The 128,595-nt window shown below is 39.5% G+C and overlaps 4 protein-coding genes and 2 long non-coding RNA genes across 8 annotated transcripts; 3 read left to right on the plus strand and 3 right to left on the minus strand.

Annotated features, from left to right (window-relative positions):
• Nucleotides 1-10,833: 10,833 nt before the first annotated feature.
• Nucleotides 10,834-11,982, plus strand: LOC124286175. The gene has a single exon (XM_046722524.1). The coding sequence runs from the start codon at nucleotides 10,834-10,836 to the stop codon at nucleotides 11,980-11,982; it is 1,149 nt and encodes a 382-aa protein (XP_046578480.1).
• Nucleotides 11,983-21,111: 9,129 nt separating this feature from the next.
• On the plus strand, nucleotides 21,112-83,928 carry LOC124286196 (multiple epidermal growth factor-like domains protein 6). Of its 2 annotated transcripts, none has more exons than XM_046722541.1 (14): nucleotides 21,112-21,199; nucleotides 21,471-21,581; nucleotides 23,461-23,682; nucleotides 23,949-24,161; nucleotides 25,442-25,552; nucleotides 42,367-42,591; nucleotides 44,562-44,756; nucleotides 75,437-75,574; nucleotides 75,879-76,013; nucleotides 79,414-79,551; nucleotides 82,030-82,188; nucleotides 82,806-82,850; nucleotides 83,015-83,093; nucleotides 83,417-83,928. In XM_046722541.1, the coding sequence occupies exons 1-14, from the start codon at nucleotides 21,139-21,141 to the stop codon at nucleotides 83,538-83,540; spliced, it is 1,956 nt and encodes a 651-aa protein (XP_046578497.1). In that variant the 5' UTR covers nucleotides 21,112-21,138; the 3' UTR covers nucleotides 83,541-83,928. The 2 variants fall into 2 exon arrangements, with proteins under 2 accessions (XP_046578497.1, XP_046578498.1); XM_046722542.1 differs by having other exon boundaries at nucleotides 21,477-21,581.
• LOC124286198 lies at nucleotides 50,914-53,127 on the plus strand. The gene is made up of 3 exons (XR_006900976.1): nucleotides 50,914-50,964; nucleotides 51,137-51,215; nucleotides 51,584-53,127. It is a non-coding gene; the product is annotated as an uncharacterized LOC124286198 (long non-coding RNA).
• On the minus strand, nucleotides 63,170-75,927 carry LOC124286199. The gene is made up of 3 exons (XR_006900977.1): nucleotides 75,917-75,927; nucleotides 74,207-74,209; nucleotides 63,170-63,395 (listed from the first exon to the last, which is right to left on the minus strand). It is a non-coding gene; the product is annotated as an uncharacterized LOC124286199 (long non-coding RNA).
• Nucleotides 83,929-94,126: 10,198 nt separating the features above from the next.
• On the minus strand, nucleotides 94,127-107,968 carry LOC124286176 (multiple epidermal growth factor-like domains protein 10). The gene is made up of 13 exons (XM_046722525.1): nucleotides 107,893-107,968; nucleotides 106,441-106,659; nucleotides 104,151-104,348; nucleotides 102,061-102,198; nucleotides 101,622-101,756; nucleotides 99,573-99,710; nucleotides 98,948-99,082; nucleotides 97,563-97,697; nucleotides 96,119-96,256; nucleotides 95,719-95,843; nucleotides 95,039-95,090; nucleotides 94,742-94,820; nucleotides 94,127-94,428 (listed from the first exon to the last, which is right to left on the minus strand). The coding sequence occupies exons 1-13, from the start codon at nucleotides 107,966-107,968 to the stop codon at nucleotides 94,305-94,307; spliced, it is 1,692 nt and encodes a 563-aa protein (XP_046578481.1). The 3' UTR covers nucleotides 94,127-94,304.
• A 2,795-nt stretch (nucleotides 107,969-110,763) lies between these two features.
• Nucleotides 110,764-121,054, minus strand: LOC124286195. 2 transcript variants are annotated; one of them, XM_046722540.1, is made up of 4 exons: nucleotides 120,993-121,054; nucleotides 113,559-113,636; nucleotides 113,215-113,318; nucleotides 110,764-110,985 (listed from the first exon to the last, which is right to left on the minus strand). In XM_046722540.1, exons 2-4 carry the CDS (start codon nucleotides 113,617-113,619, stop codon nucleotides 110,791-110,793), a joined length of 360 nt encoding a protein of 119 aa, XP_046578496.1. In that variant the 5' UTR covers nucleotides 113,620-113,636; nucleotides 120,993-121,054; the 3' UTR covers nucleotides 110,764-110,790. The 2 variants fall into 2 exon arrangements, with proteins under 2 accessions (XP_046578496.1, XP_046578495.1); XM_046722539.1 differs by having other exon boundaries at nucleotides 113,215-113,324.
• Between the last annotated feature and the right edge of the window lie 7,541 nt (nucleotides 121,055-128,595).

Below are 128,595 nucleotides of genomic sequence, written 5' to 3' on the forward strand. Positions count from 1 at the left end.
GGGGTTACTGCGTTGTGCACGTGCATTACATGCGTTGTGATTAGAGGTGGTGATAATGAGAAATGATGGTGCGTTCATAATATATCTGTCTTTGAAAAGTTTGTTAACGCTTATACTTTCTATCCAAATTGAAAGTTCAAGCTCCCCTACCTTTTTTAAGTGTATATGTCATCTTAATACTTCTCACCTCAATACTGGCTTCAAATGTTTTCTTGTTTGGTGTTTAACGCCGAACTCTGATAATATTCTAGCTATATGGCGGCGGTCTGTAAATAATCGAGACTGAACCAGATAATCAAGTCATCAACAGCATGAACATCAATCTACGCAATTGGGATACGATGACATGTGTCAACCAGGTAAACGAGCCTGACCACCAGATTCCGTTAATCGCCTCTTACGACAAGGGTTGCTGAAGACCAATCCTAACCCGGATCTTCACGGGTTTGTCCAGAAAGACTTGGCCACAATTGTGACTTTTACTGTCGTTCACGTTCACGCGTTGAAGGCGACAGTTGTGATTTTGACTAACATTCACGTTCCACACGTTCACGTGGAAAAAAACTTCTTACGAACATGTCGACACCAGTCGCTGTACTGTTTTACTCAGTCATGCTTTGTTTGTTTGTTTGGTGTTTAACGCCACACTCAGCAATATTTAACAGCATGAGCATCATTCTTCGCAATTGGGATAAGATGACGTGTGTTAACCAATCGTGACCACACGATTGAGTTAGTCGCCTCTGACGACAAGCATGGGTTGCTGAAGACCCAATCGTCTGAATCGTCAGGCGCCGAACCCACTCAGATTTAGTGTGCTGGCGATTTGGTGAATGACTCTGAGGGTGTGGGTTCGAATCCCGGATGGGAATCAACCCCACAAAAGTACTAGAATCTGTACTTTACTGTGAAAGTGTAATCCCAAATATAACATGTTACATTTGACGACTTTCTGAATGGCATTGTGTATTCGAAAATCTCTTGTGTTCCCAATATGTTGAAAACGTCTCCATAGAGATGAGATCGTGTTTCGATGGACACCAAAATGTCAGGCCACTTCATTTTGGGCCATTCAAGTCTCCAGCACACCCTCGGCGCGGAGACACTGATTTTCTGTAAACTGTGGCATGACGTACGCGCAGTTTAGGTTGAAATTAACACACAACATACAGATGCTAGTGAAGAATCAACTGTTCGTCAGTTTTCAGTATCAGGTGTGTGAACTTCAGGTGTCTAGAGCATGCAAAAAGAGAGTAAATTCATTGTGCACAAAGTGCCCATGCCACTCGCGATACGTGACATCAAATTCAATTTCATGCAGAGTGCTTTGCTCCATGTTTAGTTAGGGTTATTTTATAAGTTTTATGCAATCTTATGTTATGCACAGTTACTTTTTTCCGTTAGTATACTATGCGTACTAAGAGGTGAAGAAGTATGCAGTGGAAGTATGATGTTTCTATATACCTGATAGTTTTCTAGATATCCTCATGTCCAAACGCGTCTCTTTCTCCTTCAAGCCTTCTCAGTCCTCTTTCCCGTTTGTTTATATATAGATTATTACTGTCACTTCCTAGGGGTTTAACGGTCCTGACTGTCTGTCGATTTCCGAAAACGTTTATCATTTATCAATACTTGCCCATTGGTGTGAGTATGCATCATTACTTAATACACTAACACCATATAAAATACTGTCACCAAAAGAAATATAATAACAAGACTATCACTGATTTAGATTTTAAAACTAATTTGTAACCATAACAAGGATATCCTGAGAATGACAAAAGTTATTTGTAGATCGCCAGCTTCTAAAGGCAGATCACCATTCTGGGTACCGTCTGGACCATTTCTACCAGCATGAGCCCTAGAAAGATTTACATCAACCCTTGATGTATTCATGATTATAAACAGAAAATAGCCAAAAATCACATATTATACGATTAAACTAATGGCAGAAACATAATTACTTTAAATGACGTGGTCTTACACATCCTCATCCTCGATAATCTCCAGGGTAAACGTTCCGATAAATCTCCACTAGTACCCTGGATGCATCTACAGCTTGCCCCTATAATTGTATCACCTCCCTTTGCTGACTCTGCCTTCTGACAGTAGCCAAGCAGATAAGCCGTTACAACTGAACTTGCCACTGTCAACAAAGATGGCGGCCACAGCCGCAAAGGTTTGTTCGCAGTGCGGCTCAGATTTAGGGGAAAAAAAAACATACAGACAAATTGACAGGTCTAAAATCTTCAAAACATACATGTATATGCAAAAGCTCCTTCTACATCTTTAAGGGTACCTCTGTAACAATTGTGTTGCCAAGTTTAATTGTTTAGATAAAAGAAGCGGAAGTAAACCTTGTGATTGGTACGCTCGACTTGCCAGCGTAGACACCCTTCGGGCTCAGGGAACATAAACAAACATCGAGGGTACATCAACCCATGCCCCCCTCGTGACCAGTGAACAACTTATAATGTCTTTTAAAAAAGCTATGGTAAAATTATTTATCTTGAAACGATTCTTTTAGGATACAGCTTTGAAATAGTTATCCTTTGTGATGGGAAAGTGAACACGGGACTAAGTGATTGTATTTACTTTATAGCACATCGTTAATATTGCAGCGATGCCGTGCTGAGAACAAATTAACCAAAGCTTTGGGCAAATGTCACAGTCTAATTATTTAACAAACCAGAACAGATACCAAGCATCATTATTCTATAGACTTAGTTGTAGCAATATAACGCATTATAGACCATCAGCAACCAAACTTAAACCACCTGACTGAGGATCATAGGGACTTACAGTTCCTTTGCTTCCAGTAAGATTCTTAAGCAGGATTTATGGCATCACTAGAGTTTGTGTGTAATGAAAGCAGTGGTAATTTGATACTTATTACATTAAAAAACCCTAGTTGATCCTATTTATGTTGACGTACGTGAGTCTGGAAAGGGAACACTAATTTTATGTTGATGGCACAGCTTCAGTGTAACTCCTCAGCTGTTCACAATATTACAAAACATAATTCAAAATTGTTTAACAATCTGTTTCTGTTATAAATATATGGAAATAAGTAAAGAGATAATTCTAAAGATGCTGAATTTCAATGAATATTATCTGTGAGAGAATACGATACGCAGTCAAGCAAAATATGCCTAGTCGTGATTCACTTATCACAAGCGACCAAGAATGGAAGATCCCCTACCTTTCAACAGATAGTCAAGGGTTCAAGGACATCTTTTCATCTTTTCAAATCTTGACTGACACAGGTTGGTGTAACCGAGAGCTGATTTAACTTCATGTAATTAATTCCTTCTTGGTTGCCCCACTTGTTTTGGATTAGATCACAAATGTAAGATCTGGTCACAATTATATATTCTGTGTATGGCATCAGTAGTCTTGTCACGGTTTTGTCGAATGGTGCTTAGCTATCAACATCAGCCAATGTGTTATCAGTGATTCCAGCATTTCTCACTGGCCAGTAGCAAGAACATTAAATACTTTTAACTGGAAGTAGATGTCTGCAAGGCTAACTCAAAATCTGAAAATATAATACTCTGCTTTGTGCTTTTGGACTATTCAATTAATTACTTTAGTGCTGTTAGTACGGCCTTTGATTGGCTTCTCTGGAGGAAACAAATGACTTTTCCGGGTGGTGTTATGATGATTACATGTTGCAAATAACGGAAAAACAATTGTCAAATAAACGTTTGATCTATTTAAAAGAACAATCTCTGTTTACATGTTGAATCAGGCTTCCGGAACAACCGCCCACGTATTGCTCATCTTGTTGGACTGGAAACCAAATTTGAGAGGCTCTGTGTACAATGAATATTTAGTTTTCACGAACAGTGAAAAAAGTGAGTTAACATTTTACGTCACATCGGCAATATTTCAGCCATATCGTGACTAAGGGAGTTTGATAAAAACAAACAATATATATACCTGTTGACAAAGGACAAGAAAATATTCAATGACTAGACTATCACAGATTTATAGTTAAAACTAACACGTTACCATAACGCGATATTGCTATACACGAAAATACAATCTTCAAATGAGATACAGATCGCCAGCAACTGAAGGTAGATCACCATATCAGAGGTAAAGTACAGTGCTTTTGCTATCTGCATGAAACCTAAAGTGCTCGCGGAAATAGAAAAACAAATGTCAACAACTGCATGCGGCCCGGTTGAGACGGGAAGATTCATTTGCACGTGCATTGTTATTTAGGGGTCGTCTCAAATCGTGACTTTAATTGTTGGTTTGGGTTTCATTGGTGTTCAAATTTCATTTCTTGGCCGATATCATTAATTTGAAATTTACAATAAGGTATAATTTACATAATAAAACATGTATAAATGTTAATGCTGGTGCATGACTGGAATAAATGCCAACAAAATAGCTTGTGTGTGATATATTAGTAAAAGAAAAACCATTAAAAATATATCAGTTTCTAACTGAAAGAAATGTAGTGCTAAAATTTTATTGAGACATCTAACGGACTTAATATTATTATCATCTTACAAAAACGTACTTATAAATATTTTGCTATTTAAATGGATTGAGTATTTCAGGTGTAGTTGGCAGAAATTCCCGTATTAGTGTATTTCCGCCACAAAGTGGAGGGTGGCTTCAGGAGTGGGTGATGTCCGTCCGTCCGTCTGAACAATATCTTGAAAGTGAATAAAGATATCACAATTAAATTTAGGAAACATGTGAAGCAAAATATGAATATATAGAAAAATTCAAACAATTTTATTACTTTTTTTGTACTTTGGGGAAACAATTTGAACGTAAGAAATATCATGGGAGGCTTCGTTGCCCTAAAACATTTTTCAGTTATTGGAAGATGTGAAGCATACGATGCCCAGATTCTCTTCAGTTATTTACTGCTAAGAGTGTGATTGAGTGAGTGAGTGAGTGAGTGAGTGAGAGTTAAAATTCAAAGTCACATGGGCAATATTTCAGCCATATTGTGAGTGAGTGAGACTAAAACTAGTTCTTAATTCATAATATATACATATAATATATAAAACCCTGTCAACGAAGGACAGTAAAATTACTAGATTATCACAAAATGAGTTAAAACTAGCTAGCATATATCTTTAAAAGTAGAAAACTATTTTTGGACAATACAATTTAAAAGTGGGCTAGTAATCGCCAACAACTGAAGGTAGATCACCATACTAGGGACCATGGGGACTTACAGTGCCTTTGCTACCTCCATGGACCCTAGCTGGATTTACACCATCCCTTCATCCATTGGCGGTTATGCTGAGATGTAGCCATACATTAAGATGACAAAAATACTACGATTAAAAACCTGGTACACTTAAATTTATTTGAAATGTTTTGGGACTTGGTATAGCCACTTACAAATTCAGTTTCTAATTTAAATCACCAATACTAAAATGCATGTATGTACAAAACATATGAATCAAAATTCATCTATCAGTTCTGTTGCTTTTAAAAATTCAATAATAAAATGATAATTGACACTATTAAAAGATCCTTAACAGTTTTTACTTTGAAATATTTATCCCTTATGATGGAAACTTCAAGACAGTCAAGCAGGACATGCTTGACCGTGGTTCTCTCATCACAAGGGATACAAAACGGAGGATCTTCACCTTTTAACAGGTATTTGTGAGTATAATGCGTATGGCCAATGCGACATCTTCAAGTCTGTACTGACAACCCAAATAGGTGTAACCGAAAGAGGGTTTTATTGCATGTAATGTATTTATACCTACCTGGGTGTCCGACTTCTTCTGCATCAGATCAATGATGTAAATTCTAATGCTAGCTTTGTAATCAGAGTATGGGATAAGAAGTGGTGTCACAGATTTGTTGAGTGCTGCCTTGAGCAAAATCGGCCATTGTGTTCCCAGACATACCAAAGGGGCTGGGTAACCAACAAAAGACGATGTCGCATTGGAAAGTAGCAAGTTCATTAAATAATTCTATAATTTCTATTAAAAAAGGAATGTTAACAAGAAAGATTTTAATGGCCTGAAGGCATGAAGGAGAATCGGAAAAGATGATGTATTGTTTATATTTACGGTGTTTATTAACACATTTAAAAGCTGTTAATATGGCGTTAGCTTCTGCTGTGAAAATAGAGCTGTTATTGGGCAATCAAGAAGATATTGTTTTGAATCCAATGACAGTGGCACAAGCAACTGCGCCACCATTCTCGGACCCATCTGTAAAATGAATGATCCCTCCCCATTTAGAATTTGAAACCACTTTCCAACAAGTCAAATTTGCCTTCAGGCATTTAGCTTTAAGGGATTTAATATGTGGCAGAAAATTTAAGTGTGAGTAAAAAATTAGACCAAAGAACTTGGCCTCCTTCACAACTTTGATGGGCGTGCCATCTAGGTAGTTCAGGGTCTTTATGTGGTTTGTATTTACGGCAAAAATGCATGCAATTAGTTTTCGATTTAGAAAAATTTAAAGCCGTTTTCAAGACACCATTTATTTATCTTGTGTAAACACAACTGCATTTGCCGTTCAATAGTATGCATATTTTTACCACGGCAGGAAATATTAAAATCATCCACAAATAACGATCCATCTAGTGAATCGTTTAAAAATGTTAATAATCTATTTATCTTTATACTAAATAGTGTGACTGACAAAATACTGCTTTGTGGTACACCCTGATACTGATTGTAATGATCAGACAGGGGTAGAACCGACGCGGACTTGAAATTGTTTGTCATCAATTAGATAGATCACCATATCAGAGGTAAAGTACAGTGCTTTTGCTATCTGCATGAAACCTAAAGTGCTCGCGGAAATAGAAAACAAATGTCAACAACTGCATGCGGCCCGGTTGAGACAGGAAGATTCATTTGCACGTGCATTGTTATTTAGGGTCGTCTCAAATCGTGACTTTAATTGTTGGTTTGGGTTGCATTGGTGTTCAAATTTCATTTCTTGGCCGATATCATTAATTTGAAATTTACAATAAGGTATAATTTACATAATAAAACATGTATAAATGTTAATGCTGGTGCATGACTGGAATAAATGCCAACAAAATAGCTTGTGTGTGATATATTAGTAAAAGAAAAACCATTAAAAAATATATCAGTTTCTAACTGAAAGAAATGTAGTGCTAAAATTTTATTGAGACATCTAACGGACTTAATATTATTATCATCTTACAAAACGTACTTATAAATATTTTGCTATTTAAATGGATTGAGTATTTCAGGTGTAGTTGGCAGAAATTCCCGTATTAGTGTATTTCCGCCACAAAGTGGAGGGTGGCTTCAGGAGTGGGTGATGTCCGTCCGTCCGTCTGAACAATATCTTGAAAGTGAATAAAGATATCACAATTAAATTTAGGAAACATGTGAAGCAAAATATGAATATATAGAAAAATTCAAACAATTTTATTACTTTTTTTGTACTTTGGGGAAACAATTTGAACGTAAGAAATATCATGGGAGGCTTCGTTGCCCTAAAACATTTTTCAGTTATTGGAAGATGTGAAGCATACGATGCCCAGATTCTCTTCAGTTATTTACTGCTAAGAGTGATTGAGTGAGTGAGTGAGTGAGTGAGTGAGAGTTAAAATTCAAAGTCACATGGGCAATATTTCAGCCATATTGTGAGTGAGTGAGACTAAAACTAGTTCTTAATTCATAATATATACATATAATATATAAAACCCTGTCAACGAAGGACAGTAAAATTACTAGATTATCACAAAATGAGTTAAAACTAGCTAGCATATATCTTTAAAAGTAGAAAACTATTTTTGGACAATACAATTTAAAAGTGGGCTAGTAATCGCCAACAACTGAAGGTAGATCACCATACTAGGGACCATGGGGACTTACAGTGCCTTTGCTACCTCCATGGACCCTAGCTGGATTTTACACCATCCCTTCATCCATTGGCGGTTATGCTGAGATAATAGCCATACATTAAGATGACAAAAATACTACGATTAAAAACCTGGTACACTTAAATTTATTTGAAATGTTTTGGGACTTGGTATAGCCACTTACAAATTCAGTTTCTAATTTAAATCACCAATACTAAAATACATGTATGTACAAAACATATGAATCAAAATTCATGTATCAGTTCTGTTGCTTTAAAAATTCAATAATAAAATGATAATTGACACTATTAAAAGATCCTTAACAGTTTTTACTTTGAAATATTTATCCCTTATGATGGAAACTTCAAGACAGTCAAGCAGGACATGCTTGACCGTGGTTCTCTCATCACAAGGGATACAAAACGGAGGATCTTCACCTTTTAACAGGTATTTGTGAGTATAATGCGTATGGCCAATGCGACATCTTCAAGTCTGTACTGACAACCCAAATAGGTGTAACCGAAAGAGGGTTTTATTGCATGTAATGTATTTATACCTACCTGGGTGTCCGACTTCTTCTGCATCAGATCAATGATGTAAATTCTAATGCTAGCCTTGTAATCAGAGTATGGAATAAGAAGTGGTGTCACAGATTTGTTGACTGCTGCCTTGAGCAAAATCGGCCATTGTGTTCCCCAGACATACCAAAGGGGCTGGGTAACCAACAAAAGACGATGTCGCATTGGAAAGTAGCAAGTTCATTAAATAATTCTATATTTTCTATTAAAAAGGAATGTTAACAAGAAAGATTTTAATGGCCTTGAAGGCATGAAGGAGAATCGGAAAAGATGATGTATTGTTTATATTTACGGTGTTTATTAACACATTTAAAAGCTGTTAATATGGCGTTAGCTTCTGCTGTGAAAATAGAGGCTGTTATTGGGCAATCAAGAAGATATTGTTTGAATCAATGACAGTGGCACAAGCAACTGCGCCACCATTCTCGGACCCATCTGTAAAATGAATGATCCCTCCCATTTTAGGAATTTGAAACCACTTTCAACAAGTCAAGTGCCTTCAGGCATTTAGCTTTTAAGGGATTTAATATGTGGCAGAAAATTTAAGTGTGAGTAAAAAAAATTAGACCAAAGAACTTGGCCTCCTTCACAACTTTGATGGGCGTGCCATCTAGGTAGTTCAGGGTCTTTATGTGGTTTGTATTTACGGCAAAATGCATGCAATTAGTTTTCGATTTAGAAAATTTTAAAGCCGTTTTCAAGACACCATTTATTTATCTTGTGTAAACACAACTGCATTTTGCCGTTCAATAGTATGCATATTTTTACCACGGCAGGAAATATTAAAATCATCCACAAATAACGATCCATCTAGTGAATCGTTTAAAAATGTTAATAATCTATTTATCTTTATACTAAATAGTGTGACTGACAAAATACTGCTTTGTGGTACACCCTGATACTGATTGTAATGATCAGACAGGGTAGAACCGACGCGGACTTGAAATTGTTTGTAATTTAAAAAGTTGGCTATAAATTGAGGCAAACGGCCTCGCAATCCAAAGTCATTTAAATCTCTTAAAATGCCATATTTCCACGTCGTGTCATATGCCTTTTCAAGATAAAAAAGATAGACATAGCGTGTTGTTTATTTGAAGAGCTTGAAGATTTGTTTTAAGTGGAACTGAGCTGTGGATAATATTGTTCCTCACCAGGATGGATGATCCACCAGCAGCTCTATCACCCGGAGGAGAAAAACAGTGGCCATTATTGCGCGCCAAGGATGCTCCAAAGTTCGAAGCTACTGAGGCAGCTGTGATGCCAATTCTCAAGCGTACAGAGAAGAGACTCGCCAGAAACCCAGATCTAGCCAATATCCATAATCACCTGATTGAAAAGTTAGTGACAGCTGGTTATGTTAGAATCCTGACTCCAGACGACATCAGCACGAGCACAGAGTCTTGGTATTTCCCTCATCATGTTGTTGACCACAATCAGAAGCATCGACTAGTGTTCAACTGTTCGTACAACTCAGCTGGTATATCACTGAACAATTACCTGTTACCTGGCCCTGTGTTGGGTCCATCATTACTCGGAGTACTTGTGCGATTTCGACAGCATCAGGTTGAAGTATCTGGAGATATACAAGCGATGTTTCACCAGGTGCGTGTCCTGCCCAGGGATAAACCACTACTACGCTTTATCTGGCGCAACATGGAGACATCAGTGGCAGCAAACACATACGAGTGGCAAGTACTTCCCTTTGGGACTACCTGCAGTCCATGCTGTGCTACTTATGCCCTTCAGAGACAAATAATTGACCATACAGAGAACGATGGAGAACTTTCGGAAGCAATCCTGCAATCGTTCTACGTTGATAACTGTCTACACAGTGCACCTACACCTTTGGAAACCAAAATACTGGTAACTGAACTGAGAAACGTCCTTGCAACCGGTGGTTTTAACATAAGACAGTGGTGTTCCAATGTGCCGTCTGTTGTCGAAGATCTTCCCGCGGATGCTAAGTCAGATGCTTGTGAATTGTGGCTGAACTTTGGAAAGGAAGACTCACTAGAAGCAACTCTTGGCCTTCAGTGGCAGTGCAAGAGTGACATGCTCTGCTACAAGTTCCCCCAGATTACATATTATCAGCTTAGCATGAGAGTCATGTACAAGCTCTTAGCCAGCCAATATGATCCCTTGGGATACCTTCCACCTTAACTCGCCAGGGCGAAGATCATTGTGCAAGATCTGTGGAAAGGCAAAGTGGATTGGGACACCACTATTGAAACAGGAGAATCTTATGACAAATGGAATGCATGTGACCGTGAACTTGTTGACATTAAATTGGTGAAAATTCCACGATGCTACACTCCTGACATTGACCTGTGTGATATAGCAACGAGACAGATACACGTATTCTGTGATGCATCAGAACGTATTTACGGAGCTGTGGCCTATCTCCGCACAACAATGAAAGACCAGACTGTTAGTGTCACCTTTATTGCAGCTAGATCCCGAGTTGCACCAAAGAAACAACAAACTATCCCACGCTTAGAATTGTCAGCAGCACTGACTGGTGCACAACTAGCTGATGTTCTATTGAGTGAGTTGACGCTACCTGTCGAGAAAGTAATGTTGTGGAGTGATTCCACAACTGTGCTGGCATGGATTCATTCTGAGCCATGTCGATATAAAGTATTTGTGGGTACGAGGGTAGCTGAAGTTCAAACTCTTACTAAAGTGGAGAACTGGCTGTATGTGAACACAAAAGACAATCCTGCTGATTGCATTACACGAGGACTTTCCATACAAGAACTCATTCAAGACTCAAAGTGGTCTTGTGGTCCTGCTTTCTTGTACGAGCCACCTGAGAAATGGACAAGCCCCGTAGTCAAACCTGTGTTGACAGACAACAGTGAAGTTAAGAACTCCTTCTGCGGAGCTATATTCACTAAAGTCTCCAAGCCATTGTTTGACGACAAACAGTATGACAGTTGGAATGATCTGGTCGTCATGTCAATTGCCAAGCTATATGGGGCGGCCGATTCAAAAAGAATTTCCGACACTGTGGATCAAATTGAGAATGTGGAGAATAAAGTCTACCGACAAATTCAGAAGGATTCTTTCCCAGGGGAGATATCGAACCTTGCCAGTGGGAAGGAGATTCAGCCAAGTAGCCGATTACTCCCCCTTAGTCCTGTGTATGACAGTGAATGTGGTCTCATTCGAATAGGTGGACGGTTAACAAATGCGGATTGTCTTTTAGATTCTGTTAAACATCCCATCATCTTAGATCCACACCACAACCTCACCAAGTTACTCATCCAGAAGTATGATGAGGATCTTAAGCACCCTGGACCAGAGAGAGTGTTGGCTGAGATGAGACGGACATTCTGGATTTTACGAGGCAGAGAAGCAATCAAAAAGCACCAACATAACTGTACAGAATGCCAACGATGGCGCGGTAAACCTGTTGTTCCCAAAATGAACGACCTTCCTAAAGCCAGGCTTCGACTCTACATACCTGTGTTTTATTCCACCGGAATAGACTGTTTCGGACTGATGTCTGTCAAGATTGGCAGACGTGTTGAGAAGCGGTTGGGAGTTCTTTTCATTTAGAGTTGTTGGACAGTCTCAGTACTGATGCTTTCTTATGGCTTTCCGGAGATTTATCTCAAGGCGACACAAACCGTTTGAAGTCCTGTCAGACCAAGGTACAATCTTTAAGGGAGCTGATGCAGAACTTCAAAGAGCCTTTTCAATGATGGACAGACTTTCTGAACAGAAAATTCGCTGGACGTACAATCCTCCAAACTCTCCACACTTCGGTGGAGTTTGGGAACGTGAGATCAAGTCGTTGAAGTCTGCATTGGCAGTTATATTCAGAGACCAGTGTGTGACCGAAATGGTACTCCATACTGTTTTGGTCGAGATAGAAGGTATTTTAAACTCCAAACCTTTAGGGTATACTTCTTCTGATATGAGAGACATTGATCCCAATCACACCAAACCTCTTGCTTATGGGAAGACGCAATCCTTCGTTGCCGCAAGTGGTGTATACAGTGACTGAACTTATGGGGCGGCGGCGCTGGCGTCACAGTCAAGTGATAGCGGACCAGTTTTTGGTTCACTTCATCAAGTACTACTTACCTGACCTACAACTACGTCGAAGTGGACGAAGGAGACCGGTGAACTTACCTGTGGGGACATTGTACTGATGGTGGATCCGTAGCTCAGCAGAGTTCAGTGGCCAGTTGGGAAAATTGTAGAGACATTTCCGAGCAGTGATGGTCGAGTTAGATCGGCTCGAGTGTGTGTGGGAGACAAACATTACGAGAGACCTGTTTTGCGCCTTGTGCGATTGCCTGAACTTTTGGATTAATGCCATTTGTGGATCAAATTCAAATTAAGTCCCTTAATTTGGGGCGGCTGTTATGAATGACATTATTCCTTTATTCAATCCTATTTCGTTTCCTTATACCGAATCATTTTCCACTCGTCAGTTACAGTTTTAAATGCTTCGATTCCTAATTTTCCATGTAACCCTAGCTTCCTGCCTGTCCATGCTCACTCCGAGAACGTTACCTGTACCGAGAGAATGAATGAGAAAATTCTCGTCAGTAACCCATGCTTGTCAGATGCTTGAATAAAACGATGTGAAGTGAATCTTCAGAGACCAAAACAATTTGCCAAGTAACCTTATCTTCAGAGAAACATCTGAGACGTTGAATGCTTATTTTAGTTCAGTTACACATGTAGACGATTATAACCATGTGCTGTTAAACTCCAAGATTTTCACATTGAACATCACGAAGTAACTGATTTGATTAAGACACTCCCAACAAATAAAGCTAGCGGCCAAGATAACATTAACCATCGCCTTTTGAAACATATTGTCCATTCTATAGCCACTCCATTGTGTTTATTATTCAATTTATCTCTGCTCAAGCACGAATTTCCACAACAATGGAAACTGACACATGTCATTCCAATATATAAGAAAGGTGATACATCCTTACCTTCCTGCTGTGTAAATACCAATCAGGATTAATACCAGGTCACTCGACCACTTATCAACTACTTGAAATATACCACCAAATATGTAAGTCATTAGATCAGCACGAACATTTTTGCATGGTCTTTTGTGACATTTCTAAAGCATTCGACAGAGTTTGGCATAAGGGCTTATTACATAGATTAAAACAATATGGCATTAATGATAACCGCTAAAGTGGTTTCATAGCTATCTCACTAACAGACGTCAGGAAGTCAGTGTCAACGGTTGCTCTCCAGTGAACATACGCTACACGCAGGAGTCCCTCAGGGATCACTTCTTAGGCCATTATTATTTTTGATTTACATTAATGACATATGTTGTGACTTAACTTGACAAGTTTATTCGCAGAGGATACAAGCATTGGCATAGCATCTCCAGATGTTAGGCACATCGAAAACTCATTGAATGAAGACCTATGCAAGTTACAAAAGTGGGCACAAACATGGTTAGTACAATTCAATCCTAACAAAACAAAATATATATTATTCTCACATAAACCCTCAGATGAAGTACCAACGTTTATTTTCAAAAACGACCCGTGAAGATCCGGGGTAGAATAGGTCTTCAGCAACCCATACTTGCCACAAAAGGCGACTGTGCTTGTCGTAAGAGGCGACTAACGGGATCGGGTGGTCAGTTTCGCTGGCTTGGTTGACACATGTCATCGGTTGCCAATTGCACAGATCGATGCTCATGCTGTTGATCACTGGATTGTCTGGTCCAGACTCGATTATGTACAGACTGCCGCCATACCTGGAATATTGTTGAGTGCGGCGTAAAACTAAACTCACTCACTATTTTCAAAAACGCATGTATCGAAAGGGCAGAGTGCCACAAGAATCTTAGTATTACATTATCACAAAACACGAAATGGAATGATCATATCAACACTATTCTTATAAGTGCTTCAAAAATGGTTTCATCGATGACAATGCTTAAATAGTGATTAAGTAGATCGAATCTGGCAAAAATATATCTGGTGTTTATCAGACCCACATTAGAGTATGTTTCCGTTTTCTGGGAGAATTGCTCTTCCATAAAATGCTAAGAAATTAGAATTACTACAGCTGGAGGCAGCCAGAATACTAACAGGCTTAACCAAATTTTCATCACGTCAAAGCCTATATGATGAAACTGGGTGGCAACCTCTAGCGCATAGACGACACGTCGACAAACTTGTACATATGTATACAATAATTAATAATCAATGTCTATCATATGTTATTGATCTTATACCACCATCTGTGTTAGAAAACACCAAATATAATCTCAGGAATTGTCACAATTTTGTCATACCTTTTGCACTGACATCCGCGTTTAAAAGATCCTATATTTTAGATACATTATGTCAATGGAATACGTGTAGTCTACCGGCAAAAGTAAGTAACAGTCCGTCGGTATCTTCTTTTAAAACTGTCGCATCGGAGCAATCCGCGTTGCCACCGACATACTAGTATTACAATTGCGATAAGAGATACATAAATGTATTGCACACTAGATTGAAGCATAGTTGCAGCACATTAAATTCCGACCTGTTTCGGGTTAACTTATCTGATATTATTGCCTGTTCATGTGTCGCGCCATGCGAAAATTCATTTCATTTTTTTTTTCGAATGTACTTTATATTATGACTTCAGAAAATTGCTATTCTCAGATAATGTTAAATTTGGAGGACACTGCACACTATCATATTCGGTGACCCTAAAGTAAACTATTTGATGAATAAAAATATATTCCTGTCTGTACACAAGTATATTGAATCTACAAACAGATTCGCCAGCTAATTGTTTCCAAACTGTTGTTATAGTTCTGTCTATATATACACGATGTACTGTATAGAACTTGCAAATGTATGAGATGCACGTTTTCCACTTTCCAGCATACTGTATATATCCTGTAAAACACTGTATATATCCCGTAAAACACTGTATATATGTATATCAACACTCCATATGTTTCCTCCATGTCAAGCTTCCACTGTAAACTGTACATCCCCATTATGTAATGTCATGTTCAACTGTATTTAGGGAGAAGGCGACCATCAAGTGGTGCACTTGTGCCTAATCCCGTTGTCTTTTGGACAATAAAATATGTTTAAACTTAACGGCATGAAAATGGTAGATGATTTTCCAGCGAATATTTTGAAAATATTCCCTTTCTTTAGTATTCCACTTCTCTGTGATAGTAAAGATAACATATTCTGTAATTATCTCTGAAGTAAAAGGACATGTTGAATATTCATCAATAGTTCGTGCGTTTTAGTTTTTCGCCGCTTTTAGCAGTATTCCAACAATATCACTGCGGGGACACCAGAAATGGGCTTCACAAATATTATTGTACCCGTTCATATCCTTAAATTACAAATGATATCATTTTACAAGTGTCATGTGTGTGTGGAAGAGTGACAACACATTTTATCGTTGATGTGTGCCGTCTACATTGACCTCGTGTTGTGATTTACTTCCTTGTTTAAAACACCCTGATCTGGTGTGATTCAGACGAAGGCTGCACACAAGGTAAGTCTCTTCCTTACCAGGATTTCTCAACACCAATCTCAGGTGTAACAAAGGCGGTCTCAGACCAGGTTCAGGTCACGCTGACATGGAGGTATCACGCCGTGATATACCTGAAGTATAGACCAATGTGTAAAATTCAACATTACCGTCATTCTTATTCACTTAGCCTCACAATACAACATCTGGCATAGCGATAAACATATTTCATTTTCTTCACAGTATTATGCATAACTCGGTGTCTGACGGAAGAGTCTGCATGATATTGAAATTACACTGTGTAAATGACAGAATAAGAAACAAATAAGTTACATGCAATTAAACCAACTATCGGTTACACCTACTTGGGTTGTCAATCCAGATTTGAAGAAGTCATTATGCGACGATGTCGCATTGGCCATACGCGTTATACTCACAAATACTTGTTAAAAGGTGAAGATCCTCCGTTTTGTACCCCTTGTGATGAGAGAACCATGGTCAAGCATATCCTGCTTGACTGTGTTGAATCCTCCATCATAAGGGATAAATATTTCAGTGTGAAAACAGTTAAGGATCTTTTTACTTCTGTTAATTCTCATTTAATTATTGGTCTTTACAAGAAATTGATTTGATTGATGAATTCTCATTAATATGTTCTGTAGATAGATGTATTTAAAATGACTGGTAGTTCAGATTAGTAACTTAGATTGTTAGTGGCTGTACCCTCAAAGGGGTTGAAGTATTGTAAAATTATTGTCCTCCTGAGAGGGTACATAAGTCCCAATGCATTCACAGTACATTTAAACCTACTACTATTTTAAATCGTAGTATATACGTTATTTTAATCTATGGCTAGATTTATCTAAATTGCTAACGGCTGAATGGATGGTGTAAATCCAGCTAGGGTCCGTGCAGGTAGCAAGAGTACTGTAAGTCCCCATGGTCCCTAGTATGGTGATCTATCTTCAGTTGTTGGTAATGTATAGCCATTTTGTATATTGTATCGTCCTCTATAGTTAAAGTAGTTTAGTGTTAATTACTAGTTTAAAATTGAAATCTGTGACATACTAGTTGTTTTACTGTCCTTTGCTGACAGTTTTTTTATAATTTACCTTTATCTTATTACATGTCTGGGCATCAACGTAGATATTCCGCACTTATAGCCATCTGCAAATAGACTATGTCAATGACGACCCAAGCATGTTGGGTACGATTATTAAGCAAGAAAGCACTGCACTGCATGTGTCGATTTCCTAAGTGAAACATTAAGTTTATTCAGAAATCTGTCATTAAAAGAATTCGGGGTGAAACCAAACTTATAAAACAAAATACGTTTACAAAACAATGTAAATTACTGAAAGTTTTGTATTGTTATTGATGAGCGACAGTACACAATTCGGTTGTAGCACAATTGCATTGGTGGTATAACATATAACAGCAATACAACTAGCAATTGAGCCTTGGCTAATATCTTCTCTCAGCAGTAACAGGTGAATCTATGATCTTCACACAACCGCTGCTCTGTGGTGTCATGTGGTATCATAGATCCATGCACCTGCCCTCCTATGTAGTCTACGTACGTTCCAGAGTGTCCCACAGTATGCTGGATTAGTCTATGCTATAGTAGAATGTTCCAGATTTCATTTGACAGCAAAAGCATCAAAACATAGTACTTCAACACCACTGTAATACACACAGGGCTACTAAAGATTGTCAAAACACAATGTTATAAACCTACATTGAATCTTAAGCTTTAAAGTAGTTTCTGGTGGGGAACCTCATCTGCATATTTTTGAAATCGTGATACCAAGTTCATCGGATTGGGTTATCTATGCGATGATACAAGTCAATATAATAGATGGATGCAAATAACCCATATATACTGAACCACAAAACCGATACAGGTTTCTTAAAGCACACACTTTAATTAACAATCAAAACGTATGATAGAGTTCAAACTTGATAATAATGGTTACAACATTTTCGCGTATCACATTTAGTTCACACAAACACAATCACCAAAAATGGTACCATTATGATGCCTCAAAGTCAGTATCGTGTGTAGCCTCCCTGAGCATTGATGACGGCGTTGCATTGTCTGTACATGGAATGAATTAGCCAGTTGATGAAGGCCATAAGCACTTGGGTCCAGACTCTTCGAAATGCCTGATCGAGCCCAACCACAGTTGTCGGCCTCGGTTGAAGGTCATTCAGTCTTTGAATCTCGTCCCAAAGGTGTTCTGTTGGACCTGAATCCGGACTGAGTGCCGGCCATTGTAGGGTTTGGATGCCATGTAGTCCTACGAAGTCCAATGTTGCTCTGGAAGTGTGGGCAACTCTCTGGTTCAGACCGATTGCACCCCACACCATGATGCTTGGACCACCCCATGAGTCTCTTTTCAACAATACACTCATCGGAAAACCATTCTCCACGCCTTCACCATACTCCCACTCTGCCATCGGTTGTCGAAACACAATATCGGCCTTCATCAGAAAAAAACACTGTTCTCCATTGTCGATGACGCCAATTTCGATTCTGAGTTGCCAATTGCCCTCGGTCTTGACGCTGTGATGTTACTGGAGGTCGCCCACTGCGTGGACGGTCTTGACTGCTGTTTGTGACCTGATACCACTCCTGCAATCGGTAGATTGTTCTAACATGAACATTAACATGATTGGCTACCCTTCGTGCAGTTTGGCCAACTTTTAGTCGTCCCAAGGCTTGGTTCCTCTGATCTCTCGTAAGTCGTGGTGCAGCGAATGTGTCAAAACAAGAATGATTTCAGGCAAGTTTGGGACTCTTGATCATTGGTAGGGCTGTCACGATATGCACGCGCATTTTCATTTTCTCGAATGTCTTACAGAATCTTTTACCATGTCCGCCTTTTTAGGTGCGTTTGGTCTATATGCTTTTTCGTTAGAAAACACTCTGATGTTGGTAATAACTGTCAATATGGATTGATAAACATGTTGATATAACAGTACAATCATAAAAAAAACACCACCTTGGTAGAACAAAATTGTGCATTTGGTTTTGAAAGGTGGCGTTTCTTTTCGGTTCAGTATATTACAAACCCTTTCAAGATTTATCAGAGTTCTCTGCTAAAAGCAGGGTTGATTGGTCGATTCCGACGATATCCAACAATTTAGACAGGGATGATACCAGGTGTTGGCGGAAAGATGAACGTATCCTTCCCCAACGATGACACCGGTCATAAACACACGCAAAGACAATTCCATTGTACATCTGAAACAATAGGTACATGTGGTACATGTCCAAATGGAGAATTATGTGACTGTTGCGCCAGATTTGGACATGTCCTCCACATTGGAAGATTTACTGTAACCTTCAATGTTGTAAATGTAATTAAACAACTTTAAGCAACAATTATTCGACGCTTTTTTTTGAAAAACAGAAGTTGACTATTTGCATCGGAATAGGCATGTGTGTTCACAAGTAAATAAAATGCACAAAAAGCACATTGAGAACGCTGAAAGAGAATATATATGTCTAGTGTATTACACTGCACGGATGTTGATTTATATACCTACAATGTCAACTTTGTCGTCTCCCACCAATTCTCCAAAGGACTGACACGAGGTAGTTTCTGAAGAACAATACAGAAGTTGGCAAGCTGATACTCGGGATCTGTTTTTCGAATTTTGGGAACGCTTGTTTGCTTTTGCATGATTTGAACAATGCGTCAGCTAAGGTTTATGTGAAGGAATAGTCCAGAGTGTTGAACACTAGGTATAACTGTAAACAGTGACCTTACGTATTCATTATGTCTGCTTCGACGAAAACCATTGTTACGTAATAATGGATATAGCTTGTGTAAGAACAAACAGCTGATATTGCTCTCCTCATCACTCATTCTCGATTGGTATGCGCGTTAGTTTGAAGGTTAATTGTTCAAAATTGACACAAGTGATTCTATCTATATTTTGATATCCTAATGTAGCTTTTGGCGCTCATTATAGTTACAGATGACTGAATATTTAACTGAATCTTCATCGAAGCAATTTTTGCACATACTGTACAAAAAGGCATCTAACAAGTAAACTGACGGGCAAAAGTTAGTATAACGTTTTCAATTTGGTTTGGGGAAATTGAGCATGTCTAAATTCCAATGAAACATCCAAAGCAAACATTGTCAAAGTCACGAGAATATTGCAGAATGGTAGTGATGTCAGTAGATGTAGTCACGTGACCCCTAGCACGAGAAAAAGGTATAACATGTAATCGTTGAAAATCACGAACATGCACGTGCACCAGTCGGGTAGAAATGGGATGGATACACGCTGGCATATCACAGTAACTGAAAGCACATGCAAAAATGCCGAAGCTGACACAAATTCAGCGAGAGCGAGCCATTGGGAATGCGCGATATGGGAGCTACCCAAGCTCATCTTGCCAGAACGTTCGGCTGTACCCCAGCAACAGTCTCCAGGCTGTTCACACGTTACCGGAATACTGGTAGCACTCAAGACAGGCCGAGAAGTGGACGGCCACGGGTCACTACACCCATAGAAGACCGCTACATCCGGACTATCCATCTCCGGAACAGGTTCGTGACGGCAACGTCGACGGCGGCTACGGCACTCGGGCATCGTATCAGTCGTCGCACAGTGACCCGAAGATTGAGATTAGCTGGTATAAGGGCTTACCGGCCTTTCCGCGGAATGGTCCTGACCCTCAGACATCGCCAAAACAGACAGCGGTGGGCAAGGCAAAGTATACAGGTGGCAAGTCCGAGATTGGCGACGTGTTCTCTTTTCCGATGAAAGCCGTTTCACCCTTTACAAGTGTGATGGCAAAGAACGGGTATATCGTCGACGAGGGGAACGTTTAGCAAGGCCATGCATCAGAGAAGTTCATCCATTCGGCGGGGGTGGAGTCATGGTTTGGGGCGGTATCTGTGGAGACCAGAAGACCCGTCTGGTTGTAGTGCAGGGCAATCTCAATGCACGGGGGTACATCGGACAGATCCTACCGCCAGTTGTGGTACCCTTCCTACAGAATCAACCCCGGGGTGTACTCCTACAACATGACAACGCGAGACCTCACACTGCCAGAGAGACTCGCTACTTTCGCCCGTCAGTTTAGTTGTTTTGTAACCTATATGGTGCCTTAGCTTTATTCCCTACTGTATCCTGTGATTACCTTTTCTAATTTTCATTTCATTACTACAAATCAAGTTTGTTTCAGTACCCGACCTGTGTAAGATGAGTTCTGTTATCTGTCTGTTGGTGATCATCCAGGCCGTGTCGGTTACAGCTGCACAAGGTACAATTGAGTTATTTAAATGCCTGTGTTGGTATTCCGGGTTAGAGTAGGTTCCTGACAATCTATATGTGAACTTCTTAGAGGTGGCCGAATAAACTGTGTGAACAGATGAACTGATTGACTTTTGTCGGATCACCTTGACAGAAAGAGTGAACTATTCGAATTCAGAGCTGTGAACCATGTATTTGATTTCAGAATATACTCTGTTGTTACATTATGTATTCCCCTTCACAATCTGCTCTGTCAGTATGTTACTTATATGTTACACGAGGACCAGGATCAAGTTGTCACTACAAGAATGGATGCAGTCCTCCCCCCGACGTGTGTTCAGTGCCTCCTCCAGCTTGTCAGACAGACTGGTCTGGAAGGTACTGTCAGATGTGTAAGTTCTAGACTGCTGTGTTCTTTACACGTAGATGTTATACATAAACACCAAGCATTGTTTATCTGTTTGTTTGTTTATATGATTATTTATATTTTGTTTATTTACTAACTTACCTACCTATTTACTTACGAACTTGTCTGTGCTTACAGTCGAACACAAAAGAGATTCATGCCACGAGGTGGAACTGCTTGATATTTGGACATTTATGACGATATTGTTTATAACATCAAATTCAAGGTCATCTTTTGGCTTAAAGTTTTGTGTTTAAGTGATGCTCGGAACCGTATTAAAGTCACGATAATGACACAACTACAGTCCAGAATGACAATACGAAATGTATCGTCTCCTGCAATACCGTAACCATTCAGTGACTAAACCTTTTTAGTAAAACATGTTGATGATTCGCTCCTTGACATGCATGGGTAGTGTGCCAATATATCTTTGGTATTTTGTTGGAAATAGTTATGTTTATCGGGAGTAGATCATTCGTGTATGGAAAGAGGAGACATAGATGAGAGTAGTTCCACTTTCGTCCTCAGTCGAATGTCGAGATGAAGCCAGCATAGTCAGTAATTACAAACAAAATGTAAGCAAAAATACATAACTCGCAGGTAATGGCATTTGATTGGCTTACAATTTGCAGTAAGGTTCCAAGATCCTAAGACCCATGACGGTCCGGGTTAGAATATTGATCTTCAGTAACCCATGCTTGTCGTAAGAGGCGACTAACTTGATCGGGTAGTCATGCTCGCTGACTTGGTTGACACATGTCATGGGTTCCCAGTTGCGCAGGTCGATGCTCATGCTGTTGATCACTGCATGGTACAGACTCGATTATTCACAGACCGTCGCCATTTAGCTGGAATATTTCTGAGTGCGGCGTAAAACTAAACTCACTCACTCACTCCATGATCCTAAAATGAGTAGGCAACACCCATTAGCGGACAGCTGTCGTAGGTTTTTTATAGTTGCTCGGTTTGTCACGTGTCCAGTCCGTTGTAACCAAGGCCTTGTGTTGACGTAAGGTGTTTGTGTTTTAGGTTTAAATAATCTGCTTTTGAAATGGTTATTGTTTACTTTACTTTTCAAGAATAAACTTTGCGTGTATGGATGTGTATATAGTACACATAGCGGTGGTACACATAGCGTTGGTACACATAGCGGTGGTACACATAGCAGTGGTACAAATAGCGGTGGTACACATAGCAGTGGTACACATAGCAGTGGTACACATAGCGGTGGTACACATAGCAGTGGTACACATAGCAGTGGTACACATAGCAGTGGTACAATAGCAGTGGTACACATAGCGGTGGTACACATAGCGGTGGTACACATAGCAGTGGTACACATAGCAGTGGTACAGTAGCGGTGGTACAACAGCAGTGGTACAATAGCAGTGGTACACATAGCAGTGGTACAATAGCAGTGGTACACATAGCAGTGGTACAATAGCAGTGGTACACATAGCAGTGGTACAACAGCAGTGGTACAATAGCAGTGGTACAACAGTAGTGGTACAATAGCAGTGACACACATAGCGGTGGTACAATAGCAGTTGTAATGGCAACTAAGTCTGAGGTTTATATATCCAGTCAACAGAAACAGGTGAAACTATGATCTTCGTTATAGCTCAGTATTAATCTCAGCTCATAACTGACATTGACATTAACTTCAGAAAGGTGTCTTATGAGGTAACATTGTGTGAGCAGAATCACAAGGTAAGCAAACCTCAAACCTCATACTTAGGTATTAAATATGTTTTGCGTTTCAATGAACATAATGCATACCTTCATAGATATGGCCTAGATACAACCAACACACACTCTATTATTTATACCATTACTGTTATAACATGTTATCGTTTTGTTGATAGATAACATCGCACGTGGAAAACCTGCCAGTCAGAGCAGCACATGGACAGACAATACCGGTACATATGATGCCGGTAAAGCTGATGACGGGGATGTCAGCACAGACTGGAACAGTGGTAGTTGTTCACATACAGACGAAGTAGATGGTGGGAATGCCAGCTGGCATGTTCTTCTTGGTGGGACGTTCCTAATCAGCCGGATCACAATCTATCTCCGTAGTAACGGTAAGCTATGTTCTCTCTCTTTCATGAGAACAAAATAAAGTGTATGACCATAAACACTTCCTGTCTGACAGCAGACTGCTGAAGCTAAGGATTTGAACTGATGTGTAAAGTGGACTTACTTAACTGTTTACAGACCCGACAATAACTTGCCTTCGATAAAGAGTCCATGTTGTGTATGTAAACCGAAGGAACATACCACGCGACGTTTCTTTTGTAAACGTCAGTTGTATTTTGATTATTTATGTGTAACATATGCTCTATTGCAGCCATTGACCACTATCAAGCAATGGAAGTATTGGTCAACAACAGAACATGTAGAAAGCTACCTCTGACAGACATCACAGATTCTCTAGATCAGCTGATAAGTAACCCTGTGACTCTCAGCTGTATACAACCTATAGAGGGCGACACTGTAACCGTTGTAATGGCGGGGCCTTACTTGGCACTTTGTGAGGTGCAGGTGTTTGGCGAGAAGAAAGGTAATGATACAAACAGACCAAACAATAATGTCCAAATGTTGAAATTGAATAACAATAACTACAACCCCTTGAAAACTGCCATTCCACAAAACTGCTCCCAAATAACATCCACCACGCAAGTGTCTGAGGAAACCTTGTCTCAGTATTGAAATGTTAAGTGGATAGTTTCAAACAATGTCCCTCCAGCTAGCCTTGTTCAAATGCATAGATATTGAAACAACCCATAGAGGGCAGCAATGTGACGATTGTCATAGCAGGCGTTACTTAACACATTGCCAGGTGCATGTGATTGGTAAGATGAAAGGTAAATATGCAAACAGACATAAATATTGAAGTCCTCACCAATCACCAAACCCGATTCATACAACAGTAAACATCGTCTACTCGATGTCTTCATCTGATGAAAAATACATATGACTAAAATTCTAATTCTCCTGCCATAAAATCCCTCTTCACCTATACCCCTCGACACACTTACCTCTCACCATTAACACTCACACACACACACACACACACACACCCTCCTGACAGTAGTGAACATCTAGCACCCGCTTTATCTTCTGCTGCTCTTAAATACATTCGACAATATATATTTTAACATCTGAGGTGAGGTGAGATGAGGTGAAATTGGGTTTATCGTCGTGCTTGAGAATATTCGCTCATATGACGACGTGCATGCGTGTGTATGTGTAGGTGCGGCTGCTTGTACTAGCCCAGACTGAAGCTGGTTTTATAGTGCTAGCCCACTGAGATACCATGCCGCAGTGAAGCATGAATTCCCCACTCAGACACATTTTACTGACTCCGAGCTGACCAGTCCTTGTTGTACCCATTAATGCCGAGCGACAGGCAGGGACCAACAAGTACCAGATTTTAACGTCTTTTGGTATGACGCGGTCGGGGATCGAACCCGCGACCTTCCGCTCTCCGGGCGGACGCTCTAACCAACTACACCACGGAGGCGGTTTTAGCATCTGAACTGCATGGTTACTGTTGATATAAGTACTAGCTCCTGTGAGTCACTTCAGGGAAAATATATTTTATCAACATTCTTGCATAAACAGATCACACAAATGATTATGTTTAAACTACAACTTTACCCTCAAAAATTAATTGTGGTTTAAAGTTCCCCATTTACAATGAGAAGTGTTCTTCCATATTAAAATTTTCCAAACGACCTGATATATACCACTGTTCAATAGTGTAATAATAATAGGACGTAGGTAATATTCAGATACTATGCTCAAGGTTCTATCAAGTGACTTCTTTCTGTGTTGCAGTGTCATGCCACTGTTCAAATGGCTGCTCAGATTTCCCCAACACTCCATGTACAGCACCTTCAACGGGCCCAGTTTGCATACCACCATGGTTCGGAAGCTTTTGCCAGATGGGTAAGACAAATAAGGATAAGCACAAGGGCAGATTAATCAAATACCATGTATGTGTGTAGTGGGAAACCGCCTTAGGCTGTTGACAGGGTCGGGCGTGCTTGTCAGCCGCTCCGCTGTAAGGGCCTGTGTTGGGTCTAGAATTTGATATTCATAACTGCGTTTGGCTTATATTTCCGTATTATCATTAAGGTAAGTGATTTTGGCTGCATAGGGTCAAATATTGGCTCATTTTGCCATATTTGTGTGTTTTGTTGTGCCGCGTTGACTTACCGCACCACGTGGCCTCAGTTTTCGCGCATTGTGTCTGAGTGAAAGTTTTCATTTCGTCTTGGTCACAGAAATATTTGGGTATGGAGAGCGACACTGATGGGAATTGGGATGATAATATTCATTGTACCTCATTTGAGGAAACCTCGACAGATGCTGAATTTGCAGACAATTACCTGTCAATGATTTCGAAACGTTTGAAACGAAAACATGTGGATGACCGAGTTATAAATGATACGACTTCGTCATTACGTCATTATCAAAATTGTTGTCATTCTTACTTCTGTTGACCCAAAATTAGTCCAATTGCTTTGGTTCGGGATATTCATTAAAACATTGGCGATGTGGAGTATATGAAAAAACTGGAAAAGGGAGATTTAGTGATAAACTGCAGGACTGCTGAGCAACTTAACCTTGAACTGAATGTAGCGTGTGTCTGTGACGTTCGTGTCAAGAGTTCTGTCCTAAAGAGTCGTAGTGAATCGAAGGGAGTTATTTACAATGTTGACACAGATGTAAATGAGGATGAGATATTTGAGCAATTGAAATGTCAAAAAGGTTAAATGTGCCCAAAGACTTTTGCGTGGAAAAGAAAAGGAACTTACTACTTCTATTCTTCTGACTTTCTCAACCCCACATTTGCCTGAACGTGTTAGGATGTATTATCAGTACTTTCATGTGCGTCTGTATATCCCACCAGCTATTAGATGCTACAATTGCCAGAAGTTTGGCCATGTTTCAACCCGATGTAAAAGTAAAAAAGCCTGTATGTCCCAGGTGCAGTGGTGAGCACAAGGTAGAAAGTTGTTCGGAAAAAGTATCAAAGTGTTGCAGTTGTGGTGGCAGCCACAGTGCTGCCTACAAGGGATGTGAGAAAAACAAGGAGGCAGTATCTGTGCAAAGGGTACGAGTAGAGAGTAAACTGTCTTATGCTGAAGCAACTCGTATAGTCAAGTCCACTCCAACTCCATCTTATGCAGCTACTGTAACAGAAGCTCAGAAATCACGGTCTGTGTCGTTACAAGCCTCGCAATCAACAGTTGGAACCCGTCCCGTTCCTCTTGCAGCTAGATCTGGGTCTAACCCTACCTGTATTTGTAAATGTGTCGAATTCACCTGTTACAGCTCAAGTCAGCTCTCCACAGGTAGCCAATCCATTTCTTAGTACTTCTCCTCAAACCTTTTTAACGTTCTTGTTTGAGGTGATTTCAGGATGCCTTAATGCAACAACCAAAGAGGAACAGATTAATCGTCTTGTGTCGGCGGCAAAAAATACATCTTCACATCGATGTTCCTAGTGATCTGTTGAGTGAGGTACATGTTGAGATGAATGATGGATAAAGCTTTAGTATTCCTGACCATAATGCAATGGAATGCACAAAGTCTTGTTGCCCATGGGGATAATTTAAAGCATTTTCTATCAAATAGGTCACCACAGCCGGATATTATTTGTGTACAGGAAACTTTTCTTTGGCCAGAGAGTCATTTTAGAATTAATGGCAATCTTGGTCTCCGTCAGGACACACCATTAGTCCGAGTACTAAAAATCCTCGGAGAGGTGGTTGTGCTATATTTATTAAGACTGATTTGTCGTATCAGGTTCACGAATTACCAAATACAGTGTATGAGGCTAACGCAGTAAAAATTCATTATGAGGAAGATAAAGCCATTACTATTGTTAATATTTATAATACAGGTAAGCCGAACGTAGATGAATATCTGAAATTAAGTGATCCCAATGGAGGCCCATATTTTATATGTGGGGACTTTAACAGCCATAATATGTTTTGGGGAAGCAACAAGACGGATTATAATGGTCAGATAGTTTAACAATTTTTAGATGAAGCAGATCTTGTCCTTTTAAACGATGGTAAAATGACCATTTTCTCCTTTAGATCTATCAATGATATCATCACTCATTGCCACTAAGTGTAACTGGGATGTATTTCAGGAAGATGCGTTAGGTAGTGACCATTTTCCTGTTTTTACTGAAATTCAGGTTCGACCATATCGTGATTCTTGTCATAATGTCCCTCGGTGGAAATTCAAGAAGGCTAATTTGGCACTTTTTCTGGTCTGTGTGCTGAACATATTACATCCGATCTTTTAAATGGTGATGTTCATATGTCTAATGAAAATATCACAACAAAATTAATAAGAATTGCAGAAGACTCCATTGGAAAATCGTCTGTTAAGAAAGCGGCATTTCCGTCAAAGTTCTGGTGGAATGACAGCTGTAAAAAAGCCAATAACGCAAGGAAGAAGGCATATAATAAGGTTCGTTACTCGTCATTGCCATGTGATTTGGCTGATTTTCGTAAGAAACGAGCTACGTTCCAACGTATTGTACGGATATTTTGTAATATTAATAGATTTACATCATTTACTAGTATCTGGTCCAAGGTGAAAACGATCGGTAGAAATAATATTCGTTCACCTTTACCGTAATGGGAGAAAATTGGGAACACATATCAAAAAGTCAGAACGTAAATGACCTTGTTAAACAATTTCAATCTGTTAGCAGTTCTGAAAATTATTGTCATGAATACAGAGAATATAAACAAGTCTTTGAAACAAACTTTCTGCCTGAAATGTCTTCCTGCCGTATTGGAAAGTAGCTTGGAAATCAATACAGCTATCACTCATGATGAACTTAAGGCAGCCATATCAAGAACACATAATTCGGCACCAGGTGCGGATGAGTTGTAGCCAGACTCTACCCCCCTTGTGGATCCGGGGGCATATTTGGTCCACCAATCCGTTTGCCGGACGAGAGTCTGGTGGTTGAGGGCACTGGGTGCCTGGAACCGTGTTCCTTTTGCCCAACACACCTCTTCGCCCCTTACATCAGCTACACGGGTGGTAGAACTGGCCCGGTTCTATCAATCGGCTGGTCACGCCATGCCCTGTGCATGGACACATTCTTATTGCAATTACTGTACATCATTGTGCATTTGTGATAGTGAATGTTTGTATTTAACATTATCTAATATATGTTTGCCTAGAGTCCTATGCCAGAAGGCGGTGGCTCATGGGTCAGTCTGTTGATGTTGACCTCTGAATGGTGCATGTCTCCAATTTCTTGTCATGGGCAGAACCAGTCTGGCATATAATTGGTAGATAAATGCCGCTATTCATGTCATATTCTCTGGAGTATAACACCCTTGTTTCCCTGATGTCAGCATCTCGGAGATCTGGTGCTGTATGACACTGTCCTTGTTGACAATCCGGGAGGACAATCCTGGTGGATGGGGAGCAGGGGTGCTGAATGCTTACTTTCCATTATGGATCCAAAACAACCTGGTTCGAATCGAAACGAAACAAAGAAACGAATAGATGCCATTGATCAATCTAACAAACATCAGTCTAATAATGTTGATTTATGGGCTCGATTCCTTCTAATCGAAGGAAAAGATAAACGACCGTTAAAATTAAATCCATTTGCTATATCCAAATCAATTTCTGGAATTTGGGGGAAAGTGACGAATGTCACCCGCCTCCGTAGTGGCTCGCTTCTGCTCGAGTGTGCACGGAGGCAGCAATCTCTGAATCTGCAACATTTGCAAATATCAAGGTTGCTGTGTCTGTGCACAGAACTTTATATTCCTGTCGCGGCATCGTTCCTGACAGAGCCAGATGTCTTGCTGACATGACTGAAGAGGATATTGCTACAGAACTAAATGAACAAGCAGTTACGGCAGTGAAACGTTTTACCGTCAAGAGAGATGGTGCTATCGTTAACACCAATACCCATCTCTTGACGTTTGCTCGTTCTCGTATTCCAACCTCAATTAAAGCAGGATATTTCAACATTGGAGTGGAGGTGTATGTCAGCATTCCACTCCGGTGTTATAAATGTCAGAAGTTCGGCCATGGATCACGGCGGGGGACACCAGAAATGGGCTTCACAAATTGTACCCATGTGGAGATTCGAACCCGGGTCTTCGGCGTGACAAGCCAACGCTTTAACCACTAGGCTACCCCACCGCCCCACCAACAGTCTGTCTGGCAATTCATCTCAACCTGTAAATGTCAATACGAAAAACGGGAAAGGAAAGAAATTAAACAGAAAATCACCCTTCATCCCTTCAACTTCAGAGGTTCCTCTAGAAAACTCCTTTGGGCCTCTAAATATGGAAGTTACCCTGTCTACACAAGACAGGCGGAGGAATAGTTCCTCCTCACATCCACGAGAACTATCGCCAATTGAGCCACCATGACTCAATTGTCGACTTTAATGCAGTGGAATTGCAGAGGATTGAAAAATAACTTCAATGAGATCCACTTATTGATACAAAATTGTAAACCATCAGCATTATGTCTTCAAGAGACTTATCTAACAAATACTGATAACTTTAATCTGAGACAGTATACTGATTACCACTCCTTTCACCTTCGGGAGAACATATTCTTCCCTTGATCTGTCACTTGCCGATTCCAACTTATATAATGAATTGGAATGCATGGTTCATGATGAACTATATGGGAGTGATCACTTCCCCACCATTCTCAAAGCAATTAACCCTGGTGATGATCCACCTTCATCAAGAAGGAACTTCGCCAGGGCTGATTGGTCATTATATGAGGCTTTGTGTGTTGGACACTTAACACATGACGTATTTGCAAACAGCGAAGATCCTATACAATTGTTTTCTGATATCCTCAATGACATTACTGATCAAACTATACCCAAGTCCTCTGCAGTTTCACATATTCGTAAACCATGGTTTACGAATGACTGTAAACAGGCCAAAAAGAGTAGGAAGAAAGCTGAAAAGTATTTTCGCCAACATCCGACAGTTCATAATTTAGATAAAGTGAAAATTTTAAATGCCAAGGCTCGACGCTCTTTTAAACAGAAAAAGCGTCAGTCTTGGAGGAACTATGTTTCCAAAGTTAATTCGCGTACGCTTATGTCAAAGGTGTGGAATACGATACAAACAATTAAGGGCAAAGGTTCCAAATCTACTGTTCACCATCTGAAGGATGGTGATAATTTATTAACTGATAAGTCTGATATTGCCAATAAGATTGGTGAAACTCTCGCCAAACATTCTTCTTCGTCAAATTACGTCCCGGAATTTCAACAATATCAGAAACAACAGGAGAAGAAGAGAATAAATTTTACTTCAGACAATAGCGAAGACTATAATGAATTATTTTCAGTACATGAGGTACACACTGCCCTTAAGCAAGCTCATGATACAGCAACATGAGCTGATAACGTACACTATCAGCTCTTGAAGCATTTACCGGAATCATGTTTGGAAACACTTCTAAATATATTTGACTCAATATGGACTTCTGGGAATTTCCCAACTTCCTGGGGTAATGCCATTGTAGTCCCTATTCCAAAACCTGGCCGGGATCATACTGATCCGTCTAATTATAGACCAATCTCTTTAACTAGTTGTGTCTGTAAAACCATTGAACGAATGGTACACAAAAGGTTAACATGGTATATTGAAACCAATAACCTTATAACAAATATTCAATGTGGTTTCAGGAAAAATCGTAGTACCATTGATCATTTGGTACGTTTAGAATCCTTTGTCAAAAATGCAATAGTAAATAAACAACAGCAGTGTCTATATTCTTTGATCTCGAGAAAGCATACGATACCACCTGGAAGCATGACATTTTAAAGGATTTACAAGATTTTGGTTTCAGGGGTCGTTTACCTCTTTTTATATCACAGTTTTTAACAGGAAATTTCAAGTCCGAATGGGTTCAGTCCTGTCTGACCATTATAATCAGGATCGGGGTGTCCCTCAAGGCAGTATTTTGTCAGTAACATTGTTTAGTATTAAGATCAACAGTTTATCCAAGGTTTTAAATGATTCAATCAATGGATCACTTTTTGTGGATGATTTTAATATTTCTTGTCGTGGTAAGAATATGCATACTATTGAACGGCAACTACAGTTGTGTTTAACAAAATAACTAAATGGTGTCTTGAAAACGGCTTTAAATTTTCTTCCGCATATTAAATCCCTTAAAACTAAATGCCTGAAGGCACTTGACTTATTGAAAGTCGTTTCCAATTCTAAGTGGGGAGGGGATCAAGCTACCCTCCTTATACTTTATCGATCATTAGTCCGTTCAAAACTTGATTAAGGCTCCATCGTATATGGTGGAGCCTGCAAAAACAACCTAAAACGTTTAGATTCTGTCCACCACCAAGGTCTAAAACTTTGTCTTGGCTCTTTTACAACTTCACCTGTTGACAGCCTCTATGTTGAGGCTGATGAGCCATCTCTTAACCAACGTCATATAAAATTAACTTTTAACAAAACTTTATTCCAATGAGTCAAACCCGGCATATAACTGCGTCTATAATCCCCTCTATGAGGATCTGTATAACAAGAAGTCTTCTCTTGTTCCGCCTCTTGGTGTAAGAGTGAAACCTTTCCTTTCTGCTGCTGGCATTGAGCTAGACCATATCGCCCCTTCCCGTCTACTTTCTTCTCCTCCTTGGCAATTGGTGAGACCACACGTTGATCTTACACTGACATTTAAGAAATCAGAAACTAATGAATTACAATATAGACAAGAATTTAATCAATTAAAAAATAAATATAACACATACAAATCCTTATTTACAGATTGGTTCAAGGGTGGTGGCGCAGTGGCTTGTGCAACTGTCATTGGATCCAGAACAATATCTTCCCGATTACCAAATAACAGCTCTATTTTCACAGCAGAAGCTACCGCCATATTAACAGCACTTAAATATATTAAAAAAACACCCTAAATATAAACAATATATAATATTTTCAGACTCTCTTTCTTGCCTTCAGGCGATTAAAAATCTTTCTTGTAAACATCCAATTTTAATAGAAATTTTAGAATTATATATTGATCTTGCAACTGGCCAATACGACATCGTCCTCTGTTGGTTACCCAGCCACGTTGGCATTTCTGGGAATACAATGGACGATCTTACTGCCAAGGCAGCACTCAACAAATCTGTGACACCACTTCTTATTCCATACTCTGATTATAAGGTTGTCATGAAAGAATCACAGTCAAGCATGTCTTGGTTGACTGTATTGAATATTCCATCACAAGGGATAATTATTTCAAATCAGGAAAAAATGAAGGATCTTTTTACTAATATAAGTTCTCATTTAATTATTGCATTTGTAAAAGAATTACACTTGTTAACTGATTTGTAAATAGATATATATTTTATTATTGGTACTTTAGGTTAGTAGCTGAGATTGTTAGCGGCTGTACCCTCAAAGGGGGTTGAAGTAGCGTAAAATGATTGTCCTCTTGAGAGGGTACATACGTCCGGAAACATTGAAAGGAAACTTAGATTTACCAGCTGTTTTAAATGTAGTATCATTTTAATTTTGGCTAAATTTGACTTCAATCGCCAGCTGCTGAAGGGATGATATAAATCCAACTAGGGTCCATGCAGGTAGCAAAAATACTGTAAGTCCCCATGGTCCCTGGTTTGGTGATCTACCTTCTGTTGTTGGCGATCTATAGCCAGTTTTTATATTGTATTGTCCAAATAGTGCTATTAGGTTTAATTTTCCAGACTAGTTTAAGTTGTAATTGTGATAATCCAGTTGTTTTACTGTCCTTCGTCGACAGGTTTTTATAGTATACATCTATTCCATTTCGGTGTCACATGTGTTCCCGTCACGATATGGCTGATTTTTTGCCGATGTGACGTTAAATAATAACTCACTCACTCACTCACTCTTACCCACATCCAGTCAGGATTCAGAAAGGGGCGTTCATGTACAGTTCAACATGTTCGTCTGGAAACTGAAGCACAGCAAGCTTTATGCAACCAGGAATACATGTTGTGTGTATTCCTTGATATCGAACAGGCTTATGACAAGATTTGGAGAAATGGTTTGCTTTTCAAATTGTGGAAACTTGGAATTAGAGGCAACATGTTCAGGTGGATATGGTCATTTTTGTCCGAAAGAACCATTCAAGTTCGCATAAGTCAAGAACTGTCAGGCGTGCATATGATTGAAAATGGTACCCCACAAGGAAGTGTAACAAGTCCAGTTTTATTCAATATCGTGATCAATGACATTTTAGCGGACCTGGCTCTAAACATAAATGCAGCACAGTTTGCTGGTGACGGATCGTTTTGGAGACGGTTTGGTAATTTTCGGTTTGTCTTAGAATCTATAGAAGACTGCTAAGTAAAGTCAGTACATGGTGTTCAAAATGGGGGTTTAAGATTTCAAAATCAATATCAGTGGCAATGATGATCACAAGACGTAAAATCCCTCATGATATCAATCTAACTCTTGGACACCATAAACTGGAAATGGTGTCAGTGTTCAAGTTTCTTGGTGTGTATTTTGATCAAAGATTAACATGGTCTCACCATATCACACATTTGTATAATACAAGATCCTTATCTTTTCCAGACTTGACTATGGTTGCCAGGTGTATATGTCGGCGGCGAAATGTCATCTTAATAATTAAGCTTGATCGAATTCAGTCTAAAGCTTTGAGAATTTGCACTGGGGCCTATTCAACAACTCCAACCTCAGCGCTTCAAGTTGAGTGTTCAGAAATGCCCTTTCACCTTCAAACACAACATATATCTTTGACACATTTCTTAAAAATGAAAACCAAGAACAAACACCATGCAGTCACTGAGATTGTGTGGAATATGTCATGTGTGACTGGACTCATGGCAAATTACCCTTTGGCTTGAATATACCGAGATTAGCTGATCAACATGGTATTTACAACTGTAACCCATTTGATCCTTCTGCTCCGCCTGTCACACCTCCGGGATCCGTGGCTTCTGCTGAAGCCTGGATTGAATTCTGAACTCAGTTTAATCGTGAATAAGAGAATGGACCAAAACATAATAAACGTGATAACTCAAGACTTTCTGTCTGAAAATTATTTTAATTTCACACATATATACACTGATGCATCTAAAGAACCATCCAATGGTCGCACTGCTTGGGCTTTTTGGATACCCAATTTATCGATCGCTAAGGTGTTCAGATTCCCTGATTATCTTTCTGTTTTTGCAGCTGAACTTTTGTCCATTTTGCAAGCATTGAGATGGGTAGATGAACATGACCATGAAGCAATTATCTTTACAGATTCCATGGTAGCAATCAAAGCTATAGAAGCTGGTGCAAATGGATCTAGAGATGACATTATTCATGGGATATTAAAGTTGGATACATCTTTAAACATGAAGTACATTGCATGCGACATTGTGTGGGTCCCAACACATGTTGGAAACATGGGAATGAGATTGCAAATAATTTGGCCAAATCCGGATTACAGTTTCCTGAAGTTGATTTATTCAAATTTCAACCGATCCCTAAAGATTTTGAAAATGTTTTATCGAAATCTATTACAAGGAGTTGGCAACAGTTGTGGGATACAGGTACTACCGGCCGACATATGTACAAACTTAGACCATCTTTAAATCTGGTCATAAAATTCGTCGTCGTAAAAGGCGTGATGAGGTTATTCTTTCACGTCTCAGACTTGGACACTGTGGGCTAAAGGCTTACAGGAGTATTATAGATAAAGACGGTCTCTTCTAACTGTGGCCTTTGCAATTTGGAGACGCCTGAAAATATCGAACATTATCTAATTACATGCCCTGGGCATAACAACACAAAACAAAATCTCACTTGAGGTTGATGATGTATTTTCCTTAGAAACAGTTTTGGGCCCCAATATCATGTATGGTTCTGTGCAGTTTTAAATTTTGTCTCGTCATCTGGAAAATATGATGTAATCTAGACAGGCTCTTGAATGGCTTAGACAGATTTAGTTCTGTGGTTTTAAATCATTTTAACACTCTGTCATCTGAACCTACTGCTTTTTGTAATAAAGCAGAGGTTATTCGATATGTGTATACATCTCTCCAAATTAATAATAATAGTGTTGTCGTTTCTTTTATCTTAACAAAACGATGAATTGACCTATGATTGTTTATTAAATCAAGTCAATGTGTTGGGCGCAAATAGGCCTCTTATTGGTCCACGTCGCCCTAAAACTATAAACCAACCAACCAACAAGCGTGTGTGGTAATATTCATACTGGTTTCCTTTTGATACTGAACACACGTGCACGTACATGTGAAATATATGCCATGAATGAAATGTATTGGTGTATTTTAACTCCGCCCCACGTGAATGTAGGGTTATACTAAACATACTGGCACCCGTGAAGGGCCACCTCCTCGTGGTGGGTGCTGGGTCACGCTAAGCGCCCTTCAACCCCCCCCGTTGTGGACCCGGGGGAGTATTTGGTCCACCAACCTGTTTGCCGTGGGTTGCGCCCCTGTGTCGGTGGAGGACGGGAGGCTGGTGGTTGAGGGCACTGGTTCCAGGAACAGTGTTCCGTTGCCCAACACACCACTTCGCCCCTTACTTCACCTAGACGGGTGGTTGAATGGGCCCGGTTCAACCAATCGGCTGGTCATGTCGAGCCCTGTGCATTACTTGTATTTGCACAAATTATATTCTTAAACTATATGGTGGACTTTAGGTCTCGGCTTTATTAGTTTATAAAACATCACTTGATTTTGAACTATGACTTTTCAATTTGCCTAGAGTCTAAATGCCCAGAAGGCGATGGCTCATGGGCCAATCTGGTAGGATCTATCTTTTTAAGATCTTATCCTGCTTGAGTATACCCTCCTAGTATCCTTGGTGCCGTCTGCTGGAGGCCCACAGACATGAGGCATCGTCCTTGTTGACACTCCATGGTGGGTGAGGAGCTAGGAGGGTGAATCATATACAATACAACCATGGCACCCCCCACTGAAAAAACGCTCGTATGAATCTGATGATTCAGTATCTTCTGAGGACGAACATTCTGCTGTTCACACAAATCCTGATCATTGGTCTCGATTTTTGGTCATGTCGGCACCAGATGATGGTCCACTTAAATTGAATCCTTTTGCCATTGCAAAGGGCATAGAAGGATTAGCTGGCGACGTAAAAGAAGTCAAGAAGCTACGTTCGGGATCTCTACTGATTGAGTGTAAAAGAAAATTCAATCACAAATCCTCCTTTCGACCAAATCATTAGCTAATGTTCCTGTGGAGGTTTCACCTCACAGGACACTCAACAGTAGTAAAGGCATTGTCCGTGATGTCGGTCGTTGCCTTTCAGATATGGATGAGGCTGACATTATTTCAGAGTTACGTCCACAGGGGGTGACTGCTGTTAAACGGTTTACTTCAAAGAGATAATGAAACCATAAAGACCAATACGTATCTATTTACATTCGGTCTTCCGTCACGCCCCGATTCATTGAAAGCTGGATATTGTTACTTAAGGGTTGATGCTTACATCCCAAATCCCCTGCGGTGCTACCGATGTCAGAAGTATGGCCATGGTTCTAATTCATGCCGCGGCCCAGCTGCTTGTCATCGATGTGGTGGCAACTGTGAAGATAGCAGACTCTGTGATAAACCTCCTGCGTGTGTAAACTGCTCTGGGAGTCATCCCTCGTCAAAAGCATGCCCTACATGGGAGCTCCAATCAAAAATTTCGAAAATGAAACATGACCGTAATGTTACTTTTTGAAGCGAGGAAACTTGTTCTGGCTCTTGAAAACCAGGCCCAACTTATGCGGCTGCTACTTCTGCCTCAACACCAATTTCTCGACCGGTTTCATGTCAGTCAGTAGGTTGCCAAACCGAATACACATGGATTGAATCATCTAATCCAATCTTGGCTAAACCTCGTCAACAATCATCTAGTTCTTCGTCACAAACGGAAGATCTATCTACAGTTGTCTCACTGTCGCCAGTGGTTCCAGCAGTGGAACCAAAATCGGTACCAAAACCATCACCTGTTCCGAAATCGACTAAAAAACAAATTGATCACTCTATTCATTCAGATCGTATACCAAAGGGTCAGCGTGACCCTGTACGTCTTCAAAATCGTTATCACACCTTGGAGGACATGGATGTCTCTCCTCTCTACCACGGGCGCAACAGAAGTAAGTCGCCTAGAAAAGGGAAAAATAGATCCCCTGTACATCCACCCATTACATGAATGGTCCTAGTTCACTCCTTCAGTGGAATTGCAGAGGTCTCAGGTCCAATTTAAATGATTTACACTTATTAATACAGGATTATACGCCGTCAGCAATATGTCTCCAGGAGACATACCTTAAAGAAACTGATAACTTTGATTTACGTCAGTACAGTACCTACCATTCATTCTCCCCTCCAGGGACTAAAGCTACGGGTGGATCTTCTGTTTTCGTACGGCAGGGTGTTCTCCACAGCCCGGTTTTAATTCATACAAATCTTCAGGCTGTTGCAGTTCGAATAACTATGCACATTGTTTTACTTTGTGCTCTCTTTACATTCCTCAACATCGTTGCTTCAACTAACTGATCTTCAAGCGCTCTACGACCAGCTTCCCAAGCCCTGCATCATTATGGGCGATCTAAATGGTCATAACCCACTCTGGGGCAGTATGCATACAAGCAATAAAGGAAGGTTACTTGAAGATTTCATTTCAAACAACGATTTATGCATTTATAACGATGGCTCACACACTTATCTCCATCCTGGTACTGGTACTTATTCTAATCTTGACTTGTCCATCACTGACTCAAATCTCCTAAATGAATTTGATTGGTCCGTCCATGACGACCTTTGTGGAAGCGACCACTTTCCTACAGTTCTAAAACCAGTAGCCCCATCTGATGTTCCTCCATCAACCAGATGGAATTTCAAAAGGCTAACTGGCCTTTATATGCAACTCCGTGTGCTGACGAACTTAAACCTGAACTTTTCATTGATGTTACTGATGCTATAAAGAGTTTCTCTGATAAACTGGAATAACATAGCGGATGTGTGCATCCCCAAGTCCTCTGCAATTCCACACATTAGAAAACCATGGTTCAACGATGACTGCAAACAAGCTAGGAAGGCAAGGAAAAGGCAGAACATTACTTCCGTCGCCATCCCATGGTTCATAATTTGAACAAGTTTAAGATTTTAAATGCTAAAGCACGGCGTACTTTTTAAGCAAAGTAAACGTCACTCTTGGCGAAACTATGTATCGAAGATAAATTCGCGCACGCCAATATCAAAGGTGTGGAATATGATCCAGAAGATCAAAGGTAAGGGCTCTAAATCTAACATTCACCATTTGACAGATGGGAACCAATTATTGACTAATAAATCAGATATTGCAAATAAACTTGGTGAGACGTTGGCCAAACATTCTTCCTCGTCCAATTATGTACCTGAATTCCAAAAATATCAAAAACAGCAAGAAAAGAAAGCTATTAATTTCAATTCAGATAATGGGGAAGATTACAATGAAACCTTTTCCATTCACGAGCTTCATACTGCTCTTGACCAGGCTCATGATACAGCTTCCGGAGCTGATAACGTACATTATCAACTCCTTAAGCACTTACCAGACTCATGTTTAGAGACGCTCTTATCTATTTTTGATGATATTTGGACATCTGGACAATTTCCTTCATCCTGGCGCGATGCTATAATTGTGCCCATCCCTAAACCTGGACGTGATCATACTGATCCTTCCAACTATAGGCCAATTTCCCTAACTAGCTGCGTTTGCAAAACCATGGAACGGATGATAAATAATCGACTTGTTTGGTACTTGGAAACAAACAACCTTATAACAGATATACAATGTGGTTTCCGTAAGAACAGAAGTACTGTCGATCACCTAGTGCGTTTGGAATCATTTGTTAAAAATGCTCTTATTAACAAAGCAACACGCTGTGTCTATCTTTTTGATCTTGAAAAAGCATATGATACCACGTGGAAATATGGCATTTTAAAAAGATTTACATGGCTTCGGATTACGAGGCCGTTTGCCTCAATTTATTGCTAACTTTTTAAAAGACAGACAGTTTCAAGTCCGAGTGGCATCTACCCTGTCTGGTCATTACAATCAGGATCAGGGTGTCCCACAAGGCAGTATTTTGTCTGTCACATTGTTTTAGTATCAAGATCAACAGTTTATCCAAGGTTTTAAATGATTCGATCGATGGATCACTTTTTGTGGATGATTTTAACATTTCTTGTCGTGGTAAAAATATGCATACTATTGAACGGCAATTGCAGTTATGTTTAAACAAAATAAATAAATGGTGTCTTGAAAACGGCTTTAAATTTTCTAAATCCAAAACAAATTGTATACATTTCTGCCGTAAATACAAACCGCATAAAGACCCTGAACTATCTCTAAATGGCACGTCCATCAAAGTTGTTAAGGAGGCCAAGTTCTTGGGTTTTAATTTTTGACTCGCACTTAACGTTTCTGCCACATATTAAATCCTTAAAACTAAATGCCTGAAGGCACTTGACTTGTTGAAAGTAGTTTCTAGCACAAAGTGGGGAGGGATCAAGCTACCCTCCTCCACCTATATCGATCATTGGTCCGCTCGAAACTTGATTATGGCTCCATCGTATATGGTGGAGCCTGCAAAAGCAATCTAAAACTACTTGATTCTGTCCACCACCAAGGTCTAAGGCTATGTCTTGGATCTTTTTAGAACTTCTCCTGTGGACAGTCTCTATGTCGAAGCAGACGAGCCTTCTCTAGCCCACCGACGTATAAAATTATCTTTACAATATCTTACAAAACTATATTCTAACGAATCCAATCCTGCATTTCAGTGTATCTTTAATCCTCTTTATGAGGATTTGTACAACCAGAAATCTTCTCTTGTTCCTCCACTGGGGCTTAGAATGAAGCCATTCATTACTGCTGCCGGCATTGAGCTGGGAAATATAGCTCCTTCTCGTCTTCTTTCTTCTCCTCCTTGGCAATTGGTTAGGCCACAAGTTGACCTAACTCTGACTAAGTTTAAAAATCAGAAACAAACGAATTACAGGTATAAACAAGAATTTAGTCAATTAAGAAATAAATATAATACATACAAATCCTTCTTTACAGATGGGTCCAAGGATGGTGGCGCGGTGGCATGTGCCACTGTCATTGGATCCCGAACAATATCTTCTAGAATACCGGATAACAGCTCTATATTTACAGCAGAAGCAAACGCCATCTTAACAGCTCTTAAATATATTAATAAACACCGTAAATATGGACAATATATCATCTTTTCAGATTCTCTTTCGTGTCTTCAGGCTATAAAAAATCTTTCTTGCAAACATCCACTTTTATTAGAAATTATTGAATGGTATAATGAGCTTGCTACTGGCCAATGCGACATCGTCTTTTGTTGGTTACCCAGCCACGTTGGCATTTCTGGGAACACGATGGCTGATATTGCTGCTAAGGCAGCACTCAACAAATCTGTGACACCACTTCTGCTCCCATACTCTGATTACAAAGCTTGCATTCGATCTTACATCCGTGAAAGGTGAGGATCCTCCGTTTTGTATCCCTTGTGATGAACGAATCACGGTCAAGCATGTCTTGCTTGACTGTGTTGAATATTCCATCACAGGGATATTTATTTTAAAGTAAAAACTATGAAGGATCTTTTTAGTCATATAAGTTCTCATTTACTTATTGCCTTTTTAAAAAAATTAGACTTGCTAACTGATTTGTAAATAGATATATATTTTATTATTGGTAGTTAAAATTAATAACTGATATTGTTAGTGGCTGTACCCTCAAAGGGGGTTGAAGTAGCGTAAAATTATTGTCCTCCTGAGAGGGTACGTAAGTCCCAAAACATTTAGTCAATTTAAGTGTACCAGGTTTTTAATCGTAGAATATTTGTACTTTTAATTTATGGCTAGGTTTCTCTTCTGTCGCCAATGGCTGAAGGGATGGTGTAAATCCAGCTAGGGTCCATGCAGGAAGCAAATGTACTGTAAGTCCCCATGGTCCCTAGTATGGTGATCTACCTTTAGTTGTTGGCGATCAATAGCCTGTTTTTTATATTGTATCGTCTTGTATAGTTCAAATGTTTTAGATTTAGTTACTAGTTTTATATCTATATCTGTGATAATCTAGTTATTTTACTGTCCTTCGTCGGCAGTATTTTATAATTTCACTTAAATTGTCGATATATTTATAACTTGCTTTAGTCACGATATGGCTGAAATATTGCCGATGTGACTTAAAATCTTAACTCACTCACTCACTCACTAAACATACTGTATTAGTGAACGAATTAACGATTGGCCCCTGCAGGCAATGTCGTTGGTCGAATCCGCTCAGACTGACGTGTGTTAGTCAATTGAACATCTATTCATAGATTTTCCATCTTTTTCATTCTGCAGGAAGCACTATGAGCTATTGGTGTTTTAAGCTATGAGTCACCCTTGTAAACGATCATTTTTTAGTTTGACGCTTTCAATGTTATCCGCTATGTGACGGTGGCTTGTAAATAATCGAGCCTGATTGATGTAGTAAGCAAAGACCTACCAAGCCACCGACCCTGAACACCCATCCATCTGTTCGCTTCTGGATAGTGTAATGTATTAATGATATTGATATCATCCAACTCTGGCGTCCTGATTACTATAGTCAAAGTGAACTAAAATAGCTTTAATGACACACGACTGTGCTTCTGATATGATTCTGTTCATCTGCTTACAGAAAACATTGCCTTTCAAAAGACAGCAGCACAGAGTAGCAATTATAGTGAAAACGGCCCCTTTTGTGCTGCGTATGCTGTAGATGGGAACACTGACACAGATTTCACTCAAAGGAGTTGTTCTGAGACAGATGAACCGGTTGGTGGGTCTGCCAGCTGGCAGGTGCTCCTTGATGATCATCAGATGTTCAACATCAGCAGCATCAGGATCTACCTGCGAGACAGCTGTAAGTCATATACATTAACTAGTTCTGTTTCACCAACACATGCAATGTCCCACTATCCTGGATAAATGTTAGTTACAAAAACAACTACATTATGCAACGCAAGAAGAAGTTAGATTATATTGACTATTAAACACCTTCCTTTGTTACGGTTAAATAATTGCCTTGACAAAAGGTTTAAGAGTCCCCTTTGAACCAGCAAAATATAACACAGACAAGTCTAAAATATCCAATTATATATTTAGCAAACAATGAGCAAGCTACAATAAATGACAATACAGATATTTAGTACAATGCAATTGAGTCACAAATCTAAAGTAATGAGAGCAATCAGACTCGCACTGTCTTGAATGTAGGTCAGACGATGACAGACGACGACGACGACGATAGGCAGGTGACGGCAGGCGATGTACACAACTCCAGTGATATAAAAAGTCCCGTGTCAACACAATAACCAGCTTTTATATATACTGACTAGTGTCTAGAACTTTCAAGCAAAGCGTGGCTGTATCATTATTCTCTCAGTACTTTATGGAAATAAGTGGAACGTACGGCCGGTTAAAAGAGAAATAAAGCCAAGGGAGGGAACTCTGGAGCGCTATCTCAAAAGGCGTGCCGCTAAAATACTATTGCCATTGAACATATATGATACGAAACGTGACCCACAACCCACACTCAAAACTTTAAACATTGTGACCCAATAATAACTTTCACTTCATCAGTGATAATTACAAAATAACACACTCTCGTAACACCTTACACAAGTTGACTTTGATATGATTAATAGCCAGCTGTTTATAGCTTGTTTTTTTTAATTGTAAGCTATCAGCAGAGAGATTTCAAAACAAACACTTTGCTGAGTTTTCAGAAATTAGCTTGTTTGGTTTAATAAAGTGTAAACATAAAAACATCCCGTTGTTGTTTATGAGAAAACGCAAGAGTGTGATTTGACTTTAGCGAGGTCGCCAACGCGACACACGTGTGAGGTACAGAATTAGAATGACAGTACCTGTCCTTTCAATGCACATCGAAATTATCGTCCTCAATAAAACCACAGCATAATAAAATTAATATCCATGAGTTGCCCATTTACTTCTGACACTACAAAAGAATACTTTTATCTTCTTTATCATTCTAATTCTAGAAGGGCGTTTAGGATATCATAAGCCTCTTGAAAAGTGGGAATACTCGGAAATAACTTGAAAATATAAACTACTTTGTAATATATTTCCGCTTCTGGTAATAGTGAACGAATTGGGAAGACATTACAAGCGTTAGGGAAGTATCAGAGTATGACCGCCAGCGATCACGTTATTAGGTCAGTAATGCATAATACCAATACTATTTCTAAAATATTCTTCACACGACGAGGCATATTGTTTTCCCATAGTCGATTACATTGTCTGTACCTATCGCCTGGCTGCACCTGGCATGGTGGTCAGTGTTTTTATCACGTTGGGCAATGAGGAATTGTTCACGGTGAGCACGGGCATTATCTTCCTGAAAGACAAAACGTCGTCTTAAACGCCTTTGCAAATGGGACAACAAGGAATGTTCAGATAGCACTGTCCATGAACCTACCTTGTACAGTATGGTGTGGGGTTCCCTCGGTCATACCATCAAAACCGCGTCTCGGGCTGATGTTGCCCTGGCGTTCATTTCGACATTGTTAAACACGTTTGGGACTATCGAGGAAACGCAAAGCGACACTGACGTCTAGACAATGTCACAGCTGGTAGGGGAGACAACCCACGAGGACGATGAGTACGAAGATCACGTTGCAGCCGCCGTATCTTACGCGAAAGGACTTACTGCCTGGGGCACGTAACGTGCATACAGAAATAAATGTTCTTGTGTAGGATGTTTGGCAACACTATTCTTTGTTCAAATACTTGATATCAACATTTGTATTTCATGATCCTCTGATAATTTATTCATACATTTTGTATTTCATTTCAATTTTCAATTTAAAGTTTGGGACCGCAACAATGGCCTGCAGGTGCTTGTGAACGGCGACCTGTGTGTCCCTGTGAGTGGAACACCTGACTGGTTACATGGACCTGTCACAAACCCTGTTGACGTCACATGTACCCACGTAATGAAGGGGAATAATGTTACCATCACCATAAACGGGGTATTTCTGGCATTGTGCGAGGTTCAAGTTTTTAGTAAGTATGATCCGATCGACATCGAGCTCGAGAGTATGTATGTTGTTCATGATATTGTTGACAAGAGGCTGTGAATTTAATAGAGAATGAAATCAGTACATCATTACTCATGTGTAACATTGCTTCTGATAAGTGAGATATTTTAACGGGAGTGAGTGAGTGTATAAGTATTGCTTAACACCGCATAAGCAATTGCAGCTATTCACGGTGACGTGCTGAACGGACACGTTACCACCTAAATGTTTGTATGTGTAGATGCTAAGAACCTTTGTTTGCTATGTTGTACAACATGATAACGTGTTATGTGCGTTATGGTGAAAGCACATAATTACAGGTCAATCATTATTCAGTGGTGATGGAAGCTCAATGGGCGAATAGACGAAAGAAGAAAACTGAATTGTAATTGTACTTGTAATTGCAATTAATTGCAACTGAATTGGAACTTTACTTCGTTCAGATCACATATAACGATAAAAGGATATAGTTACACCTTACAGAAACCAAAACATACGTCTGACAGTTATTGCAAGTTTGTCAGGTGTCCTTTTTAAATATCAGAAAAGGAATATAATTTGTAAATTTTGGAAGATTTCATATCAACAACACCTTCTGGATAGGTGTGTGACAATGTATGTTTGATTTATTATGGCAAACTCTGCACATGGTGAAATAGTAGCTAGTCAGCAGAAACTGAATGAAACACGGTCATCTGGACAGTGATAGCTGTCAGAGGGTTTGGTCAAGGGAACCTCTTGTCCAAAACGTTCTACTTGTCAATTGTGAAGTTAGGAAGGTTGTAGGAATTCAAAACTCTAAGTAAATCATAATTTACAAACCGCAGAACCACAGGATCCAACGAGGCTGATATATTCTCGAACCTTTGCTGTCCAAATGGTTATATTTGGCGATCTCTGTTTACTATGAAATTCAGTATCCAGCATGTAGCCATTTAATATGTTCAACAAGGAAGTGATCAAATAGTCTAGAGTTTGATATCCGTTGTTAGTCCTGACTATAGAAAGTATATTACGAACATTATCAAACTAAAACTGATGTCCTTGCAGTTTGCGGTGATGGTTGGTTTGGGGGTAACTGTGAGAAGCAGTGTCAGTGTCTCAATACATCTGAAGTATGTGACAAGGAGACTGGATACTGTAGGAGTGGATGTGCTGCCGGGAAACATGGACCAGGGTGTCAGCAAGGTATCTAACATGTCATTATATTCTCACAGCTCCTGACTGACTTTGGCTATATTTCCCGAGCTCTTTTTACGATAAAATAACGTATCCTGCATATCAAGGTTTCAGAGAAACATGTTCTACAAGAAAGTGATACATAACATAGAGTTTGATACCCATCGCTAGTTAAGACTATAGAAAGTATATTACGAACATTATGAAACTGAAACTGATGTCCTTGTAGTTTGCAGTGATGGTTGGTTTGGCTCTGACTGTAACAAGCGGTGCCAGTGTCTAGATTCATCTGAAGTATGTGACAAGGGAACTGGCAACTGTAGGAGTGGATGTGCTGCTGGGAAACAAGGACCAGGGTGTCAACAAGGTTAGGTTTGGTCATGCTAATACTAGCTTTAAATTAGTCTCGTTCTAATGGCAAATTAGCCATATAGAGCGCGTGGCCTTTTTATTTTGTACAATTGTAATGCGTTGATATCGTGTATTGCAATGCCCCTTTTTAAAATACTGCTCCTCAAAAACGTCGTCTTGATATTTGGTGGCATTATAGTGATGTAATATATCGTTTGAAGTCATTATGATATTGTACATATAATATATAATTACGTATCCATCTGAAGATATTTTTCTTTCTTTTGCTGCTATATGGTGAATATCTTACACTCTTTACAGACTGTGACCATGGTCACTACGGGGTCAGCTGTTCCTACACGTGTGGTCAGTGTAGTGGGTCATCTGATTGTCAGAAGGTTAATGGAACCTGCACACATGGATGTCAACAGGGTTACAGTCCCCCTTTGTGTAAAGGTGAGAATTGCATGAAAATGATCTAAACTCTATGCAGTTCTTTGTTGTGTCAACAGCATTACGCAAGTATTGTAAGGACGTGGGAGGGGTGACAAAGAAACTTGTTAAAGCGTCACTGACCAATGAAATTAAAGTATTTCACATGAAGGTAAGATAAAGCTATTATATATATGCATATATATAGTTGTGTACTTATTATTTGCTTGTTATTTCCCCCAAAGGAACCACAACGGTTATACTCATGTGAATGCTTACTAGGTTTTGAATATTTTCAGTGTGCAGTGATGGCTGGTTTGGCACCAACTGTAGTAAACAGTGCAATTGTCAGAATGAAACAGATGTATGTAACACGACCACCGGGAACTGTACAAGTGGCTGCCGTGCTGGGAAGACAGGGGTTGGATGCCAGGACGGTGAGATGACGCTGCTTCATGGACAAGAGAAACATACATTATGTTGAGGCTGATTTGCTATAGATCGATATTAGAAAACATGATCGGTGTGAAAACATAATTTGCTTGAAAACAACACAATATTCCCCCCTCAAAATAAGACGTCCACATCGCACTGGCATGCCTTAAGCTTACACAACATGGTGAACATTATTACCCCGAATAACGAGAATCGGTCTATGAGGCGCTAGAAGGTTGACAGGTATATTTTTATTGAACATAACATACTGTTAAAATTTATGTGTATAAACATAGACTGAATGAACGTTGATCTACGTCCCATACTTTATCACCTGTACAGATTGTGGCCAGGGTCAGTATGGGGTCAACTGTTCCTCCACGTGTGGTCAGTGTCGCGGGTCGACCGACTGTAAGAAAGATGATGGAAACTGCACACAGGGATGTCAAATAGGTTACCTCCTCCCTTTGTGTAAAGGTGAGAAATATCTGTTACTGACGAAAAAGGTGTCATTTGGGGTGGCGGAATTATTCAAGTAATACATTCGTGTTAATTTGCCATTAACAAAATGTCAGTACTTTTTTCAAAAGTAGTTGCCAGATTCAGATTCTACTACTTTAATACTAAAATTGATTAGACTTGAATTAGTCGACTATTAGCAACTTTCCGAAGCTTTACTTTGTGGAAAAATGAAATTACCAGGGAAAGCCTCAAATATTAATATGAAGAAAAAGACACAATACCATGACAACAGCAGAAGAAGTCCAACGTTGTGGCATTGTTAGCTGTTCCCGGTCATGGATACTATGTGCACACATCCTTGAGTAATCTACAGTAAAGTCGTCGAAGCTAACTGCATTGTAGAAACAGTTTGACAGAACACATGATTTGGGAACGGTTGGCTGGTTGGTTGGTTGGTTGTTTGGTTAGCGCCACACTCAGCAATATTCCAGCTATATGGTGGCGGTCTGTAAAAGATCGAGACAATCCAGTGATCAACATCATGATTACCGATTCACCCAAGTGGGATACGATGACTTGTCAACCAAGATAGCGAGCCTGACCACCCAGTCGCCCTTTACGACAAGCCTGGGTTGCTGAAGATCAAATGTAACCCGGATGTTCACGGGTAATTTGGGTAAGGAGGCTAGACCTTGGCTTCAACTACTCAGGCGCTAAACAATCTCGACAAATTCGCCAACACATGATGTTTATCGACATTGCAAACACAAAAGTAAACCAAAAGGTCTACACACGTTTTTGTGTCTGCACTCATTGACATCGAGTACGGGTACAGCAGTGAAATGTCATCAGCCGGCCGTTTCGGCTGTCTCCCATGGTAGTATCTGGAACTGTTCATTTGTGACGTGATTCGGACTTTATGTCACAATATGATTTTCATGACGTCATCACAGCTGACGACGTAACAATACAATGGTGTGAGCAATGTTTGTATGTATTATACGCAGCGAATTTCCAGGAATCGAATACCATTTGATCACGTTTCTCAACCAATCAGATTAAAGAACACAGTGACTTTTGGTTTACAATGATGATTAACAGACCTTTAAAGGGGGCATGAGATTCTACTTTCTCAAAAGACGATCTGTGAATACCCAATTTCCTTTTTCAGTATAATATTATACCATATGGGTTACACAATGTATCACTGACTGTCTTCATGCATGTTATACATGCACATGCATGGCGATTTCTAAGGTCTGGTTGATTGGGCATTTGACCTCGGATAAGGTGAACCTGTCTAGAAGCAATGGACTAAGGTTATGCCAGGTTACTTTGTGTCATGGCTGAATGATGAGTCGTTGACAAATGTTGAGTGTGAATAAGACTTTCCTAATGTGATTGATTTCTTTTTGAAAAATGGTGGTAAATGTTTTCGACAATTTTGTATCAAATGTTATGTTCGCAAATCATGTCTCCAAACCTAAAGAAGTAATTGTTTAATCCTACAGTGAACCTTTGAACAGGTCCCTAATGTATGTAATGTGTCCAATTTGACAACTGGTTGTTCTTGATGTAAGTTGAATATTTCCATGCTATAAAATATATTTATGTACAAAGTCCAACTCAAAATTGGCTCGTTTGACACGGTTCTTTAGGAGTCTGTTGTGGAAAATGGACCATGAACACTCAATACTCCACATGTTCATCACCACAAGAATTGTTGTAGCTGAATGACAAGAAGTGTCTTCAGTCAAGTTGTCCCCTTTTGTGTGGTTACTCCTGAAACCCCATTGCTTCCACTTCACTGAATAGTATTACTCAACTATTATTAGAAAGTAAGATAACAGATTTGGAAATTTAAAGGTATTTCAATATCTCGGCTACTTTTTTAAAGAGTATGTAAGCGTTCATTCTTCCACCATATTTCAAATGGATATACATTTCGAACGTGTTCATTCTAATTCATCCATATTCCGGAGCAGAAGACAATATCAAATTGTTAGTCCTCCTATATGCAGGTCTCAGTGACACGCAATATATGAAATCCTTCATGGTCAATAATATTTATCATTTATATGAAGAATTAATGGCTGATTACATTTTCCAACAGCATGTGTTCCGGGAAAGTACAATGTAAACTGTTCAGCCACCTGTGGTCACTGCAAGGACGGTCCTGGGTGTGACCGGTCAACTGGAAACTGTGAAATGGGGTGTTTGCCAGGCTACGCCCCACCACTGTGTGTGTGAAAGGTTGGATGTGTGATCGTATCATATTTACCCAAATTCTTAAACATGTACATTAAACATTATTACCAAAATAATGACAAATCTTTGCACAACCTTTTCTAAATTCTTTTCAAATAGTTTGATAATATGGGCATAGCATGAACTCGTATACAAAGTGTTGATTAATCACAGTTCGGAACTAACCTATTCTTTGAGCACCAGGCACAGGGCAACGTTAGCGCCTAGGGAATTAGTTTACTCACAGAAACCGTCTTCTGTTGAAACCTGTTGGGTTTCAGAATGTGGAGACTACACGTACGGTCTGAACTGTTCTGGTGTGTGCAGCTGTCTGAACCAGTGTGAGGTGTGTGACAAAGTCACAGGGGAATGTGGAACTGGGCACCAGACGACAACAACAACAATAACACCAGCAACAGAAACAACAGAGCAATGTCAATGTAATTGCTATCAGGATAATATATACCCTGACATTTGTACAAAAAAATCACTGTCAAATTGCCTGCAGCTATCTGAGCCAGTGTTCAAGGTCAGACAGCAACATAATTCGCCGATTAATATGCTGACGATATACTCTTTGCCATATATACCTCTCCGTCGTCTAAATACCATGATCAAATTCTGAGCGGACAATTCATATCTGAGTGTCTAATTGATAAGAATTCATTTTGTATAGAATATTATTATCGCCTTAATCCAAGACACAAAGACTTTAGTGCCTTCATTAGGAAATAGGCAATTAGAAATTCACGTTTGCATAATCAATGTAAAATAATACTGATATTAAGGACATGTGATACTTGCTAGAATATTTGTGTTGTTAGATGTTGCGATGCGTTTTGGTGAAATCTAAATCTAAAGACGTTTTTTATCACAATAACAATACTAATCCCGAACACATAGGCATGGCATCTAGTGCTTCATGTGTCTCATGATGAAAAATCACGTGTCAGTTTCATAATTAAACCTTGATACAGATGTGTTCCTTTGAAGGTTGAGCACCTCTTGCAAGTGTGTTCATATCAGTTTGTGTTTTCCAACAGGTACTGCGAGTCCAGTCAAAGCTGATGATACAGGCAATGCAACAGGTAAGACTAACTGGGACAGGTGCGTGATTGATACTTAATGTGTCTTCACACAGAGGACAATGTAATTGATTTTCACATTATACTTATATATATATATAATCTACGTAAACCGCTATCTACACCGACAGAACATTTAAGAATTTATAGAATAACTCCTCCCACTGTTTTTCAGACGTTTGCTTCATCGTCGTATGTTGCCTAATGGCGTTGTCTCTTGTTTACTCAGCTGTAGCAACAACACTTATTGTCAGGTAGAGCTACCTCTGTTGTCATTTGTTGAGGGAAAGAGTGTATGATTGTGAGAGAGAAAGAGAGAGGTGTGAGAGTGAGAGAGAGAGAGACAGTGTGTGGGAGAGAGAGAGAGAGCGAGTGAGAGAGAGAGAGAGAGACAAAGAGAGTTGAATATGAAAACAAATATGTTCTCTAATCCACTGCATTCGGGGAGGTTTTGAAAAAGCTTTTTCTTGCATTACCGTCAGAATAAACTTTATATAACTGTACACTTTAAACGTTAGCATTCACATCACCAGAGATTGATTACTTCACAATATCAAAATTCTTACTCTCTGAACTTGTATATGAGAAAAGCGATGTAACCAACTTATTCTATATCTTTCAGACTTCGACAACAACAAGCCCAAACCAAAGCTGAACTTGAGAAACAGTATATGTCACTGGAAACTCGGGGGGAATCATCTGTCTATGACGTCATTGCAGGAACTCATACATACTGCAATGACGTACAGCCTGGGGGCTGTGATTATGAAAACACCAACATGCATGTCACGAATTCCTTATAGATACCAATATCATCCACGCGGCTCAGGGAAACATATGTGACTGATACAGTGACATGCCATTGGAATACATTTTGGGGTACATGAAAACACTCTTGTGGCTTCGGTGGAATTACATTTTTAGTTGGCTTTCACATGGAAGGGATGCACACTCTGTTCACGACCGCTTCTGATAACGACAATGATGCACAATGCATCTCATTCAACTCATCTTTAGTTACACATCTGGTACTCGTCATATATAGCTGTAAGAGGCAAATAACGGGATCGGGTGGTCAGGGATGCTGACTTGGTGGATGCATGTCATCGTATCGCAATTGTGATAATCGATGTTGATGATGTTTGTCACTTGATTGTCTGGTCAAGACTCCATAATCTACAGACCGTCGTCATATAGATGGAATATTGCTGACTGCGGCGTTAAAAAGCGAACAAACAAACCATATACTGCCTGAATATTGACATATGTGCAAGTAAAAGCAATCAGGCCTCATAGGTTCAAAACGCCATTTAACTGGCAGCAAATATATGTCAGAGGCAGGTGCCAGTGGTAGGCCAGAACATGCCCACTATTTCGCGAAAACCAGTGCTGTATTCATATAATTATCGCCCAACCTTACCTTTCAGATGTTATCCGTTTCTTTGGAAAATCGAGATTGCTTGCTCTCAGACAATGACATTTAATATTTACTGAATATAAATATTTTTCTATATTCAATTTATCATACTGAGTTACATTTGCAGTAGGTTGCTGTTTGTTCCCTGTGTATCACTGTATCGGCAAGTACAGCTATCATCAATGCAGTGCTCGCTATGACTGTTTTATGTGGACACTGGTATGTAGCTTACTCCAACATGCATCCCGTGCCATTTAAAAACATATCATATCTCACACAATAATTACTCTACTACGCATCTTGTGCCATATAAATACATATCATACCTCAATGGGTAATCACTTCACAACGCATGTCGTATCTTATACATACATATCATACACTCACTGGGTAATGTTTCCAGAACGCATGTCGTATCACATAAAAGCATATAACTCAGGGGTTAAGACGTCTCATATTATATCAATATATATCCTAAACCACTGGGTGCCATGGTTCATTCGAGTATTTTGATGTTACTCCTTTCACTGCATGAACTACATCACCTTGGTTGACGTGAGACATTTCAGGCGACAATTGTGCCCTTTTATGACCCAAGCTATAACAGACGAAAGCTTTGTGACGTATGTTACTGTACCAATACAAGGAGTCATGAAGTGATGTTTAACTTTTCTCAGTCGGGAAGCGGGTGTGTCTGAATACTTACAGTTTGTCAACGCGTAGTTACGAAGCAGGTAGTGATAAGAAAATAGCAAAGGCGTTTTACTTCATCAAAACACATAGCAGCCCCATGATGTTTCCTTGTTCAAAGGTTTCAGCTTTGTTTGAACGTCTTAGATTAGGAGATGTCACAAACCGGATGTTCAAAGTTACGTTCAAACTTATATGCGTGCACTATTCTGAGGATCAATTCACTTATAATCTGAAATTATGAGTTTACGTGGGTAAATGTATTGATCATTAATAGTCTTTATATAAATCCTAAATTTGAATCTGCATTAGAATATATTCTCTTCACAATATGGTGTATCGCAATAGCTATGATTTGTGTACACAGCTGATGATGCATATAATATATACAAACACAGGCACCCATTTTATTCTTTGTAAATACTAGCACTACTTCGTTACATTCTAGTCACAACGACGCATGCAAAATGTGGTATAATGGAATTAACATATGCTATCCGGTTCCAAGTTAACAATCCTGATCATTGTTCAATAGTGATATTCTAAGGACTGGTTTTATTTAACGGGTTAGTATAAGGATAGGTATTTTCAGTTTTACTTACTAACTTACTTACGTTTACAAAATTTAGCATAATAAGGAAGGAAGGTGTACGAGACTTCAGAAAAACCTGCTCATATTAATGCAATATTGTATATGTCCCAAAATACTACCATAAACTTAATGAATAAACTCTATATTCCAGGACTTCATTTGTCTCTCAAAAATGTCCCATGAAACAGTTTAACAGCAACACCTCATTTAGGAAGACACGTGATACCTAATTCAAGAACACCTTGCAACACAAATGCCAAGTCATAGCCATTTCAAGTGTAATGGCAGTACACTTGCCCAATTCAGTTCAACATTGAAATAGAAAGCCCTTGGATAACGCGTCCGCTGAACACTGATCGATATAAGAAAATAGAGCTGGATATTGCCCTGATTCTCATATTGCGATATATTGCAATACTTTAAGAGATATTGCATATTGTGATATATTGACTTTAAGGTTTCTGCCCACGTGCGTGCATCATAAATTCATAATGAACTCTCCCCAAAAAAGTGGAACCTGAACTTTCAATTCGGATAAGAAGTATAAGCTTTACAAACTTTTCAAAAACAGACATCTTATGAACGCACCACCATTTCTCTTTATCACCACCCCTAAACACAACGCACGTGCACAACACAGTAGCCCCATCATACACGTGCATGGGGTGTCACTCTTGATTTAAAAAGGTTTTCAAGCAGGACGATAAATCACTGTAGACCATTAATTTTGACAATCATCTTGCATCACACGGTCGTTAGTGTTTGCTTTTAGCTGGTTTTTGTTTTGTTTTTTGTTTTTGAAAATGAAAATCGCACATGCAAATTTCACGTCATAAACCAATCACCTTTCTAGAGCGACTACTGTACAAACCACTATGGTCAAACGGAAGTGCAAATGGTGATGCGCTCTCTAAACATGCATTATTATCATATCAACATTGATTGACTCCGATCTATCTCCCACTTTTTCAGTCGTAGATTAAAATAGGGTTCCCTACTTTTATGAGTATAGCCCTCTGTGTACGACATCCTTTTCTTAGTTGCTGTTACACCATGCTTTCACGCTCCCCGTTCCCATTATGTAATGGCTGTTTGACGATGGTTAACACATAAATAAAATGATATAGAGTCTTAATATGGAATGTGTAATTGAAGTATTGCAACAGAGTTTTGGGAACATAATGATTAAGGTAATAGTAAGGCTGTGACGGGGTTTCACTCTCACGTAGCTAGAGTCTTCCTAAAAAGGTCTTGTTAAGACAACATTGCACTATGGCTAGGTGAGAGATGCGAGCCAGGTAAGTAGCATTAGCCACTGAAGCGTGAGCCTTTGTTCTAGGGCTTTAATTTATACCTAAATTGCGACACGATTGAAGATGTATGCAAGTGTGTGTGTAGTGTAAAGGGTCACATGGAACCAACATATCAAACATAATTAAAACACAATTATCACTTATTCATGACATGTAATATGCATTGCTGATTATGAAAAAACATATGAACAAATTATAAGCGCACAATTGCAAATCAAAAGTGCAATATTTTGTACTTGGGTTTACTTCCGTCGAAACGAAGCAACCTGGATACCGAACCCAGTCAGAACGGGTGGGTGAGCACTCAAGTGTAACGACTGGTTCATTTGCCGATGCCCTCACGGCTCATTGTGTGTGTGTCTATAGAGATGTTAGGTTTTGTAAATACATGCTCATTTTTTGAGTATAACATTTTGTAATCAACAGACCTCATAACATGTCACGTGTACAAGTATCACACCTGCCTGTCTGTGTAATTACATAATGTGACTGAGACCGAACTCGGTCCATAAATCAATGCGTTTTGTTTATGGTGTATAGCCTGATAGGTGTTAACTTCCAATTGCATGTGGTCAGTGATCGAAGTTGTGTATTGAATATTGTCATTAGCAGACAGGCAGGCAGACACATAAGTGTCAATAAAACTGACATTGAGTTTTTTCTGTGACAACGACATATCTATATCACAGTTAGAAATTCTGTCAACGCTAAATAATGACGCTTTTAAGTATCGAACTGAGAAAGTGACTCGGTAAGAAGAACGTGTGGTGAAATAGACAAATGAAATTATATAAACAGTTAAATCGGTAATCTACTGTCATCACATATAAAAAGCCTTCACTGAGTATTTACTGCCAGCGAAGGTTTTCCTCACTGGCTGACACATAGCTGAGTAGATGTAGATCCTAACAAGGTTCTTTTATGTTATGAGTAGATTATTTACTATTTATTCTGATTAGACTACTCCTGCTCACGACCTTATAATCCGGACATCCCGCTTCCAAGCTGCGCGAACCTATTTCACTACGCATGTGCTATGAGCGCAGCCCAGCGCAGCGCAGCACAGCTGTTGAAACCACTTTTCACCCCAAGCGCTGGGGTGTATTTAGTGAATCGTTTGAACTCTGATTTCGCGGGGTTTTTCATCGCGTTATTTTTAACTTTATAAGTTGAATTTGCATTTTTGATGATTTGTATCTGTAAGTCCATACCGAAAGGTATCAGAATCTGCAAAGTTGTGTTTTACGTTGGTTGCATGTGACCTTTAAACAATATTTATTCTTGTACCACTAGTAGTGTACAGTGGGATTGACAAACAGTGTTTCCCCTATATTAATTCTCTCCCAAACTAATACATAGTATAACAGTCCTTCAAAGATTAGAAATGCAGTGTCCATGTTGCTGCATCCCAGTCTAATACGACAATGTAAAATTTGGTTATATATCAATCCATAGTTCTGCAAAATTTCTGTGTCCACTAGGCTGTCCCACCGCCAAGTGCCACTAGAGAATTGGTCCATACAGCAATAAATATGTGAGTGGAATTTGTAAGTGCAATAGTTAAAATGTTATCTTGTCGTACACGTGTTGAGTGGTATTGGTACTGTTTATCACTGTTAAAAAGTGGATGCTAACATACATAAATAGGGCTTGACTTAAGAACTGGTTCTTAACAAGCAGCAAAAAAACCCATGACTTTGGAACCAATTGCTGGCTTTGTGAATAGGCTAGGATTTAGGAGTGGTTACTAGCACTCAATAAATGTGGTGTCCGTACATCTACATCTTTTGCACCAAGCATATTTTTATTTACATTTTCTGTAAAATGTAAAGAAATTCAAATAATACCATATCAATGTATCTCACTTTAATTAATTTAACTAATCTTACAAACTGAGCATTTCCTAATCATGACCATTTTGTTGATACAGACAATGGCTCAGCACACGTAAAATGAAAAATGTAAAGAAATTCAAATAATACCATACCAATGTGTCTCACTTTAATACAAAATTCACGAATTTCACTAACTGAGCATTTTGTTGATACAGACTATATGGCTCATCTGGACATGCGTTATCAAAACACTAACCCTGGTCAGCCAGATCCCACTCTGGCTATATGAGGGACCTGTTTCGACAGAATCTGGCTAAGTGAGAGGACACCGTGACGGATAACCCGAATACCCGGGACGGGTGGGTAATGAGTTGCATCCGGGTACCCGTTTCAATACCCGGACCCGTTATGATCATGTGACTAATAGATTAAACAATGTAATATGCTATTCTTTCATGATTAAAAGGCTGTATTGTCTTTGTAGATTTAAACATAATTACAGTCACCTCTTTTGAAGATGGTTACGATCTTGAAAAACTCGAACTTTATAGACCCCGCGTTGAGGAATATATTGCGATTTTCTTACAAATTTGATGTCAGAAATTAACATAATGGGTATCCGGGTAGGGTGGGGTAATAGTGGGTGGGGTACATTTGGACCCGTCCCAGCCCTAGGTAATAGTATAATAGGATTTTCATGGCCAGTGTTGTTTGCTTCAACAAAATGCACTTCAAATGTCTTCAGTGCAGTAAGTAATTATTGTTACTGCACGTCAGTGATTCATTCAGATTCAGATACAACTTCAATATAAACATGTGTTGACATGAACTATTGCAAAATGAAACAAAACATGATTTCGGTTAACTACTTGAGCTTAAAATCCCATGTTACCTTCACTTACTAAGATCCGTGACTAGAATGTCATTATACAGTCCTACAAAGTTTATAAGTCTTAGGTCTTTATGCTAAATTGATGACATATGACCGGTTATGAAACAAACAAAAATAACAAAATACTGTGAATTGTGAAATGGTCACTCAGAGGCTCTACTAATAAGTCCAAAAACAAAACTGGTCCATTTGAGGCAACTTAATTCCTCCAAACTGTCACATATGAAACCACTGAAACCCACAAAACTTAAAGCATTTGGTAGAATATTGGGTAGTTATTGAGCCACTAATAACGACACTTCCATTTGTAAAATGTTGCATGAAACCAACAGAAATATAAGTACAATAATTGTGGCACTTTTAGAGCATATTTTGTTGCCATGGAAATCAAGGGCAGATAATTCAAAGGGAGTTAACTCTGAATGACCCAATATATTGTCATATCGCGATAATCGTATTGCGAGATACTGTACCGCTATATACCGGTTTACCGGTAATATTGCACAACCCTATAAGAAAAGTATGAAACAGAACATCCCACGCCTGTCTAATAAAATAAAATTATAAGTTCTTCTGTTTGAATTACCTTGACCTTCACATTTCACCAAGAACTCCATGGGCACCATGTTCAGGCACAAAATATATGTTCAGACTACCAATGACATTATTCCTTTATTCAATCCTATTTCGTTTCCTTATACCGAATCATTGAGACCAATACACGTATATGTTGCAATCATATGGTGTTCAAATATATGTTCCGTGCTAACGGTTGTGTGGAAGTTGCAGGGACCTACGTAATTTCCTAACCAAGGTTCGACTTAACCGAAGATGTTGTGTAAAGAATGCACGGGGAGGAACCCAACTTGCACTTCGAGATAACCTTACGTTCGACACATCAAAGTTAGTGTCAGACTATATTTACAAAACATTTTATGTGTTAATAATTATCAACATGACTTTGAAATTGGACACAATCATGTCATATTATGAATACTGGTGTACAGGTTAGAGCGTCTGCCCCCGTGCGTCATACCAAAAGACGTTAAAATGTGGTACTTGTTGGTTCCTGCCTGGCGCTCGGCATTAATGGGTACAACAAGGACTGGTCGGCTCGGAGTCAGTATAATGTGTCTGAGTGGGTATTCATGCTTCACTGCGGCATGGTATCTCAGTGGGCTAGCACTATAAAACCAGCTTAAGTCTGGGCTAGTACAAGCAGCCGCACATACACATACACACGCATGCACGTCGTCATATGAGCGAAATATTCTCAAGCACGACGTTAAACCCAATTTCACCTCACCTCACCTCCTATAATGCTAATACAATAGAATTACGACAGCTGGAGGCAGCCAGAATAGTAACAGGCTTAACCAAATTTTCATCACGTCAAAGCCTATATCATGAAACTGGGTGGCAACCTCTAGCGCATAGACGACACGTCGACTTACCTGTACATATGTATAAAACAATTAATAATCAATGTCAATCATATGTTACCGATCATATACCACCATCTGTGTTAGAAAACACCAAATATAATCGCTGGAATTGTCACAACTTTGTCATACCTTTTGCACGGACATCCGCGTTTAAAAGATCCTATATTATAGATACATATATTATGTCAATGGAATAGTCTAGCGGCAAAAGTAAGTCCGTCGGTATCTTCTTTTAAAACTGTCGCATCGGAGCAATCCGCGTTGTTGCCCCGACATACTAGTATTACAATTGCGATAAGAGATACACAAATGTATTGCACACTAGATTGAGGCATAGTTGCAGCACATTAAATTCCGACCTGTTTCGGGTTAACTTATCTGATATTATTGCCTGTCAATGTGGCGCGCCATGCGAAAATTCATTTAATTTCTTTTTCGAATGTACTTTATATGATGACTTCAGAAAATTGCTATTCTCAGATAATTTTATATTTGGAGGACACTGCACACTATCTTATTCGGTGACCCTAAAGTAAACTATTTGATGAATAAAAATATATTCCTGTCTGTAGACAAGTATATTGAATCTACAAACAGATTCGCCAGCTAATTGTTTCCAAACTGTTGTTATAGTTCTGTCTATATATACATGATGTATTGTATAGAACTTGCAAATGTATGAGATGCACACTTTTCACACTGTATATTTCACTGTCAGCACTGTATATATCCTGTAAAACACTGTATAATTTATCCTGTAAAACACTGTATATATGTATATCAACACTGCATATGTTTCCTCCATGTCAAGCTTCCACTGTAAATTGTATCAACTGCACACAATGTCAATTTTATTATGTAATATCATGTTCAACTGTATTTAGGGATAAAAAAAGGCGGCCATAAGTGGTGCACTTGTGCCTAATCCCGTTGTCTTTTGGACAATAAAATATGTTTAAACCAAACGGCATGAAAATGGTAGATGATTTTCCTGTGAATATTTTGAAAATATTCTCTTTCTTTAGTATTCCACTTCTCCGTGACAGTCAAGATAACATATTCTGTGAATGTGATTATCTCTGAAGTAAAAGGACATGTCGAATATTCATCAATAGTTCGTGCGTGTTAGTTTTTCGTCGCTTTTAGCAATATTCCAACAATATCACGGCGGGGGACACCAGAAATGGGATTCACAAATTGTACCCGTTCATATCCTTAAATTACAAATTATATCATTTTACAAGTGTCATGTGTGTGTGGCAGAGTGACTACACATTTTATCGTTGATGTGTGCCGTCTACATTGACCTCGTGTTGTGATTTACTTCCTTGTTTAAAACACACTGACCTGGTGTGATTCAGACGAAGGCTGCACAAAAGGTAAGTCTCTTCCTTGTAATTATTTCTCAGCACCAATCTCAGGTGTACCAAAGGTGGTCTCAGACCTGGTACAGGTCACGCTGACATGGAGGTATCACGCCGTGATATACCTGAAGTATAGTCCAATGTGTTAAAATTCAACATTACCGTCATTCTTATTCACTTAGCCTGACAATACAACATCTGGCATAGCGATAAACATATTTCATTTTCTTCACAGTATTATGCATTAACTCGGTGTCTGACGGAAGAGTTTGCATGTGATTGAAATTACACTGTGTACATGACAGAATAAGAAACAAATAAGTTACATGCAATGAAACCAACTATTGGTTACACCTACTTGGGTTGTCAGTCCAGATTTGAAGAAGTCATTATGCGACGATGTCGCATTGGCCATACGCGTTATACTCACAAATACTTGTTAAAAGGTGAAGATCCTCCGTTTTGTACCCCTTTTGATGAGAGAGTCACGGTCAAGCATATCCTGCTTGACTGTGTTGAATTCTCCATCATAAGGGATAAATATTTCAGTGTGAAAACAGTTAAGGATCTTTTTACTTCTGTTAATTCTCATTTAATTATTGGTCTTTACAAGAAACTGATTTGATTGATGAATTCTCATTAATATGTTCTGTAGATAGATGTATTTAAAATGATTGGTAGTTTAGATTAGTAACTTAGATTGTTAGTGGCTGTACCCTCAAAGGGGTTGAAGTAGTGTAAAATGATTGTCCTCCTGAGAGGGTACATAAGTCCCAATGCATTCACAGTAAATTTAAACCTACTACTATTTTAAATCGTAGTATATATGTTATTTTAATCTATGGCTAGATTTATCTTAATTGCTAACGGCTGAATGGATGGTGTAAATCCAGCTAGGGTCCGTGCAGGTAGCAAGAGTACTGTAAGTCCCCATGGTCCCTAGTATTGTGATCTATCTTCAGTTGTTGGCAATGTATAGCCTTGTTTTATATTGTATCGTCCTCTATAGTTAAAGTAGTTTAGGGTTAATTACTAGTTTTAAATCCTTTGCTGACAGTTTTTTTTATAATTTACCTTTATCTTATTGTACAATTATAACTCGTTTGTAGTCACGATATGGCTGAAATATTGCCGATGTGACTAAAAATCTTAACTCACTCATTCAGAATAAGAAACACAATGCTATAACAGAGGAGGTCGTGTTAAGTTAAATGTGACATCTCTCAGGAAGGTCAATGTACAGTCCCGTGCATGCCATCTTGTCGTTCTGTTTGCAAAATGGATTTCAAACACACACGCACGCACGCACGCACGCATGCGCGCAAACGCACATGTTTTACGGGTTTCATTGCATTACTTTACATGGAGAGTCGCCTCCGTGCAGCACAGTATGACCCTCATTAGAGTCTTTCGCTTGGTCACCACCGAGAAATACCCACGTCTCTAGCGATCTGGTCCTGTCAGGTAGCACATGTCTGGGCATCAACGTAGTTATTCCGCACTTGTAAACATCTGCAAATAGATTATTAAGCAAGAAAGCACTGTAATGCATGTGTCGATTTCCTAAGTGAAACATTAAGTTTATTCAGAAATCTGTCATTAAAAGAATTCGGGGTGAAACCAAAATTATTAAACAAAATACGTTTACAAAACTATGTAAATTACTGAAGGTTTTGTATTGTTATTGATGAGCGACAGTACACAATCCGGTTGTAGCACAATTGCATTGGTAGTATAACATATAACAGCAATACAACTAGCAATTAAGCCTTGGCTAATATCTTCTCTCAGCAGTAACAGGTGAACCTATGATCTTCACACAACCGCTCCTCTGGGGTTTTCATGTGATATCATAGGGCCATGCACCTGTCCTCCTATGTAGTCTACGTACGTTCCAGAGTGCCCCACAGTATGCTGGATTAGTCTATGCTATAGTAGAATGTTCCAGATTTCGTTTGACAGCAAAAGCATCAAAACATAGTACTTCAACACCACTGTAATACACACAGGGCAACTAAAGATTGTCAAAACACAATGTTATAAACCTACGTTGAATCTTCAGCTTTAAAGTAGTTTCTGGTGGGGCACCTCACCTGCATTATTTTAAAATCGTGTAACCAAATTCATCGGATTGGGTTATCTATGCGATGATACAAGTCAATATAATGGATGGATGCAAATAACCCATATATACTGAACCGCAAAACCGATACAGGTTTCTTAAAGCACACACTTTAATTCGCGGTAATTAACAATCAAAACGTATGATTGAGTTCAAACTTGATAATTATGGTTACAACATTTTCGCGAATCACATTTAGTTCACACAAACACAATCACCAAAAATGGTACCATTAGGATGCCTCAAAGTCAGTATCGTGTGTAGCCTCCCTGAGCATTGATTACGGCGTTGCATTGTCTGTACATGGAATGAATTAGCCAGTTGATGAAGGCCATAGGCACTTGGGTCCAGACTCTTCGAAATGCCTGATCGAGCCCAACCACAGTTGTCGGCCTCGGTTGAAGGTCATTCAGTCTTTGAATCTCGTCCCAAAGGTGTTCTATTGGACCTGAATCCGGACTGAGTGCCGGCCATTGTAGGGTTTGGATGCCATGTTGTCCTAAGAAGTCCAATGTTGCTCTGGAAGTGTGGGCAACTCTCTGGTTCAGACCGATTGCACCCCACACCATGATGCTTGGACCACCCACGAGTCTCTTTTCAACAAAACACTCATTGGAAAACCATTCTCCACGCCTTAACCATACTCTCACTCTGCCATCGGCTGTCGAAACACAATATCGGCTTTCATCAGAAAAAAGCACTGTTCTCCATTGTCGATGACGCCAATTTCGATTCTGAGTTGCCCATTGCCCTCGGTCTTGACGCTGTGATGTTACTGGAGGTCGCCCACTGCGTGGACGGTCTTGAATGCTGTTTGTGACCTGATACCGCTCCTGCAATCGGTTGATTGTTCTAACATGACATTAAAATGATTGGATACCCTCCGTGCAGTCTGGCCAACTTTTAGTCGTCCCAAGGTTTGGTTCCTCTGATCTCTCGTAAGTCGTGGTGCAGCGAATGTGTCAAAACAAGAATGATTTCAGGCAAGTTTGGGACTCTTTATCATTGGTAGGGCTGTCACGATATGCACGCGCAGTTTCATTTTCTCGAATGTCTTACGGAATCTTTTACCATGTCCGCCTTTTATGGTGCGTTTGGTCTATATGCTTTTTCGTTAGAAAACACTCTGATGTTGGTAATAACTGTCAATATGGATTGAAAAACATGTTGATATAACAGTACAATCATAATAAAAACACCACCTTGGTAGAACAAAATTGTGCATTTGGTTTTGAAAGGTGGCGTTTCTTTTCGGTTCAGTATATTACACACCCTTTCAAGATTTATCAGAGTTCCCTGCTAAAAGCAGGGTTGATTGGTCGATTCCGACGATATCCAACAATTTAAACAGTGATGATACCAGGTGTTGGCGGAAAGGTGAACGTATCCTGCCCCAACGATGACACCGGTCATAAACACACGCTAAGACAATTCCATTGTACATCTGAAACAATAGGTACATGTGGTACATGTCCAAATGATGAATTATGTGACTGTTGCGCCAGATTTGGACATGTCCTCCACATGTCTACCATAACCAATTGGAAGATTTACTGTAACCTTCAATGTTGTAAATCTAATTAAACAACTTTAAGCAATAATTGTTCGACGCTTTTTTTTTTTGAAATACAGAAGTTGACTATTTGCATCGGAGTAGGCATGTGTGTTCACAAGTAAATAAAATGCACAAAAAGCACATGGAGAACGCTGAAAGAGAATATATATGTCTAGTGTGTTACACTGCACGGATGTTGATTTATATACCTACAATGTAAACTTTGTCGTCGCCCACCAATTCTCCAAAGGACTGGCACGAGTTAGTTTCTGAAGAACAATACAGAGGTTAGCAAGCTGATACTCGGGATCTGTTTTTCGAATTTTGGGAACACTTGTTTGCTTTTGCATGATTTGAACAATGCGTCAGCTAGGGTTTATGTGAAGGAATAGTCCAAAGTGTTGAACACTAGGTATAACTGTAAACAGTGACCTTACGTATTCATTATGTCTGCTTCGACGAAAACCATTGTTACGTAATAATGGATACAGTTTGTGTAAGAACAAACAGCTGGTATTGCTTTCCTCATCACTCATTCTCGATTGGTATGCGCGAAGGTTAATTGTTCAAAATTGACACAAGTGATTCTATCTATATTTTGATATCCTAATGTAGCTTTTGGCGCTCGTTATAGCCACAGATGACTGAATATTTAACTGAATCTTCCTCGAAGCAATTTTTGCACTTATTGTACAAAATGGCATCTAACAAGTAGTTGTTTTGCAACCTATATGGTGCATTAGCTTTATTCCCTACTGTATCCTGTGATTACCTTTTTTAATTTTCATTTCATTACTACAAATCAAGTTTGTTTCAGTACCCGACCTGTGTAAGATGAGTTCTGTTATCTGTCTGTTGGTGATCATCCAGGCCGTGTCGGTTACAGCTGCACAAGGTACAATTGAGTTATTTAGATTCCTGTGTTGGTATTCCGAGTTAGAGTAGGGTCCTGACAATCTATATGTGTACTTCTTAGCGGTGGCCGAATAAACTGTGTGAACAGATGAACTGATTGACTTTTGTCAGATCACCTTGACAGAAAGAGTAAACTATTCGAATTCAGAGCTATGAATTATGTATTCCACTTCACAATCTGCTCTGTCAGTATGTTACTTATATGTTACCCGAGGACCAGGATCAAGTTGTCACTACAAGAATGGATGCAGTCCTGCCCCCGACGTGTGTTCAGTGCCTCCTCCAGCTTGTCAGACAGACTGGTCTGGAAGGTACTGTCAGATACGTAAGTTCTAGACTGCTATGTTCTAGATGTTATACATAAACACCAAGCATTGTTTATCTGTTTTGTTTGTTTATATGATTATCTATTTTTTGTGTATTTACTAATTTACCTACCTATTTACTTACTAACTTGTCTGTGCTTATAGTCGAACACAAAAGAGATTCATGCCACGAGGTGGAACTGCTTGATATTTGGACATTTATGACGATATTGTTTATAACATCAAATTCAAGGTCATCTTTTGGCTTCAAGTTTTGTGTTTAAGTGATGCTCGGAACCGTATTAAAGTCACGATAATGACACAACTACAGTCCAGAATGACAATACGGAATGTATCGTCTCCTGCAATACCGTAACCATTCAATGACTAAACCTTTTTAGTAAAACATGTTGATGATTCGCTGCTTGACATGCATGGGTAGAGTGCCAATATATCTTTGGTATTTTGTTGGAAATAGTTATGTTTATCGGGAGTAGATCATTCGTGTATGGATAGAGGAGACATAGATGAGAGTAGTTCCACTTTAGTCCTCAGTCGAATGTGGAGATGAAGCCAGTATAGTCAGTAATTACAAACAAAATGTAAGCAAAAATACATACACTCGCAGGTAATGGCATTTGATTGGCTTACAATGCGCAGTAAGGTTCCATGATCCTAAGACCCATGAAGGTCCGGGTTAGAATATTGATCTTCAATAACCCATGCTTGTCGTAAGAGGCGACTAACTTGATCGGGTGGTCATGCTCGCTGACTTGGTTGACACATGTCATGGGTTCCCAGTTGCTCAGGTCGATGCTCATGCTGTTGATCACTGCATGGTCCAGACTCGATTATTCACAGACCGTCGCCATATAGCTGGAATATTTCTGAGTGCGGAGTAAAACTTAACTCACTCACTCACTCCATGATCCTAAAACAGTAGGCAACACCTATTAGCAGCTTTCGTAGGTTTGTTATAGTTGCTCGGTTTGTCACGTTGGTAAGCAAGGCCTTGTGTTGACTTAATGTGTTTGTGTTTTAGGTTTAAATAATTGCTTTTGAAATGGTGGTTTACATTTCTTTTAAGAATTAACTTTGCGTTTATGGATGGTACATGTGGTACATAGCGGTAGTACGCATAGCGGTGGTACACATAGCAGTGGTACACATAGCAGTGGTACACATAGCAGTGGTACACATAGCGGTGGTACACATAGCGGTGGTACACATAGCGTGGTACATGGGTGGTACATATAGCAGTACACATAGCGGTGGTACACATAGCAGTGGTACACATAGCGGTGGTACACATAGCAGTGGTACACATAGCGGTGGTACACATAGCGGTGGTACACATAGCGGTGGTACAATAGCAGTGGTACAAATAGCGGTGGTACACATAGCGGTGGTACACATAGCAGTGGTACACATAGCGGTGGTACACATAGCGGTGGTACACATAGCGGTGGTACATAGCGGTGGTACACATAGCGGTGGTACAATAGCAGTGGTACATACATATAGCAGTGGTACACATAGCGGTGGTACACATAGCAGTGGTACACATAGCGGCGGTGGTACATAGCATAGCATAGCAGTGGTACACATAGCAGTGGTACACATAGCAGTGGTACACATAGCGGTGGTACACATAGCGGTGGTACAGCGGTGTTACACATAGCGGTGGTACACATAGCGGTGGTACACATAGCGGTGGTACACATATAGCGGTGGTACACATAGCGGTGGTACATAGCGGTGGTACACATAGCGGTGGTACAATAGCACTAAGTGGTGCACATAGCGGTGGTACACATAGCGGTGGTACACATAGCGGTGGTACACATAGCGGTGGTACACATAGCAGTGGTACACATAGCGGTGGTACACATAGCGGTGGTACACATAGCGGTGGTACACATAGCGGTGGTACACATAGCGGTGGTACACATAGCGGTGGTACACATAGCGGTGGTACACATAGCGGTGGTACACATAGCGGTGGTACACATAGCGGTGGTACACATAGCAGTGGTACAGTGGTACAATAGCAGTGGTACACATAGCGGTTACACATAGCGGTGGTACACATAGCGGTGGTACACATAGCGGTGGTACACATAGCAGTGGTACACATAGCAGTGGTACACATAGCAGTGGTACACATAGCAGTGGTACAATAGCAGTGGTACACATAGCGGTGGTACACATAGCGGTGGTACACATAGCGGTGGTACACATAGTGGTGGTACAATAGCAGTTGTAATAGCTAATGTAATAACTAAATCTGAGGTTAATATATCCACTCAACAGAAACTGGTGAAACCATTATCTTCGTTATAGCTCAGTATTAATCTTAGCTCACAACTGACATTGACATTAACTCCAGAAAGGTGTGTCTTATGAGGTAACATTGTGTGAGCAGAATCACAAGGTAAGCAAACCTCAAACCTCATACTTAGGTAGGAAATATGTTTTACGTTTCTATGAACACAAAGTATACTTTCATTGATATGGCCTAGATACAACAAACACACACTCTATTATTTATACCATTACTGTTATAACATGTTATCGTTTTGCTGACAGATAACATCGCACATGGTAAACCTGCCAGTCAGAGCAGCACATGGACAGACAGTACCGGTACATATGATGCCGGTAAAGCTGTTGACGGGGATTTCAGCACAGACTGGAACAGTGGTAGTTGTTCACATACAGACGAACATGGTGGTGGGAATGCCAGCTGGCATGTTTTTCTTGGTGGAACGTTCCTAATCAGCCGGATGACAATCTACCTCCTTAGTGACGGTAAGTTGTGTTCTCTCGGTTTTACTAATAAATGATCACTGTAATGATGAACTGTAATGATGAACAGTAATGATGAACTGTAATGATGAACAGTAATGATGAACAGTAATGTGAACTGTAATGATGAACAGTAATGATGAACTGTTATGATGAACAGTAATGATGAACTGTAATGATGACAGTATTGATGAACAGTAATGATGAACAGTTATGATGAACAGTAACGATGAACTGTTATGATGAACAGTAATGATGAACAGTAACGATGAACAGTAATGATGAACTGTAATGATGAACAGTAATGATGAACTATAATGATGAACAGTAATGATGAACAGTAATGGTGAACTGTAGTGATGAACAGTAATGATGAACTGTAATGATGAACTGAAATGATGAACAGTAATGATGAACTGTAATGATGAACAGTAATGATGAACAGTGATGATGAACTGTAATGATGAACACCAATGATGAACAGTAACGATGAACTGTTTTGATGAACTGTAATGCTGAACTGTAATGCTGAACTGTAATGATGAACTGTAATGATGAACAATAATGATGAACTGTAATGATGAACTGTAATGATGAACAGTAATGATGAACTGTAATGATGAACTGTAATGATGAAGCAAAGCTTAAAAGAACACAAGGAACTATGTCACGATAAACACGTCCTCTCCACTACTGGAGGAAAGGATGTGACGTGACGCCATTGTTTTACAGAGCTGACAGTTAACATTTTCCACAATAAAGTGTTCAATTTGAGAACGTAAAATGAACAAACTAAGCAATTCAGTCCCTTGCATTGTAAACCTGAGTAAGTGTATCTTGAACAAATGCTTCTTTCAGCCATTGGAAACTATCAAGCAATGGAAGTATTGGTCAACAACAGAACATGTAGAAAGCTACCTGTGACAGACATCAGAGATTCTCCAGATCATCTGATACGTAACCCTGTGACACTCAGCTGTATACAACCTATAGAGGGCGACACTGTAACAGTTATAATGGCGGGGCCTTACTTTGGACTTTGTGAGGTGCAGGTTTTTGGTGACAAGAAAGGTAATAATACAAACAGACCAGACATATTAAGTGAATAATTTCAAACAATGACTGTCCAGCTAGGTCTGTTTCAATGTATGGATAGTGAAAATATGTACATGAATATGTATATGTATATGTAGATATATGTAGAACGTGTGTGACTAATAGAATAGAGGGAGTCGGCAGACGTGAATACAGAGTTGAGATCCTAAATAGAGTTGTTAAACTGAAACAAATTTTCTTCATATAGTATGATGAATCAAAGTATTCTGGGGAGCAGTCTGCCCTGTTATCAATGAGTTCTCGTGACTGAAATCCTGATAAACTGTTCTGCGCTTTGTGGTTTAAGTTACGCCATGGTGCATTGTGTTTCCCGAGACCATAACAAAACCTTGTAACCATCTTGACCTCTCAGACCCATACTCTCTCTCCACGAAATCACCCATCACCTTAGCTCCTCAACACCCAAAGCTATCCTAATTCCTCACCATCCAAATCCTTACCATCATCACTCAAACCATTCAAAACCTTCGCGACCCTAACACATCACCACTCAAACACATCATGACTCAAACCCATCACCATTCAAAACCTTCACGACCCTAACACATCACCACTCAAACACATCATTACTCAAACACATCCCCATTCAAAACCTTCGCGACCCTAACACATCGCCACTCAAACACATCACCACTCAAACACATCGCCGTTTAAACCACCCAAATCCATCAATATTGAAACACTCACCAATCCAACACCTAACCCCTTCCTGACCTTATCTTCATCTGTTCTTAAATTCATGCGTCTAAAATGCATATATAAGAACTGGCTTATCGGTTCCGAAACATTGCTAGATATTTTATCAACATTATTACATTGATAGATCACACATATTATTATGTGTCAAATATAACCATACCCTGAAAATATTATTGTGGTTCAAAGTTCCCGATTTATAATGAGAAATGTTTTTCCATATATTTTCTTCAACAAGACCTGATATATACCAATGTTCCACAGTGTATGTCGTTCCGACGTAAATATTCAGATACTCAAGGTTGTGTAAGGTGACTTCTTTCTGTGTTGCAGAGTCGTGCCACTGTTCTAATGGCTGCTCAGATTTCCCCAACACTCTATGTTCAGCATCTTCATCCGGCAGGTTTTGCATACCACCATGGTTCGGACCTTTTTGCCAAATGGGTAAGATAAATAAGGATACGACCAGATTAATCAAATACCATATATGTGTGTGGTAATCGTCATACTGATTTCACTGTGTTACTAAATATACATGCACTTCCTTGTAACATATATGTGTGTGGTAATCGTCACACTGATTTCACTGTGTTACTAAATATACATGCACTTCCTTGTAACATGTATGTGTGTGGTAATCGTCGTACTGATTCCACTGTGTTACTAAATATACATGCACTTCCTTGTAACATATATGTGTGTGGTAATCGTCATACTGATTTCATTGTGTTACTAAATATGCATGCACTTCCTTGTGACATGTATGTGTGTAGTTGTCTCCACACCGATTTTCTTTTGTTTCGTGCACTTCCATGTAAACATGTGCTGCAATGAAGAAGTGGTATTTGTGTCAGTTGTGTATTCATTTACATAAGACGATTGCATAACATGACACTCAGTATATAGCAGTTTAAACCCCGACTCATATGAATGTAGTGCCATGCTTAACATACTGTAATGCTGAAAAAACCCTCTCATTGTTAACGATTAGCTCTCATGTGACGTTGGCTTGTAAATAATAGAACCTGAACACCCCGTAGATTTGTTCGTTTCTTACGAGCAGCATTTTATGTTTGGAACTGTGCCTAAAACACGTTAGTACTGACAAGCAATATATTGATGATGAATATAATCTCGCTCTTGTATCCTGTACCAAACGTACTACGTAATGACATACGAGTCAGCTTCTGGTATGTTTCTGTTCATCTGCTTACAGAAAACATTGCATTTCAAAAGACAGCAGCACAGAGTAGCAATTATAGTGAATACGGCATCCCCTACTGTGCTGCGTATGCTGTAGATGGGAACACTGACACAGACGTCAGTCACGGGAGGTGTTCTTACACAAACAACGCAGCTGCAAGCTGGCAGGTTCTCCTTGATGATCATCGGATGTTCAACATCAGCAGGCTCAGGATCTACCTGAGACAGGACTGTAAGTCCTACACAGTTCCACTATATTAAATAGATGTTAGTTACAAAACCAAATATATTATGCAAGACTAGAAGTCAGATTGTAGTGACATTTAAACACTTTCATCACACAAGTTGACTTTTATATAATGCACATCTCATTACCACAGGGTGTTACAAATGTTTGCATGACTTTTATACTGAATTATAGAAAACAGTTGGTGTGTATAAATTTGAATGTGTAAACAATGTCATCATACAAGACTTTTATTTAATATCCAGCCAGCTGTTAACATCACAACAAGGTGTTACAAATGTTTTGGTGACTGAAACATAGAAATCAGTTGATGCAAGTGAGTAGGTATCGTTTTACGCCGCTTTTAGCAATATTCCAGCAATATCGCAGCGGGGGACACCAGAAATGGGCTTCACACATTGTACCCATGTGGGGAATCGAACCCGGGTCTTCGGTGTGACAAGCGAACGCTTTAACCACTAGGCTACCTTACCGCCCCTGATGCATTTAAATGCGTACAACAATATTAAATATCATTATTTTTGGTCGTACAACTATTGGCTTGTTTTGCTGAAATTTTAATGTAAGCTTTCAGCAAATGTGAAAACAAGACCTTTGCCGAGTGTGGAGAAATGGTGCATGTGACGAGCTTGTTTGGTTTAATAAAGTGTAAACCTCGAAAAGCCCCCGTTATTGCTTATGAAAAGAAGCAAGAGCATGAACGTTGATGGTGGGGGTCACTGTTGTACGACACACGTGTGAGGTACAGAATTAGAACATCACCACCTGTCTCACGCCCAATGCTATTCAACCCAATTAGCATCGATTGGTAGTCCTCAATAGAACCAAAGCATGAACGATCCATGAAACCTACGTTATAAACCTACCAAAATGTGGGATACTCAGAAAAAACTTGAGATTTAGTTGGTTGGTTTGTTGTTTAACGTCTCACTCAGCAATATTCCAGCTACATGGCGACGGTTTGTAAATAAATGAGTCTGGCCCAGACAATCCAGTGATCAACAGCACGAACATCGATCTATGCAATTGTGATACGATGACATGTGTCAACCAAGTCGGCGAGCATGACCACCCGATCCCGTTAGTCGCCTCTTACGATAAGCATGGGTTACTGAAGACCAATTTTAACCCGGATCCTCACGGTTCTTGAAATAAATATAAAATTTAAGATGTTTCAATGTCTAGCTATAGTTGATAACCATACTGCCGGTCGAATCGGGAACACGTTTGAACAGGTAATGTTGTTTGGGGATACGTTGTGCATAAAGACAATACGATTTGTAAAATTATTCTTCGCTCAACGAGGCAATATGTGTATGAGTCTCCTGTAGTCGATTTCAGATAGCCGTTGGGCATTAGGGATTTGTGCACGGTAAGCACGGGCATTGTCGTCCTGAAAGACAAACGGTCGTCTCAAACGCCGTCCCGATAGCACAGTCCATGAACCTACCTTGTACAGTATGGTGTGGGGTTCCCATTAAATACCATTAAATCCGACGTCTCAGGCTGATGTTGCCCTGACGTTCATTTCGACGTCGTCAAACACGTTCGGGCCTATCTAGGAAGCGCAAAGTGACACTGACGTCTACTGGCAATGTCACAATTTGTAGGGGCGACAACCCAGCAGGATGATTAGTAAGAAGATCGCTTTGCAGCCGCTGTGTCTCACACGACAGGATGTTTCTTGGACTTAATCATAGGTCTTACAGAAATAAACGTTCTTGTATAGGATGTTTGGCAACACTATTCTTTGTTCAAATACTTGATATTAACATCTGTATTTCATGATCCTCTAATCATTTATTCATATTACACTTAATTTTTCAATTACATTTTCATGGTTTAAAGTTTGGGAAAACAACAATGGCCTGCAGGTGCTTGTGAACGGCGACCTGTGTGTCCCTGTGAGTGGAGCAACACCTGACTGGTTACATGGAGCTGTCACAAACCTTGTTGACGTCACATGTACCCACGTAATGAAGGGGGAACAATGTTACCATTACCATAAGCGGACAATTTCTGACATTGTGCGAGGTTCAAGTGTTTGGTAAGTTTGATCCAATCGAGGTCGATAGTTCGTTTGCTATCATGATATTGTTGACAGCAGGCAAGGTATATAATGAGAGAATTAAATCAATTCAGCTATATTATTACCCAAGATAAAAGACTGACAGAAAGACAAATTTTATTCTGTAATGTGGGTCATATGGCCTATGTTACAATGTAGTTGACAGTATAAACTGAATCACGTTTTTCTAGATTTAAATAAATATACAGAAGTTATTTTTATGACATTTTCATTTTGACAAGTTGAAATGTTTGGAAGTGAAAGATACCCAGTTTACATTCAACTTTAGCACTGTAATAAAAAAGCCATATGGTGAAACAAACAATTAAATCACGTAATAATTTCAATGATGTCCACGTTTCACCACTTCGTTTTGAATTGCAATCAATGTATTGAGTAAGAGCTAGATGTTGTCTATTTGGCTCTTATGGGAATTCTTCCAGATTCGTTTAGAAAATCATTTCCTACTTGCGTTCTGTTGTGTGAAACAGCAAACAAGTCCAAGGTTGGGAAAAACTATATGAAGTTGTATTGTAAAGGCATATTCATTTGTGTCAATGTGAAGTCTTACCCAAAACCTTACAATCCACACTATGGATACTTGTAGATCGTCCGAATGCTAAATACATCATTTTTTAAAACTAATTTATATAGTACAATACGTACTACCATACAATCAACAGGTCATGATTGACAATGTATCTGTGATTTCATATGGCAAACCATGTACATGCTACAAAATAGGGCTGCGCAATATAACCGGTTTACCGGTATTAACCGGTTCAGACATGAAAACGATACGCATTGCGATACGCGGATCGAAAAAAACGTTATTTTGACATGCATTCGGAAAACTTCGTAACACTCGGAAATCTTGATGATTGTGGCAACTGTGGTAATGGTGGTGGGAACGATAGTGGTGAAAATTACATTTAACTGAGAAAAGCAATATTTATGGATGTCAACTTCTATATTGCTTTTCCTATGCATTCCACTTCTACATGCCCTTCAAAGATTTTACATTTTACTGGTTTGTTAAGTTCGGTTTGAAGTTGTGTTCTTTATTTTTGTTCAAGTGTTTCGCAATGTTTTGGATCAGAATGTTTTAAATATTTACTCATTAATAACTAATGATCCCTGACATGTCCTGACCAGGTCAAGTTGCTGTCTAAAATCTGAGGGCTTTTTTTGAGAGTGGAGAAACTAGTTCAAACTAGTAACCTCTGAGTTGATGTTAAAATATTCTTTTCCTTGTTTCATTTGTGCCAAATATTATTTATATTCTTATTTTGTCATGATTGAAGGTTTATATGAAAGCTTAATCAAGATATGTGACTTTGTTGTGTTTTTGCTTTATAAATAAAGCGTAAACTCGATTATAAGTAGTTTATTGTTAAGAAAAACCCTCTAGCAATATATTGCAATACTTATCACAATATATGCTTCCGCATCGCAATATATCGCTATGTGAAAATTCTCTGCAATACCCACCCCTACTAGAAAAAGTAGCTAAACACAGAGACTCAATGCAAAGTTATCATCCATACAGTGATGACTGTCAAGGGAAGAGAAGCTCTTGCCCAAAACACTGTAACTGTCACATTTTGAATTTGGAAGGTAATAGGTATTCAAGACTATGTGAATCATAATTTACAAACAAACCCCAGATCCAAAATCTCCAACGAGGTTATATTCTCACAACTCCTGACTTTGGCTATATTTCCCGAGCTCTTCTTACGATAACATAACGTATCCTGCATACCAAGGTTTCAGTGAAACATGTTCTACAAGAAAGTGATACATAACATAGAGTTTGATACCCATCGCTAGTTAAGACTATAGAAAGTATATTACGAACATTATGAAACTGAGACTGATGCATGTCCTTGTAGTTTGCAGTGACGGTTGGTTTGGCTCTGACTGTAACAAGCAGTGTCAGTGTCTAGATCCATCTGAAGTATGTGACAAGGAGACTGGCTACTGTAGGAGTGGATGTGCTGCTGGGAAACACGGACCTGGGTGTCAGCAAGGTTAGGTTTGGTCATGTTAATACTAGCTTTAGATTAGTCTGTCGTTCTAATGGCAAATTAACCATATACAGCGCGTGGCCATATTGTTATGTACAATTGTAATGCGTTGATATGGTGTATTGCAATGCCCGTTTTTAAAATACTGCTCCTGAAAACATCGTCTGGATATTTGGTGGCATTATAGTGATGTAATATATCCTTTGAAGTCATTATGATATCGTTCATATAATATACAATTACGTATCCATCTAGAGATATTTCTTTCTATTGCTGCTATATTGTGAGTATCTTGCACTCTTTACAGACTGTGACCATGGTCACTACGGGGTCAGCTGTTCCTACACGTGTGGTCAGTGTAGTGGGTCATCTGATTGTCAGAAGGTTAATGGAACCTGCACACAGGGATGTCAACGGGGTTACAGTCCCCCTTTGTGTAAAGGTGAGAATTGCATGAAAATGTTCTAAACTCTATTCATTTCTTTGTTGTATCAACAACATTACGCAGGTGTTGCAAGGACGTGTGATCTAGTTTGATAGAATGGTATACATGTTCGACGTTTTCGAGAACTGGGTAATACGAAGTATTCTTTAAGGAATCTTTTAAGGCCTTTGTCAATGGTTTACTTCAGTTAGTATCTAACCTACTGAACATATAAACATAATTTTCACGGTATCGAATCTTTCCATACAAGTACTTACAGATTTTATGTACAGATAATTTGAGTATTTCCTGATTGTGTTAGTTATATATTTGTTCAAATGCTCTTATTCCCTTGTGCTGTGATGTGAATATATGTGTCATATGATTTAAATAAGACTAGTTCACGTATGTGACACATGTTGTGGGTAAATACGTTATAAATCGTAAATTTCTTGTTATGTTGAGGCAAATGTGCATGTGGTTTTACCGGGTCTCATTGACATTACCATTAGTATCATTATAAGAAACTTACACTCTAGAAGAGATTCACGTCATCAGTATGTTCTTTGTCATGTCAACAAAGTCTGTAGGTTAATCTAGCTGCGAACAGATCCACTCTCCGCATCATTTGACAACAGTGGTGTGTTTGCCACTGTGTGAAACTGCTACCACGCTTCGCTGACAGTGTTAAATGGGTGAATCTTTCATATGTTAACCTGTATGTATATGGATTTCTTAGTTGATGATATCACAATTTTTACTGGAAAATATGAATTAATGTTTTAGTCAAGAGTACACATTAGGTATCAAGGAATCGCGACATCTTGAACACAAGCCCTAACATTATCCTTGTTATCAGTTGTTCACATGACATGCAAGAACAAGATAAGCTATGATCCTTGCAGTATGCGGTGATTGGTGGTTTGGCTCTGACTGTAACAAGCAGTGTCGGTGTCTGGATCCATATGAAGTATGTGACAAGGAGACTGGCAACTGTAAGAGTGGGTGTGCTGCTGGGAGATACGGACCAGGGTGTCAGCAAGGTATCTAACATCTCACTCCGTATTATCTATAATATTCACGTAAACTGTACACGTATGCTCTTACCAACTAGTGTCAACTCAACCCATTTAGTCTCTGGGCTCAGCAGAAAGGCATACAATTGTAAATGGCAACAATTATTGGTCACGTAACATTGTTACACATGCATGGTAATACGTTATACCTTTCTAATAGTTTGGGATTTTTTCTATCCTTTTAGATTGTGTCCAGTATGTCTATGGCGTCATCTGTCCCTCTGCCTGTGGCCAGTGCCTCAACTTCTCCGACTGTAGGAAGTATGACGGAATCTGCACTCAGGGATGTCAACCTGGCTACCGAGTCCCCTACTGCAAAGGTGACCATTTCTTTGCAATGGTGTACCAAATACCTACTCGGGGTAATGTTACTGCAGCGGCTTTATTTTCTTGGAACTATTGTCGACAGTGAAAGACTCCCCGATTTGAATATGACCCAGGGTTCTTGGACTAATTCATTTTGCAATTATGTGATTTTAAGAAATATCTGACACTGTTATTTATATTTAAAACCAACGAAGTTGTATCGGATTAATTATGAAGAAGGACTAAAGCTGTTAGTTTAGGATTCTGTTAGTAGAGGCAATTAGGAGCCAAATTTGAGGCAGCTGATTTTGTTGTAAGATTTTAAGCTTGCGTATACTGAGACTAAGATTTATTTGGACAAACGGAAGGAAAATCGGTTATTCTTGACAACCTGGAAATATAATGATCAGGTCAAAGCAGTTCAGCTACTGGGATTGCAATCTTTAATTTGAGGAACTCAGGCGTTTATTAGAGGAATCATTCTATCGATGGATTTGCAGTGAGATGTTTTTAATCGGCTTTTGCGAAGGTAGTGTCAGTAAAACTCGCATTTCACTTGCTATTTCAACACTAGGCCAAGCACTTCAGAGAGCAAGGAATCTCTTTTCGGATATAACATTATGCTGTCCAGTGATTCGTTGTGTGGCTGATAAGACCAATGTAAATTGTGATCTTGCTGGTACTCTTAAAAATATCGGAATCTACTGCTTGGTAATTGAGGAGTGGAATGAAGTTATACACTTTGTGTTGCTCGCTGCCAAATGGGGTCAGTTTACGTATCGTTAGGATCCATTTGTGTTGTGATAAAATGGTTACGTCAACATTGAGCTCCATTAGACTTAAACTCATTGACTATTCCATCCACTTTCCGAAATACTAAAATTGCCATGGAAAATCTAAAGTACTCACATGACAAAATGATCATATGACAAAATGAAAGCAGACTACAACAACAGAAGAAGTCCTAGCGATAGGGTTGTGGTACTGTTAGCCATTTCTTGTCACACTTTGAATGCACAAATCCTTGTGTAACTGACAATAAAGTCAGTGAAGCTTACAGTTGTGATGGCGTCAAGTCAAGTCCTGGGATGGCAGCAAGGTGACCACGGCCTTCTTTTCTTAATACGAAGAAGGATTATCGACAGTTTCATTTGAATGTGTTTCATACGTTTATATATGGTGTTTTTTCTCAATGATGTTCTTTCTTTCCACATTAGACTGTGTAGAAGGACGCTATGGTGTTAATTGTTCACAACGGTGTGGCTCGTGTAAAGGTGACTCACCGTGCAATACAATTACTGGTGTCTGTGCACAAGGATGTGAAGATAACTTTCAAACACCTTATTGTAAATGTAAGTGAGTTTTAATCAAACCCTGAGGTAATGGCAGTTTGGTGATAACACTTATAATTGAACGCTTTGTAGGAACTCCCTACCCAGAGAAAAGTAAACCACAGATCAGATGTGAAAGCATATATATTTTACAAAGTTTACTACGTATTTATCTTACTGCCATGTTAAATGTCCAAAATATCATTTCATTCTATTTTGAAGATTGATAAGCCGCTACCGTTTATAGGACGTCTGCCTCTCGACTGGATTTTTAAGATCAGTGAAGCATATTCTGACATGCTTAAAACTGCTATAAAAATAGTTAATTATGTTTAAGTTGAGTGTGCAAACGATGCAATATGTAAAATAGTTTACATAAAGCAATGAAAGTCGATAAAATAAACGTGTACATAGTGAATTCAAAGAGAGCTAATCGAACGGTTTTCGAACTCCGTGCACTGCATGCGTCATATTACGACGTCATACGATTGTTACAACGATACAGCTTCTCGGTACAGAGTTTGGCGGTTACCGTGGCAGCGGCTAATATTTTAATCCAGTTGTCACCCACATGAATGTAAGATAAAGCTATTATAGATAAACATATATACAGTTGTATACTTATTATTTGTGTGTTATTTTCCCCCAAAGGAACTACAACGGTTATTCTCATGTGAATGCTTACTAGGTTTTGAATATTTTCAGTGTGCAATGATCGGTGGTTTGGCACCAACTGTAGTGAACAGTGCAAGTGTCAGAATGAAACAGAAGTATGCGACAAGACCACCGGGAGCTGTACAAGTGGCTGCCGTGCTGGAAAGACAGGGGTTGGATGCCAGGATGGTGAGATGACGCTGCTTCATGGACAAGAGAAACATACATTATGTTGAGGCTGATTTGCTATAGATCGATATTAGAAAACATGATAGGTGTGAAAACATAATTTGCTTGAAAACAACACACACACACAAACACACACACACACACACACACACACACACACACACACACACACACACACATAACATGACGTCTTATATAACGCTGACCTCCACATCGCACTGGCATGCCCTGAGCTCACACAACATGGTGAACATTATTAACCCATATAACGAAAAACTGTCTATGAGGCGCTAGAAGGTTGACAGGTATAGTTTTATTGACATATAGTTGCCAGATTCTACTAGTTAAATACTAAGATCAATTAGACTTGAATTAGTCGACTATTAGCTCTTTCCGAACCTCTTCTTTGTGGAAAAATGACATTACCAGGGAAAGCCTCAAATATTAATATGACAAAATGACACAATACTATGACAACAGCAGAAGAAGTCCAACGTTGTGGCATTGTTAGTTGTTCCCGGTCATGAATACTATGTGGACAAATCCTGGAGTAATCTACAGTAAAGTCTTCGAAGCTAACTGCATTGTAGAAACAGTTTGACAGGAGAACAGATGAATTGGGTACGGTTGGTTGGTTGGTTGGTTGGTCGTTTAACGCCACACTCAGCAATGTTCCAGCTATATGGTGGCGGTCTGTAAATAATCGAGACAATCCAGTGATCAACATCATGATCACCGATTCACGCAAGTGGGATACGATGACTTGTCAACCAAGATAGCGAGCCTGACCACCCAGTCGCCCTTTACAAGCCTGGGTTTCCGAAGACCAATTGTAACCCTGAACTTCACGGGTAATTTGGGTAAGGAGGCTGGACCTTGGCTTCAACTACTCAGGCGCTAAACAATCTCGATGTGAAGTTACTCGAATCCCAAACCAATAACTGATGGTTAACAGACCTTTAAAGGGGGCATGAGATTCTACTTTCTCAAAAGACGATCTGTGTATACCCAATTTCCTTTTTCAGTATAATATTATACCACATGGGTTACACAATGTATCACTGACTGTTATACATGCACATGCATGGCGATTTCTAAGGTCTGGTTGACAGGGCGCTTGACCTCGGATAAGGTGAACCTGTCTAGAAGCAAAGGACTAAGGTTATGCCAGGTTACTTTGTGTCATGGCTGAATGATGAGTTGTTGACAAATGTTGAGTTTAAATAAGACTTTCCTAATGTGATTGATTTCCCTTTGAAAAATGGTGGTAAATGTTTTCGACAATTTTGTATCAAATGTGATGTTCGCAAATCATGTCTCCAAACCTAAAGAAGTAAGTGTTTAATCCTACAGTGAACTTTTGAACTGGTCCCTAATGTATGTAATGTGTCCAGTTTTACAATTGGTTGTTCTTAATGTAAGTTGAATATTTCCATGCTATAAAAAATATTTATGTACAAAATCTAACTCAAAATTGGCTGGTTTGACACGGTTCTTTAGGAGTCTGTTGTGGAAAATGGACCATGAACACTCAAAACTCCACATGTTCATCACCACATGAAGTGTTGTAGCTGAATGACAAGAAGTGTCTTCAGTCAAGTTGTCCCCTTTTGTGTGGTTACTCCTGAAACCCCATTGCTTAAACTTCACTGAATATTATTACTCAACTATTACTAGAAAGTAAGATAACAGATTTGGAAATTTAAAAGTATTTCAATATCTCTGCTACTTTTTTAAAGAGTATGTAAGCGTTAATTCTCCCACCATATTTCAAATTGATATACATTCTGAACGTGTTCATCCATATTCCGGAGCAAAAGACAATATCAAATTGTCCAGTCCTCCTATATGCAGGTCTCAGTGACACGCAATATATGAAATCCATCATGTTCAATAATATTTATCATTTATATTAAGAATTAATGACTGATTACAATTTTGTCGCCAGGTCAATACGAATAATATAGCTTCAAGAACTAATATTTTAACGTTGGATACTTTTGTCCATTACCCTGGGTTTTGAAAACGTCTAGTGAGCTGGTGATATAGTTTATTATTCCAACAGCATGTGTCCAGGGAAAGTACAGTGTAAACTGTTCAGCCACCTGTGGTCACTGCAAGGATGGACCTGGCTGCGACCGGTCAACTGGACACTGTGAAATGGGATGCTTGCCAGGATACGTCCCGCCACTGTGTGTGAAAGGTTGGGTTTGTGATCGTATCATGTTTACCCAAATTAATCCAAATGTACATTAAACATTGATACCAAAATAATGATAAATCTTTGCACAACCTTTTCTAAGTTCTTTTCAAATAGTTTGATAATATGGGCAAAGCATGAACTCGTATACAGAGTGTTGATTAATCACAGTTCGGAACTAACCTATTCTTTGAGCACCAGGCACAGGGCAACGTTAGAGCCTAGGGAATTAGTTTACTCACATAAACACCCTTCTGTTGAAACCTATTGGGTTTCAGAATGTGGAGACTACACGTACGGTCTGAACTGTTCTGGTGTGTGCAGCTGTCTGAACCAGTGTGAGGTGTGTGACAAAGTCACAGGGGAATGTGGAACTGGGTACCAGACGACAACAACAACAATAACACCAGCAACAGGAACAACAGAGCAATGTCAATGTAATTGCTATCAGGATAATATATACCCTGACATTTGTACAAAAAATCACTGTCAAATTGCCTGCAGCTATCTGAGCCAGTGTTAAAGGTCAGACAGCAATATGATTCGCCGATTAATATGCTGACGATATACTCTTTGCCATATTTACGTCTCCGTCGTCTAAATACCATGATCATATTTTGAGCCGACACTTCATATCTGAGTGTCTAATTGATGAGAATTCATTTTGTATAGTATATTATTATCGCCTTAATCCAAGACACAAACACTTTAGCGCCTTTATTAGGAAATAGGCATTTAGCAATTCACGTTTGCATAATCAATGTAAAATAATGTAAAATAATACTGATATTAAGAACATATGATACTTGCTAGAATATTTGGGTTGTTAGGTGTTGCGATGCGTTTTGGTGCAATCTAAATCAAAAGACATTTTTATCACATGCTAATCTCGAACATATAGGCATGTAATCCAGTGGTTCATGTGTCTCATGACGACAAGTCACGTGTCAGTTTTATGAGTAAACGCTTTACAGATGTGTTCTTCTGAGGTATAAACATCAAGGAAGTTTTAACTCTTGCAAGTTTGTTCATATCAGTTTGTGTTTCCCAACAGGCACTGCGAGTCCAGTCAAAGATGATGATACAGGCAATGCAACAGGTAAGACTAACTGGGACAGGTGCGTGATTGATACTTAATGTGTCTTCCCACCGCGGACAATGTAAGTGATTTTCCACATTACACTAATATACATCATTTACGTAAACCTTTATCAACACCTACAGAACATATATCAGTATATATAAATACCTCCTCTGTTTCAGACGTTCGCTTCATCGTCGTGTGTTGCCTAATGGTGTTGCTCTTGGCATACTTAGCTGTAGTAACAACACTTAATGTCAGGTAAAATTATCTTTGTTGTTACTATCGTTGACGGCTTTTGCCAGGGAAAGGGAAAGTGAGAGAGAGAAAGAAAGAGAGACAGACACACACAGAGGAGAGAGAGAAAGAGAGAGAGTTGTGTATGAAAATAAAATTCTTTGTTACATTGCATCCCGGACGTTCAGAATAATAGGCCATCAGAGTGAATGTTACATTGATATACAGTTAAAATTTCAGCATTAAGATTACTAGAGATTGAATACTTGTCAGTATTGAGATTCTTACCCTTTGAACGTAAATATGAGCTAAGCCATGTAACTAACCTTTTTCGTTATATCTTTCAGGCTCAGACGACTACAAGCCCTAAGCAAAGCTGAACTTGAAAAACAATATATGTCACTGGAAACTCCAGAGGAATCATCTGCCTATGACGTCATTACAAAACAAGGAGTCACTAATGATGTTTAACTTTTCTTCAGTCGGGAAGCGGGTGTGTCTGATTACTTACAGTTTGTCAACGCGTAGTTACGAAGCAGGTAGTGATAAGAAAATAGCAAAGGCGTTTTACTTCATCAAAACACATAGCAGCCCCATTATGTTTCCTTGTTCAAAGGTTTCAGCTTTGTTTAAACGTCTTAGATTAGGAGATGTCACAAAGTGACTTTAGTTTCCCGTGGGACCACCGAATATACGTCGAGTTATTGATATATCGAGATGATCTAAGAATTATCACAAAATCTCAAACTGCATCTACCTGTAAGTCTTTTATTCTTGATCAAAATGACAGAGAGACAGAGTTTATTTCCAGTAAAAGGCCGTAGACCGAAAATACATTCAAAAGGAAAGTCCAGTGTAGTCAGGGGCACAATGATCATTCAAGTGTGTTTATAATAATCCTTTTTAACATAAAATAGATACAAGGCAACAGATTTTACAGTGTCTACATTAGTATTCTTGAAAGGATTTGCTAAAGAATATACAGTATAAGGCTTTTTAACACATTTTGTTATAAACCTCTCTCTTAGTTGTGAATAGGATTCACAAATGAACAGTACATGAAATTCCTCTTCAATATATTTAAGACCTATGTTTCTCATGTTTCATTTATTTTTCATTATTCTATTCAGTTTAAAGAAACTTTACTTTACCTAATACAGAGAGACTTTTGCCCATCTTGAGTGCTTTGTTAAATCATTTCTTTATGAGAAAGTGTACCAAACGTCATTCATGAATTGGGTAATGTTAATAATACTTTTATTCAAAGACATAGGTGCATAAATCATTGTTTTGATTAGAAGGTTCACTTCAAGATCATGTCACATGATTGTGAATTCAATTATATTTTTCTTGAGTCATACAGATGTGCACAGTAGCTCAGACTCTTTAAATTATTTGAAATTCATCATCCTTGCTGTTTAAAGGAGTTTAAGTATAGAAATAAGCTAACGGGTAAAAGAAACGATACCAAGTCGTAATCACTGATATTACAAAACGACAAACCACCATTGTGTAAAAGGAAAGTGAATTTTAATAACAGGTATATGGGCATGTGTATGCAAATGCATGTTGCCCATACACCTGTTGTCAAAATTCTCGTTTATTCTGCCCGTATGGGCATGGGTGGGTTGATGGAGGACATGGTGTAAGCTAGTTTCAGTTAATTTTGTCATATATATGAAATGAGACATCGTACATTTATCTGTGTTAACTTTCCCTTGGACAACAGTTACCATTAAAAGAAAGACTTGTTGAAAGTTTTTATAGTAAAGTGTAGGGCTAGTAATATTTGGAAAGGACTAATGACATACAAAATCAACTAGCCCGAAGAACTAGTTAAAATGTTTAGTGAGTGTCGAACCCTGCTGTTTTAAAATAAAAATATAAACAGAAAAATGTTCTGGTTGTTTATTTTTTCTTGCTTAGAAAGAAGCTATACAATGCACACTGGTTACTCGCATATAATGTGATTCAATTTGAAGGTAAAAGAATATTACAAAAAGGACAGATCTCAATAACTGTTCTTTCACAATATATTGCAATACGTATCGCGATACAGAAGAGTGTATAGCAATATATCTCAATACGTATCGCAATACAGAAGAGTGTATCGCAATATATCGCAATACGAAATTTGGGGCAATAAACAGTCCCAGTGTTTGCGTTGAACGGCTTTTCACTTTTCTTTTGTTTATCCTTTCATTTTGTTTAATAGCTTTGTTGAAATTCAATTATGTTACTAACATTAAATAATTATCTAAAGAACTCTGTATACGATTTTAGTAAAAGACCACCAAAGACATGCTAACTTCAAAACTAATAACTTTTACACGTGAGACTGACTTGTGAATAAGCTAGCTTTATTCAATACAAAATTTGTTGCAAGATTTAAATATTGAGGATAAATGTCTCAGAACATTCAGTTATCAGGAAAATAGCGAGTAGATCCTCCACGTGCTTCAATAAGGGAGGCAATCCATGGCCTCAAGCTATCAACAAGGTTGTTGACAATGTCTGGTCATGTAGCGTTCCAGATTCGAACCAAGGATGCGCACAATAACATTTCTAGGATGGACTACCAATTGTCGTACTTGCCTACCCAGATGGTCCCAAATGTCCTCAATATGATTCATATCTGGACTTTTCGTAGGCCAGTGTGGGGCGATGGGGTAGCCTTGTGGTTAAAGCGTTGGCTCGTCTCGCTGATGACCCACATGTGTGCAATGTGTGAAGCCCATTTCTGGTGTCACCCGTCGTGATATTGCTGGAATATTTCAAAAGGCGGCGTTAAACCATACTCACTCACTCACTCACTCTAACGCGGGTCAGTGCAATCTGTGAACACCCTCCCTTTCCAGGAAAAACACCAATGGCCCTGACACAATGTGGAACAACATTGTCATCTTGCAGCAGGACGTTGTTGCCGTATACCTGTCGTGCATGTGGAATCAAATGTCAAAGATATTTTTCATGAATTTAAGCTTCTTTATTATTTCCCTCACAACGTTTCGGGACCATTACAGATCCCTTCATCAGATGGACTCTACATACAACTTCTAAATGTCGCTAAAAGACATCATGGAATCAAATGCTTTTTTCCAAAATGTCTCTGTACGAATACCACCCTATACCAAAACCGAGTCACCCCCCGCCCCCAACGCTTGCTGTGTACCCCCTCTCCAGTAGCCTACGGTTCACCGTTTGCCTGCTAAGCCTCAAGATAGCAAGAACACCCCCATCTTTCTCTTAACACCATGCCACATAAATATCGATGTCGACGTACAAGGCGGAAGTGAGGCCTGTCGTCCCTTGCGCTTTTCGGGGTCTACCTGTACAAATGTTTGGTACTAATGACTGACGATTTCGGAGCAAATTTTTTATTCTCTGTAGAGTTCTAACGCTTACGTGCAACTCACGACTTATGGCACGGCTGTTAGTGAGGGAGAGAGTGAGAGAGTGAGTTTAGTTTTACGCCACTCTCAGCAATATTCCAGCTATATGGCGGTGGTCTGTAAGCAATAGAGTCTGGACCAGACAATCCAGTGATCAACAGCTTGAGCATCGATCTGCGCAATTGGGAACCGATGACATGTGTCAACCAAGTCAGTGAGCCTGACCACCCGATCCCGTTAGTCGCCTCTAACGACAAGCATAGGTTACTGAAGATCAGTTCTCACCCGGATCTTCACGGGTGGCACGGCTATTAACGCCAGGCGCGTAGCAAGCTATTTTGTTTGTGCAAGCCCGATAGGTTGCATAGCTGTATATTTAGATAGTATTGAAGGCTTGTCCAACTTTCGTAGCAAAAATCATGTGTTAGCCCGAGCTTTTGTTTGTAATGGTAGCTGCGCCCTTGAACGCCAGCCTGACATTCCTACAATCTGGTTACATAATGCAAGTGACAATGGCGCTGGTATTGTATTTTGTATAAAATTCGTCTTTACAAATATAAGACATGGCACATTGAAACGTATATAGTTTGTACTCGTCAGCTGATCAGGGTCGGCCAACAGTGTATCCCAGCCCGTGCACAGAAAACAGCCATATAGTTGTTGAATCGAATCTGGATCCCAGGACTTGATCGCCTTTACTGCAGGTTTTCCTGTCTTGATATTCTGTTTGTAGCACGGAAGGGGATGTACTGTATTATGGTCGGAAGTTCCAAGCGGTGGTTAGTCAGCAGCTTTGTAGGATCGTTTTATGTTTCCATAGCACCGGTCCAAAGTTGTATTTCTCCTAGCTTGACAGTTCACACATTGAGTGAGTGAGTATGATTTTAAGCCGCTTTTAGCAATATTCCAGCAATATCACGGCGGGAACACCAGAAATGGGCTTCACACATTCTGCCCATGTGGGGATTCGAACCTGGGTCTTCAGCGTGCCGAGCCAACGCTTTAACCAGCAGGTACAGGTCTGTGATTCCTCCACAAGAGTGGAGACCAACGTTGAGACACGAACATGTATTCTGTTTCCATGGAATTGGATTCCATTGATATGCCACTGTAGAAGTCATATATGTCTCTCTGAGCCGTGTTGCAGATATTAGCATCCTGTAATGAGTTGGTATCATGCGTGTTGGTGTTTTCATTATCCCCAGGTTGTACTTCATTGCTGTATGTATGAGTTCCTGCAATGACGTCATAGATAGATGATCCCCCCTGAGTTTCTCGGGGCATATACTGCCTTTCAAGTTCTGCTTTGGTTTGGGCTTGTTGTCGTCGGAGTCTGAAAGATATAACAAAAAGAGTTTCATGGGTTTGCTCATATCTAAGTTCTTTTTTATTATTATGTTTTACAGATTAAAGATGAAAATGCAGCACAGAGGGTTCGGATGATCCTGGCACAGTCAGGCTGGTAAGGCTCGTCATCAGCGAGGCGAGGTCCGCATATTTATCATGCTTTTCCTGAATCTTGTTAATCACATTGCTGTCAAAAGGGACAGAAAATTCAATGATATATATAAATTCATTGGCTTCATCTTTATCAAAAGCACAAGATCAGGTTTGTTGGCAGGAATTCTTCGGAGGCTGTATATGGGCCTATTCCACAGAAGTTTGAAAGCATCATTTTCCATGACGCCCTGGACATGTTCAGGGTCGTACCATGGATGGATCTTTGGAGTCAAAGCCACAGGCATGACGAAGAACCAAGATATTCTTAGTCGGGTCTGTGCCTCCCCTGGGGCAAGTCCCATCTCCAGTGTGGTTGGTTTGACTACCGGAGGAAGGTTGACTGGACTGCGGAGTTGAAAGATGGTTTGCTTTTATTATTATTATTATTATTATGTTTTACAGATTAAAGATGAAAATGCAGCAGAGAGGGTTCGGGTCATCCTGGCACAGTCAGGCTGGTAAGGCTCATCATCAGCTCAGGGCCCTTGCCCCCTCTACACGCAGACCAGACAGCGAATTGGACTTCTCCCAGGTAACACTGCCTAGTCGAACCCAACAAGAACTTTCAGGAGAATATGAAGGCTCCCCAACACTGCAGCCTTCTGCATTACCCAGAGTGTCAGAACGGCTGTGCTCCCGGTAGAGAACCCAGGCGCTCCCCTGATCTGCGCCAAGAGATCAGGAGGTACCAAACCAAGGGCACCGAGAACAATAGGGAGCCTGACGACAGTGTACTTGGGATGCAAGCGAGACAATTCAAAGGCGAGGTCCGCATATTTATCATGCTTTTGCTGAATCTTGCCAATCACGTTACTGTCAAATGGGACAGAGAATTCAATGATATAAATAAATTCATTGGCTTTATCCACAAGGACAAGATCAGGTTTGTTGGCTGGAATTCTTCTGAGGCTGTATATGGGCCTATTCCACAGAAGTTTGACGGAGACGGTAGTAAAAGCAACGAGCCATGCCATCATGTCGTTTAAGATATGCTGTTTATGCCAAAGAAGGGCATCCACTGACAAGGTGTTGGACAGTCTCCGTGAATTCATTACATAGTCGACATTTCATATTGATATTTTCTTTAAGAATCACATTAAGGCGATTACGAGTGGGAAGTGACTGGTCCTATTATTATAGGATATTTATATAGCGCAAATATCCAGGCAACTAGTGCATGCTCAAGGCGCTGGTATTTTTTCCCTCGATCACTGGATATCAATCTCAACGGCACATCGTATTATCAATCTCAACTGCCTGGGGAGCATACACCATCTCGTCATATACCAACGGATTCGTGGGTTCTTTTAAGTGCACAGGGTTGTGTACTTTACACTAGGGGTTGTGATAACCTGCACACAAAGTTGACTCCAAGGTTTTTACACCCGGTCACACGTGGTCTCTATCCCGACACCTCCAACCTCGCTGGATCACTGCCTGCCGCCTTATCCAGCGTACATTATCACCCATGAAGATCCGGGTTAGAATTGATCTTCAGCAACTCATGCTTGTCGTAAGAGGCGACTAACGGGATCGGGTGGTCAGGCTCGCTGACTTGGTTGACACATCGGTTCCCAATTGCACAGATCGATGCTCAAGCTGTTGATCACTGGATTGTCTTGTCCAGACTCTATTATTTACAGACCGCCGCCACATAGCTGGAATATTGCTGAATGCGGCGTAAAACTAAACTAACTCATTCACTTTTGTTCCTCTCTCTCTGTTTATGTATCTCTCTTTCTTGTCACTCTCTCTTTCTTTCTTTCTTTCTCTATTTCTCTCTCTCAGGTAAAACGGATAGAGGATCGTGACATTCTACTTGGCAATAAGTGTTGTTTCCACAGCTGAGTATACCAGAAACAACGCCATTAGACAACACACGACGATGAAGCGAACGTCTGAAACAGTTATTTTATAAGTTCTTATATGTTGTGCAGGAGTGGATTAAAAAAGGTTACAAAAGAAAGCAAAAGCATGCATGAATGAACATCTGTTAAATTTCAGTACACTATTCAATTCTACAGTAAATGGACACAATTTCATTTCTTACAAAGTAAACCGCCTCCGCGGTGTAACGGTTAGAGCGTCCGCCCGGAGAGCAGAAGGTCGCGGGTTCGTTCCCCGACCGTCATACCAAAAGACGTTAAAATATGATACTTGTTGGTCCCTGCCTGGCGCTCGGGATTAATGGGTACAACAAGGACTGGTCGGCTCGGAGTCAGTATTATGTGTCTGAGTGGGGTATTCATGCTTCACTGCGGCATGGTATCTCAGTGGGATAGCACTACAAAACCAGCTTAAGTCTGGGCTAGTATATGAGTGAAATATTCTCAACCACATAAGCACGACGTTAAACCCAGTTTCACCTCACCTCATACAAAGTCGAAAGTACCTTTTGACTGGCACTGAAAGACACGTGGTATCATAATCTGAACATTTACACAAGTCAACAAGGTGTTTTTACTGCAAAATGTCTTCAAATGTTGAATCAATAATGAGTGTGACCACCATTGGCTTCAATACAAGCCAAAACACGTCGACGCATTGATGACGTAAGAATAACGATCTGTTGCCATTCCTGTAGGAGACATTGTTCCAGTTGTTGAGCGGTGACAGGTGGCGCTGGCAGTCTTCTGATGTGTCGATCCAGGTAGTTCCATAAGTGTTCTATCGGATTCATGTCGGGAGAACATGCTGGCTATGGCAAAACAACGATGTTAGCGTTATGCAGAAAGTCGTTTGTCAGTCTTGCTGTATGAGACCTTGCGCCATTGTCACTTGCATTACGTAACCAGATTGTAGGAATGTCAGGCCAGCGTTCAAGGGCGTAGCTACCATTACAAACAAAAGCTCGGGCTAACACATGATTTTTGCTACGAAAGTTGGACAAGGCTTCAATACTATCTAAATATACAGCTATGCAACCTATCAGGCTTGCACAAACAAAATAGCTTGCTACGCGCCTGGCGTTAACAGCCGTGCCACCCGTGAAGATCCGGGTTAGAACTGATCTTCAGTAACCTATGCTTGTCGTAAGAGGCGACTAACGGGATCGGGTGGTCAGGCTCGCTGACTTGGTTGTCACATGTCATCGGTTCCCAGTTGGGTAAAACGATGCTCATGCTGTTGATCACTGGGTTGTCTGGTCCAGACTCTATTGCTTACAGACCGCCGCCATATAGCTGGAATATTGCTGAGAGTGGCGTAAAACTAAACTCACTCTCTCCCTCACTAACAGCCGTGCCATAAGTCGTGAGTTGCACGTAAGCGTTAGAACTCTACAGAGAATAAAAAACATGCCCCGAAATCTTCAGTCATTAGTACCAAACATTTGTACAGGTAGACCCCGAAAAACGCAAGGGACGACAGGCCTCACTTCCGCCTTGTACGTCGACATCGATATTTATGTGCCATGGCGTTAAGAGAAAGATGGGGGTGTTCTTGTTATCTTCTTGCTTAGCAGGCAAACGGTGAACCGTAGGCTACTGGAGAGGGGTACACAACAAGCGTTTGGGGCCGGGGTGACTCGGTTTTGGTATAGGGTGGTACAGAGACATTTTGGAAAAAACATTTGATTCCTTGATGTCTTTTAGCGACATTTAGAAGTTGTATGTAGAGTTCATCTGATGAAGGGATCTGTAATGGTCCCGAAACGTTGTGTGGGAAATAATAAAGAAGCTAAAATCCATAAAAAATATCTTTGACATTTGATTCCACATGCACGACAGGTATACGGCAACAACGTCCTGCTGCAAGATGACAATGTTGTTCCACATTGTGCCAGGGCCATTGTTGTTTTTCCTGGATAGGGAGGGTTTTAAGAGATTGCACAGGCCCCCGAGTGAGTGAGTGAGTAAGTGAGTGAGTGAGTGAGTATAGTTTAACGCCGCCTTTTGAAATATTCCAGCAATATCACGACGGGTGACACCAGAAATGGGCGTGACGAGCCAACGCTTTAACCACAAGGCTACCCCACCGCCCCACACTGGCCCGCGAATTGGGACCATCTGGATAGGCTTTCGACAATTGGTAGTCCATTCTGGAAATGTTATTGTGCGCATCCTTGGTTCGAATCTGGAACGCTTGGTTGACCAGACATTGTCAACAACCTTGTTGATAGCGTGAGGCCATGGATTGCCTCCCTTATTGAAGCACGTGGAGGATCTACTCGCTATTTCCCTGGTAACTGAATGTTCTGAGACATGTATCCACAATATTTAAATCTTGCAACAAATTTTGTATTGAATAAAGCTAGCTTATTCACAAGTCAGTCTCACGTGTAAAAGTTATTAGTTTTGAAGTTAGCATGTCTTTGGTGGTCTTATACTAAAATCGTATACAGAGTTCTTTAGATAATTATTTAATGTTAGTAACATAATTGAATTTCAACAAAGCTATTAAACAAAATGAAAGGATAAACAAAAGAAAAGTGAAAAGCCGTTAAACGCAAACACTAGGACTGTGTATTGCCCCAAATTTCGTATTGCGATATATTGCGATACACTCTTCTGTATTGCGATACGTATTGAGATATATTGCTATACACTCTTCTGTATCGCGATACGTATTGCAATATATTGTGAAAGAACAGTTATTGAGATCTGTCCACTTTGTAATATTCTGTTATCTTCAAATTGAATCACATTATATGCGAGTAACCAGTGTGCTTGTATAGCTTCTTTCAAAGCAAGACAAAGGAAGAAACAAAACATTCTTCTATTTATATTTTTATTTTAAAACAGCTGGGTTCGAAACTCACTAAAAAATTTAACTAATCCTTAGGGCTAGTGGATTTTGTATGTCATTAGTCCTTTCCAAATATTACTAGCCCTACACTTTAACTATAAAAACTTTCAACAAGTCTTTCTTTTAATGGTAACTGCTGTCCAAGGAAAAGTTAACACAGATAAATGTACGATATCTCATTTCATATATATGACAAAATCAACTGAAACTAGCTTACATCCTGTCCTCCATCAACCCACGCATACTCTAACGAGCAATATAAACGATACTTAGTCAAAATCACTGATATTACAAAACGACAAAGCACCATTGTGTAAAAGGAAAGAGAATTTTGACAACAGGTGTATGGGCAACATGCATTTGCATACACATGCCCATATACCTGTTATTAAAATTCACTTTTATTAAAATTCACTTTCCTTTTACACAATGGTGCTTTGTCGTTTTGTAATATCAGTGATTACGGGACTTGGTATGATATTGGACCGCTCAACCTTAACGACGGGCCACAATCAGTTCTGTTGTCAAGTGACGTCATAGTGGGTGCGTCGGTTCATTCGACTTTCGCTTTGGACTGGCAGATATTCTGAGGCAAAAGTCATAGCAACCAATTCCCACTTTAAATAGCGGTAATATTGGCTTTCTTGCTATCGGTAATACCTCGTTAGCTTATTTCTATACTTTAACTTCTTTAAACTGCGAAGGATGATGAATTTCAAATAATTTAAAGAGTCTGAGCTACTGTGCACATCTGTATGACTCAAGAAAAATATAATTGAAGTCACAATCATGTGACATGATCTTGAAGTGAACCTTCTAATCAAAACAATGATTTATGCACCTATGTCTTTGAATAAAAGTATTACTAACATTACCTAATTCATGAATGGGCAAAAGTCTCTCTGTATTAGGTAAAGTAAAGTTTCTTTAGTCTGAATAAAACAATGGGAAAAAAAAGAAAAATGAGAAACATAGGTCTTAAATATATTGAAGATGAATTCCATGTACTGTTCATTTGTGAATCCTATTCACAACTAAGAGAGCGGTTCATTACAAAATGTGTTAAAAAGCCTTATACTGTATATTCTTTAGCAAATCCTTTCAAGAATACTAATGTAGACACTGTAAAATCTGTTGCCTTGTATCTATTTTATGTTAAAAAGGATTATTATAAACACACTTGAATGATCATTGTGCCCCTGATTACACTGGAATTTCCTTTTGAATGTATTTTGGGCCTACGGCCTTTTACTGGAAATAAACTCTGTCTCTGTCTCTCTGTCATTTTGATCAAGAATAAAATACTTACAGGTAGATACAGTTTGAGATTTTGTGATAATTCTTAGATCATCTCGATATATCAATAACTCGATGTATATTCGGTCGTGTCAAGGAAAACTAAAGTCACTTTGTGACATCTCCTAATCTAAGACGTTCAAACAGAGCTGAAACCTTTGAACAAGGAAACATCATGGGGCTGCTATGTGTTTTGATGAAGTAAAACGCCTTTGCTATTTTCTTATCACTACCTGCTTCGTAACTACGCGTTGACAAACTGTAAGTTTTCAGACACACCCGCTTCCCGGCTGAAAGAAAGTTAAACATCATTAGTGACTCCTTGTATTGAAATGACGTCATAGGCAGATGATTCCTCTGGAGTTTCCAGTGACATATATTGTTTTTCAAGTTCAGCTTTGCTTAGGGCTTGTAGTCGTCTGAGCCTGAAAGATATAACGAAAAAGGTTAGTTACATGGCTTAGCTCATATTTACGTTCAAAGGGTAAGAATCTCAATACTGACAAGTATTCAATCTCTAGTAATCTGAATGCTGAAATTTTAACTGTATATCAATGTAACATTCACTCTGATGGCCTATTATTCTAATGCAATGTAACAAAGAATATTTTTTTCATACACAACTCTCTCTCTTTCAATCTCTCCTCTGTGTGTGTCTGTCTCTCTTTCTTTCTTTCTCTTACTTTCCCTTTCCCTGGCAAAAGCCGTCAACGATAGTAACAACAAAGATAATTCTACCTGACATTAAGTGTTGTTACTACAGCTGAGTATGCCAAGAGCAACACCATTAGGCAACACACGACGATGAAGCGAACGTCTGAAACAGAAGAGGGAGTTATTTATATATACTGATATATGTTCTGTAGGTGTTGATAAAGGTTGTAAATGATGTATATTAGTGTAATGAGGAAATCACTTACATTGTCCGCGGTGTGAAAACACGTTAAGTATCAATCACGCACCTGTCCCAGTTAATCTTACCTGTTGTGAAGACACATTAAGTATCAATCACGTACCTGTCCCAGTTAGTCTTACCTGTTGCATTGCCTGTATCATCAGCTTTGACTGGACTCGCAGTGCCTGTTGGGAAACACAAACTGATCTGAACACACTTGCAAGAGGTGTAACTCCCTTGATGTTTATACCTCAGAAGAACACATCTGTAAAGCGTTTACTTATAAAACTGACACGTGACTTGTCGTCATGAGACACTTGAACCACTAGATTACATGCCTATATGTTCGAGATTAGCATGTGATAAAAAAGTCTTTTGATTTAGATTGCACCAAAACACATCGCAACACCTAACAACACAAATATTCAAGCAAGTATCACATGTCCTTAATATCAGTATTATTTTACATTGATTATGCAAACATGAATTTCTAAATGCCTATTTCCTAATGAAGGCGCTAAAGTGTTTGTGTCTTGGATTAAGGCGGTAATAATATACTATGCAAAATAAATTCTTATCAATTAGACACTCAGATATGAAGTGTCGGCTCAAAATATGATCATGGTATTTAGACGACGGAGAGGTATATATGGCAAAGAGTAATTCGTCAGCATATTAATCGGCGAATTATATTGCTGTCTGACCTTTAACACTGGCTCAGATAGCTGCAGGCAATTTGACAGTGATTTTTTGTATAAATGTCAGGGTATATATTATCCTGATAACAATTACATTGACATTGCTCTGTTGCTGTTGTTATTGTTGTTGTTGTTGTGTTCTGGTGCCCAGTTCCACATTCCCCTGTGACTTTGTCACACACCTCACACTGGTTCAGACAGCTGCACACACCAGAACAGTTCAGACCGTACGTGTAGTCTCCACATTCTGAAAGCCAATAGGTTTCAACAGAAGACGGTTTCTGTGAGTAAACTGATTCCCTAGGCTCTAACGTTGCCCTGTGCCTGGTGCTCAAAGAATAGGTTAGTTCCGAACTGTGATTAATCAACACTTTGTATACAAGTTCATGCTTTGCCCATATTATCAAACTATTTGAAAAGAACTTAGAAAAGGTTGTGCAAAGATTTATCATTATTTCGGTATCATTGTTTAATGTACATTTGGATTAATTTGGGTAAACATGATACGGTCAAAAACCCAACCTTTCACACACAGTGGTGGGGCGTATCCTGGCAAACATCCCCTTTCACAGTGTCCAGTTGACCGGTCACAGCCAGGTCCATCCTTGCAGTGACCACAGGTGGCTGAACAGTTTACACTGTACTTTCCCTGGACACATGCTGTTGGAATAATAAACTATATCACCAGCTCACCAGACGTTTTCAGAACCCAGGGTAATGGACAAAAGTATCCACGTTAAAATATTAGTTCTTGAAGCTATATTATTCGTATTGACCTGGCGACAAAATTGTAATCAGTCATTAATTCTTAATATAAATGATAAATGTTATTGAACATAAATGATTTCAGATATTGTGTGTCATTGAGACCTGCATATAGGAGGACTGAACAGTTTGATGTTGTCTTCTGGATGAATTAGAATGAACACGTTCAGAGTGTACATGCATTTGAAATGTGGTGGAGGAATGAACGCTTACATACTCTATAAAAAAGTAGCCGAGATATTGAAATACCTTTAAATTTCCAAATCTGTTATCCTACTTTCTAGTAATAGTTGAGTAATAATATTCTGTGAAGTGGAAGCAATGGGGTTTCACAAAAGGGGACAACTTGACTGAAGACACTTCTTATCATTCAGCTACAACACTTCATGTGGTGATGAACATGTGGAGTTTTGAGTGTTCATGGTCCATTTTCCACAACAGACTCCTAAAGAACCGCGTCAAACGAGCCAATTTTGAGTTATATTTTGTACATAAATATCTTCTATAGCATGGAAATATTCAACTTACATCAAGAACAACCAGTTGTCAAATTGGACACATTACATACATTAGGGACCAGTTCAAAAGTTCACTGTAGGATTAAATACTTACTTCTTTAGGTTTGGAGACATGATTTGCGAACATCACATTTGATACAAAATTGTCGAAAACATTTACCACCATTTTTCAAAGGGAAATCAATCATATTAGAAAAGTCTTATTTAAACTCAACATTTGTCAACAACTCATCATTCAGCCATGACACAAAGTAACCTGGCATAACCTTAGTCTTTTGCTTCTAGACAGTTTCACCTTATCCGAGGTCAAGCGCCCTGTCAACCACACCTTAGAAATCGCCATACATGTGCATGTATAACATGCATGGAGACAGTCAGTGATGTTCAGACCGCCATCAGATTTCAGTTACAGTCTAGATGAACTAGTTATGAATGAGATTTCCGAATGTATGCAGGTATTCAGCAGCATTGACTACAGAAAAACTGAAACTATTATTATATTTAGAGAATATAACAAATACTTGAAAACAAAGGCGGCGTCTTGTAATAGCCTAAAATAAACAAAGAGAATATATTTCATAGGCGAACTGTAATTTTAATTTTACTACTAAGAATTAAATCATAAAAATTATTAACGAAATGCAATATATACATCACTATGATTGGATGAAAGTGTCACCTACATTTGCAATATGGTTCTTCAAAGTTATCTGTACATCCCAGCATACAGACACCAGTAGTTGTATTGCACGGTGAGTCACCTTTACACGAGCCACATTGTTGTGAACAATTAACACCGTAGCGTCCTTCTACACAGTCTGATACAGGCAGAAACATATCATTTAAAAAATGACCATACAAAATGATGAAATTGGTAACATTGGTGGTGATCTTCAAATACAGTGGCCTCCCTTGGTTGTGTACAGTTCACATTCCATCCCAGCTCTTGACACGTTAGTTGCTAGTCCCACCCCCACCCCAACCCCTATCCCCCGATACAGAGATATGTAATGCGAGGTACCAGTGTATTGTTGTCATGAGACTCTCAGAGAAGGCCAACGATAGTCCCATTCCATCCAACAGCTGCAAAATTTGTGGTACCCATGTGGTATAATATAACACTGAAAAAGGAAATTGGGTATACACAGATCGTCTTTTGAGAAAGTAGAATCTCATGCCCCCTTTAAAGGTCTGTTAACCATCAGTTATTGGTTTGGGATTCGAGTAACTTCACATCGAGATTGTTTAGCGCCTGAGTAGTTGAAGCCAAGGTCCAGCCTCCTTACCCAAATTACCCGTGAACATCCGGGTTACAATTGGTCTTCAGCAACCAAGGCTTGTCGTAAAGGGCGACTGGGTGGTCAGGCTTGCTATCTTGGTTGACAAGTCATCATATCCCACTTGCGTGAATCGGTGATCATGATGTTGATCACTGGATTGTCTCGATTATTTACAGACCACAACCATATAGCTGAGTGTGGCGTTAAACAACCAACAAACCAACCGACCGTACCCAAATCACCTGTTCTCCTGTCAAACTGTTTCTACAATGCAGTTAGCTTCGAAGACTTTACTGTAGATTACTCCAGGATTTGTGCACATAGTACTCATGACCAGGAGCAGCTAACAATGCCACAACGTTGGACGTCTTCTGCTTTTGGGGCGGTGGGGTAGCCTACTGGTTAAAGCGTTGGCTCGTCACGCTGAAGACCCGGGTTCGAATCCCCACATGGGAACAATGTGTGAAGCCCATTTCTGGTGTCCCCAGTCGTAGCAGCCGCAGTCAGTCTGTCTTCTGCTGTTGTCATAGTATTGTGTCATTTTTTCATATTAATATTTCAGGCTTTCCCTGGTAATTTCATTTTTCCACAAAGAAAAGGTTCGGAAAGTTGCTAATAGTCGACTAATTCAAGTCTAATTGATCTTAGTATTTAAGTAGTAGAATCTGGCAACTACTTTTGAAAAAAGCACTGACATTTTGTTAATGGCGAATTAGCACGAATGTATTACTTGAATAATTACGCCACCACAAATGACACCCTTTTCGTCAGTAACAGACATTTCTCACCTTTACACAAAGGGAGGAGGTAACCTATTTGACATCCCTGTGTGCAGTGTCCATCATCCTTATTACAGTCGGACGACCGGCTACACTGACCACACGTGGAGGAACAGTTGATCCCATACTGACCCTGGACACAATCTGTACAGGTGATAAAGTAAGGGACGTAGATCATCGTTCATTCAGTCTATGTTTATACACATAAATTGTTTATTAAATTTTAACAGTATGTTATGTTCAATAAAACTATACCTGTCAACCTTCTAGCGCCTCATAGACAGTTTTCGTTATTCGGGGTAATAATGTTCACCATGTACATGTTGTGTGAGCTTAGAGCATGCCAGTGCGATGTGGAGGTCGGCGTTATATAAGACGTCTTATTATGTGTGGGTGTGTGGGTGTGTGTGTGTGTGTGTGTGTGTGTGGGTGTGTGTGTGTGTGTGTGTGTGTGTGTGTGTGTGTGTGTGTGTGTGTGTGTGTGTGTGTGTGTGTGTGTGTGTGTGATTTTTTAAGGTGTTGTTTTCACGCAAATTATGTTTTCACACCGATTATGTTTTCTAATATCGATCTATAGCAAATCAGCCTCAACATAATGTATGTTTCTCTTGTCCATGAAGCAGCGTCATCTCACCATCCTGGCATCCAACCCCTGTCTTCCCAGCACGGCAGCCACTTGTACAGCTCCCTGTGGTCTTGTCGCATACTTCTATTTCATTCTGACACTTGCACTGTTTACTACAGTTGGTGCCAAACCACCGATCATTGCACACTGAAAATATTCAAAACCTAGTAAGCATTCACATGAGTATAACCGTTGAAGTTCCTTTGGGGGAAATAACAAACACATAATACGTACGCAACTATATATATGTAATATATATAATAGGTTTATGTTACCTTCATGTAAAATACTTTAATTTCATTGGTCAATGACACTTTAACAAGTTTCCGTGTCAACCCTCCCAGGTGGGTGACAACTGGATTAAAATATTAGCCGCTGCCACAGTAACCGCCAAACTCTGTACCGAGAAGCTGTATCGTTGTAACAATCGTATGACGTCGTAATATGACGCATGCAGTGCACGGGGTTCGAAAACCGTTCGATTAGCTCTCTTTGAATTCACTATGGACACATTTATTTTATCGACTTTCATTGCTTTATGTAAACCATTTTATACATTGCATCGTTTGCACACTCAACTTACACATAATTAACTATGTTTTATAGCAGTTTTAAGCTTGTCAGAATATGCTTCACTGATATTAAAAATCCAGTCGAGAGGCAGACGTCCTATAATCGGTAGCGAGCTTATCGATCTTCAAAATAGAATGAAATGATATTTTGGACATTTAACATGGCAGTAAGATAAATACGTAGTAAACGTTGTAATATATATATACTAACTCTTTCTAGGAATTCCCTACCCAGAGAAAAGTAAATCACAGATCAGCTGTGAAAGCATGCATATATATATATATATCCTTATCTCTGGGTAGGGTGTTCCTAGAAAGAGTTCAATTATAAGTGTTATCACCAAACTGCAATTACTTCAGGATTTGATTAAAACTCACATTTACAATAAGGTGTTTGAAAGTTATCTGCACATCCTTGTGTACAGACACCAGTGGTTGTATTGCACGGTGAGTCATCTTTACACGAGCCACACCGTTGTGAACAATTAACACCATAGCGTCCTTCTACACAGTCTAATATGGAAAGAAAGAATATCATTGAGACAACGACCATATATAAACGTATGAAATACATTCAAATGAAACTGTCGATAATCCTTCTTCGTATTCAGAAAAGTTAGCCGTGGTCACCTTGCTGTCGTCCCAGGACTTGACTTGACGCCATCACAACTGTAAGCTTCACTGACTTTATTGTCAGTTACACAAGGATTTGTGCATTCAAAGTGTGACAAGGAATGGCTAACAGTACCACAACCCTATCGCTAGGACTTCTTCTGTTGTTGTAGTCTGCTTTCATTTTGTCATATGATCATTTTGTCATGTGAGTACTTTAGATTTTCCATGGCAATTTTAGTATTTCGGAAAGTGGATGGAATAGTCAATGAGTTTAAGTCTAATTGAGCTCAATGTTGACGTAACCATGTTACCACAACGCACTCACATACTACGGATGACGTGAATCTCTTCTAGAGTGTAAGTTTCTTATAATGATACTGATGGTAATGTCAATGAGCCCCGGTAAAACCACATGCACATTTGCCTCAACATAACAAGAAATTTACGATTTATAAAGTATTTACCCACAACTTGTGTCACATACGTGAACTAGTCTTATTTAAATCATATGACACATATATTCACATCACAGCACAAGGGAATAAGAGCATTTGAACCAATATAAAATTAACACAATCAGGAAATACTCAAATTATCTGTACATAAAATCTGTAAGTACTTGTATGGAAAGATTCGATACCGTGAAAATTATGTTTATATGTTCAGTAGGTTAGAGACTAACTGAAGAAAACCATTGACAAAGGCCTTAAAAGATTCCTTAAAGAATACTTCGTATTACCCAGTTCTCGAAAACGTCGAACATGTATACCATTCTATCAAACTAGATCACACGTCCTTACAACACTTGCGTAATGTTGTTGATACAACAAAGAAATGAATAGAGTTTAGAACATTTTCATGCAATTCTCACCTTTACACAAAGGGGGACTGTAACCCTGTTGACATCCCTGTGTGCAGGTTCCATTAACCTTCTGACAATCAGATGACCCACTACACTGACCACACGTGTAGGAACAGCTGACCCCGTAGTGACCATGGTCACAGTCTGTAAAGAGTGTAAGATACTCACAATATAGCAGCAATAGAAAGAAATATCTCTAGATGGATACGTAATTGTATATTATATGCACGATATCATAATGACTTCAAAGGATATATTACATCACTATAATGCCACCAAATATCCAGACGATGTTTTCAGGAGCAGTATTTTAAAAACGGGCATTGCAATACACGATATCAACGCATTACAATTGTACATAACAATATGGCCACGCGCTCTATATGGTTAATTTGCCATTAGAACGACAGACTAATCTAAAGCTAGTATTAACATGACCAAACCTAACCTTGCTGACACCCTGGTCCGTGTTTCCCAGCAGCACATCCACTCCTACAGTAGCCAGTCTCCTTGTCACATACTTCAGATGGATCTAGACACTGACACTGCTTGTTACAGTCAGAGCCAAACCAACCATCACTGCAAACTACAAGGACATCAGTCTCAGTTTGATAATGTTTGTAATATACTTTCTATAGTCTAACAATGGGTATAAAACTTTATGTTATTTATCACTTCCTTGTAGAACATGTTTCACTGAAACCTTGATATGCAGGATACGTTATTTTATCGTAAGGAGAGCTCGGGAAATATAGCCAAAGTCAGGAGTTGTGAGAATATAACCTCGTTGGAGATTTTGGATCTGGGGTTTGTTTGTAAATTATGATTCACATAGTCTTGAATACCTATTACCTTCCAAATTCAAAATGTGACAGTTACAGTGTTTTGGGCAAGAGCTTCTCTTCCCTTGACAGTCATCACTGTATGGATGATAACTTTGCATTGAGTCTCTGTGTTTAGCTACTTTTTCTAGTAGGGGTGGGTATTGCAGAGAATTTTCACATTGCGATATATTGCGATGCGAAAGCATATATTGTGATAAGTATTGCAATATATTGCAAGAGGGTTTTTCTTAACAATGAACTACTTATAATCGAGTTTACGCTTTATTTATAAAGCAAAAACACAACAAAGTCACATATCTTGATTAAGCTTTCATATAAACCTTCAATCATGACAAAATAAGAATATAAATAATATTTGGCACAAATGAAACAAGGAAAAGAATATTTTAACATCAACTCAGAGGTTACTAGTTTGAACTAGTTTCTCCACTCTCAAAAAAAGCCCTCAGATTTTAGACAGCAACTTGACCTGGTCAGGACATATCAGGGATCATTAGTCATTAATGAGTAAATATTTAAAACATTCTGATCCAAAACATTGCGAAACACTTGAACAAAAATATAGAACACAACTTCAAACCGAACTTAACAAACCAGTAAAATGTAAAATCTTTGAAGGGCATGTAGAAGTGGAATGCATAAGAAAAGCAATATAGAAGTTGACATCCATAAATCTTGCTTTTCTCAGTTAAATGTAATTTTCACCACTATCATTCCCACCACCATTACCACAGTTGCCACAATCATCAAGATTTCCGAGTGTTACGAAGTTTTCCGAATGCATGTCAAAATAACGGTTTTTCGATCCGCGTATCGCAATACGTATCGTTTTCATGTCTGAACCGGTTAATACCGGTAAACCGGTTATATTGCGCAGCCCTATTTTCTAGCATGTACATGGTTTGCCATATGAAATCACAGATACATTGTCAATCATGACCTGTTGATTGTATGGTAGTACGTATTGTACTATATAAATTCGCAATTCAAAATTTTGAGATGTTACCTTTGAACCTTATTCTCTAATTTAAGCTTTAAAAAATGATGTATTTAGCATTCGGACGTTCTACAAGTATCCATAGTGTGGATTGTAAGGTTTTGGGTAAGACTTCACATTGACACAAATGAATATGCCTTTACAATACAACTTCATATAGTTTTTCCCAACCTTGGACTTGTTTGCTGTTTCACACAACAGAACGCAAGTAGGAAATGATTTTCTAAACGAATCTGGAAGAATTGCCCTAAAAGCTAAATAGACAACATCTAGCTCTTACTCAATACATTGGTTGCAATTCAAAACGAAGTGGTGAAACGTGGACATCATTGAAATTATTACGTGATTTAATTGTTTGTTTCACCATATGGCTTTTTATTACTGTGCTAAAGTTGAATGTATACTGGGTATCTTTCACTTCCAAACATTTTAAATTGTCAAAATGAAAATGTCATAAAATTAACTTCTGTATATTTATTTAAATCTAGAAAAACGTGATTCAGTTTATACTGTCAACTACATTGTAACATAGGCCATATGACCCACATTACTGAATAAAATTTGTCTGTCTGTCAGTCTTTTATCTTGGGTAATAATATAGCTGAATTGATTTAATTCTCTCATTATATACCTTGCCTGCTGTCAACAATATCATGATAGCAAACGAACTATCGACCTCGATTGGATCAAACTTACCAAACACTTGAACCTCGCACAATGTCAGAAATTGTCCGCTTATGGTAATGGTAACATTGTTCCCCTTCATGACGTGGGTACATGTGACGTCAACAGGGTTTGTGACAGGTCCATGTAACCAGTCAGGTGTTGTTCCACTCACAGGGACACACAGGTCGCCGTTCACAAGCACCTGCAGGCCATTGTTGTTTTCCCAAACTTTAAACCATGAAAATGTAATTGAAAAATTAAGTGTAAAATGAATAAATGATTAGAGGATCATGAAATACAGATGTTAATATCAAGTATTTGAACAAAGAATAGTGTTGCCAAACATCCTATACAAGAACGTTTATTTCTGTAAGACCTATGATTAAGGCCAAGAAACATCCTGTAACTTGCACGTGCCGCAGGCAGTCAGTCATTTCGTGTGAGACACTGCGGCTAAAGCGATCTTCTTACTAATCATCCTGCTGGGTTGTCGCCCCTACAAATTGTGACATTGCCAGTAGACGTCAGTGTCACCTTGCGCTTCCTAGATAGGCCCCAACGTGTTTGACGACGTCGAAATGAACGTCAGGGCAACATCAGCCTGAGACGTCGGATTTAATGGTATGACCGAGGGAACCCCACACCATACTGTACAAGGTAGGTTCATGGACTGTGCTATCGGGACGGCGTTTGAGACGACCGTTTGTCTTTCAGGACGACAATGCCCGTGCTTACCGTGCACAAATCCCTAATGCCCAACGGCTATCTGAAATCGACTACAGGAGACTCATACACATATTGCCTCGTTGAGCGAAGAATAATTTTACAAATCGTATCGTCTTTATGCACAACGTATCCCCAAACGACATTACCTGTTCAAACGTGTTCCCAATTCGACCGGCAGTATGGTTATCAACTATAGCTAAACATTGAAATATCTTAAATTTTATATTTATTTCCAGAACCGTGAGGATCCGGGTTAGAATTGGTCTTCAGTAACCCATGCTTATCGTAAGAGGCGACTAACGGGATCGGGTGGTCATGCTCGCCGACTTGGTTGACACATGTCATCGTATCCCAATTGCATAGATCGATGTTCGTGCTGTTGATCACTGGATTGTCTGGTAAAGACTCATTTATTTACAAACCGTCGCCATGTAGCTGGAATATTGCTGAGTGAGACGTTAAACAACAAACCAACCAACTAAATCTCAAGTTTTTTCTGAGTATCCCACATTTTAACGTACTTCCAGGATTGGAGTGATATATACGTACATGTTTGTTGTGCGTGTTTCCATCAAAGATAAATGGGTAATTCATGGATCGTTCATGCTTTGGTTCTATTGATTACTATCACTCGATGCTAATTGGGTTGAATAGCATTGGGCGTGAAACAGGTGGTGATGTTCTAATTCTGTACCTCACACGTGTGTCGTACAACAGTGACCCCCACCATCAACGTTCATGCTCTTGCTTTTTTCATAAGCAATAACGGGGCTTTTCGAGGTTTACACTTTATTAAACCAAACAAGCTCGTCACATGCACCATTTCTCCACACTCGGCAAAGGTCTTGTTTTCACATTTGCTGAAAGCTTACATTAAAATTTCAGCAAAACAAGCCAATAGTTGTACGACCAAAAATAATGATATTTAATATTGTTGTACGCATTTAAATGCATCAGGGGCGGTAAGGTAGCCTAGTGGTTAAAGCGTTCGCTTGTCACACCGAAGACCCGGGTTCGATTCCCCACATGGGTACAATGTGTGAAGCCCATTTCTGGTGTCCCCCGCCGTGATATTGCTGGAATATTGCTAAAAGCGGCGTAAAACGATACCTACTCACTTACTAAATGCATCAACTGATTTCTATGTTTCAGTCACCAAAACATTTGTAACACCTTGTGGTGATGTTAACAGCTGGCTGGATATTAAATAAAAGCCGGCTTGTATGATGACATTGCTTACACATTCACATTGATACACACCAACTGTTTTCTATAATTCAGTATAAAAGTCATGCAAACATTTGTAACACCCTGTAGTGATATTAACAGCTGGCTGGATATTAAATAAAAGTCAGCTTGTATGATGACATTGTTTACACATTCAAATGTATACACACCAACTGTTTTCTATAATTCAGTCATGCAAACATTTGTAACACCCTGTGGTAATGAGATGTGTATTATATAAAAGTCAACTTGTGTGATGAAAGTGTTTAAATGTCACTACAATCTGACTTCTAGTCTTGCATAATATATTTGGTTTTGTAACTAACATATATTTAATATAGTGGAACTTTGCATGTGTAGCACTTACAGTCCTTTCTCAGGTAGATCCTGATCCTGCTGATGTTGAACATCCGATGATCATCAAGAAGAACCTGCCAGCTTGCAGCTGCGTTGTTTGTGTAAGAACACCTCCTGTGACTGACGTCTGTGTCAGTGTTCCCATCTACAGCATACGCAGCACAGTGGGGGATGCCGCCTTCACTATAATTGCTACTCTGTGCTGCTGTCTTTTGAAATGCAATGTTTTCTGTAAGCAGATGAACAGAAACATACCAGAAGCTGACTCGTATGTCATTAAGGATGTTTGTAGTACGTTTGGTACAGGATACAAGAGCGAGATTATATCCATCATCAATATATTGCTTGTCAGTACTAACGTGTTTTAGGCGCAGTCCCAAACATAAAATGCTGCTCGTAAGAAACGAACAAATCTACGGGGTGTTCAGGTTCGATTATTTACAAGCCAACGTCACATGGTGGATTGTGGAGATGGACAAGAAAATGTGCTGAATTAATTTCAGTTGCAGGATTGATGACATTGTGAGCGTCAAACTGAAAACTATCTTCATGCATTGTTACACCCCCATTCCAAAGAGATTTCGGACTCATCGGCCACTCATCGGAACCAAAGTTTTTCCCTTCCGGTAACCCACCGAAGAGTATCGTATCACAGTCCGAGGAATCCGATTTGTGTTTGTCGACTATCAGGTCAGTGTCCGACGTGTCGGGCGTGATCCGATGAGGCGAAATCGTCCGATAAAGGAACTAAGCTCAGAGCTTGGTTCGCCATTGGACGCTATTTCCGGTCGCAAATGGAATCAGTGTCCGATGAATGTCGAGTCAGTCCGATGTGTGTCAGATTTGTGTTGTGCAACTATCGGACGTGTCCAGCCGACGTCAGACGGCAATCTGATAAGTATCCGATGATTAACAGTCATCTGACGCTCATTTGATTGCAGTCTGCGGTGTGCCCGACGCGCCTGATAGTCGCCCATCACCAATTCGATTCTCCCCGGAGGGTAACATGATATTTAGCACCGTCCAATTGCTATCCGGTGTGACATCGGAGGTAATCGCTCACTAACTCAACTGCCATCCGACATGTTCGCGGACAGAAGGCAAAGAGGCGACCTTCCATTCTCCTGGTATAATGTTGTGGTTGGCATCCTCTGTATCCAGCTGACCATGGTGCATGGCTGGGTGTCGTATTCAGATCAGGTTGTGGAGGCAGTCACAGGTTTCTATAATGTTAAGCACAACGTCAGGTTGCTGCTGTAATGTTTCTTGAAGACTCTGGAATCTGGCTGCCAGTATTCCGTAAACGACTCTCCGCGACTCTTCGGGCTCTACTTATGCGATAGTTATATATCCGCTCTGTAAGAGTCACGTTCTTTCTCGAGTAGGGCTTCATCATGTGGGTTCGCAAAGCAAAGGCGTCATTCCCAATGAATCATGAAGTATGGCATGTTCTGGTTGTCACTGGTCATTGGCTCAGGTGGGGGATCCCATTTGACCTCTCTCCACTGTCTCTTTGAGCTCAGATCAACAAGTGCCATGAGGACCACTGAGAAGAAATGTATGGTAGAGACTGCCTGAGTTCTTCAGTTTCCTGAGTGCCGCGTGCTTGCCATCAACTGCCCCCATTACATGTGGAACGTTCTCGTATTTTTCAATAATTGCATGATGCCATTCTTGTTCAGTGGTGGGACACTGGATCACTTCATCAACATACTCATCCACTATGACTTGACAGACTTCGGGGATAAACTTGTAAATTGTTTCTCGAGCAACCCCGAAGCTGTATGACAGTGATGGATACCGATCGCCAGCTGCAAGGTGCCTTAGGGTGCAGGCAAACTGGCTCTCCTGGCATTGGTATGACCCTTCGTGAGTCTTGGTGCGAGTCTCTGGAGTAGTTCATCAAAGGATTCTGGCGTAACTCTCAAGAAATTGAACAATACCGTTGTATCCTCCATTCTCAGTTCAGTCACGAGTCTGGTGTAGTGCCCATATAACAGCCTTCTATCAGCTTGCATCCATGGTCGAACCCAACAACGACGCGATCTTCTATCCCTCCTACTTAGCCACTTCTTCATTGCAGCACATGTTTACATGGAAGTGCACGAAACAAAAGGAAATCGGTGTGGAGACAACTACACACATACATGTTACAAGGAAGTGCATGTATATTTAGTAACACAGTGAAATCAGTATGACGATTACCACACACATATATGTTACAAGGAAGTGCATGTATATTTAGTAACACAGTGAAATCAGTATGACGATTACCACACACATATATGGTATTTGATTAATCTGGTCGTATCCTTATTTATCTTACCCATTTGGCAAAAAGGTCCGAACCATGGTGGTATGCAAAACCTGCCGGATGAAGATGCTGAACAGGGAGTGTTGGGGAAATCAGAGCAGCCATTAGAACAGTGACACGACTCTGCAACACAGAAAGAAGTCACTTTACACAACCTTGAGTATCTGAATATTTACGTCGGAACGACATACACTGATAAACATTGGTATATATATATATATCAGGTCTTGTTGAAGAAAATATATGGAAAACATTTTTCATTATAAATCGGGAACTTTGAACCACAATAACATTTTGAGGGTATGGTTATATTTGACACATAATAATATGTGTGATCTATCAATGGAATAATGTTGATAAAATATCTAGCAATGTTTCGGAACCGATAAGCCAGTTCTTATATATGCATTTTAGACGCATGTATTTAAGAACAGATGAAGATAAGGTCAGGAACGGGTTAGGTGTTGGATTGGTGAGTGTTTAAATATTGATGGATTTGGGTGGTTTGATTGGCGATGTGTTTGAGTGGTGATGTGTTTGAGTGGCGATGTGTTAGGGTCGCGAAGGTTTTGAATGGGGATGGTTTGAGTAATGATGTGTTTGAGTGGTGATGTGTTAGGGTGTTTTGAGATGGTTTGAGTAATGATGTGTTTGAGTGGTGATGTGTTAGGGTCGCGAAGGTTTTGAAGTGTTTGAGTAATGATGGTTTGAGTGATGATGGTAAGGATTTGGATGGTGAGGAGTTAGGATAGCTTTGGGTGTTGAGGAGCTACGGTGATGAGTGATTTCGTGGTGAGAGAGTATGGGTCTGAGAGGTCAAGATGGTTACAAGGTTTTGTTATGGTCTCGGGAAACACAATGCACCATGGCGTAACTTAAACCACAAAGCGCAGAACAGTTTATCAGGATTTCAGTCACGAGAACTCATTGATAACAGGGCAGACTGCTCCCCAGAATACTTTGATTCATCATACTATATGAAGAAAATTTGTTTCAGTTTAACAACTCTATTTAGGATCTCAACTCTGTATTCACGTCTGCCGACTCCCTCTATTCTATTAGTCACACACGTTCTACATATATCTACATATACATATACATATTCATGTACATATTTTCACTATCCATACATTGAAACAGACCTAGCTGGACAGTCATTGTTTGAAATTATTCACTTAATATGTCTGGTCTGTTTGTATTATTACCTTTCTTGTCACCAAAAACCTGCACCTCACAAAGTCCAAAGTAAGGCCCCGCCATTATAACTGTTACAGTGTCGCCCTCTATAGGTTGTATACAGCTGAGTGTCACAGGGTTACGTATATGATCTGGAGATGATGTCTGTCACAGGTAGAACCAATACTTCCTGCTTGATGTCTGTCAGACACAGGTAGCTTTCAATACATGTTCTGTTGTTTTGTTCAATACTTCTCATTGCTGTGATAGTTTCCAATGGCTGTCACATCCTTTCCTCCAAGTGGAGAGGACGTGTTTATCGTGCATAGTTCCTTGTGTTCTTTTAAGCTTTGTTCATTACAGTTCATCATTACAGTTCATCATTACTGTTCATCATTACAGTTACATTACAGTTCATCAATTGACATTGTTCATCATTACAGTTTTACAGTTCAGCATTAGTTAATCAAAACAGTTCATCGTTTACTTTTCATCATTGGTGTTTCATTACAAATCACTGTTCACATTACAGTTTATTGTGTTCAAAATACAGTTCATCATTACTGTCAGCTCATTGTTCATCAAAATCATTACAGTCATTACGTCATCATTACAGTTCATCTTTGTTCATCATTACAGTAGTGTTCATCAGAGTTCATCATTGTTTCATCTGTGACAATAGTTCCATGTGTTCATCATTACTGTTTTAAAGCTATTACAGTTCAACATTACTGTTCATCATTACTGTTCATCATTACAGTTCATCATTACTGTTCATCATTACAGTTCATCATTACAGTGATCATTTATTAGTAAAACCGAGAGAACACAACTTACCGTCACTAAGGAGGTAGATTGTCATCCGGCTGATTAGGAACGTTCCACCAAGAAAAACATGCCAGCTGGCATTCCCACCACCATGTTCGTCTGTATGTGAACAACTACCACTGTTCCAGTCTGTGCTGAAATCCCCGTCAACAGCTTTACCGGCATCATATGTCTGTCCACCGGTATTGTCTGTCCATGTGCTGCTCTGACTGGCAGGTTTACCATGTGCGATGTTATCTGTCAGCAAAACGATAACATGTTATAACAGTAATGGTATAAATAATAGAGTGTGTGTTTGTTGTATCTAGGCCATATCTATGAAAGTATACTTTGTGTTCATTGAAACGTAAAACATATTTCCTACCTAAGTATGAGGTTTGAGGTTTGCTTACCTTGTGATTCTGCTCACGCAATGTTACCTCATAAGACACACCTTTCTGAAGTTAATGTCAATGTCAGTTGTGAGCTAAGATTAATACTGAGCTATAACGAAGATAATGGTTTCACCAGTTTCTGTTGAGTGGATATATTAACCTCAGATTTAGTTATTACATTAGCTATTACAACTGCTATTGTACCACCGCTATGTGTACCACCGCTATGTGTACCACCGCTATGTGTACCACCGCTGTGTGTGTACCACTGCTATGTGTACCACCGCTATGTGCTATGTGTACCACTGCTATGTGTACCACGCTATGTGTACCACCGCTATGTGTACCACTGCTATGTGTACCACCGCTATGTGTACCACCGCTATGTGTACCACCGCTATGTGTACCACCGCTATGTGTACCACCGCTATGTGTACCACCGCTATGTGTACCACTGCTATGTGTACCACCGCTATGTGTACCACTGTGTACCGCTATGTACCACCGCTATGTGTACCACCGCTATGTGTACCACCGCTATGTGTACCACCGCTATGTGTACCACCGCTATGTGTACCACCGCTATGTGTACCACCGCTATGTGTACCACCGCTATGTGTACCACTGCTATGTGTACCACTGCTATGTGTACCACCGCTATGTGTACCACTGCTATGTGTACCACTGCTATTGTACCACCGCTATGTGTACCACTGCTATGTGTACCACTGCTATGTGTACCACTGCTATGTGTACCACTGCTATGTGTACCACCGCTATGTGTACCACCGCTATGTGTACCACCGCTATGTGTACCACTGCTATGTGTACCACTGCTATTGTACCACTGCTATGTGTACCACTGCTATGTGTACCACCGCTATGTGTACCATGTACCACCGCTATGTGTACCACTGCACGTGTACCACCGCTATGTGTACCACCGCTATGTGTACCACCGCTATGTGTACTATGTACACATCCATAAACGCAAAGTTAATTCTTAAAAAGAAATGTAAACAATAACCATTTCAAAAGCAGATTATTTAAACCTAAAACACAAACACCTTAAGTCAACACAAGGCCTTGCTTACCACGGACTGGACACGTGACAAACCGAGCAACTATAAAAACCTACGAAAGCTGTCCGCTAATAGGTGTTGCCTACTGTTTTAGGATCATGGAGTGAGTGAGTGAGTTTAGTTTTACTCCGCACTCAGAAATATTCCAGCTATATGGTGACGGTCTGTGAATAATCGAGTCTGGACCATGCAGTGATCAACAGCATGAGCATCGACCTGCGCAACTGGGAACCCATGACATGTGTCAACCAAGTCAGCGAGCATGACCACCCGATCAAGTTAGTCGCCTCTTACGACAAGCATGGGTTACTGAAGATCAATATTCTAACCCGGACCTTCATGGGTCTTAGGATCATGGAACCTTACTGCAAATTGTAAGCCAATCAAATGCCATTACCTGCGAGTTATGTATTTTTGCTTACATTTTGTTTGTAATTACTGACTATACTGGCTTCATCTCGACATTCGACTGAGGACGAAAGTGGAACTACTCTCATCTATGTCTCCTCTATCCATACACGAATGATCTACTCCCGATAAACATAACTATTTCCAACAAAATACCAAAGATATATTGGCACACTACCCATGCATGTCAAGCAGCGAATCATCAACATGTTTTACTAAAAAGGTTTAGTCACTGAATGGTTACGGTATTGCAGGAGACGATACATTCCGTATTGTCATTCTGGACTGTAGTTGTGTCATTATCGTGACTTTAATACGCTTCCGAGCATCACGAAACACAAAACTTGAAGCCAAAAGATGACCTTGAATTTGATGTTATAAACAATATCGTCATAAATGTCCAAATATCAAGCAGTTCCACCTCGTTGCATGAATCTCTTTTGTGTTCGACTATAAGCACAGACAAGTTAGTAAGTAAATAGGTAGGTAAGTTAGTAAATAAACAAAAAATAAATAATCATATAAACAAACAAACAGATAAACAATGCTTGGTGTTTATGTATAACATCTAAGTGTAAAGAACATAGCAGTCTAGAACTTACGCATCTGACAGTACGTTCCAGACCAGTCTGTCTGACAAGCTGGAGGAGGCACTGAACACACGTCGGGGGAGGACTGCATCCATTCTTGTAGTGACAACTTGATCCTGGTCCTCGTGTAACATATAAGTAACATACTGACAGAGCAGATTGTGAAGGGGAATACATAATTCATAGCTCTGAATTCGAATAGTTTACTCTTTCTGTCAAGGTGATCCGACAAAAGTCAATCAGTTCATCTGTTCACACAGTTTATTCGGCCACCGCTAAGAAGTACACATATAGATTGTCAGGAACCTACTCTAACCCGGAATACCAACACAGGAATCTAAATAACTCAATTGTACCTTGTGCAGCTGTAACCGACACGGCCTGGATGATCACCAACAGACAGATAACAGAACTCATCTTACACAGGTCGGGTACTGAAACAAACTTGATTTGTAGTAATGAAATGAAAATTAGAAAAGGTAATCACAGGATACAGTAGGGAATAAAGCTAATGCACCATATAGGTTGCAAAACAACTACTTGTTAGATGCCTTTTTGTACAATAAGTGCAAAAATTGCTTCGAGGAAGATTCAGTTAAATATTCAGTCATCTGTGGCTATAACGAGCGCCAAAAGCTACATTAGGATATCAAAATATAGATAGAATCACTTGTGTCAATTTTGAACAATTAACCTTCAAACTAACGCGCATACCAATCGAGAATGAGTGATGAGGAAAGCAATATCAGCTGTTTGTTCTTACACAAGCTGTATCCATTATTACGTAACAATGGTTTTCGTCGAAGCAGACATAATGAATACGTAAGGTCACTGTTTACAGTTATACCTAGTGTTCAACACTTTGGACTATTCCTTCACATAAACCTTAGCTGACGCATTGTTCAAATCATGCAAAAGCAAACAAGTGTTCCCAAAATTCGAAAAACAGATCCCGAGTATCAGCTTGCAAACCTCTGTATTGTTCTTCAGAAACTACCTCGTGCCAGTCCTTTGGAGAATTGGTGGGCGACGACAAAGTTTACATTGTAGGTATATAAATCAACATCCGTGCAGTGTAATACACTAGACATATATATTCTCTTTCAGCGTTCTCCATGTGCTTTTTGTGCATTTTATTTACTTGTGAACACACATGCCTACTCCGATGCAAATCGTTAACCTTCTGTTTTTCAAAAAAAAGCGTCGAACAATTCTTGCTTAAAGTTGTTTAATTAGATTTACAACATTGAAGGTTACAGTAAATCTTCCAATTGTAAATCTTCCAATTTACAACATTTATGGTAGACATGTGGAGGACATGTCCAAATCTGGCGCAACAGTCACACAATTCTCCATTTGGACATGTACCACATGTACCTATTGTTTCAGATGTACAATGGAATTGTCTTTGCGTGTGTTTATGACCGGTGTCATCGTTGGGGCAGGATACGTTCATCTTTCCGCCAACACCTGGTATCATCACTGTCTAAATTGTTGGATATCGTCGGAATCGTCCAATCAACCCTGCTTTTAGCAGAGATCTCTGATAAATCTTGAAAGGGTTGTGTAATATACTGAACCGAAAAGAAACGCCACCTTTCAAAACCAAATGCACAATTTTGTTCTACCAAGGTGGTGTTTTTATTATGATTGTACTGTTATATCAACATGTTTTTCAATCCATATTGACAGTTATTACCAACATCAGAGTGTTTTCTAACGAAAAAGCATATAGACCAAACGCACCTAAAAAGGCGGACATGGTAAAAGATTCCGTAAGACATTCGAGAAAATGAAAATGCGCGTGCATATCGTGACAGCCCTACCAATGATAAAGAGTCCCAAACTTGCCTGAAATCATTCTTGTTTTGACACATTCGCTGCACCACGACTTACGAGAGATCAGAGGAACCAAGCCTTGGGACGACTAAAAGTTGGCCAGACTGCACGGAGGGTAGCCAATCATGTTAATGTTCATGTTAGAACAATCTACCGATTGCAGGAGCGGTATCAGGTCACAAACAGCATTCAAGACCGTCCACGCAGTGGGCGACCTCCAGTAACATCACAGCGTCAAGACCGAGGGCAATGGGCAACTCAGAATCGAAATTGGCGTCATCGACAATGGAGAACAGTGTTTTTTCTGATGAAAGCCGATATTGTGTTTCGACAGCCGATGGCAGAGTGAGAGTATGGTGAAGGCGTGGAGAATGGTTTTCCAATGAGTGTTTTGTTGAAAAGAGACTCGTGGGTGGTCCAAGCATCATGGTGTGGGGTGCAATCGGTCTGAACCAGAGAGTTGCCCACACTTCCAGAGCAACATTGGACTTCTTAGGACAACATGGCATCCAAACCCTACAATGGCCGGCACTCAGTCCGGATTCAGGTCCAATAGAACACCTTTGGGACGAGATTCAAAGACTGAATGACCTTCAACCGAGGCCGACAACTGTGGTTGGGCTCGATCAGGCATTTCGAAGAGTCTGGACCCAAGTGCCTATGGCCTTCATCAACTGGCTAATTCATTCCATGTACAGACAATGCAACGCCGTCATCAATGCTCAGGGAGGCTACACACGATACTGACTTTGAGGCATCCTAATGGTACCATTTTTGGTGATTGTGTTTGTGTGAACTAAATGTGATTCGCGAAAATGTTGTAACCATAATTATCAAGTTTGAACTCAATCATACGTTTTGATTGTTAATTACAGCGAATTAAAGTGTGTGCTTTAAGAAACCTGTATCGGTTTTGCGGTTCAGTATATATGGGTTATTTGCATCCATCTATTATATTGACTTGTATCATCGCATCAATTCGACTCACAAGTTTTCAGCGACACGGTAACGTTCGCAATGTTTACATTCCCACAATGCAATCGTGGAATGTCGCTTGACTACTCAGCTTCATCTGGATGTACTGATCTAAACTTACGTTGGTAGTAGAAATGCGACGTTCATATTGCCCCATATGGTTTACGTTAATGACAGATGTAATTAAAATAATTCAGAGAAGATATTTAATCCGAACGTAAACCGTCATCAAACTGTTATCATTTGTTTTTTTCTGGTAACGTTCGTCTTAACGTAGGGGGGCAGACACATCAATAGAACAGCGCGCCAGTTAGCCCTGTGCGAGGATTCTTCATTTAGGTCACCGACACCGTCGTTTGTTTTCTGCCTTAAATTGATCGTAATTATCCTTAGAAAGTATTAAATTTGGCATCTTAGAAAAGAAATACAGTTCGCTCTACCACCATGTTTAGTGTAATAAAGCACACTTTTGCCCTGAACTATTATAACGTTATGGCACTCGGACGCAAGCGTCCTAGTACTTTAACTATAATAGTTCAGGGCGAAAGTGTGTTTTATTACACTATACATGGTGGTAGAGCGAACTGTATTTCTTAAATAGATAATCCAATCCGATGAACTTGGTATCACGATTTTAAAATAATGCAGGTGAGGTTCCCCACCAGAAACTACTTTAAAGCTGAAGATTCAACGTAGGTTTATAACATTGTGTTTTGACAATCTTTAGTAGCACGGTGTGTATTACAGTGGTGTTGAAGTACTATGTTTTGATGCTTTTGCTGTCAAATGAAATCTGGAACATTCTACTATAGCATAGACTAATCCAGCATACTGTGGGACACTCTGGAACGTCCGTAGACTACATAGGAGGGCAGGTGCATGGCTCTATGATATCACATTACACCCAGTGCAGCGGTTGTGTGAAGATCATAGATTCACCTGTTACTGCTGAGAGAAGATATTAGCCAAGGCTTAAATTGCTAGTTGTATTGCTGTTATATGTTATACAATTGAAATGTCTCCTTGCTAATAAACGTGATGAAAATGATATAACACCAAGTGAATGGTTTGTATACTTTAAAGATCTTTAAATCCTTCTGATAGTCAAACTGAACTTGATCACGATGTTGCACATTTTCTTGAAAATCATGATAGTTTTCCATGTGAAAAATGTTTGAACATTGATATGTTATCAGATACCATCAGCCATGAGGAAAATATTAAAGCGATCTCTGATATTAAATCGGGCAAGTCACCAGGAATAGATGGCCTTCCACCAGAATTCATGAAGAATGCACCTTCCCTTGCTGATCATTTCTATGCATTGTTTAATGTTACTTTAGATTCAGGAGTATTTCCCTCTGCTTGAAATGTTGGTTTACTGGTACCTATCTATAAACAAGGAAATATATCTGATCCTAACAACTATCGGGGAATATCCATGTTAAGTGTCATTGGAACAATTTTCACTTATGTTCTTGAAAAAAGACTGCGTAGCTGGGCCGAGTTTAATGCTTTACTTAATGAAGGGCAAGGAGGCTTTAGAAATGATTATTCTACCATAATATGTTCTCACTCCATTCTTTAGTTCATAAGTACCTGCGTAAAGCAAAGCATCGTTTTTATGTAGCTTTCATCGATTTCTGCAAGGCCTTCGATCTTATTGATAGAAAAAAAAGTATATAATCTACTTGAAAAGGGTGTACACGGCAAGATGTATAAAATCAGTGAGAACATGTACTCAGATGTATGTGCCTCCGTTCGTTCTGGTAAATCTAGAATAGACTTCTTTACAACCAATAATGGTGTTCGCCAGGGCTGCATGCTCAGTCAGTTACTTTTCATCCTATTCATCAATAAACTTGCAGACGATCTCCATCATGGCAATACTCGTGGAATTTATGTAAATGAATACATAGAAGCTATTAAGATATTACTGTTCGAGGATGACGTTGCACTACTAGGAGATAGCATTGTTGATTTACAAAGAAAATTAGACATTCTTGAAGATTTTTGTAACACGTGGGGCTTTGAAGTAAATCTGGATAAATCTCAGGTGGTTGTTTTTCGAAACGGAGGACGCGTTAAGAGAAATGAAAAAGGGTTTTTTAAAGGTCTACCTGGAGAGGCCACCCCTTATTATAAATATTTAAGAATTGTATTTTCATCTCGTTTAGTTTGGTCCAAAGCATGTGAAACGCTATCTTTACAAGCCAAACGTGCATGTTTCCCTCTGTTTCAACTGTTCACCAAGTATCAAAGTATGTCTTTAACTATTGCTCATAATATATTTGTCAGTACTACTAAGATACTACCAATTCTAACCTATGGAAGTGAAATTGGGGCTATACTTATAGAACGTGTATTGAAAAGGTTCATAGTGAGTACTATAAAAGATTTCTGTCACTCAGTAAAAAAACTGCACCATATGCTGTACTTGGAGAAATTGACAGATTTAACTTTTGGGTACATTACCATTCAAGGTGTATTTAATATTGGTGCCGAATTATAAGTATGGACCAAAATAAATACCCGAATGCCTGTTATAAGATGATGAAAGCCTATGATGATAACGGAGGCACAAACTGGGTTTCACATGTTCGAATGCTTCTATTTACTACAGGTTTCTCCTATGTCTGGTTAGCCCAAGATTGTGGCGATGTAAATCACTTCATGTTTGAGTTCAAACAACGCTGTATAGATATTAATATACAACACTGGAATAGTAAAATAAGAAACTCATCATTTCTTGTAAATTATGGTACATTTAAGTCACTTCTTGAACCTGACCTGTATATTTCCTGTGGCGCATTAAACAAAGATCTTATGCGAATGTTGATCAAATTCCGATGCCAATCACATAACTTGAATATACAAAAACAACGTTTTTCAAAGATAATTGCCCCATATAAAGAATTAGTTTGTAACAAATGTACTTTAAACGTGCTTGAAGACGAATATCACTTGTTGCTAATATGTCCATTTTATAACCGATGCAGATCCCAGATACACAGTGTCACTGTTCTTAAAGGAATATGTATATACCTGAAGCAAAACCTACGTTAAAATAATTGTATTATGAATTATATTTCAACTCTACACACCATGACATTGTTGTATTACCTGTTGTACTCTTGGCCACATGGCCTTCCATTCTGACTACAGTGATCATGAACCTGAACATATGTTATACCACCAATGTAATTGAGCTACAACCGAACTGTGTACTGTCGCTCATCAATAACAATACAAAACTTTCAGTAATTTACATTGTTTTGTAAACGTATTTTGTTTAATAATTTTGGTTTCACCCCGAATTCTTTTGATGACAGATTTCTGAATAAACTTAATGTTTCACTTAGGAAATCGATACATGCAGTTCAGTGCTTTCTTGCTTAATAATCGTACCCAACATGCTTGGGTCGTGATTCACATAGTCTATTTGCAGATGTCTATAAGTGCGGAATAACTACGTTGATGCCCAGGCATGTGCTACCTGACAGGACCAGATCGCTGGGTATTTCTCGGTCGTGACAAAGCGAAAGACCCTAATGAGGGTCATACTGTGCTGCACGGAGGCGACTCTCTATGTAAAGGTATGCTATGAAACCCGTAAAACATGTGCGTTTGCGCGCGTGCGTGCGTGCGTGCGTGCGTGCGTGTGTGTGTGTGTGTGTGTAATCCATTTTGCAAACAGAACAACATGATGGCTGGCACGGGACTGTACATTGACCCTCCTGAGAGATGTCACATTTAACTTAACACGACCTCCTCTGTTATAGCATTGTGTTTCTTATTCTGAATGAGTGAGTTAAGATTTTAAGTCACATCGGCAATATTTCAGCCATATCGTGACTACAAACGAGTTATAATTTTACAATAAGATAAAGGTAAATTATAATAACCTGTCAGCAAAGGACAGTAAAACAACTAGTATATCACAGATTTCAATTTAAAACTAGTAATTAACACTAAAATACTTTAACTATAGAGGACGATACAATATAAAAACAGGCTATACATTGCCAACAACTGAAGTTAGATCACCATACTAGGGACCATGGGGACTTACAGTACTCTTGCTACCTGCACGGACCCTAGCTGGATTTACACCATCCATTCAGCCGTTAGCAATTTAGATAAATCTAGCCATAGATTAAAATAACATATATACTACGATTTAAAATAGTAGTAGGTTTAAATTTACTGTGAATGCATTGGGACTTATGTACCCTCTCAGGAGGACAATAATTTTACAATACTTCAACCCCTTTGAGGGTACAGCCACTAACAATCTAAGTTACTAATCTGAACTACCAATCATTAAAATACATCTATCTACAGAACATATTAATGAGAATTCATCAATCAAATCAATTTCTTGTAAAGACCAATAATTAAATGAGAATTAACAGAAGTAAAAAGATCCTTAACTGTTTTCACACTGAAATATTTATCCCTTATGATGGAGAATTCAACACAGTCAAGCAGGATATGCTTGACCGTGACTCTCTCATCACAAGGGGTACAAAAAGGAGGATCTTCACCTTTTAACAAGTATTTGTCAGTATAACGCGTATGGCCAATGCGACATTGTCGCATAATGACTTCTTCAAATCTGGATTGACAACCCAAGTAGGTGTAACCGATAGTTGGTTTAATTGCATGTAACTTATTTGTTTCTTATTCTGTCATTTACACAGTGTAATTTCAATAACATGCAGACTCTTCCGTCAGACACCGAGTTATGCATAATACTGTGAAGAAAATGAAATATGTTTATCGCTATGCCAGATGTTGTATTGTCAGGCTAAGTGAATAAGAATGACGGTAATGTTGAATTTTACACATTGGACTATACTTCAGGTATATCACGGCGTGATACCTCCATGTCAGCGTGACCTGAACCAGGTCTGAGACCACCTTTGGTACACCTGAGATTGGTGCTGAGAAATAATTACAAGGAAGAGACTTACCTTTTGTGCAGCCTTCGTCTGAATCACACCAGGTCAGTGTGTTTTAAACAAGGAAGCAAATCACAACACGAGGTCAATGTGGACGGCACACATCAACGATAAAATGTGTTGTCACTCTTCCACACACACATGACACTTGTAAAATGATATCATTTGTAATTTAAGGATATGAACGGGTACAATAATATTTGTGAAGCCCATTTCTGGTGTCCCCGCCGTGATATTGTTGGAATATTGCTAAAAGCGGCGAAAAACTAAAACGCACGAACTATTGATGAATATTCGACATGTCCTTTTACTTCAGAGATAATCACAGAATATGTTATCTTGACCGTCACGGAGAAGTGGAATACTAAAGAAAGGGAATATTTTCAAAATATTCGCTGGAAAATCATCTACCATTTTCATGCCGTTTGGTTTAAACATATTTTATTGTCCAAAAGACAAGCGGGATTAGGCACAAGTGCACCACTTATGGTCGCCTTCTCCCTAAATACAGTTGAACATGATATTACATAATGGGGCAGTACAAGTTACAGTGGAAGCTTGACATGGAGGAAACATATGCAGTGTTGGTATACATATATACAGTGTTTTACAGGATATATACAGTGTTTTACAGGATATATACAGTGTTTTACAGGATATATACAGTGTTTTACAGGATATATACAGTGTTGATATACATATATACAGTGTTTTACAGGATATATATACAGTGTTTTACAGGATATATACAGTGTGCTGGAAAGTGGAAAATGTGCATCTCATACATTTGCAAGTTCTATACAGTACATCATGTATATATAGACAGAACTATAACAACAGTTTGGAAACAATTAGCTGGCGAATCTGTTTGTAGATTCAATATACTTGTGTACAGACAGGAATATATTTTTATTCATCAAATAGTTTAGGTTAGGGTCACCGAATATGATTGTGCAGTGTCCTCCAAATTTATCATTATCTGAGAATAGCAATTTTCTGAAGTCATCATATAAAGTACATTCGAAAAAAGAAATGAAATGAATTTTCGCATGGCGCGCCACATTGACAGGCAATAATATCAGATAAGTTAACCCGAAACAGGTCGGAATTTAATGTGCTGCAACTATGCCTCAATCTAGTGTGCAATACATTTGTGTATCTCTTATCGCAATTGTAATACTAGTATGTCGGTGGCAACGCGGATTGCTCCGATGCGACAGTTTTAAAAGAAGATACCGACGGACTGTTACTTACTTTGCCGGTCGACTAGATTATTCCATTGACATAATGTATCTATAATATAGGATCTTTTAAACGCGGATGTCCGTGCAAAAGGTATTGGCGTAACTGGTGATTGGGCTTCAGTAAACCCCACCACAGTTACCTATTAATTATGGTCGTTCCACATTGTTCGGGGAGATAGTAGCTCTAGCGCTCCACTCGCTTGGTCCGTTGCAGGATGCTAAGTCAAGGAGTGAGGGGTCGGACTTCGTGACTCCTAATTAACCACATAACATTCATGTACTGGCACACATACATTCAAAGATAAACGCAACACAAAGTTTATACTCACATAGTTTTACTCTGTCTCAGTCCATCTCTCTAACTACAACTTCAACAACAGACAGGGCAGGTTCGTACCACACGGGGCAACTGAGTGGCGTGGACTGGCTTCCGTCACTAAAAAGCGCGCACCACTCGCTCAGTGCCCAACCAGCTGTCTTTTTATATGGTTCGAGCCTGGCCTGATCTTGATCACATGTTTGATTCGTTTAGCCTGTATCCGACCTTGTACTCATGAATATTACGATTGGAAAAGTACCGGTAAGAATCGTTCGGTCACTCTCCCCTTTGTTGTTTGTTTAAATATAATTAATCTGTTATGTCTTTCAGAACAAATGTGTTCTGTCTCTCTTTCCATAGCCTACGGCTAAACGCCATTCTAAGGAGACTTTCCGTCTCCATACCGTGCCTAACCGTTATGACTCATGAGCAAAAGTTCAAATCTAAATACGGAATCTGATGTAATTCCCTCGTGGTTTTAGGGATGCATTTTACATCCTCCGCCTGTGGACAAGAGCTGCCCACAGCTCGGATATATTAAACATGAGCACAGGTCAGATATATGAAAAGTTAAACACAATGAACACCATCGAAGCAAAAGAGGATCGGTAATTTCTGAGAGGAAATGATATCCCATTTCAAACTTTCGAAATATTCGGAAAAAAGTCGAGGATACTGTACCTTAAAAACGAGCATGCCAAGGAATAAGAGAATGATCCTATGTTACTTCGGGGAACCACAAAGCATATACATCATACATATATTATGAGATGATAACACAACAATAAATTAAAGTCAATAGTAAATGTTAAAATGTCTTCAATATGGCCAAATATGGCACCACCATTCACAAAAAGTTCTGATGTCTCTGGTCCCATCGAATAAACTGGCACACGTCTACTGGAAATGTTCTGATTGTCACTGGATATACACTGAACGCTGTTCACTCTGTGCGAGGCCACAACAAAAATGAATGTCTGAACACAGGGCCGTGTATCACACAACATAGTTCTTGGCTTGGTCATCAAAGTGAAGAGACGAAATCTTCTGCACACTGCGAGAGTGAGCTCTGTATTTTCACTGAAGATGTACCCTGTTGCTTTCGCAACTTGTAGTTGGGGAACATCGTAGAGGTCTTGCAGTGTCGATCGTCACTGATGCGCCTTCGTGGGCGGTGTTCAGCGTCCCAACCCTTGCGATAGCGTTCGCGGGTAACAGCAAGCGTGGAGCCAGATAATCGATGTGGCGTGGACCAGACGACATTTGGGGAGGAGCGTTTCTGTTCTCCCGTCCGAATGGGGTCCGGCCATTAATCTACAACACTTGAAACGTGTGTTAAACCACGACGAATATAATTAGTATTATGATATACATTGGATACGACAGCAATACATGTTAAAACATGACACGCTCTAATAAATGGCAACCTGTGTACAGATCACAGTAGACAATAACAGCATTCTTGACTGCTGACTGCGTGCCCAATAACAATTTGAGTCCATTATGTTGCATGAATATTCTCTGACACCTATGTAACATGGCATCAATAAATAGGAATCAAATGTTATTTGAACCATGGACGACATCTGTAATACCTGTGATAGGTTAAATAGGAGCAAGTTACTCACAACATTCAGTAAATGCTTTGCAGTTTAAAACAACAAGAACGGTGGGGTAGCCTAACAAGCGTTGGCTCGTCATAGATGACATGGGTACAATGTGAAGATGGACTCAGAGAACATACATTGAAAATATGTGATGGACTGAGATACATTGAAACAAGGATACATATCGACTATAGAACAAGAATTTTGTTTGTTCTCTTCGTGTATACATGGGCACATGAACAAGCATAGATATAGGTACAGGTTAATACACTGACTAAACCTTATTTCAAGTTACTCAATAATCAAAGAGTACAAAATTTGAATTAAAACAAAAACGTGGAACCGTGAGTGTCCGCCAGCCGAGAAGAATATTCGGGTAATACATCCGATTGGTAAGAAGTATGAACAAAGAGAGACCGATAGACAATAGACTAGAAGGACGGTATTCAATTCAGCGGAAACGAGTCAATAATGTCCGGTTCAGGCTTTTCAGAATCTGATGACCAAGAGGAATCATCAGGACAATATGGGTGCGACGTAGAGATGTGTGGCTGGGCTTGAGGGGACAGCGGTTGTGAGGGAGAGAGTTGTTGCACAGACGCGTGTGAAGAGGATGGTGTTGGCGGAGGTGGTGGGGGTTGTGCGTCTCGTGTTGCAAGGGGTTGCGGACTGGTCCCCAAACATCGAGAAAGAGTAACGGGGCGGCGCAGCATTAAATGCCGTTGAAGGCATGCTGTTACTTGCGGCGAATCAGCCGTCGGATGTGCCGGTAACGAGACTCGGCCTCCAATATAGGGATACCACAAGCAACACAAAATACGTCAGGTGCGGCTAACGACCATAACGGCATAGCCCGAAATCGGAGCGCGCAGTCAGCATGGATTGTTGCAAAGCAACAAGGAAGGGGCCATACCATTGCCGTCGCTGCTTCGGTAATTTGAACTTTACAGAGAACCAAATGGGACTGTTTAAGCCACCTCTCGTATCGGTCCCTTGTTCTCTCGACCACACTGACCACTTGGGGGGCATGAAACGCCAACGCACCCGATACGTGTTGTAATATGTGACACCCTGGCAGACCATATTCCATTTCTAAAAATAAATGAAATTAGCAAATGATGTCTGGTATAACGGCATAGCTTCATGTGCCAGCATGATCCATGTGGCCATTTTACAGAATGGATTTGGGCGTGATAAGGCCGTCTGGGCGCATACCATAAACAGATTAGGCGCCTGGAAACATTCAGCAAGGATTGTTACCTGCTCCAAAAGGGTGTCATCCATGAGTGGTAACTCTACACTATAAGACAGTAACCCTGCCAAGTACAGGACTACCCGCCAAAAAGGAAGGAATTGAAAATAACGCGGACAGGCAATAGTGGTCCGCGTCTGGGGTAATGCTATTTCTGCATTATCATTTGCAGAAGGAGGGCAGTTGAAGGAAAGTTGAAAAAGGGGGCAAATTTCTGATAATGGGAGGGCCGTTTCATGATAATTCCATGTATTTTAGATAAGCCTGCATTATTTCAGATTGAGATGAAAGTAAAAGTTAACAGGAAACTTGACCAAGAAGAACTTGGGAATAAGCCAAGTAGTTGATGAAAACTGACACAAGAGAAATTGAAATACAAGAGAGAAAAAGGGTCTTACCAAAATGAACGAAGTCAGATGTTTGAAGAGCGGGGTCGAATGAATTGTAATCATGGTCTTATATACCGACGACAGTGTACCTCGTGATGATGAAACTCATGTCAAATGTTTTCAACGGACACAAATCATCATCATGACTACGTGACTGAGTCGACATGTGCCCAAGTCAAATGAATTGTTTCTGGGCGCTCCGGCAGATGGAGGGAAACAAAAGGCATAAATTGGTTAACTGGATAACACATATGTCTGGGGAAGGCTTAATTCACCGGTAATGGAAGAGCAACTCCACAGTGTTGTAGAACCATAAAAACACCTGTAGTAGTGGGGAGAATGTTTTGTAATTGCCACGCTTTTATGCAGCAATCTTACCAGAAATATATATAGATTGTGTCGGGGCGTTGACGTGCAGGTTAGGCTATCACACAGCAAGTAATATGTAAAGAAAACTCGTTGAATACGAAAGTTTGTCAAAGCATTTGCAGCTGACAACGTGAGGTCACGGGGACAGAGATAAAACTGTGACAGAATAATCTCATGGCAAGCAAAAGAATTCGTCAATGTAAAACTAAGGACGTAACCGGTCGATTGAACTTTTTTTACTCTGCGAAGAAGTAAAATAAACACCAGAAATACTGTCGATATGATCAGGAAAACATCCATTGAAATAGTTGATTTAATCAAAGACATAAAAGATGGCTGGGGATAGTTCGGAGGGGTGGTTGTGTGGTATGCTTTCCAATCTGTCAAACCATTAGTCGGGGAACCTGCTGTAAGTAACGTTAAAGCAAAAAAATAGGCGTCGAACTTTCAACCATAAATACATAACCAGTATAAATAAAAAGAGGGACAAACATGCGGCAAAACTAGCCGTTAAATGATAGGGGTTAGTTAAGGGCCCATCCAAAGCAGACGATGGAAGGGTTTCCATCCAATTATCTTCAATTAAATTCCGAAATCACTTGTGCCTTTTTCATACGCTGGGAAATAAGGCGTAAATCAACTTGAAATTTCTTGTCCTTTTTACGAATGTTATCGAAAACTTTATCATCGATTAATAAATGTGGAAGTTTGAAAGCAGAATCTTCTAAAAGAGGCTGTAAAGTTTCGAAAGGTTTCAGTGCGGATGAATTGAAAAATTCCGATAAGGGTAGAAGATTGGGTGGATATAATTTTGAAGTTGTTGACTTTTTTTCACAGTAATGAATTCTCATGTCTATGTCGAATTCATCCAGTTTCAACGCACAGTGGCAAGGAATTTTAAATATACAAATCTGACAAGCTGGACGCTTCTCAATGCGACCCTTGCAAGTTAATATAATAGTTTTTATGCCACTGACCAGAACAAGGCCTGGTTCGATTTCGAGAGCCATCGAACGAAGCCCGTTTAATTTAAATTTAACATCACACCAGGATTTAATTCCCGGTGCGTCCTGATTAAACAAAGCAAGTGCGCAGGTGAGAACAGTGTTTGGTTTGGGGCTAAGATAAATTGGGCAATGTTTTTCGTGTTCACCAAAACATGTTTGAAAATCCCTGGTAGAAAATTCAATATACTGATCTTTCGCTTCCGAAACTGCCAAATAATCAGATAAATTCATAACCTGAGTGACGTGTGAACTTGACTGATTAATTGGTAAGCCAAATGAATTAATTCGATATACATCGAGGAGAGTTGAATGAGTCTGGAGAGGAACAATGAGCGAAATTAAAATTGAATCTCCAGTTCTAGAACAATGTACAGTGCGTTCCCGATAATAATAGCCTGGATCCTTGTGAGCAACGTGAAACAACGGATATTCTGTGTTGAGACGTTTTTTAATCGTATTTAGGGCCTTCTTTACTTCCGTGACTGGGAGCAAAGATGGACTCAAACGTTGGTTAACTAATTGCTGTATTCCCAGATACATTTCATCAATTCCCTGTCGAATAGTTGTTAAAAATGTCAGACGATCTAGCAGAATTTTCAGAGAAATGAAAATACTTTTTTCTACATCCTGTACCTGTTCGGCGACCTGAGAAATATCCCTGTGATTCGTTTCAATACCTGTTAGAGCGGAAGAAATACGGTCATTGGTTTTAGCTATAAATGACGACATCTGACGAACTTGCACTTGTACAACACGAGAAGTATTAGTTATATGCATTGATAATTGTTTTACATACTGCGCCAGCCGTTCTACATCTTCGACTGTGGCAGTACCAAAAGTGAACGACTAATGGATCCGATAAATGGAAGAATTGCCCGTTTCGTGCGTGAATCCTTTTGAAAAGTGCTATGCGGAATTAATATTTTAATGTCTTTACTGACATTCGTCCAATACACGAGCAATTCTTGTTCCGCTTTCTTTATATATCCATCTATAGCACTCACAGAATAACAATGTAACGCGTGCGTTTTACAAAACTGTTGGTAATCTGGTCTATTACCCATTTCAGACAAATCTGGTAATTTATACTGGAATACATGGATACAACTCCCCATGAAAGTCGTAATTCTGTATGGACAGAATTGACTTGATTCTGAATGCTGACAAGCGCCATCAGCGTTAACAAGACCCAAACTGGTCGAAGGGGACTCCTGGATTCTAAAATTCAAAGAACGCGATTATGAACATAAATAGAAAGTTGAAATAAAATCATGTAAATCATCAATATTTGTAGGAACGTTTCCACTCATTGGGAAACATAATCACTGTAAAACTGCATTCATGTGGCGGCGTCTCCTGTAAGTTGAAACTGACTGTATTACAAATATGATAACAATTGTCACATGTAGGTAATGGTAGTTTCACACT

The sequence above is a fragment of the Haliotis rubra genome, unplaced genomic scaffold, assembly GCF_003918875.1.
Source record: "Haliotis rubra isolate DU_JTF1 unplaced genomic scaffold, ASM391887v1 Scf378, whole genome shotgun sequence".
NCBI lineage: Eukaryota > Metazoa > Mollusca > Gastropoda > Lepetellida > Haliotidae > Haliotis > Haliotis rubra.

Bases quoted from the DNA above. Each gene is read 5' to 3' on its own strand.
- LOC124286176 (XM_046722525.1), bottom strand. From the start codon at position 107,968: ATGGCACTTGTTGATCTGAGCTCAAAGAGACAGTGGAGAGAGGTCAAA. The intron at 97,698-98,947 runs GTGAGAAATGTC...TGCCTGTATCAG, and splicing joins CCTCCTCCCTTTGTGTAAAG to ACTGTGTAGAAGGACGCTAC. The intron at 95,844-96,118 runs GTTGGGTTTTTG...ATTGGCTTTCAG, and splicing joins CCCACCACTGTGTGTGAAAG to AATGTGGAGACTACACGTAC.
- LOC124286195 (XM_046722539.1), bottom strand. From the start codon at position 113,619: ATGAGTTCTGTTATCTGTCTGTTGGTGATCATCCAGGCCGTGTCGGTT. The intron at 113,325-113,558 runs GTACAATTGAGT...ATGTTACACGAG, and splicing joins GTCGGTTACAGCTGCACAAG to GACCAGGATCAAGTTGTCAC. The intron at 110,986-113,214 runs GTAAGTTCTAGA...TTTTGCTGACAG, and splicing joins TGGAACGTACTGTCAGATGC to ATAACATCGCACATGGTAAA.
- LOC124286196 (XM_046722541.1), top strand. From the start codon at position 21,139: ATGAGTTCTGTTATCTGTCTGTTGGTGATCATCCAGGCCGTGTCGGTT. The intron at 25,553-42,366 runs GTAAGACAAATA...ATCTGCTTACAG, and splicing joins CGGAAGCTTTTGCCAGATGG to AAAACATTGCCTTTCAAAAG. The intron at 44,757-75,436 runs GTAAGTATGATC...ATGTCCTTGTAG, and splicing joins GTGCGAGGTTCAAGTTTTTA to TTTGCAGTGACGGTTGGTTT.
- LOC124286175 (XM_046722524.1), top strand. From the start codon at position 10,834: ATGAAAGACCAGACTGTTAGTGTCACCTTTATTGCAGCTAGATCCCGA.